The 130,985-nt window shown below is 35.2% G+C and overlaps 1 protein-coding gene across 1 annotated transcript; it reads left to right on the plus strand.

Annotated features, from left to right (window-relative positions):
- The first annotated feature begins 59,102 nt into the window (after positions 1 to 59,102).
- LOC150092540 (putative fatty acyl-CoA reductase CG5065) lies at positions 59,103 to 97,755 on the plus strand. Its single transcript, XM_090414228.1, has 11 exons — positions 59,103 to 59,180; positions 66,944 to 67,060; positions 67,679 to 67,854; positions 68,808 to 68,880; positions 71,631 to 71,737; positions 72,836 to 73,013; positions 83,339 to 83,457; positions 83,892 to 84,131; positions 89,182 to 89,311; positions 90,284 to 90,411; positions 97,599 to 97,755. The coding sequence occupies exons 1-11, from the start codon at positions 59,103 to 59,105 to the stop codon at positions 97,753 to 97,755; spliced, it is 1,503 nt and encodes a 500-aa protein (XP_090270354.1).
- Positions 97,756 to 130,985: the final 33,230 nt, after the last annotated feature.

A 130,985-nucleotide genomic window follows, 5' to 3' on the forward strand; every position in this document is an offset into this window, starting at 1 on the left:
AGAGATAATCGTTTACGAAGTAATAGAAAAAACGAAGCCATAAGGAAGGACATTTATGATGAGATAAAGACATCGACTACAATGAGTGTCCCTGTTAGAACACCAACTCGGAAAATTAACCTTGTATACTACACAGATACGCAAAATATTAAAGCGAATCGCCAAAGAAATTACGAAATCAACTCTCATTGTAAGATGAGGGAGCGAAACATCAAGAAAAATTACGCGTGGACTGCTTATCACCAATATTTTAAACTTTTTATTTAAAAGACAATGATCGAATAATTACAAACCGCAATCATCCACATGTAGTAAAATTTGAAATTTTTCTTGAATGCTTAAATGAATAGAGGTGATGTGCAAAGTGATAACATTTTGAAGAGGTATTTAATTTAAAATTAACTGGCAGTTGAAAAAGTTTTTTTTAAATGTAATCCATGAACTTAAAGTGACGGAGATTTCTAATCCCCGCTCTTTCCCGATTTTAAAACCCACCTCTGGAGCCCCAAACATATTTTTATCAAGCCAATGAAATTCCGATGAAAAGAATTAATCTTCATGTATAACGACGATTACGAACATCCCTGCCCACAGCGGGATTCGAACCTGTGAGCTGTTGGCAGGAGAGCGAGTGCGTTACCCACTAGGTCCATGAGGCTGAGCATGTATTCTCTTTTACTGTTTGAAGCTTGAAATGTTTTTGATCTCTTAAGTCGTGATGGTGACGTCATCTTTTTATGAAACTCTACTCACAAAAGGCTGTAAAGTTATGGTACTTAAAGTTATAGAAAGTCTGTCCAAGAGGATACACGTGCGGTGGTCTCGCGTTTATTGGGAGAATATTCATCTGCCGACTAAACATATTAACAACTGTCACCCCCATCGGGGAATCCGAGCTGATCATCTCTTGGTTGGAGGGCTGGTATGCACTTTGCTAAGAGATACTTTGGCAAAGCTGCAGTCGATAATAGTTGAACAAAATCATTTTCCATCCCAATTGTCGCCAGTCTTTAGACGTATCGAGTCCTCTACTTCGGAGTTTTAGGCAATTTAATCCGTCCCACTTACCACTCCTCTGCTGCATCCCCTCTAAGAGTAAGTATTACACGTCTGTCGATATGCTATCTTCACAGAACCGGTTTGCTTGTTTTGAGTGATGAAAAACTTAACTTTCCATGAGAGAAAACTCTTCAGCTCCGTATGAGTCCGACTTACTCTAGTTTCATTGAAAAGCCCTGGTAAAGATTCCTCGAGTCGTATATACTGGATTAAGATCCAGGTCTTTTCACTCAAAGGGCTGAAACCGACTGAACTAAGGAGGCTCTGAACAAAGTCGTTTCATAATTAGGAGCTGACTGGAGTACGCAGTACGTATGCCAGTCAGATGTGACATTTATGCTGATTAAATGGGCTGAAAGCTGCTAGAACCTATTAAGATAACTTGGGGACAAATCATTTGCATGCTTTTTGAGTGATCTGGAGAAACAGGTGTGGACATTTTTGTAGGCGAAACCATTGCATTAACCGAAATGGACTAATTTAGTATCGTTCATCAGTTGTATGCGTTCATAATTTAATGGTATTTCGGCTTCGCGATGATCTTTCTCATTTCCTGTTCTCAACATACAAGGTCGCACGGCTTGACAAAATATAAGATTCATCCACGTCACCGTCTTATAAAAATATGGTATGTCACTGTGACGTCAATTCTTAAACACTACTTAAGTCGAAGGTCAGCCTTCTCTGAGAATACTTCCATCTCATCTTCCTTTTTTTAATCATCGGACCTCAAACCGTTCACAGGATAAGGTGGTCAGCCCTACTCCCCGGTGTCTCCTATGTCCGTGGTGTTGAGTTCTCTAGCATACTTCCAACAGTTCAAAAAAATCAGAAGTAGATTTTTGCTGGTTCGTTTTACGTTATTGTCAAAGTACACCTTATTAAGTCGTCTGCACTTGAATTGCAAAGGTAAGTCAAACTATTATAACGAAAGCTGTGTTAAGGATCTGCGGAGTTGTTAATTCTACAATACCCTAATATTTTTAAATAACTTCACTACGTTTTGATACGGTGGATGATGTGCACTGCTTAAGAAATGTTAATATCCATAGTGGCATTTGTATGATTTAGTGTAATTCTTAAGTGAAATTCCGACTGTAAAGCAGGACAGAATCTGCTCTTTATCTTTGGACTAAACTAATTGGTTTTAGGAGCATCACCTGTTTTTATTATAAGATTTTTTCTTCATTCAATAAACTTCGGGTGGATTCAGTCACAGACTGAACACACACATACACTTTTGTATATATATTTCTTAAAAACAAACGCTGAAAATACTTAAAATCTATTTTTATAGGTGTCGCTGTTAACGTAAGTTCAAGTGTATTATTGCAGTTCTGTAATTTAAATGTAAACTTAAGCAAGCGCTTTAAGACACTGTTGATTTTATACTTAACCGCAAAAATCATTTTTGCTGTCTTGTTTTGTTATAAGCGTTCTCTTCTTAATCCTTTTGCTTCTGTACACTGCTGGATAAAGGTCTGCTCCATGATTTTCCGGACCACTCGATTTTCTGCCTCTCCATCCATCTCACTCCTGCTACTTGTTCCAATTCACCCATCACCTTCTTCTTGGTCCTCTTTGTCTTGCTCCATCCATTGGTCTCCACTGTTGTTTTTCTAGTCCATCTCCCGTCACTGCATCTGGCAATATGGCCAACCCATCTCCACTTAGCCTATTTAATGTATTTTACAATATCCATCACACCTGTTTGAGATCTTATCCAGATATTTGTCTTCCTATCTCTTAATGTTATTTTTCGCATACTTCTCTCCAGGCGATGTTGTGTTCTCAGTTTTTTGTTTTAGGCTTCTGTTAAAGTCCATGTTTCTCTTCCGTATGTTAGGACAGGAAGTATGCACTGGTTGAAAGATTTCATTTTTTAGACTCATAGGATGTGACTTCTGAATATGTCTCTCATTTTCCCATAAGCCATCCATCCAAGGTGAATTCTTTCTTCAATATCTTTTCTTTGGCAACCCTCAAAGGATAAAAATTTGCCCAAATATAGATATGAAGTAACTTGTTCTATTTCATGGTTTTCAACTTCTCTATGGTTTATGTATTTATTTATAAGCGTTAGCTCACAGTAAAATAAGAGTAAAAACAAATGAGACGTTTGCTAATGATGAAAATGCATATTGCAATATAGTAGAGAGTTGATGTTGTGTTTTCAACCTGTTTACAATTTTTTCCCCTAAAAGTCCAAAATCTTTAAAAGAAACGTAGGTTTCTCCTCCTTATAGCGACTTTCATACAGAAGGTGAAGATTGTGTGTTACGCCTTTCCAAAAAATTACATTTCTATATTTTATAATAAGCAGATTTTTTTTGGCTAAATGCACAAAGTATTGCCCACTCTGAAATCGTAAAATGAACGCAGTCAGGTTATCCTAAAAATATACAACGAAACATTTAATAATAATGAGTAGTCGGCCTAATATATTAAGGAGCTGCACGGCATTTTTTCTGTTTCATAGAAATAGGAATTCTGATCTGTCTTGTGGTACATATCGTGCAATTTCAGAAGCATAAATACCTGACACAGAATTTAATAATAATAAAACGCGTGGGTATTCTCTATATTTATTCAGTGGTAAGCTGAATTTAAGTCTACACACACAAATACATTGTTTGGCCATTCTGCTGCTTGGGGAAGTGTTCCGTGCGTTTCCTGTATCTCCAGCCACTCGCTATATTGGTCGATATTAAAAAATAATCAGCGTTAAATCAACAAAAGTTGGAAAGTTTCCTGCAGAACCTTAAATGCTAAGTCAGGAACACCGATGCTTGCGTACAGGATCATGGCAGCCGATTGGGTTAAACCATTTCATAAGGAATAACACGATAAGTTGAGCGCTGCTTGAACAATTATCTCATCGTTTCAATGTTTTAAGTCGGACCATTTCATTGGGAAAAGGGTTCGCTCTTCCGCTAAATCATTCGCTTAACCACTCTTTCTTTTGGGGCTTCCTATAGCTTGTTCCTGCAGCTTTCGATTCATGTATCAAAAAAGGTCTCAGCAGCTCTTAAAGCTTATTCTTTGTGCCAAGTATTCTCCATTAGTATATGTCATGCGCAATGCTCACAGAATAGCATACTTTCATTCTTCGTATATGGCTAGATTGTCTCAATACACAAATTACATGAATAGTTTGAGGATGTCATTATTCACAATGAGGAAAACGTCCTGCACCACAAGATAATAATAATCTCGTTAAAAATCAATGTAAAACGATGCGCCAAGTACCAAGACATAAGGAAGTTGACTGCGGTTTAGAAGTTAGCTTAGTGACATCATTTGTAATAATAATGGTATGAATGTTTCCTGTGAAATATTTCTATAGCATATGAACCATGATAGGCTAAAAGTTAAATTGTCTGGACATCCAATTCTACTGACTAAATTTGATACTTTTTCAAAGCATTTCAAATGCTTTGAAATCTACTGACTAAATTTGATACTTTTTCAAAGCATTTCAAATGCTTTGAAATCTACTGACTAAATTTGATACTTTTTCAAAGCATTTCAAATGCTTTGAAAAAGTCATGAAGAGAGAGATAAAGAAAATGATGTGCTTTTTGAGATTTTGTAATTTTTTAAAATTCTGTAGTTATTAGTGTAGATTTGTTGCTTCAAATTTGGGAGACCGCATGTCAACACCAGCTAGTGCAGTAATATGAGCACTACTGTTGATTTTCCTGGGTCGGACTGAAAACTGGAGTTTACACTTGAGAAAATCCTACTTGTCTGTGTCAAAAATTAACTAAATTTGGAACTGGCTGATAAAAAGATATAGAAAAAGTTTACCTACTCTAGAATCGAAACCTTATAGTTGCAGTACTTGTTCAGGGCCTAGTACTATGGAAGTGCAATAGTAGACGTTTCCATAAATCTAAACAGACTAGAAGACCTCTTAATAATAAGAATAAATCATATTCGAAGTTTTTTCTACTTGGTTAGACTATAAATTATATATTTAGTTTAATACTTTATCCAAGTGTAAGCAAACCGAGTTTGCGCCTGAAGTATCTTCAGGACTGGGGCAACGCGTAGAAAAGGTGGTCTAAGTTCTCATCACTTTTCTCAGCATCTCATAATGTAAAGCACATTTCCTTGCGGACATGTATAATGCTATGCATTATGGGAAGGGTCACTATCCAGACTGGTTTCGACCTTCATTGAGGTCTCTTCATCGGGATCATAATCAAGTCCTTCCCAGTTCCCCGACCATCTCTTAAGAAGGACTTCAGAAATGCCATCACCATACCTTACATCGGTGGCACATCACAAAAAAATAGCCAGATTGTTAAAAAAAGTACAACCTCCATACAGCTTTTAAGCCCCACCGTAAACTTGCTACCCTTAACCGTTCCACCAAATATCAGCTCCCTCCTCTCTCAGTGCCTGGAGTATATAGAGTACCTTGTTCCTGTAAACTGGCTTACTTCGGACAGACAGGCAGATTAGCAACCATCCGGTTAGAAGAACACAATATGGGATACAACCCACAGGATCTCCTGGGAAAAAACCACCATGCTCCACCATGGTAAATTCAAAAAAGAAAGATTGTTCTTTGAATCTGCATCTGCACTCAGGATTCAACCTACAGGAATTTAAACAAATGCGGTTGCATAAAACTCCCCATAATTTGGAAAACATTAAGTATCAGAGATCCCTCTTTACATCCTTCATAGGCCATCTGCAAACGCCCATAGAGGGCGCACCACCTAGATAGGACTCACTCACTGTTGAATTGTATTTGTGTGCATTGTTACAAAAAGTATTTTTAAACCTGCTTAACCTGCGATTACAACAGATTAACATAGAAGAAAATAAAAGTGTGGAATCTCTTTGGAATAGCTTAAAGAATGCCATCGTAACAACAAGTATTGAAGAAGTAGGTTATGTGAATAATATAAAACAACAGGAATGGATGACAGATGAGATTCTTTCTCTTATTGATACAAGAAGAATGTACAAAAACAAAGACCTTGCCAGGTATACAGAAACACATAACATCATCAAGAAAAAAATAAAAGAAGCCAAGGAAAATTGGATGAAAAATTTATGTACTGAAATTGAACTGCTTCAGAAGAAACATGATAATTTCAATCTGTATAACAAAATCAACGAAATTTCTGGAAAACTGAGGAAAAAGCAAATAGTGTCTCTAAGAGACGAAAATGGAAAAATCGTTCTAGAAGAAGAGAATAAAGCACAGATTTGGATAAAATATGTAACAGAACTTTTCAATGATACTAGACAGAAGCCTATAAATATAAAAGATAACATTCAAGGACCAGCAATCATGAAATGCGAAATAGAGAATGCTATACGAACAAGTAAAACGGGAAAAGCCAGTGGACCAGATGGTGTGCAAACAGAATTTTTAAAATTAATAGAACCAGATAACATCAAACTTCTTGAAAAACTATTTAATAAAATATATGAAAGTGGTGAATTTCCATCAGATTGGCTCAAATCTACATTTATCACTGTCCCAAAGAAACCCAAAGCGAATTCCTGTGGTGACTTCCGACTTATTAGTCTAATGAGCCAAAGATTAAAAATATTTTTGAAAGTAATTCAGAATCGCATTTATAGAAAAAGTGAAGAAACTCTAAGTGAAACACAATTCGGCTTTCGGAATGGTTTTGGTACTAGAGAGGCCCTTTTCTGTACCCAAATATTGATACAAAAATGCATAGAAAAACAGAAATCTGTCTTTATGTGTTTCATAGATTTTGAAGAAGCATTCGGCAAAGTCAGACACACTAACTTAATAGAAGTCCTTCAACAAATAAGGCTAGACGAACAAGACATAAGACTAATAACAAATCTGTATTGGAATCAGTCAGCTACCGTTCAATTAGACAATATTACCACCAGTGATATTAACATCAAAAGAGGAGTGAGACAAGGATGTGTGCTCTCACCACTCCTGTTCAACATATATGCAGAGGTAATCTTTAAAAAAGCATTGGAGGAATGTCCAGAGGGAATCACAATAAATGGAAAGATTGTTAACAACCTACGATATGCAGATGACACCGTGCTAATTGCAGATAACATTATGGATCTCCTAAAACTCGTTGACAGAGTATACATAGAAAGCCAAAGAATGGGAAAAAATATAAACATCAACAAGACAAAATACATGATCATCAGCAAACATCCAGCCTCATCAATGAAACTGACACTCAATGGGAAAAGTATTGATCAAGTGTCAAGATATAAATGTCTTGGTTGCTGGCTTAATGAACGGTGGGATCCAGAAATAGATATAAAGACAAGGATTGAAGTTGCACGGCAGTCCATGAAAATGAGAACACTATTCTGCAATAAAGACCTAAACATGGAAGTCAGATGCCGAATGCTGAAATGCTACGTGTGGTCTATTCTGCTCTATGGAGTTGAAACATAGACATTGAAGGCGACAACCATCAAGAAAATCGAAGGTTTTGAGATGTGGCTATACAGACGCATGCTAAAGATATCATGGACAGAGCTAAACATCTTGTACAAATAATCAAGAAACGAAAAACATCATACCTTGGCCACATCATGAGAAACAGCAAATACCAACTTCTACAAACCATTTTGGTAGGAAGAATTGATGGCAAAGGAACTAGAGGAAGAAAAAGAATATCATGGTTTGACAACATCAAGACGTGGACAGGAAAGAGCAGTGCACAACTGCTCAGATTAGCACAAGAGCGCAGTTTGTTCGCCAAGATGGTCGCTGACCTTCGATAGAAGATAGCACAATAAGAAGAAGAAGAAGGTCTCTGTGACTGAGACGAAATACTGGAAGCATTAAAATTAATTTTAATCCTTTTTCAGTGCTGATAATATTCCATTAAACCTCCGACATGAATTCTTCACACCACTTAAGCCTCAACAGACGGACGCTTAAAGCATAAAAAAGCTAATTTCAGTTGAAGATAAGGAGGGGGAATAGATAGAAAGAAATTAAACTATTGTGCTATTTTGTGACAGCCCGGTTACAATTAATGAATTGAGACTCGATTATTTCAAGCAACATGTTGACAGTGAACTGTTACGTGCTTTGATTACTAAGTAAACATGGGAATCCATACTGTATGACGCATACTTTTATTCTACGCTTGATTTGTAAACTACAGACAAGCATTCTACAATTGAGAAATATATTACACCTACAATTCATCAAAAATAAATAATAAGCACATATTTTGCTTAAGTACTTTTGATTTTCAGTTTTCGAATTTTGCGTGTTGCTTATTTTATCCGTTTTGGTGTCAAGATTAACGGATGCAATCGATTAATGAAATTTGCGATGTCACACGTTTGGTGACAAGGAGATGAAATGTTAGAAGTTCAGATATGGAGATTTTCTCTTCTTTCCTTTAAATAGGTTGACGGGGAAGTGTGCGTCTTTTTCAGGATGAAAAGCGTCAATTTCTAGGAGAAAAATCTTCCAAAATCGGTTCAAGATTGGCTTATCTCAGTGTTGATTGGAGAAAGGCAGAGAAATCTTATCTCTTTCATAGCGGAGACGTTGCATCGGCATCATTGAAATCCAGCAGGCATGCCGCAAACCAGTTACTTTAGGAAGTTGGAAAGGTGATGGAATAGATCAGAACTTCATTATCGATCTCGGATCTGATGAGCTTTGTTTCCTGAAAAAAAGAATAATGAAGAACAATTTTAGACTTCGGTTTATTTTAGATAAACCCTAAAAGCTCAAAGAAGAAAGTTTACGGTATTCTACCATTTGATTTTTTTTAAACTTTCAAACTTATGACTGTATCATATAATTTCATACGAATTTATCGTAATTTGTAAAAATTCTGTTTAAAAATATAATTGGTATTATACATCTTCCTAATTCTATTAATTTTTTAAACTGTTTTGAAATTGTTTGAAACGATATTCAAACACCTTTTCAGTTATTACAAAACTTTAATATTAAAATTAAAACATGAGTATCAGAGATTACAAAATTTCAAGTGCAGTTAAGCTCCACCTACATTTCAATTTGATTCAAGTTTGATATCAAAGAAAAAATATCTTTTAAGTAATTATTTTAGATATTACTTTTTTCACTGTTCTTAGTGCTATTCATTCATTATTAGGTAAGTGGGTTATCGTTCCTAAAAACCTGTGCTTTAATTTGAAGACAGGTCGAGGATTAAAACGAGAATAATGCAGTTATTTTCCGGTATTCATAATTTATCAGGAAAGGGTGATAAAGAAAGAGACATAATAACAAATGCGAATAATTTCTATATTTATAAAAAATTAAATTAAATATGAATTAATTGCAATCTAGAGAACATTGGATAACGCCCATAAAAACCTCGGTCATATATGGAAAAATAATTTTAAAAAATAGTGAAATGAAACTTCAAAAAATAGAAAGGATATAAAAAAATAAACGGAAACAGATAAGCAAACACATGCTAAATTATAAATCCAATGAGGAAATAAACAAGTCGCACATCCCAAAACAATTAATGAAATATAATACAACATATCAAAAAGCCCAAATTCGAAATTCATCTTTTGAAAACACTGATGAAACGCTGGTTGAAATCTTTAGATCTTGACATACCCGAATGTGAGAGAATTAGTTTCATTTTCACTCTGATCAGGGATAAATCTCAAAAGCACTATAAAATGTTGTTATAATTACAGTATTTCGTAAGATGCTAACCACAGATTTGGATGCTGTACTGACGTCTTAAAAATAAACGGAATAAGGTTGACAATTCGGAAATAAAAATTAGGAATTAATAACCTTTAATGTTGATTGAAGAGTTGATTAAAGGATAGATTATGATTTAAGGAGGTTGATTGAAAAATGCGACCTGAAAAATTAAACAAGCGAAATTTATTTTAGATGTTATTCAAAGATTACAAAGATATATATAATTTTTATAATTACCTGCAATTCGTTGGTCCATTATATGAGAGTACACTTCAAGACGAGAAGTAACTGAACTCAGCTTCTTCCTAACTGGTCCGTCTTTAAACAGCGATTGGCTTGAGAACTCCGTTCAAGTGGGTGGGAGAAACAAAAACGTTAATGAGGACATGATAGAGTCAGCAATGTAACACAATAATGATCAGTAGATTTACTTAACCAGTTTCTTGTATTGGACCGAATGGATTCAAGAAAAAAAAAGTTGGTTAAAACAAAAGTTGCGAAGTTCTCATCTGGTTATATTTAAAGATACCAACATACAATTCCCCAATTCATGAAACGTGAATCCAAAAGAAACTCAGAGTTACTGGCTTCCAACAGAAATCTAGAACATCTTCAATTCTTCATGTTGAAGACCAATAGTGCAACACAATTCGAAAAATATGAATAGTTCTCTGGACAAAGCAGGTTTCAGAAAGAATGAAGAATGAATGCAAAGAGAGAAATTGAATGAAAATTCAGGACGTGCATGTATCTGATTACGAAAGAAAAAATACACTACTAGAAATTGAAAAGAAACAAAACAGCTAAGAATAATAATACAGAAAAACAAAATGTAAATTTCTTTAACTTAATATTGAACTATGAAATAATATCCTAAGCTGTATTATTACCTCTTCATAGTAGATCAAAGCAATGTATATATTTAAGAGGGAATTGTACAGAGAATCAACTAATAAGCGGAATTTACTGATAGGAGAAGAGCGAGAAACGAAACCAGTGAAAACACATCAAAGAATTAATAAAAGAATGCATAATCATAAATAAAAATGCTGGTATTTACTTAATTAACACGATGTAAATGGAGATAAATAAGATCATCATATTAAGAACAACAACAACCTGTTCACCAATTACAGATTACATTCTTTTAAAAAATATCAAATCAACCAATAAAAGAAAAGAACACACTAACATAATATCAAAATATTTTCAGAAATGACTTGCTAAATGAACACTTCTCTTATAACAAACGTTTCAGACACCTTATATTAAATAAGTGAGTGTATGTAGGTTACGACCTCTGCATATATACACACTTTAGATAAGAATATCTAAAGATAAAAATATCTACATAAATATACTTGGGCAGCAAGAGGATGGAAATTAATATTAGATTATTTCACGATAAAGAGCCAAGAGGCTATTTTTCCGCCGACATAAATTAAGTTAAGGGGGATAGTAAATCCCCATATTATTTTACAGCCGGGTACGAAACTCGGAGATCAAAATCCATTGAAATCTAAGAGTTTCATGGTGAAGAACTATCGGCGAGTCCAGGCGTTAGATTATTTAATACAAAATGAAAAGACATCAAAATTTTCATTATATGTTAGAGATCACAGAGGATATGAAATAAGCAGTGACCACTTCCTTGTTAAAATAAAATTAAGATTACCACCTAAATGGCTACAAGTAACAAGAACAGAAAGAAAAATTGAAACATTTGTTTATAAAACTGGACTACAAAATGACACAAATGTACAATGGCTATATGAACAAAGAATTAACCAATATCTAGATAAAATAAAACAAAAGGAAGAAATAGAAATAGAATGGCTGAATATAAAAACGAAACTAAATGCAGCAGAAAATGAAGGCTTAGGAAAGACCAAAAAATTCAATGAAAAGAAGAAACTGAAGATTTGGGATGATACAATGAAAGAAATAATCAAAAAGAAAAAAGAAGCCTATCACAAATGGTAAAGCAGTAAAAGATTAGAAGATGAAATAGAATATAAAAGAATAAGAGCCATAGCTAAAAGAGAAGTCTGAAAAAAGACATAGAGAATCATGGAATAAATTTGTTTCTAATTTAGAACATGATTTATATAAAATAAGACTCAATGTATATACGATTTTGAAACACTTCAATGAAGATACCAAAGAAAAAATTAAACACTGAATTCAAATTAGAAGAATTTCTAAATTACTACACAGAATTGTGGACTGATAAATATTTTAAAAAAGACAACTGGCAAACAATTAACGAAAATGAAAAGGAAATAACTAAAGAAGAATTAGAAATCAGCTTGAAAGAAATAAGAAACGGAAAATCATCTGGAGAATATAAGCTAGGTTCAGAACTATATAAATAAGCAGGAACAAGATTCAAAGAAAGACTCTTATTATTTTTAAATAAAATTAATACAATTGGTTCCCTCCCCACCCCAATAGAATGGAAAAAAGCAATTGTGATTCGTATCTTTAAAAAAGGTAAGCGAGATGAATCTAAAAACTATAGAGGTATCAATATAGTAAATTCCTATTACAAAATATATAGAAGAATCTTAAATAGCAGACTAATGAAATATTCCGAAAACTTTATTTTAGAAGTACAGAATGCATTTATAAAAGGACGATCATGTATGGAACTGGCCTTTTGCCTAAAATTAATAATAGAGAAAAGAAGAGAAAAAAATTTAGAAACACATATTGCATTTATTAACTTTGAAAAAGCATTTGACAAAGTTAAAAGAAACATATTATTTAACATATTAAAAGAAAGACAAATACCAAATAATATCCTAAAAGCTATCACAAGTATATATGAAAATAATCAAATACAAATAAGATTAAATCACGAACTATCGTATACGAGAGAGATAAACCAAGGGGTCCGACAGCGATGTCCCCTCTTAGCAACTCTTTTAAATATTTACTTAAATGAAATAATAAAATGGAATGAAAATATATATCAAAGAATTAAACTTTCTCATACAGTGAACTTAAACACCCTCCTTTTTTCCGACGACCAAATAATAATTACAAATTCTGAAGATAACTTAGAGAAATCTATTTTAGATCTAAATGAGATATCCAAAGATTATGGTATGATAATATCAACAGAAAAATTAAAACTATGGACTATAAAGGACAAGATCCAGCAAGAACTAAGAAAGTAATAGATAACAGGATCTTACAACAGGTGAATTCATTTAACTATTAGGATGTATGATCATATATGAAAATAAAAAAGATATAAATGTAAAAATTACAAAATATTTAAAAATAACAGGTGTAATTAACTCTATATTTAAACCAAACCTAGTTCAAAAACAAACCAGGCTAAAAGTATACAATACATTAGCCCTACCGGTCTTAATGTATGGAAGAGAAATCTGGACAATAAAACAAAAAGACGAACAAAGATTAAAAAACAGCAGAAATGAAGTTTATGAGAAAAACTGCAAAGTATACACTATTTGATAAAGAAACCAAAAAATTTATAAAAGAATTAAACCAAGAACCAGTAATAGCAAAATTAAAAAATATAAACAAAATGGATGGAACACGTTAAAGAATGAAAACAGAAAGATTAAGGAAAAAAGCCTTAAAGAACAAGCCAATAGGAAAAAGAAAACCAGGACGTCCTCTTAAACGATTCAACGATGACTTCTAAGGCTGGAACAGGCCATGCTAGGCCTAACACCTTGATAGGCATGATGATGATGAGATAAGAATATCGAAATATTCTTATCTTTTGAGATGTTATAATCATTACATGTACAATGCTATGATACCAAGAAACGTTAGCAAGACACGTTATACTAATTAAGTGAGTGTGGTTAGGTTACGACCTTTGCATGTATATACACACTTTACATAAGTATATCGAAGTATGTTTACCTTTAGAGACGTTATAATCATTACACGTACAATGCTACAATGCCAAGAAACGTTTGCAAGACACCTTATACTAATTAAGTGAGTGTAGTTAGGTTACGACCTCTGCATGTATATACACACCTTAGATAAGAATATCGAAATATCTTTATCTTTTGAGACGTTATAATAATTACATATACAATGCTACGATGCCAAGAAACGTTTGCAAGACATCTTATACTAATTAAGTGAGTGTAGTTAGGTTACGACCTCTGCATGTATATACACACCTTAGATAAGAATATCGAAATATCTTTATATTTTGAGACGTTATAATCATTACATGTTTAATGCTACGATGCCAAGAAACGTTTGCAAGACACCTTATACTAATTAAGTGAGTGTAGTTAGGTTACGACCTCTGCATGTATATACACACCTTAGATAAGAATATCGAAATATCTTTATCTTTTGAGACGTTATAATAATTACATGTACAATGCTACGATGCCAAGAAACGTTTCCAAGACACCTTATACTAATTAAGTGAGTGTAGTTAGGTTACGACCTCTGCATGTATATACACACCTTAGATAAGAATATCGAAATATCTTTATCTTTTGAGACGTTATAATAATTACATGTACAATGCTACGATGCCAAGAAACGTTTCCAAGACACCTTATACTAATTAAGTGAGTGTAGTTAGGTTACGACCTCTGCATGTATATACACACCTTAGATAAGAATATCGAAATATCTTTATCTTTTGAGACGTTATAATAATTACATGTACAATGCTACGATGCCAAGAAACGTTTGCAAGACACCTTATACTAATTAAGTGAGTGTAGTTAGGTTACGACCTCTGCATGTATATACACACCTTAGATAAGAATATCGAAATATCTTTATCTTTTGAGACGTTATAATAATTACATATACAATGCTACGATGCCAAGAAACGTTTCCAAGACACCTTATACTAATTAAGTGAGTGTAGTTAGGTTACGACCTCTGCATGTATATACACACCTTAGATAAGAATATCGAAATATCTTTATCTTTTGAGACGTTATAATAATTACATGTACAATGCTACGATGCCAAGAAACGTTTCCAAGACACCTTATACTAATTAAGTGAGTGTAGTTAGGTTACGACCTCTGCATGTATATACACACCTTAGATAAGAATATCGAAATATCTTTATCTTTTGAGACGTTATAATAATTACATGTACAATGCTACGATGCCAAGAAACGTTTGCAAGACACCTTATACTAATTAAGTGAGTGTAGTTAGGTTACGACCTCTGCATGTATATACACACCTTAGATAAGAATATCGAAATATCTTTATATTTTGAGACGTTATAATAATTACATGTACAATGCTACGATGCCAAGAAACGTTTGCAAGACACCTTATACTAATTAAGTGAGTGTTGTTAGGTTACGACCTCTGCATGTATATACACACCTTAGATAAGAATATCGAAATATCTTTATCTTTTGAGACGTTATAATAATTACATATACAATGCTACGATGCCAAGAAACGTTTCCAAGACACCTTATACTAATTAAGTGAGTGTAGTTAGGTTACGACCTCTGCATGTATATACACACCTTAGATAAGAATATCGAAATATCTTTATCTTTTGAGACGTTATAATAATTACATGTACAATGCTACGATGCCAAGAAACGTTTCCAAGACACCTTATACTAATTAAGTGAGTGTAGTTAGGTTACGACCTCTGCATGTATATACACACCTTAGATAAGAATATCGAAATATCTTTATCTTTTGAGACGTTATAATAATTACATGTACAATGCTACGATGCCAAGAAACGTTTGCAAGACACCTTATACTAATTAAGTGAGTGTAGTTAGGTTACGACCTCTGCATGTATATACACACCTTAGATAAGAATATCGAAATATCTTTATCTTTTGAGACGTTATAATAATTACATGTACAATGCTACGATGCCAAGAAACGTTTCCAAGACACCTTATACTAATTAAGTGAGTGTAGTTAGGTTACGACCTCTGCATGTATATACACACCTTAGATAAGAATATCGAAATATCTTTATCTTTTGAGACGTTATAATAATTACATGTACAATGCTACGATGCCAAGAAACGTTTGCAAGACACCTTATACTAATTAAGTGAGTGTAGTTAGGTTACGACCTCTGCATGTATATACACACCTTAGATAAGAATATCGAAATATCTTTATCTTTTGAGACGTTATAATAATTACATATACAATGCTACGATGCCAAGAAACGTTTCCAAGACACCTTATACTAATTAAGTGAGTGTAGTTAGGTTACGACCTCTGCATGTATATACACACCTTAGATAAGAATATCGAAATATCTTTATCTTTTGAGACGTTATAATAATTACATGTACAATGCTACGATGCCAAGAAACGTTTCCAAGACACCTTATACTAATTAAGTGAGTGTAGTTAGGTTACGACCTCTGCATGTATATACACACCTTAGATAAGAATATCGAAATATCTTTATCTTTTGAGACGTTATAATAATTACATGTACAATGCTACGATGCCAAGAAACGTTTGCAAGACACCTTATACTAATTAAGTGAGTGTAGTTAGGTTACGACCTCTGCATGTATATACACACCTTAGATAAGAATATCGAAATATCTTTATCTTTTGAGACGTTATAATAATTACATGTACAATGCTACGATGCCAAGAAACGTTTGCAAGACACCTTATACTAATTAAGTGAGTGTAGTTAGGTTACGACCTCTGCATGTATATACACACCTTAGATAAGAATATCGAAATATCTTTATATTTTGAGACGTTATAATAATTACATGTACAATGCTACGATGCCAAGAAACGTTTGCAAGACACCTTATACTAATTAAGTGAGTGTAGTTAGGTTACGACCTCTGCATGTATATACACACCTTAGATAAGAATATCGAAATATCTTTATCTTTTGAGACGTTATAATAATTACATATACAATGCTACGATGCCAAGGAACGTTTGCAAGACACCTTATACTAATTAAGTGAGTGTAGTTAGGTTACGACCTCTGCATGTATATACACACTTTAGATAAGAGTATCGATATATCTTTATCTTTAGAGACGTTATAATCATTACATTGACAGTGCTACCATATTCACAATAACTTGCAAGATACCTTACACTAATTAACTGTGGTTTTGTTGTTACGATATCTATGTATATAAACACTTTCGATAATAAAATTCTAATATATTAACACATGAGACGATATAATTATTACATAAGCAATGCTCTGATATCCACCAACGTTTGCAAGACACCTTGTTCTGAGTATTTTCATGTTACCATTACTGTATGTAAATTCACACTTTCGTCGAAAATATTCTGATATCTTAATCTTTTAGACGTGTGGATATCACAGAATTACAAGTGCAATGCTGCGATATCCACATATATTTGGGCGACAACGTGTACTAATATAGTGAGTGCATGCTGGTTACCATCTCGGTATGTATAACACACATTGTTTAACAGTATTCTAATATCTTAGCCTGTGAGATTTTGTTATTCCTTCATATATTCTGTTAAGACGCGAAATGATATTTGCAAGGCACATTATACTAATTGAATTTATTGAACTTATTTCCTTGTGTGTTTATTTCTCTGTACAATTTTTTCTTAGAATATCCAAAATATCTTTATCTTGACACATTTTAAATATTGCATATTCAATGCTTTCTTACCCTGTGTTATTTGTTTCGTAATTTTCTTAAATGCTGTAAAATATCTGGTGACTTTCTTATCTTCCTCTTTTTTGTTTTCCAAGGTAATTTTTAAATTATATTTTTAAATTAGTGATTTTTCAAGTTAGCCCTGTTTCTTTCTATTTTCTTTTTCTTTTTCTGGTTTCTTCGGATTTATTTCAACTTGTCATCTGTAATTCTGTTTTGGGCATAAAATTTGTGCATTTGTGTATTTCGTGTTCATATTTTGTTTTATGTTATGAATTTCAGTATGAACTTTGTTGTTTTGTTTGTGTACTTACCTTTATGATGTATTTAGACGGGCGATTGTTGTTTGTCATATAAAACAGTAATCATTGGATTACAATTTCATATGCCAAATGTTGTTCGCGTTCTTGTTGTTAATGTTGTTTAACTTCCGTAGCATTTCAATCAATGTCTTTATCCTGTTTTGTGTAGTTAGAATTTTCTTTTTTCTCACATTTTCTTAAAAACTGAAAATGTATTGTAGCCTAATACGTTTTCTCTTTGGTTGGCCTTCAGTCCTAATTTCATTAGGTTAGAGTGGGATTCGTATAAACTGAAGGTTGCGTCTTGGCGAAGTTGTCTTTCTCATTTCATTTCCTATGCACAAATGTAATTATTTTGACACCCTCCGTTTATTGTAGGAAAAATTGTGTGTCTCTGCTCTACCTACTACAATATTATGAGAAGCTACACACCTTTATATTAGCCTTCGAAATCTTTATAAACCTGAACCTGCATTGACTTTGATATGTTTAACACTTAAAAACGTATGCGTATCGAATGCAATTCAGGCAGACTGCGCAAGGAACTTTTGTATTCGTAATTTACTCGTGTGGCAATTATTAGTAGAGCAGATTAAGGATCCTTGGTTTTTTTTAATAAATATATTAAAATAATGGAAATATTTAATCTGTTTAGAGCGATGTGCTCTTCATCGGAACAGCATCATTTCCGTGATTGGTTGTGTGAACTGCATTCATTCTACACACAATAAAATGCGTTAATATTTCATTTATTCCTAACGAAAAAGAAACGTTTAATTTAGCATTTCAAATATTTAGGAAGATCTATCTTAATGTACTTACGGCTGATCCTGCTTTTTTTCTTCTTTCTTTCACCAGTAAAAATAAGGATTTTGATTCGGTTGTTGTTTTTTCTTTTCCGTTTCACTTTAGCGAGACCTGAGAAATTTTGTAATGCAACTGGTATTAATTATGAGAGGCTTTGAAATTACTGCAATGAACAAGATTATTGTATGATATTATTTTTTAATTATGTATTTTAATTATTTAAAATTATATATTTTAATTATGTATAATCTGATAGATGAGACTCTTCATCTGCTACACTTTTGAATAAGATTCTCCGCACTTTCTGTTTTATCGTGAACTGCACATCATTCAAACGAGGCTGATTTAAGCAGTTTTTGGCAACGGCATATGGTCGTAATTTTTTTACGTGTTATGTTTATTATATTTTTCATTAGCTTGCCTATATATATATATATATATATATATATATATATATATATATATATATATATATATATATATATATATATATATATATATATATATATATATATATTGTAACTAATGCTATCTATTAAATAAACCTTAATTATTAGCGTGAATATTTCTCAATGATGCATTTTTCAATAGTCAGGTACCTCCGTTAGCCAAAGTTCATTTTTTGTACTTGTTACACCTTTTAGAATTTAAGTAATAAATTATATTAGAAACTTCACTCACCGTTGCCTTATGTAGGTGAAAAGCTCTAAACATCAAAGAATTATCATACAAGTCACGCAATCAGACATTTTCTGTTCTTCTTCTATAAACCACATTACTCACTACAAACATATGCTCGCGTAAATAAACACTGTGCAAAACTTCGATTCGGTATTGTTGTAGTGGGTAACAATCACCAATAAGTGAGTTTCACTTTTGCTTCAGCATTGTTAACGATGTATTGTTGTAAGGTATTTGATTAAAACACAATATCCATATTTTTAATTATTCATGGCGTAAAAAAAAACAAATTAAAATGGAATATTTAAAACAGCGACATGTTACCAATTAATAACTTTTATTATTTTATGTTCATTAATTCATCCGTAATCGTCTTTTAGATCCTATTTTTAATCTTTTTATTAACTTCATTCTTAAGCGTATATTTCTTCCATTATGATTCTAATGTCGCTTTTTTTTAATAGAAATATTGCAATAGTTTCACTAAATTCGATCTTACAGAAATACGGCTAGGAATGTTCAACTTACAGTTCCCTATTTTACTTTTAGATCCGTTTATGGATCGAAATAACAATCGCCCTTCTGAATTCAACGACACTGAAGTCTTCTTTATTAAAATGAACCCATTGATCATCACTTTTCTTTGATATAATCGAATGGGATCTTCCATGTAATATCCCCTCCCAGTCAACGACTTATGTACTTTCCTAGTTGGCAATTTTTTCGAAAGTTCATTCTCAGTTATGAATTACTGATAGAAAATCTAATTGAACCTGAAGAATTACATCTAAGTTTAAAACATGAAAAATTGAATAGTACTAAATTCAAGTAACTTAACTTCCCTATTGAGCAAAAACTCAATAGGGAAGTTAATTTTTTTCAACTTTGTTAAACTTTGTCAACAATCTGCATTTATAATAACTGTCATCGGAGAATAATTCATAAATTATACACTCACGGTCTGTAGAAAAAAGGTTTATACTCGTATTTCTTCGCTAAAGTACCCTCGGTAATCATTCGGGCTCTGCGATGTCCTTCAGTTGAAAAGACCCTGGTTCGAATCCAGTCTACGTCCCAAAGAATCTTTGTTTGGGTTTTCATGTGAAGGTGACGGTCTCATTCATTATCCGGTTGTTTCAACAAGCAAACTGGCCAGAATAACACACGCAGTTCTAATCCTTTAGAGGCATGCCTTCGCTGCTTTAACCGAAATTATAATCCCTCACAATCACGTGGGCAACGTTACTAATTCTTGAGCTAAGGAAGGTGAACAGCACAAATGAGAATTCTGAAACTTAATTTTAAAAGTTTTAGGTTCTCATTTGTTTCTAAGTTTCTGAGGAAACTGAGTTTCGCCTTAAATCAACAGCTTTTAAACTCTGCAAAAGGACCACTGAAAGACTCTCACCATGTGCACGTAAAAAAGTGTCTCAGCAACTCTTGTTGGAAATTATTTCGAGCTTGTTGACACCGATTTGGCACTGTGCTAGAGATTATATAATCGGGACACTAAGAATCCGCTATATGAGACTAAAATACCGTCTGTCAGTGCATAGACCTTTTAAGAAGGGTGCTCACGTTAATTCACCGTCATACCTTACACAATGGGAAAGATATATACGTGTTTTCCAAATACAGAGAACCTGGAGCATAGAACATTTCAAATTGGCCGCCTGGAGCGACAATTTTACCGTTCTCTAATCCAAGGAATGTGTTCGTATGTGGAGGACGACTGGAAAACTTTTTACCTGAGTGTTCTCTCAACGATAGAGTTTAAAGGTGGAAATGTAATGATAATTTCTTTTATCGTGGTGTAGATTAAGCCTGAGCGCTTTCGTAGTTCAATGGGTATAGACGAAACCATTTGGTTGTAAAATTCCAAGTTCGTATTCCGTCTAACAAGCGAAGAATTTTCATTAATACTTGCTAACCGAAGGAAAGTTAGCCGGACTCATATGAATCTTGGTGGCAGGGCTTGTCATCGCGCAAACCGGTCCGTCAATACACATCTACAAATACAAACTATTTGTATTCAGAGGCAACAGAAGAATTGCAGGCCGACTGTATTCATGCAAGCTATAATCATGGGGACCCAACGTGTCTTAAGCCGACGCGGAATTAGTGAGATTGTCTGCTGGTAGTAGATCGCATTATGAGTGTCTTGTTTTGGACAACTCTTTAGCTGACATCGTGGCAATTGTATACTAACCACCACTACCCAGCACGATAACGTTCCTTGCTACAATGCAAAGAGTTAGATTAACTTAAAAAACACGTTGTTTTTTTGTTGGAGGAGGGAGAACCAACATCGGCCCTTGAAATATCCAGCTCATAGTCATTACTTCGAATGAATGAAGTGCACGAGAGTAAGGACATACCTCTTCATACATGGAAGTGCCACATACACAAGACTTTATTAATTTAGAAAATAAATTTAAAGAATATCTTTATGTTAATAAAGATATTCTCTAAATTTATAAAGAATATCTTTATTAACATAAAGATATTCTCTTTTTATATTTGTATCTATCAGATAATACATGTGGCGCCGCCTTCTGTCAGTTGTAAAACGTTTAGGATAATTTATTGTGATAATGACGTCATGCGAAAGCAGGAATATCAAGTCGGCTTTCTTACATCTTTTTTTTGATACTTACATTTTATAGCTTTTTTTTTCCAACGTTCCTGAAGTGTTACCATTTTGAGAATTATGTTGCGATGTAAACACACAACTTACTCAGCATAGGGAATAAAAATAAGACCACAATATTCATTAGAATGAAGTTTGTGTATTAGCTACTGGTTACTGAGAATTATAATTAAATGGAAACTCTGTGGGCTTTTAGACTAGCATCTAAAATCTCTCGGAGATCTTTTGGGTCCATCAAGATGTTTGATTTGTTTTAAACTTGAGAAGTATGAATGTGGCCGAATGCAGATTGTTTCTGTGACTACTCAATCACGTCTTCTACCAAAATCCCCTTTTACGATAAGTGGACTTCTCTGGTCCTACAGGCCAGAATGCGTTACGGGCTGTGCTGCGCCCTTTCTTCTTGAGATTCTGTAAGTGATGGAAAACCCATTTCGTTAGCTTAATTCTTTTACTTTTCTTTTCTATCTGATATTTTTATTATTGATATTGATTATTATAATTATGGCTATTATAGCCTGTTTTTGTTTAGGAGTGACCCTTATTTAACTACAATGGCTATCAATGCTCAAGAGGGATATATATAATTAGGACATTATTGGTCCGGTGTAGATGACGTCACAGTCCTCTTGACAAGGAAATTTGTAGACAACGTTGTGGAGTTCGACTCTACGATTAGGTCCCTATGGACCAGATTACAAGAGCACTTCAGAAATTGCAATATTCCCATTCCGGAATATCTGAACACAAAAAAACATCGCAATATCAAAAAAAAAAAAAAAAAAAAAAAAAAAAAAAAAAAAAAAAAAACAGAATACAGGGAAGACTGAGATTGCAGCTCACGCCCTTGAACTAAAACATATCCCCAAATTGACAAAGCCATAATCATAGACAAACAAGACAACGAAACAATGCTAAGAATATCCGAAACTATTGCCATAAAATGCGATGAAAATTCTATCAACGTCCACCGCCCCCACCTAATTTCCGAATGTTGGACAAGAACCTACAATTTAAACACGCCTCCGGCTATGTAGCGACAACTAATGCCCTTATTTGGCAGTTGCAACTTTGCCCTGACATAGCCCTACACTCATTTCCGAAGATGGTCACACGACCGAAACGGTCCCACACCCCGTTAACCCTGCCCCAGTTGCCACTATAGTTTTACCCTTCCCCCCCACAAAAAATGTGCCCTAATTCAAAATAATATATGTATACATTTATATATATATTATTAATATTAACCCGGGTTATCCAAACTTATTTCCCGCGTCAAAACACCCCCCCCCCCCCACGCTCCCTCCCTCTTCTCCCCCCGTTTGTAGACAACCTTCAGCAAGATCATGGAAGTGGAAGACATCGTAGAATGAAAAAAGGTATGTACCAAATTTTTCCACGTCTTTCATTCTACCTTAATTGCCTTCTATACTCACTAATAATGCCCTAAATATATATACCCCTCTTGAGTATTGATAGCCAATGTATTTAAATAAGGGACACTCCTAAACAAAAACAGGCTATAATAGCCGTAATTATAATAATAGTGTTTAAGAGGAGTAACATGGGATTTTTCCCAGAGACTATACTTAATTGATATTGATATTTTTTCATTCATTTTATCAGCTTTTTGTGCATCTTGTTGGACTGAGTTCTATCACTTCGGTTTCTCTGTGCCGGAAGCTTCGAAGCTTCATCGGTTTGTGGCCAAATGAGAAAATCAGGTTTTTCTCTGTCCTCGGAGCGAACAAGTGGTAATTCTTTAGAGGTTTTTAAAGCGAACAAAATAAAGTCATATTGGAGGAGAATCCTAGCAAATCATTATCCTCGGAAATTTCTTTTTCCCTTACCGAACTTTAAACACAGAAACGAGATTAATGAAGTCGTTGTCGTTACCCCATTTATCCGCAGTATTCTCAAGAAGAAAGCTTTCCGTATGATAGAAGGAAAGAACAATGCATTTGTTCACCACGGCGTAAACTTTAAGTTACAGTTGTTTGGTTGCAGTGATGCAGAGAACTTTGCTACGATAAGTAGACAAGATTGGATCGCTGATATTTTTAAAAGCAGCGATATTCTTAACACGGATAAATGCGATAAACACATTCTGGAATGGAAATAGATTACATTCTGTTCAATGTTCTCTCTCAGTCCTTGATAGTTTCGATACAAATCTATTATGATTGTTGGATAGCACTTTGGAATGAAACAAAAGAATTCGCGTGTGTATCATCGTAATTAATACTTGACCTTCTTAAAGGCGATGTCTGTGTTGCTGAAATATTTTTTTTTTTTACTACATGAGATATTTTTAAAAAATATTGTTAGACAACATCTTTAAAACGGGGAAAATGTTTCTGTCATTGAGTTTTATCCTAAAATTTGTGGATTGTATGAAAAAACATTAACGTGCATTGCCTTAACATAAATTACATTAGCCATTGGAAATATACAAATTACTAATAGGAAAGTTATGAAAATAACTTTTAATTTTTATACCATTTGGCTCTCTGTTCATTCATTTGCATGGTATGAGGGCCCCTGCCAATTATTACTTTAGCATTATAAGTAAACGATGTTTATTTAAGTAAACGATGTTTGTTTAAATGGCTATAAAACTACCACTTCAATGAAAAAATGTCGGACATCAGCCTCAGTTCTATCATTATTCAGTCAGAATGCGCCCTTCAGATCATCATCATCATCATCAACAACCATGGGTCCAGTGCCCGTAGGTGTCTGCTGCCATCTTGATATGATTCTTCCATTGCATTCCATTTTGTGCAAGATGACTCAGTTTGTGTATAGAGTTTCTGCCCCATTTGACGATGTCATCGCCCCATTCTCTGTTTGGTCTTCCTCTTTTGTTCTTTCTTTCAATTATTCCAAACAGCAACATTTTTAATTTTCTCTCATCATTGATTCTACACATTTATGGCCAAATAAACGTAATTTCCTTTTGATTATTTTCTGGATCAGGTTTTCTTTTGGTTATATTCGTCTGTAGATTTCCTCATTGTTCGCTTTCTGTATCCAGCTTATTCTCAAACTCTTTCTATAGGACTTCCTCTCCATTCAGATTCTCTCAGGAGTACCCAGGCCTCACATCCATAGAGCATGCTGCTGAAGAAACAGGATTCTACAATGCACCGTTTAGTTTGCATCTTTATAGCTCGGCTCTTCCATATTTTGTCCATGGTTTCTAAAATAGTTGTTGCTCTGGCTATTCTAATTTTTCTGTCTTTTTTTGGGTCCAAGTCATGCGCATGTGGCATCCAAGATATGTGAAGTGTTCCACATTTTCCAGTTGAAATCTGTCTATTGTAACTCTTTTCAGTAATTCCTGTTGTCCGGATATCATTGTTTTAGTTTTTTCAAACTTGATATTTAGTCCATATCTTTTTTTTCCTTCTGTGTATAGTGTTTGCAATGTCTGTTCCAGCCTTGCTGCGTCTTCTTCAATCTGGACGATGTCATCTGCAAAGCAGAGGTAGTTTATTCTCATGGCATTTATTGAAATGCCTCCACCTTCTTCTTTAATCTTATCTAGTGTTCTTCCCAGATGTGTGATGAAGATGATTGGTGATATTGGGTCCCCTTGTCTTGTGCCTTGACTAGTGGCAAACCAATCTCCAGTCTCACCTGCTATCCTCATTTTTGCTTGTGCTTGGCTGTTTATATCTTTCAGCAGGCGCATCAATTTATTGTCCACACCACAGGATTCCAAGACAGCTCATGTTATATTTTGGTCAATATTATCAAATGCTTTTTGGAGTCCACGAAACAGCAATATATCTTTTTTGTTCTTTCTTCGAGCTTTATCTGATACGTGCATGTTTATTTGGCTTTTTTGCTGTAATTACTTTAAACACAGTTTCGTTTCAAATCCCCGACAGGAACGGAATCAGATCGATAGCAAACGTTCCAAGCGCAACTCCGGATTGTTTTCGTATCCCATAGCAACTGTGGCTGTTAGTAACATCTTAACCTTCAGACTTATTTGTTTCTGTATAAGTACTGATAATTTGTTTAATTTTATGGTAAACCCAAAGGTGAAAGGTTATTGAACCAAAATGATTGTGTTCAGTTCAAAGGATGAATATACAAGGAGAGTTTTTTATTTGATTCGTATGGAGAGTTCCCCCATTCCTCCCTCTTCTCTTAGGACGGTTGAGCCCTCTTAATGAGTGATTACGTATGTATTTTATGACTGTAGATTCGTATGTGTGTTAACGGGCCAAAATAGGCAATTCTGAGAGACGGAAAAATCCAGTTTCCGGAAGAAAAAAAACCATACTCCGTAAAAGAGCGACTGCTCTCCTTTAGTCGAAAGAGATCAGATAAAGGTTCCTCACGTCATAGAACGGAATTGAACCCAGGTCTTTCTGACTGAGCTGCTCAGGCTCACAGGGAGACTATCAGCTATCAGCTAAGCTAACGCCTATGTTGGTCCCGTATAGGGAGTAGGCGGGGCCGTTTACCCTATCTAACTTTTGGAGACTGAGTGGGCAGTTCAATCTCCACTGGTAGCCAATCAGAGAGACGGCTGGCCCAAAGCTATCACCGATTCATCGGTACGCAGTGAAGAAGGCGGCAAGGTAGTGCCACCATCTCGTGGTCTCTAACCCTAACACAATATTTTTAACACGTTCATTGCCAATCACGCGATATCACGCGATGCGAGTTCTCACCAAACGGCCGATCACGCGTTATCGCGTGGACGTCGCTAACTAAATGCAAAAATAAAAAACATTTGGGCACCACACGAAATTCCAATTTTCAGCTTGGCAATGAAAGTGTTAATGTCTGAAAATAGTGTGTGTTCTACGGTCGATTTTCTTGAGTTTACGGGAGGAAAAACCCGAGTTTCCGGGAGGAAAAACCCACTAGCCCGTGCCAGAGATCGACTAACTCGGGAACCGGTCGAAAAAAGGCTTAGAAAAAGTTCCTCTAGTCGGCGACTAGATTTGAACCACCAAATCCTTTCTTCGTGCGGTCAAGCGCTGTAGAGTGCAAACGCCACTTCTACTGAGCTACACAGGCTCTCACAGGGAGACTAATAGGCAAGAAATTAAAAAAAAAAACCTACACATCATATGCCCCATTTGTAACTATCTGAATTAAAGCAAGTGTTCTGGTCAGAATCGCCAGTTGCAAGAACTCATTTGGTATTCAGAAATTTAAAAGGTAGACCCCCGTTTTCTTTCCAGGTGTCATTACACTTTAAAAACAAAAGGGATATAGTTTTTTTGTTTTTTTTTTCATCTCAGCTGCCAAGAAAACTGAAGTCCAGTTACTAAAACCTGGCCTTTGTCATGCTGAAATGTGTACAATAATTATATTTATACAAGAAAAAAAATGTTGGAGAAAGAAAGAGTGTTAGGGAAATTGATATGAGAGAACTTAAAAATAGGAACTGTTTACTCTATGCATAAAGGGATTTTCGTGTTAACAGCATTGATCTCAGACGTCACATGACCTGTGAGAATGATTTGCTCAGAGATATTAAACGGAAGTCTCCATTGTGCATCGGTTGCCCGTGCACTTCGAATTGGGCTGAGTCATATTTGATTTTCCACTCTTCAGCAGTAGACAGACGTATCACAGCGATAATAATAATGGTAGCGTGAGTTTATTCTCAGAATAAAATGCGTGAATTTAACTAATTCTCCCACGTGACTAATAATACATTAAGATTTTCATATAATAGTGGTTAACGTGTTTCAGCGGTTTGAACTAAAATATGAAACCTCTCACACTTCTGAGGATATTTTACTAGTGGTTCAGAGAACTAAAAAATAAGCTAACCTTTGATTCCCTTATAGGGAATAGGTGAGGCCTTTAAACCCGATCTAGCTTTCAGAGACTGAGTGGGCAGTTCGCTCTTTACCGGTAGCCAATCAGAGATAGCTGGCCCATGTCTATCGCTAATCATAGGCGGCCACCGATGAAGAGACCGGCAAACAAGTGCTGCCATCTCTTGGTACCTGACCCTCAGGATATGTTACTGTCTGAAATAATTTCTTGAGATTACGGAATGAAAGCCAAAGTTGCCGGGAGAAAAAATCCGGTTGCACGTGCCAGAGATCGACTAACTCGGGAACCGGTTGAAAAAAGCTTCGAAAAAGTTCCTATATTCATGCGTGGATTGTTCAATAAGTTTCGGTTTTTCAATATCGTTCAGAAATGCATCTGTATTAATTTTATTAATATTATTAAAAAACGCACTTTTATTAATCTTTCATTATTATTCTTAATTTTCACTACTATTATTCACACGGTTTGCTTTAATTTTTTTTCACCTTATTCTAAATTTCGTTCTTTAACACTATTTGCGTATTTGAGATCTGTTGTATTTTATTTATTTTTCTCCTATCTGTTGCCACTCGAGTTTGTCTTATAACAACGTATTTCTTATTCATCTGAAAGGCAGGGCGAGCTGTTTAAATAAACGTGCTAAGTGTTCCATAGCATATGAAACATAGAAACTAATGATGCCGAGTTTAGAAGACGATAGAAGGGTTGAGAATTATGTAACAATCTTAATATACTGTTTTGTAATGGCTAACCGGTTACATTCGATGAAATGAGACTCAATAATTTCACGCAATCTGGAGACAGTGAAATGGCCTACTGAGTAAACAAACGTGGAAATACATACAGAATGATTTTATTCTATGCTCGAGTTACAAATTACAAATAAGCATTCTTCGAATGAGAATTGTGCACCCACAATTCATTAGAAATAAGTAATAAATCAGGTCATATTTTGCTGAAATTTTTTAGCTTTGTTCTTTTTTCTTGAGGATGTTAGCAGGATTTCCGATGGCATAAATTTGGACGAAGTTCCAACTTAAGTATTTCAGGTATGGGATTTTTTGTCTTAGTTTTTTCAACTGTGTTGTCAGAGAAGGAAAAAAACCTCCGGTTTTCGGGAGGAAAAACCGTGCAAAAATGCGTCAGACTGGTGTCCCAATATTGATCGGAGAAAGACATTGATATCTTCTCTCTTTCTTAGCGAAAGCTTTGAATCGGTATCACTGTAATCCACTCGCACGTGCTGTAAACCCGTTACTCCACGAAGGTGGGGTTCCAAACGTGATGTAATAAGAGAGAACTCCATCATCAATATGAGATCCGATGAGGATTGTGTCCTGAAAGAAATAATAATAAAGAAAACTTTAGGGTTGGGTTCATTTCATATAAACCATAAAAGCTTAAGGAAAATGAATATGTGGCTATCATTTCTAATATTTTTTTTTGTAATAAAACTAGTATCTCACAATTTTATAATTTATATTTGGTTTACGATAAAAAATGAAACCAAACTAATTTTCTCTTTGCAACCAGGCCGAAAAAAAAATTAAATACTTAAGTTTCCTCCCAGAAATCATGAAAATTTTACTCGCCAAACTAAGCTACCCCCTTTTATTCCATTATAGGGGGTACGTGAAGCCTTTATTCCAGATCTAGCTTTTGGAGACTGAGTGGGCGGTTCAATCGCCACCCTATCAGAGATAGCTGGCCCATGTCTATTACCATAAAAAATAGTGATATGGAACTGCAGAATACAGAGTATGCTGTACGTCATACCTGGCTAGGAAATTTAGTATTTTATTCAATGCTATAAATAATTAAAAATGAATTTCAGCTTAATATCGAAGGAAACAAAATAAGTCAGTGAAGTAAATTATGTTCATTTTTATGTAAAGGACTTAATGGTTACAGAAAACAACGGTGTGTTTTGAAAGCTTGATGATGAATTAAACGGCACTAAATCTGCTTAATTTCGGGTATTTACAAATTTATCTCTAGAGCGATAAAGAATTCTATTTTTATTTTAAGAAATTAAATGTGAATTAAAAGAAATTTAGACAATATTATATAAATCAAATTCCATAACGGAAATAATCATAAATGCAAACTTTTTTTTAAATAGTGACATAGAAGTTTACAGATCTGCAAAATATGCTGCAGTTAAACATAAAAGATATTTAAAAAAATTAAAAGTAAAATCAGCTAAATGGAATGCGGTAAAATATTTAAATGAAAGATAACTAACAATTTTTAGGTAATGTAAAAAATGTTTTATGTTATTCCCAAAGATTACAAAAAGATATTTAGTACATGTAATTACCTGCAATTCGTTGATAAATTATTTTACAGAAGTGTCTTCTTCTTTAATACGAGAAATAACTGAACTCAGCTTCTTCTGAAGAAATCCATCATGTCCGTCTTCCAATGAAGGCGAGTTCATAGCTCGGTTTACGTTGGCGGGAGAAAAAGAGTTAATCAGTAATGTATTCAATGAGACTGTAATGGATTTAACAGTTAAAATATTGAATAGTAATTTTATCTAACCCTTTCCTATATATTTTGTCTGATTGAATTCAAGGAAAAAAGTTGGTCCATCGAGAAACAAAAACGGGTTATTTAAGACTAACCAGGGAGGGGAATATCGCAGTTAACAGAAGGAATGTTTGTGAAGTGAAACAAATTCCTGGAAAAAATCAAAAACATTAGTTAATTTGCGAAATTATTCAGGAAGGGTGATATGCCATTGCTATGCCAAATTCAGAGATGCAGGTTGCGAAGTGATCAGCCGGTAATTCCTAGTGATGGTGACATCAATTAGTCACGGTGATAATGAGTATCTAGCACACACACTCACATTTAATGGAATTGGAGGCCATAACTGCCACACCAGATAGGAAATCTGAATCGCTGTCGGCCCGTGGCAAGTTTCGGAAAAAAATGAAATTATGCAAAGAGAAAAATCTAAAGGAAAAATCAGGATTTCAATGCGTTAGATAAAGAAAGAATAAGACAGGCTACTAAAAGAAAATTCCGAAATGAACATTTGTAAAATTTAAATCTGAATTGCGAGATGAACTATTATAGCACTGCAGTATTTGCGAATGGGAATAACACGCAACATCACACATCCTCATTGGAATCTTGAGAGCAGAAGGAAAATAGAAGAATGGAAAAAATATTACACGGAATCATAAAAAAACTTCAGCATGTCCAAATTTATTGAGTCGTGTATGTAATTACAAATCTCAAAACGTGCAAACATTAGACGGAAAATCCTCTAAACTTCCAATACAGAATGCTTAATCCAAATCCCGTGAACGGCCCTTTCATTTGAATCTGAGTTGGAACGATATCTCATTACGAGACTACGTCATTTAAAGATAATTCGAAGAATAAATAAATGTCCTAGTGAAATAAGTCGATATTCTTCATAAATGCAATAACATCACATCATAATTTACACACGGAATACTTATTACATTTAACAAAATTTAATGGAAGCAAAAATTCCAATACATGTTAAGCAAGACGAACACCCTACACAGATTCAAGAAAATAAATTTCATATTCATTAACAATATAGTATATTAAGTAAAAGAAATTAGTCATCATATGAATAAATCTCAACTAAAAATATAAGTGGCGATGCAAATCAGAAACACATATAAACCCAACACAATATATATATATATATATACACGCATATACAAAACGTCTCTATATCGACAACTTACATGCATTCTGCTACCATACCAAAAGAAATGCATCACACATTATACTTCATAAATTAGGGTATTCAGGTTACGATAACTGCATGTCTAAAACAAACTTAGATAATATTATTAAATAACTATACCATAGAATACCATAGAGATGTTTATTTCTACCACATAATGCAATGTTGGCATTACCACAATATACCATTTAAGTGAATGTATTTGCATTACGATCTCTGTATGTATAATACATGTACACTTTAGATAAGAATATCAAAATATCTTTACCTATGAGACATAATTATTACTTAAACAATGCTACGATGCCAAGAAACGTTTGCAAGACACCTTATACTAATTAAGTCAGTATAGTTAGGTTACGATCTCTGCATGTATATACACACTTTAGATTAGAAATCGAAATATCTTTATCTTTTGAGACGTTATAATCATTACATATACTATGCTACGATGCCAAGAAACGTTTGCAAGATTCCTTATACTAATTAAGTGAGTGTATTTAGGTTACGACCTCTGTGTGTATATACACACTTTAGATAAGAATATCGAAATATCTTTACCTTTTGAGACGTTATAATAAATACATAGACAATGCTACGATGCCAAGAAACGTTTGCAAGATTCCTTATACTAATTAAGTGAGTGCAGTTAGGTTACGACCTCTGCATGTATATACACACTTTAGATAAGAATATCGAAATATCTTTATCTTTGGAGACGTTATAATAAATACATAGACAATGCTACGATGCCAAGAAACGTTTGCAAGATTCCTTATACTAATTAAGTGAGTGTAATTAGGTTACGACCTCTGCATGTATATACACACTTTAGATAAGAATATCGAAATATCTTTACCTTTTGAGACGTTGTAATCATTACATGTACAATGCTACGATGCGAAGAAACCTTTGCAAGACATCTTATACTAATTAAGTGAGTTTATTTAGGTTACGATCTCTGTGTGAATATACACACCATAGATAAGAATATCGAAATATCTTTATCTTTTGAGACGTTATAATAAATACATAGACAATGCTACGATGCCAAGAAACGTTTGCAAGATTCCTTATACTAATTAAGTGAGTGTAGTTAGGTTACGACCTCTGCATGTATATACACACTTTAGATAAGAATATCCAAATATCTTTATCTTTTGAGACGTTATAATCATTACATATGCAATGCTACGATGCCAAGAAACCTTTGCAAGGCACCTTATACTAATTAAGTGTGGGTATTTTGGATACGATCTCTGCATGTATATACACACTTTAGATAAGAACATCCAAATATCCTTACCATTTGAGACGTTTTACTTCTTACATATAGTATGTTGCGATTCTAACAAACGTTTTCACGTCATCTTATCCTATTTATCTCAGTGTAATCCTAACCTATTAAGATAGTGGAAATATTTTGCCGTGTCGAAGCACTCGACTCTACTTAGAACAAGCACAATATCTATAATTAGTTGTGACTGAACTGCATTCAATATACGTGCAGTAAAATGCAATAATGGTTTATTTATTACTAAATAAAAATAAACGTTTACCTAGCCTTTCAAATATGTTTATGTTCTATCTTAATGCATTCTTTCTTTCACCGGTAAAAATAAGGATTTGCTTTAACTTGTTACTTTTTTTTCCCAGTTCCATTTGGGGAGACCTGAGAAATTTTGTATTTCATTTCTTATTATTATATTTGTCTTCCAGACAATTGCAGCAAACAAGAATATTATTGAGTATTTTATTTATAATCCGAATGTGTAAATATTTTTGTGACTGACTTTCAGTAAACCTTCCGTGCGCTTTTGAATGTCCATTTATCCTCTGGGAATGGTTTCGGGAAAGTACATTGATTTGAATGAAGCTAATTTATCAGACTAAGGCGGTTGGTATTAGATAAGAAAACTATCAGAATATCTAAGAGTATATATGTCCCACCCTAGTCTGTTCGTTTGGTTCCTTTTTTTGTCACCAGTATTTTACATAACATACTGTATATTGTAACCTGTAAAATTTGTTTTGACTATCGATGCGTGTATTCAAAAGCTTCAGTTATTAGCGCGTATGTTTAAATAATGCATGTTATTAGCTATATCAATTAGTCAAAATTTACATTCTTAGTACTGGTTATACTAAAATTTTGAATAAATAAATTACATTGGAAACTATTTACTCACTCTGTTCTTCATTTGTAGCTGGAAAGCTATAAACACAGAAGAATTTCGAAAAAAAATCGCACAATCAGATATCTCTGTTCTTTTCATATAAATGAATTCCCTTAATAGACAGAACAATGGCCGCAAACAAAAGTGCATTATTCTTTCTGGAATTGTTCTTTTGGATAACAATTACTAATTCGTATGTGTCACTTACACTCCGGTATTGTTTATGATGTATTGTTGTATGGCGTGTTTGATTAAAACGTTATTTCTCTCTTTTTTTATCCATGGCGCAGACATCGTATGGAGGAAAATAACCTGGCATCTTATTATTATTATTGTTTTGAAATTTCGTTAATTTTCAGCCATAATCATCTTTCGGTTCCTATTTTTTTACCCTCGTCTAACTATGTTTTCAAACGTACGTTTTTATGGTATCCCTCCCACCTCTGATTGAGCTGTATGCACTTACCTACTTGGCACATTTTCTCCACGTTCAGTTATAACTAAAATTGATTAAAGATCTCTAGTTCAGCAATGTGTGTAATTTGTGTAGAACTAAGTTTAAAACGCAAAGAATGCAACAGCATGGAATTTCCTTTAAAATTAAGCAAACGTTCAAAATTTGCAATCATTAAGGAACGCACACAGTGAAGAATTGGAATAAATATTTTCACCGTCTCCATGACAGTTAAAAAAAACAGAAAAAGAATTAAATCTTAAAGAATCGGAAAAAGGTGTTCTGTTCATTTTTGTTCAGAGCGAATTCTACACCAAGATCTTAACAAGAAATACTTCAAGGATGCGACATGAGAATGTGTCCCGAGAGTTCCGAGAATAAATATGGCAGGAGTCAAATGGAAATGTAATCTTATTAAGCAAGAGACTCGTTAGTAAAACGATTGTGGAAGGAATATCGTGTGCATAAGGATGACGTCCATTAGCAACTTTATAAGCAGCAGGCTACGATAGTCACAACTGTTTACGGAGAGCAAAGTCTAAGTATGAAAATAAACTGGCTCTGCGTGCTAAATACAACCCACAAGAAGTCTATCGATATGCGGCAAGTAAAAGAAAGAATGAACATGAAAGAAGAACTCTTCATAATGCAGAAATGGGAATTCATGAGTGCCCATTTTGTTAATAGCTATCAGCCTGGTGTATTCAACATTGAGCTTACTATTACCTCTTCACTAGATGAAGAAACGCAGGTATATGAGGACGAGGTATAGAGCTGTTGCACAAACTGAATAACAATTCAGCAATAGGGACTGATCGGATATCCAGTTACCATGGAACTAGACAAGTTCAATGGTAACTGGATACACTATGACACTTTTGGATTTTGCTAAGGATTTTGACAGAATACAGCATAGAAGAGTGTTGCTTAAATTGTAGAAAACGGGTTGGAATTATAGAATATTAGAATGCATAAGAGGATGGCTGACTGAAAAATATCAAAAAGTGGTATACTCGGGATGTGAGTCTTCAAGATTTAAGGTAACAGTGGTGTACCACAAGGATCAGTGCTTCATCCAGTGTTATTCATTCTGTACATTAATGATATTGGTAAGGATTTAACAAGCGACATACAGTTATTTGCGGATGATGCAAAGTTAGATAGGGTAATCAGGAGTGCTGCTGATATGCATTCCTTGTAGAATGATTTGAATAGACTGGAATTGTGGGCATGGGAAAATGGATGCTAGTTCAATGTCAGTAAATGTAAAGTCATTCATGTCGGCGTGATTACTTATCCAAAGTAGTTGTGATTTTCGTATTATATTGGGTGGGATTAGGCTAGAAAAACTTGAGGCTAGTGATCTTGGAGTGCTAACAGATAGGAAGTTGAAGTTCAGGGGCCATGTGGCAAAGATTGCAAATATAACTCAAAAGATAATTGCATGCTGAAACGAACGTTCACATGTAAAGATAAGGATGTTATTTTGCCTCCTTACAAGGCCTTGATAAGACCTCGCTTGGACAATTGTGCGCAGGTCTGGTCTCCTGGTTTCTGTTGTGATTCTGATATATTGGATAGAGTACAAAGGAGAGTGTTAAAAATGATATCAGGATTGTGGAATACTGATTATGAAGACAGATTGAGAATTTGTAGACTGCAGACACTAGCAAACAGAAGAAAGAGGGGTGATATGATTGACTTACAAACGTCTGAAAGGAATCATACAAGATTCCAATTGATGGAATTTTTCAATCTATGGAGGGTGGGGAAAGAACGAGAGGGCATCCTTGAAAGCTGAGAATGAAGGCCGACATGAAGGGTATGAGGGCTAAATTTTTCTCTCAGAGGGTGGTGCGTGATTGGAATCTTTGTATGTTGTGAGTGCAAGCAGTGTGGATGAATTTAAGAATAAGTATGGCAGGTGGTGCGTGTAGTGTGTGGCTCCCTCGATGAGTCCCCGACTCGCTGGAGGTCTTTCTTAATAATAATAATCCCTCATACTTCTTGCCTCTGATATTATTTGTTCCACTCAAGACAATCCTTTCCTTCGACGTACCTTTTTTGTATCCAGAAGGCGGGACTAATATCGTGAATTTCTGCACAAGGGAAACACGAATTTGACACACTTTCATTATGTACTTTGCTGACCATTGAGTCTCCGTAAATAATTTTTTCGTTAGCTTGTTTCTTTTTTGTTCACTCTGCCTTTAATACTACTTCGGATTGCCTTCTTTCTCTTCTTGGCCCTGCTGCTTCTACAATTTTTTAACTCGAGCTTTGTACTGTGAAGAATACATTCAATTGCGCTATTTCTTTGTGTCCATTTCATTCTCCTCTATTTTCTTGTCCGCTCGTTCGACATAACATCATTTTCCATCCTAACTTGTCACCTAATAGGCACTCACCATATCATCAAACTTTATTAGAAATCACAATTATTCTTTATGTTAGATAATTGTATAATTCACTTAAATTTTAATAGAAATTTTAATAATTTCAGAATACAAATTCATATTAAAAGCAAATTCAGGAAGATTTAATAACTCAGATAAAAGAACTGAAGAAATCTTTTAGAAGTTAAGAGTTAGTGAAAATGAAAAGAGAAATAAAACATCTGGAAGAGGATATTAAACATCTAAAGAAGAAGAGATTGGCTAATGAGAAAGAAGTTAGTATTACGAAGAAAGAGTCAAAGGATAGTCGTATATCATTGTATAAGGACTAGATCATTAGAGGAGTGATGACTAATAAAGTGCACAAAAGAAGGTGATGGAATGCATAAAGATGAGTATGAGACAGGTAGGAATGGAAATCAGAGTCAGAATCAGGGAAACGGGAATGGCCAGACCGGGGAAAGGAGGAGAAAGAGATGTGGTCTAACAGCTAGAATAGAGAATGTTGGTGTTGGTAGAATGGCCTCAAAGACACATTGAATTTGAATATTCCTTACATTTGTGTACAAATGTAAGGAATATTTAAAACAAGAGAGCTGAGTTTGTTGCATCAATTGCATTGGAGATAGAAAATAGTAGGATTAACGGAATGTAGTCTTGTGTAGTACCAAAATGTAATGCACGTGGTTGAGGTAAAGGATAAAAATAATAAAAATGTTGACAATGGCAGAATTATACAAGACCACCTTTGTGAATCTGAGAAGCGAACTTAACGTATGAAGCCATATAAATAAATTAAAACAAAAACAACTTATCAACAGCTATATAAACTGTTTATTCTACACTGAATTTTAGCTTGTGCTGAGGCCATTTTCTCTGATAGGCTGATAAAATTAATATATTGGAGCAGAATGAATACAAAATGTGTTAGAAATCTATCACTATTTTACAGATAAACAAAAAACATTTACCAGAAAGAGATAGTCTTTAAATATTTAAATAGAAGCCAATGTTTAAATTGGTTTAAGTTGATTTCATGAAGCAGATCAAGTAAAATATATATTATTATTATTAGCATTTGACTTCCATGGAGTGAGACCCATCGTGGGAGGTACACGCTATCACACACAAAGCTCATCCAACTTAAACTGATTTTAGGTGTCTACATTCACAACACAGTCAGGCAATGCTTTCCACTCCCCAACCATACTCTCTCTGTTCACACCTTTCTTATACAGGTTTCTATGGACAGCCACTTGTTCTACCCCTCTTAAATTCTATTCAAAATCCCTTCCATGTCACCTGATAGCAATCCCTGACTAGGTTATATGTCTCAATCATGCACCCCCCCTCTTACTCCTATTCAAGAGGATTTGCAATTTACATTCTTTCAATCTGTGCTCATACTCCAAAGACCACTGTGACCACCTTTGTGAATCTTCTCTAGACCCTTTCTAACATATGGTCATCACCATAAAAACCTAGTGACAAAATCTGTGCAAAATAATCCATATACGGTCTGATCAAGACCTTATACAATAGCATCATAACCTCGTTATTTCTACATGTCAGGTTGCTCTGCATCATTGACATTATCCGATGTGATGTCTTCACAATTATGCAATGTGGTCTTTGAATTTTAGGGTCTTTTTCCACCAGGAAAAAGTTTCTTCACCAGGTGTATGCTTTGCATCCCATCGTTGCTTATCAAATTTCAAAACCTTACACTTTGCAGAACTGAACTGGTAGTTCCACTTACCTGTACATTCATGCAATCTATTCAAGTCCTCTTATAAGGCCATAACATTTGCTTAGCTCCGCATTGCTCTCTCTCCCCAATTTTGCATCATTTGCATATCACTAGTTAAATCCACCCTAATATCATTAATATACAAACTGAACAACAAAGGTCCCAAAAACTGACCCCTGCGGCACACCACTGGTGACCTTTCTCTTTGAGATACTGCACCCCATATACAACTTTCTGATACCTATCTGGCAGCCAGTCACTGATCCAACTCGGAAGTTTGTTATTCAATCCCATCTGTTTCAATTTATTTAAAAGCTTGTGTATCAAATTATCAAAAAGCTTTGGCAAACTCTAAACTCTAAAGTGTACCACTGTATATGCACTCCCTAGTCCAAGGCATTGGTCACCTTGTTATAGCACATAAGTAAGTTATTAAAAAATGATCCCCCTTTAACAAATCCATGCTGAAAACCACACGGAATACTGCTGTTATCAATCTATTCCTGTATCCCACGTCTCACCAATCTCTCTCTATTACCTTCGCTACAACTCCAGATATACAGATTGGACTACAATTTGAAGCCACAGCCGTATCACCACTTTTATATAGTGGAACAATTTTACCCTCTTTTCACTCCCTTAGAACCTGTGCTGTTTTAAGACTCTTATTAAACATGCATGCCAATGCTACTGCAATCCTGATATCAAGGTTACCTCCTGCTCACTCACAATCAAGCCATCCTCTCTCATGTCCTCTACACAAACTCCTCAAGATTCCACCCTGATGAGAATGAAACACACTTATGAATTGATCATTGAATACCTCAACAATCTCTTCTGTAGGAGTTGTCAATCTAATCTTAACATTATCTTACCATAATCATTCTTCCTTCTACTTGCCACATAATTAAACACCTCTATGGTTTTTCTTATCCTGATTTGCCAATTTCTGCTCACACGGCACTTTTTTGTCCTTGCAAACTGAGTCACTCTACTGAATGTTCTTTATACTCTTTATGTAAGTGATTCTTACCATTATTAATCTTGTACTTCCTCCAAAGTGCCTTCTTTTTATCCCTTATTAGGCATTGTGGAATTCGGAATACATTCACTGTTATGAATTTCTATGTCAGTTCCCAAGCAGTATTTATTTCCTTACTGCTTAACTCCTCATTCCATGCTATACCTACAAGCTGTCTTACAAGCTTGTCATAATCACCAGCCTTATAATTCCACATGTATCCCTTCCTCACAAACGCCTGCATATGACTAGCCACAACACAGGTGATTATTTCACGATCACTTTCACCAATTGGAGGAAAGTGCCACTCACAATTACATAATTATGTAATTACACAATTACATAATGATGATATTATCAGATGTAAAACACTTGAACCTCGAGTGCCCTCCTTTACTTGCTGCCTGAGATAATCTCCTAAGAACTCGAAAAATTCATTTTTCTTAATCCGAAATGCTATTTCTTAATTCCAATCTATACCGCAATAATTAAAACAGCCCATAATAATTATTCTTCCTTTGTTCACTAATTCAATTTGTTTATACATTTCTTCATCACCACCCTCACATTCCCTGGTCTATCATCGGTATTGGCTCAACAGTCCTGTGTGTCCCTGGCCTCTCAAGTGTTAAACAATAAGCAAGCTAAGCCATCCCTTTGTCGAACATCATTTTTTATGTTTATTGGATCAGACATGTTCTGAATTTTGATCTGACAACATTGTAGCTTTAACTAAAGCAATATGTTTTCGTGGAATCTGCAGTTCCTCCATTACAATAAATAAGTCTAATCTATCTATGCCATCCGGCTCAAAAATCTATGAAAAGTTGGCGTGTTTCAATTCTAAATTCATTACGTTTTTCAAGTAATTGGCGCGTATTAAAAATCTGATCATTTGTAGATCTTTCCTGACGGAATCCACACTGATAATTGCTAATAACATTGAAAGTTTTTTTACTTTGTTATACTATAAATAAAAGATACCAAGAAATTATATACTTGGTGTAATCCTTTATCCAAGTGCAGCAAATAAAGTTTGTGCCTGAAGTATTTTCAGGACTGGGGCAACTCGTGATAAAGGTGGTATGACTTCACATCACTTGCCTTAGTATCCTATAAATGCAAAAGCACATCTCCTTGCAGACATGTATAATGCTATGTATTATGGGAAGGGATGGATTTAGAAAAGAATGGATTTAGAAAAGGGCGATCACGTATGGCTCTGCCTTTTGCCTAAAATTAAAAATAGAGAAAAGAAGAGAATACAATTTAGAAACACATATTGCATTTATTGACTTTGAAAAAGCATTTGACAAAGTTAAAAGAAACATATTATTTAACATATTAAAAGAAAGACAAATACCAAATAATATCCTAAAAGCTATCAGAACTATATATGAAAATAACCAAATATAAATAAGATTAAATCACAAGCTATCATATACGAGAGAGATAAGCCGAGGGGTACGACAGAAATGCCCCCTCTCAGCAACTCTTTTTAATATCTGCTTAAATGAAATAATAATAAAATGGAATAAAATTTTACATCAAGGAATTAAACTTTCTCCTACAGTAAACTTAAACACTCTCCTTTTTGTCGAAGACCAAATAATAATTACAAATTCTGAAGATAACTTACAGAAAGCTATTTTAGATCTAAATGAGATAGCCAAAGATTATGGTATGATAATATCAAAAGAAAAATCAAAAACTATGGCCTTTAAAGGACAAGGTCCAGCAAGAACTAAAATAGTAATAGATAACAAGATCTTAGAACAGGTGAATTCATTTAACTACCTAGGATGTACGATCACATATGAAAATGAAAAAGATATAAACGTAAAATTGCAAAATATTTAAAAATAACAGGTGTAATTAACTCTATACTTAAACCAAACCTAGTTCAAAAACAAACCAGGCTAAAAGTATACAATACATTAGCCTTACCGGTGTTAATGTATGGAAGCGAAATCTGGACAATAAAACAAAAAGACAAACAAAGATTAACAACAGCAGAAATGAAGTTTATGAGAAAAACTGCAAAGTATACCCTATTTGATCACAAAAGAAACGAAGATATTATGAAAGAATTAAACCAAGAACCAGTAAAATTAAAAAGTATAAACATAGATGGATGGAACACGTTCAAAGAATGAAAACAGAAAGATTACCAAAACAAGCCTTAAAGTACAAGCCATTAGGAAAAAGAAAACCAGGACGTCCTCTTAAACGATTCAACGATGACTTCTAAGGCCTTAACAAGCCATGTTAGGCCTAAATCCTTGATACGCATGATGATGATGATGATGATGATGATGATGGGAAGGGTCACTACCCAGACCGGTTTCGACCTTTATTGAGGTCTCGAGAGTGGGAACCAGACCTAGAAGTGAAACCAAGGTTGAAGAAACGCAGAAGTCATATTTTCACATACGAGTTTCCAAAAGGTGGTATATAATTTCTTGGTAACTTTAATCGCTAATAATATTCTCTGAAATAGAATGTTAGAGAAAATTTTACAAATTGTACATAGTAAATTATTTCCTATATAGTTATAAAATATCATCACGTCACCTTCCTTATGGATGTGGCATATGACGCTCAGATTCCATTCGTCTGAAATTGTTTCACTAATCCAGATTTTGTTGGAAAGTTGACACAGCTGCTTGAAGTATTCTGTACCCACACTTTTAATTCTGCTGGTATCCTGTCCATTCCTGGGGCATTAAGTTTTTTAATAGCTGCCTCCACTTCTGCATCTGTTGGTACTGGCTCAACTGCTTCTAGATCTTAACTCTCTTCCATATCATTAAGTCAAGGGGGATAGTAAATCCCGTATTATTTTACAGCCGGGTACGAAACTCGGAGATCTAAATCTAAGAGTTTTATGCCGAAGAACTATCGGGGAGTCCAAGCGTAAGTCATCACTTGGGTAGTACAGCACTAGGGCAACTCGGAGCAAAGGTGGAGCAAGGTCCGTCACTATCCTTAATATTTTCTCATAATGTAAAACGAGCTCCTAGGAGATGTCTTACTGTTTTACATTATGAGGAGAGGTCACTACCCAGACCGGTTTCCTTAAACTGTAAGTTCGGTTCACTTAAACCTTGATATTCAAGGTCTACCTACTCACTGATGAGACCTCAATAAGGGTCGAAACCGATTTGGGTAGTGACCTTTATCTTTCTTTGTAGCCAAACGATATTCCTCCACACCTTTACGAGTGTGGTTCCTTTGCTGCATTTGTTTATATGCCTCATTTTTCAATGCAATCACACGTTCACATTGTTCATCAAAACATTGGTTATATTTACGTCTACTGATGTTTCTTAATACAATGTCTATTGTTGTCACTATGACATCCCTAAGAACATCCAAAGTCTCATTAACACTCTCGCCAATGGTTAGGCCAGACAGGGTTTCAGTGAGTCTCTCACCATATTTGGCTTTAACTTCTAATTCTTTCAATCTTTCCTTATTAAACTTTCTAACATGGGACCGTATATCTTCATTGCATCAGAGATTCTGCATCTAATCTTTGATATAATCAAATAGTGATCAGAATCAATATTTGCTCCACTGCAGGTTTTAACATCCATCAAATTGGATAAGTATCTTGCATCTATTAAAAGTTGATCAATTTAGTTAAGGGTGTCTCCATCAGGAGCCTTCCAGATCATTTTATGAACATCTTTACGAATAAACATTGTACTACCAATAGCCATATTTGTTGAAGCAAAGGAGATCAATCTTGTCCCATTATCATTAGTCTCATTATGTAAACTATATTTCCAAATGGATGACCAGCGTGTATCCTTTTTGCCTATCTTGGCACTTAAATCACCTATAATAATTTTTACATCCCTCTTTGGACATTTCCCACAGATCTTATCTAATTCATCATAAAAGGACTCTTTCTCAACATCATTCTTTTCAGTTGTGCATGTACATAGATAAAACTGTGGTTAAAAACTCTCCTTTAATTCGAAACCTACAAATTTGAGGTGATTTTGCTTTGAAATCCACGATAAGATACTTTATCCTCTTGTTTACAATGAAACCTGTTCAAAACAGGTGATCCTTCTTTTGACAGCTATAAAAATATGAGTTTTCTTTTCCGTAATCCCCTCTCCTACCCATCTCATTTCTTGTATAGCCCAAACAAGTATCCTGTATTTATCCAATGGCTCCAGCAATATTTTTAAAGCTCCAGATCGGTAAAGAGAAAGCATATTTCATGATCCAATTCTCACATCCTTAAGACATTTGCCATTTTATCTCCATTTAGTCCATCCAGCAGTTATTTCTTTAGATTTCGTGGCAAGTTGTTTTTTCTAGGGTGTGATGGTCAGCTCCCCCGTGCTCAACCCCCAACCTGGAGGACCGTGCCCCTATATTTATGATCCCGGAGACAGGGTGACCCCCAGCTGTATCTCCAGGCACTGGATGCCCATTTTAGTCGCCTCGTACGACATGCATGGGCTACAGTGGGGCTATTCTTATTCCCCAACCACCACAAGGGGAAGATTAAAAAATTACCCTCAGATAATTTCCTTTTACAGATATGAGTTGGAACAAAACTAAGCAGTTATCCAGTTTCTAATCCTGCAATCAGAATTGGGATCTTTTCATTCCTATAAACATTGATTGGCCCACTACAAGAATCCTATATTTCTTCAATATTTCTATGTCATTTTAAAATTAATTTATTAGTGTTTAAATATGTGTGATAGTATTGACAGACATTTGCAGCTCCTTTGCTAACGGAGCAGAAGGCATTTGCCATTTTGGAACAGAAACGCTACCAGCGTTTCTGTTCCAAATTCTCGCATAGCGGTATCATATCAGCAGTTTCACTGGCATGAAAACATACATTCCCCAAACTACTCTAAACTGCAGTCCCCTAACTAAACTCTGGTTCTCCAAAAGATATGCCAAGGCGGTACAAATGAAAATTCAGGCATACCATAACTTGCTCAAATCATGACCCCCATCCTCCTTTAATACCTATCTGAAGCCCGAAACAGATACAAGAAAATTATCAATACTTCTAAAACAGAATTTGAACTGGCAGAAAGCATGAAGCTTGCAGCCTGTCCAAATGGCAGCCATGCTTTTTGGTCTCTTGCCAAGGCAATTAATTGGTCTTAATTTTTGTCCTACACTACTCCCACTTCTATCATACCAAATCATACCAAGATGGATCAATTGCAACATCACCCACAGAAAAAGCTAACCTCCTGGTTTCACACCTTGTCTCCAATGCACACATAAATGACAATTGCAAATGCCCTCCAGTCATTCCAGCTGCCCTACATACAATTCCCCCTGTATCCTTTTGCCAAAAAGATATCACAAACCTGTTGTCTAAATTAGACACAAAAAAGTCTCCTGGCCTTGATGGCATTCCTCCAATTGTCCTGAAAGTCTGCGCAACTGACTCCTATCCTATGTCGTCTGTACACACTCTCTTACTCCACTAGTATATATCCCAGAGCCTGGAAACTGGCCCACATTCAACCCAATCCTAAATAGGGTGACAAATCACTGCCATCTAACTACCGCCCTATCTCACTCACTTCAGTCCTCTCTAAAGCGATGGAGAAAACCATCAACTCTAAACTCTTACTCTACCTTGAAGGTGTCCAACTATTAAGCGACAACCAGTACGAATTCCGTCGAAGCCGATCAACAGGAGGTCAGAATGATATATATCATATATCATTCTGACCTCCATCGCTGGACAAATGCCATAGAGAAATTCGGCGAATTTCAAGTAGTTGTACTTGATATCTCTGAAGTCTTTGGCCGGGTATGGCACAAAGGCTTATTAAGCAAACTCCCATCATTTGGACTGTCTCAGGACTTCTGTAGTTGGATTGCCAGCTTTCTGTCTAGATGCACACTATGTGTGATGGTAGATGGCTCCCTATCCTCTCACCATCCAACTAATGCAGGGGTCCCACATGGTTCAGTTCTCTCACCGACCTGCTTCCTTCTGTATATCAATGACCTACTTCAGTTGACCTTTAACCCAATGCACAGTTTTGGACGACAGCACATTACACTTCTCCCTCTCATTTGACAAACCCTACTCTACACAACCCACTTCAACCCACAGAACATCAACCACCGCTACCCTTAATTCTGACCTCCAAGCCATCCTCCAATGGGGATAAGATAACCTCGTCAACTTCAACGCGAGTAAAACCCAGTTCTGTTTTATTTCCCACAAAAAAAGAACCATTTTCCCCCAGTATTATTTTTGATAACACTCAAATTCCCAGACAAGATGAGATCTCTCTTCTCGGAATTACCCTGACATCAAGCCACTCCTGGCAGAAACAGATCACATCGCATCCTCAGCTTCCAAGAAACTAGGTTTTCTCTTTCGCTCAAGATGTTACTTCACCTCTGAACAGTTGTTAACCTTATACAAATCACAAATCCTCCCAGCTATCGAATACTGCTCTCACATTTAGTGTGGGGATCCTAAAAGTTCTTTCAAAATGCTTGACTTAATATAGAGGAGAGCAATTAGATTGATAAATGACCCATCTCTCACCAACTTACTCCCTTCACTTTCACATACATGTAGATGCTTGGTCTCTGCGATTTGTAAAACAAAAACAAAAACAAAAAAACAGCTAACTCCTTTTATTCCCGTATATAGGGAGTAGGCGAGGCTGTTTTAGCCCTATATTCTATAAATATTTCCATGGAAAATGTTCTTCCGAAAGAGCATCAATAATTCCTCCACTCTGTACTAAGCCCATTGGAACACGTACAGCTGCCGCCCAACATCCTTTTACAGTACACCACGAAACCCACAGAACAAGTTTCTTTTCCTCCTCCTTCATCCCTGCTACTCCGGTACTGTGGAACAGCCTTCCCCTTGATGTATTTCTAGAAATCGGTTATCAGGAGAGGAGTACCCAGGGTTCTTTATTAGAAAGCTGTTTAATATATTCACAAATAACTTTTGGTCGAACACTAAGTGCGAAAATTTTCTCCCTGCTCATAATGTCAATTCTGTAGCATAATTGGCTGTTTGCATCTTTAAGGAATGTTTACAAGCGATGAAGAGCGAAAGGCAAGTGAGGTTTTAATTTATTGTGAACAAATTCAAACACTGCTAAACCAACCAGTGCAGCTCCGTAGATGGTAGTTTAAGTAAATGACCTTTTACGTTGTACGAAAACAGAACTTAGGATAGTATTATATTAGTGTTTGATAAAGCCAATATTAGATTAAGACACAAATTTACTTATCGACACCTTTTGTTCGACTTGAAAGTGTTTATAGAAGTTTTACTAAATACCTGGAGAAATTAGTTCAAGATTAGTACAGGAATCGGATAGTTTGTTGATTTCACTCTAATAGAGGTAGATCAGACACTCAACAAAAGTTTACAAGATAGTTCAGTTCACTCTTGATGTATGATGTATATCAAGTTTACTCTTGATGTCAGATGCTGTGATTCTAGTGTGCTGTGTCAGTTAAGTGGGAAAAGTCTACTGGATGGTTTTTATATTATTCACGGCGATGCTCTTTGCTTGAAAACATCTAGGTTCGAATCCCCTACAGGACACAAAGTATCTTTAAGGCCTTTCATCTGAAGCTGAGTTAGCCGATCGCATACAAAGTAGAAGGGTTTACTGCCCTACACAATAAGCAAACGGGAAGAACACTCAATTTATAGAGGAAATGCGCTTGCTTCACAGCCTGGTTCGGCTATAATTTGAAACAGCCAACCGGCAGAATGAAAATCCCGGATATCTCAGATGAAAGCTACCCCACCCTTCTGTATGGAGAGTGGCCAACTCACATTCAGTTGAAAAACGTGTGAAATTTCTTCTCATCCTGCACGGGATCGAATCCAGACCAAATACGGGGATATCTATAAGAATGTTAGGTCTTTCCAGTCAAAGGTATCATCCTGGATATATATATATATCCAGGATGATATATATGGATGATATATATATATGGATGATATATATGGATGATATATATATATGGATGATATATATGGATGATATATATATATATATATATTTGCATACTTGGGATTAGTAGCTAAAATAACCAAGCATATAAAATTGCTTGGTTATCCTAATATCCTAATATATATATATATATATATATATATATATATATATATATATATATATATATATATATATATATATATATATATATATATATATATATATATATATATATATATGATACACAGGAGGAGAATTTCTTTCATTTAGCTGAAAAAAGCCTCTGTCAATAGCATAGTGAAGAAGACTGAAAAACCTTGTTCGAAGAGTACAAAGTTATTTTTTTTTACTTTAGTGTTAAGCTTATGCGAAATAATCTTCAGCACAGGGTTATAGAGAGATCAGGTTAGGCATTTTAAACTGCAGTCTAATAAATAGTTCATCTGTAATTCTTTTTATTTTCTTCAATCATTGAGTTGGTCAATTTCGAAATGTGTTGGATTGTTTTTCCCCCTCATAAATATAAAACCGGTATGTAAAACATTTAGCACTACATACGCGCACTTTCCAGTTTTAAATATGAATTTGGGCAATTCGCGTGTTTCATATTATCAGATTTAGCTGATTTAATTCTCCTTGAAAAAGGCCAGTAAATTAAAATAAATCCGGTACGCCTTCTGATTTATTCAAAAACTTACTAGAACTTCCTTTTGCGAAGCAGCAGTAGCCTGGTTTATGAGTTTTTATCATCGGAGGATTGGTGGGTCCCTTGCTACATGCATAGACGAAAACAACACAAGAACAGAGGAAACAACAGAGGAAAAGTCATATCCCTAACGTTATTACTGCGGAAATGCCATGGAAGTACTACAGCAGCTTTCCAAGAAGTTTTGAAATCCCCACAAAAATAGAATGATAATAAGGAACTTCAACTGATTAGTTTGCGTACATACCATCCACTGAACAGAAACTTTTGTTTTACGTATAAGCATGCTACTGCCAATAACGACCCTCTTCAATTCCCTGCACATAGTTCTGTGAGCTGTGGGTGGGGAACAGGTGTATCAAATGCTTTGGTCAATTGCTGCACTCAGCACGTTCTGTTTTTCCTGTACAAGCCTTCTTAGACGACGGCGATTTTGTTCCTTACAGACTGTCTAATAAAAATCTGCCACATAAAGATGTGTCAGTGGGATTCGTTCATACATAGAACCCCTTTTTTTGTCTAAAATTAATAAGATTACAATCATAGAAACGCACTGATTTGGGAAAAAAATGGAAAGCTTTGATCATGCGAAAAGATATTCTATTAAAAATATTAAAAGAAAGACAAATAGCATCATTATCAAATAAAAGATAATGCATATATCCTCATATATGCATTATCCTGCATAATATGAGGATAATGAAATATAGGTACGGTTGAAACTCTGAACTATTACGTTGGAGAGAAAAAAATCAGTTATATAGAATGCCTGTTATTTAATATATATTAAAATTAAACGAAATATGAATAGTCATCAAGGTCTTAAATGATCTTCTATTATCGTGGTTTGTCAAGCTCGATATAAAGGTTATAGCACTATCTTTACCAACTCTGCAATATGGCAGTGAAATGTGGACAATAAAACGAAGGTAACAAATATTAATTGCAGCTGAAATGAAATTTATGAGGAAAGTGGTAAAATATACCCGATTTATTCCAAAAAGTAACGAAGAAATAATGAAAAAATTAAACCGAGGACCAGTAATAGAGAAAATAAATATAAATACCATTGGAGGTGGAGCATGTTAAGAGAATGCAAAGAGAAATGATATCTATATCCTTCATTATATGCCTTCACATAAGGTCCTACACAAAAGAGCCTTGCCGATTCTGAGCCCGAAGATCATAATAGACCGAAGTCCTTGAAGTTCGTAAACCATGTGCGTTTAAGGTGTGGTTCTGTTTTGCTTGTTTCAATAAACTGCTTGCCTGTTTTACATTTTCAATTCAAGTACTGGTTTTGGTGTCATTTGTCTGTCTACTGGGATCTGCTTTGCTGTATTAATTTGCTCTGAGCTTTAAGAGGCAAAACTGTTCCTTAGATTGACTCATTCAGCACCAATTAAAAAGATTCAGAAAATATTTCGATTTGTTTTGAGCTATGATTTAATTTGATTGCCTATTACTCTTACAATGAGTTCAAAACCCACCTGGAGCAAGGATACTTGTGAATGTCTTTAGGAGGGAGATGCATTTCATCGCCCACTGTGACATTCACTTCCAATATTGAAAGAATAAACTGGCTTAAAAGAATTAAGTGTTTGGTCTATAAAGAAGATTTTTCGAACTATAATTAATCTTAGTCACCAGAAATATATGAACTTTCGTGGTCCAGCAGGCATAGCCTGTTCCTTTTTGTTGAAAAGATTTAGCGAATCCCAACTAGAACGCCAAGAACCTTTAAGGGGTTTTTGATGTGAAGAATAAACGTGTATCATAAGGAGGAGAAACAAACAGGCAGGAAAATACATTGAACAGATATTCATATACTGGCTTTATAGCCTTAGTTGCTTCGGTCGTAATTCAAAGTAATCACGTGCCCCCCCCCCCCACCACACACAATAATAACGCACTGTAGGCTTGCAAATTCTATTGGATAAAGACTAATAAAATATGATTCTTACATTTAATTTTCAATCAAACGTATATAAAAAATTAATTATTTAAATGCCGAATAGTCCGGAGCATTTGCCCAAGATTGAATAGAGAGAGCATCTTTACCCCATCTCTTTTTTTTGTTTTCATTTCCTGCATTTTTAAGAACTTAGTTGACAGTTTGTAGAAGTTCCCTTTTTAACGATCTGTAATGAAAGGAACTCAGTACAGGAAAATAAGATCATTATGATTACCAAATACATTAACTTGATTACAGGAAATTTGAACTGAGCAGCTGAGTGGGCTATCAAATCATATAGCAGTGTCGTGCTTATTTTAATCTGTCTAGAAGGTCCCTTATTTCCATCCCCCCACTGGGTTGCAAGAAAACTAGTTATGCTGATGAGGATGATCTCAGCTTATTACCTAACAGCTGTGACTCGGTTTCAACTGTGATAAGACTCCGTAAGAAGAATCTTCAGTGTTTTTCAAGAACATTCTAAGAAAAGAGTGTTTTTCCTTCTAGTAAGAAGCAATAAGAAAAACAATTTCGTAAGTAATTCACAATAACTTTTAAGAACGTAATTTTCGCTAATTTAAATGTGGTGTAAAAATTAAGCTTTGTTTCGAGAGAAACGTTTTCGGACAATGAAAAGCAAACTATAAATTTTCCTGAGAGAGAGAAGATTGTAAAAGTGGCGAATTGAATATCGATAAGAAATTGTATATAGTTTAAGAAATGGAAGCGAAGATATGAATACGAATATGACACGTGGATTGAAAAAATCTTCAACTTCCTAGATTGCAGTTTGGGTAGAAAAATTATTTCGTTCAATAAGAATAAACTGAGTTTATTTCAAAAAGCAACAAAAGTGATTTGTAGAAAAATATTTGAAATCTTTTCAGATAAAACAAAATTTCACACAAACTAATAACATGTTGCAATCCCTTGGCGACACTTTCCGTTCTTCTTCGCAACCTCTCCACTAGATTGCGAAAATGAATCAGGCGTTTCCGATCATTGTTTCTTCAAAATGACCAATCGTTTCAGCATGTACACACAGCAAACTTTAATCGGCTCCGCACACGACGTTGCAGTACATCCGAAGGTATTGACCTGAGATACTGTGCAAGCCACTGAGGTAATGAAATCAAATTCCCATCAGAAGAAACTACCTCAGTTCACTTCACCCCTGCTACCTAATTTCACAGTTGGATTGATGGAATCGGTGTCAAATCAGGGATTGCAAAAACCCTACGAATGTGTGATAGTCACGATATTCTTTGCATTTGTAAAGCTTGAAATGGTAATTGTCACTGATTCCCTTATGGGAGCTGCTTTCCCTTTCATTCTTCACAACTGAATGTGAGTTAGTCGCTCTTATATGGAGAGAAAAGATTCCCCCCCAACAATCGTTTTATTTTGCATTCTTTAAAATAAGCAAACAGCCCAATGAACATATGTAATTATCAACCATAACATACTGGCTTAGACCATTAATTGCTTCGCTTTCAATTTCAAACACCCAATCCAACATTACGTTCTTTTATCAATCCAATGACTACCCGAACTCCCATTGGGGTCTTTTTCGTAGTTGGTTTTTTATGTCACATTTCGTTTCACGTTCACATTTCTATAAGCTAATACTATTGCCATTAATTGTTTTCAAATAAGGAATTTTAATCATTGCTCTCACAAATGGGGTACAAAATCTAGTTTTCTTCACATCAATAATGACAAAAATCACTCAGCGAGAATTGATCTATTTACCTTATGTATAGAACAGACCATGTGTTACGAGAGGAATATACATAGAACTAAGTGTCGTCTAAAATGTGTAGATGGTTTCATCAAAAACATGAAAGTAACTCTGCATCTGTGGATGCAATTAGCAGTTATTATTATTATTATTATTATTATTATTATTATTATTATTGTGACACCTCCAAGGAGTACAAAGACTCATCGATGGAGAGTGTGCCAACATCATCGAATGATGCAATATTATTTTTATCTAAACTTTCACGGCTTACACATGTAAAACATGTATTGATTCGATATCATCTTGAGGAATTACAATATTTTCAGGAATATTGAGTAACTCACAACAAGGACTGGTCAACCGCCCTATTTGGATAATAGAATATTGCCTACGTTCGATTCTAGAATCAATTTCAGTGTGGTAAAATAGTTTTCTTTCACGATATAGCAAGATATTAGAGACCAGTAAATTTGGATGGTATCAGAATTTAATCTGTTTTGTTTATGTTTAATTCGATTGGTTCCTCTGTAATCCTATAATAACCTGTAGAAGTGAAACGTCAGTCTATTTCAATGAGAATTTGATCGTGGAAGTTGTTTTTCAGAATTACGTATGAGAACAAGAACATTGCCACTTCGCTGGGGGATGAACCCATAAAGGGAAAACAAAACTGTACAATAATTATTTTTAAGAAGCCTTTTCGATGGTCTTTCCAGATATAACTGTTCTGAGGTGGAACGAATTTGGGATTTTACAGGTGGAAGGTCGTCTCGAACGGAAAAGTACATCTAGATTTACGGACGCTATAGATGGATGTTTTTGCCAGGAAAGGCTGGAAAATCCAAATTCCGTCCCTGAATGCTTTCTACAAAGACAAGTATATTCGAATATGTTATGACTGTAAATCAAATGCAATCGGTGAGCAGTTTTAAATGTTATTGGCAAAGGAACACAGAATGAGAATTTGTAACCTCTCACCATCAGCCAAAAAAAGGCTGTTCTTTCGGATCCGAAAGAACAGCCTCAAAACGTAGAATTCAAATCTCATTTGGTATGCATTCAATCCAGTGAATGAGAAGTCATTCAGGTAATTGAATGCTACATAAGTTGCTATTTTTGGTAAAATCTTCTGGTTAGTAAAATGCCAATTCAGAGGACATAGGCAAACTTCTGAAACCCATGCAGATAATCCGATGATAAACAATTTGCATATTTTGTGTGTTATCGGAAGAATGAACATTTTCGTAGCTGAAAGATCGCAACAACCCAAAGGAGCTGTTTCTTTAGACAAAGTCTAATTGCTCATCATACTTTTGTTTTAATAATTTACGGGTATTTCCATGATGCTTTGCTTGGATCTCTCTGTTTCTTACAGTATTCGGTATACAAGGTCACGCGGATTAAATCAGATCTGATTGCTCCATGTCAACTTATTTCTATGAAAAAGTAAGCTGCTACACACTTAAATAAGTCTGATTTTTGCGCACACTTCCTTCAGTTTGAAAAACCTAGAGTAGCAGTGTTTTGTCAGAGAACTCAGTAAAATATCTGACATCAAAATAAAAAAAGTGGAGTTATTAAAAATATTAGTGACAAGCATTTCATTCTTCAGATGCATCCAAAGGGTAATTTTTTATGCATATTAATGAACTAATGCGTATTGGAAACGCATCATAGAAAACTTAATTGTAGAGCAAGTTAGAATCTGTTTTATAGCTTGGAAAACTTCGCAAGCGATGATTGGAATTTCTGCAATTTTAAATAACAACACCAGTAATGCATAGATAATAATTATTTGGAGTTTCGTGTATTTGCTGCATCGCTGAGGACATTTAAATTTGAAGGCTTCGAAATCTAAGTTGTGTTAAATCAACAGCTGCAGGAAACATATGGACAGAAACTTAAATACTAAACCAGGAACATCGATATTGACAAATCCTGCGTAACAATACTTGATCGCTGCTTAACCACAATGATGATCTTCATGGCATTCGACTGGTTAAGCACCTCGTTTCTAACGACGCCTATTTGCGAAGTGTTGCATGAACAGGCGATTAAAGCGATGTGTCGACAATTGAGTTGTGTGACAATGTACTTACTGGAATTATTAGCAGAGACTGTATTTGCATACTCTTTGTATGTTTCCAACCCTTTCATTTCAGTGCTTTTATTGAACTTTGATATATAGGATTTCGAATAACATTTACGATCGTCTCAACATTTTAATTTTCCAAATAAAATGCTCCATTTTGAATTGGAGTATTTTATTTGGAAAATTAGGCAAACTGCTCGGACCTCCCACTAGATCATTAATGTAAATACGTTTTCGACTTTCACATTTCATCTAGGTAGCTCCCGTAATTTATTCCCTCATCATCAATTCATAGATCAAAGAGGGTCCCAGTAGCTTTTGAAGTGTGTATATAACATCTATTGTTCTCAAGGAAAAGCAGGCTTTGTCTCCATTCAATTCTAACGTGTTTCTAAATGCACAAAAAAGCATAGATTGTTTGATGATAACGCTATTATCCAAGCAAGAAACTTCCTGTGAAAGAAGAAATAAAATCTCTTAACGAAACATTGTGAAGCGTAAGAGGAACTGAAGTCGGATCTTTCTTGATCGTAATAAGACAGGATTGTGTTTCAATTACATTGGAAATCGCTAAGTTGTGTTCTCCACTCTTGAGAATGGTGAAGTGTGAACGAGTGTCTTAAATGAAAATTAAGAATGTGGATGAGAGTATATCCACATATATCCCAATGCTGAGTGCAAGTCTCATCAATGATGAGACTTGCACTCATTATTGATAAAGAAATGAGATGTGAGGAAGCCGTCCACCATGACACGCAATGAGCAAAGGTCAAGCTGGCAGTTCAGACGCAAATGATGTATATTTACGTATTTATATAAATCTTATCCAAGAAAGGTTGTCAACATACACTATAATAGTATATGAGCTAAGGTAAAATAATATTGAAACTGTTCTTTGTAGGGGTTAAAATGCGTTTGCGCCTCTTGAAGATTCCATTTAAGTAGCTTGATCATCTTTCGTGTCGAGCTAGAAAGTATCTATTGAATAAAGGGATTGACAATCATCCCTACCCACTCAGTTGGATTTGAATCCGACAGTCACCTTTTTAAAGGAGAAGTAAGTGACAACAGGAGTTAATAGAAGCGAATTAACCGTCAACTCGTGAATATTTGAGTGATTAAACGTGTTCAGTCAGATGTGTGTGATATTTGATCTTCAATGAATCGCGGAGATTAGAAATATACTTTCTCATTGAAAAGTACATCTTATCACATAATGTGAAGAACTGTAGAATGTTTCGTATTCGTGTTATAGCACAGTGTAAGGAAAACATTCATTAAGAACGGTTCCCAGAGTATGCTTGATAGCATAGGATTACTTACTAATCAGCGATTTGGTTAAGGTGGAAGGGGGATCGATTATATGAACTCTTTACTTTGTAAAAAGCGGCCAAGAGATAAACAGACCAAGACAAATGGTGTTTTTGAGATTTATGGGAATTTTAGCAAATCGTTTAAGAAATTCCCCAAATTCTCCTGATGAACTTCGCGATGTGTGGAAATGGTATTGACAATCGTCTAGCGATGTGAGCAGGTAAATGGTTGACATACCACAGTGAGTACAGTTTGAGAACAGCTTTTTAAGTTACAAGAGTTATCATTAGCATAAATATAGTTTTTTCCCCATTATATTATACATTTAAGTTACAATACTAAGTAAATACATTTTGTGTAAATTTTGTGTGATTCGAAGAATGAGTACGACAATAAAGTGGTAAGAGAACAAATGCAGTTATAAACTATTTCGTGAGAAGATAGTACAGCATTGAATTGTTAAAAGGTGCATTGCCTTTCAAAGAGTTCGTAAATACAAAGATGTGGGTAATCTCAACTGTCGATCGGGTACTTAAGTTCAGGAACCATATTGATAACAGACTAGTAATGCTCATTAATTCGATGTGACTTCTAGTAGGAGAAAGGGAAGTAAATCATGTTACAAAATCCTCTTTTCACGCCAATATAGAATTAAGGTTTATTTTATTCATCATTACTCATTGAAGTTTTTAATGAGTCTCTGATAATAGAATTTATTCCGAGAATATCAAGGGCGCTGAGAGACTATAATTTTAATTAGGAAAATGGATTGGGTAGTTTTTAATTTGAAATCATCTAATAGGACTAAATTCTAAGAGGAGAAAGTGGATATGATTTAATTGGTTACTGTTAAATAGTTCAGGGCATGTAAGTTAACCACTTGGTCAATCAGGCCCAAAGTTGGTTGAGTAGAAAATTATTTTTCCAACCAACAAACATTGGAATGGAATTGTGCAATACACATTTTAAGGAAATTTCGCCTCTCAAATAAAAAGTTCTAAATCTTTATTTTTCTACCTTCACACTAAGATAACTGCTTCATATTATGGTCCCTCTTGTAGGACCAGAAGAAGCGAAAGCCTTCACAATATCCTCTGCTATCCAACGCCAGACCTTTTGGAATAGAGAAGTCACACTTTACTAAGTTGTGTCCACGGCCACAATGCACTTCACATTGCGAGGAAAGTGTCTTAAAATTAATACGAAGGTCCAAAACTTAGTAAGTCCATATAATAAAAGGCTTAACCTTTCTGACGCCACATACCTCTGAAGAATACAGTTCTGGAGGCAATTTGTGGGATTCCACTGCTGTTATCCAACCTTTTGATTTTTAACCTATTCTCCATAATCCTCACGACGAGAGGGTATCGCTGAAAACGTGTGATAAACACTCAGAACAAAAATAATATTAAAGCAAATCTTATGCATCCTAAAAGAAAAGAACAAATTATTACAATTTGATGAAACCTGGGAGTTAAAGGATTTTAAGATGGTTCGTTGTTGTGGATATATCAGTTGCTTTAATATATTGCTTTATGTTCTAGGTGTTTATTAGAACTATTCAGACCCCCTTGTACATGAAGCAATATGCACCATTTTCTATATTCTGACGTGTCATCCATTCTTTATCGAGTTGGACGTGATCAAATTGACAGAGCATTGATTCTTGTCTTGATTAAATCTATTTATTCAAATTCAGACGGGGGACTTCCATCACTGATTGATGTTGAGAGGGTACATGCTTAGATTCTTTTAATGCCGCTTTGCCAACTGAATAGCACATAAAAAGTTCATCTACCAGCTGATGCAGACGTAATCGCTGTCCTTCGGTCCATCATCCAACTAGTGGTATGTCAGTAATTATGCTTCCTACATGAAGTCCTAGAGTAGGAAGACAAAGGTGAGAGAGGGAAAATTCCTTTAGTTTGGATATTTTGCACTAACGATCGCAATTCACAAGACCATCATAGTTTACAGTGGCTTGGAGAAATGGTTGAGGGGAGAAAGTGGTAACCAAAGTGGTGGAGAAAGCACGTAACCAAACAAAAGCAGTCTCTTCGGCTACATCTACAGGATAGATGTAGCCAGAGAGAACGGTTACGTCTATCTAGGACAATAATAAACAGAACCTTTGAAATGTGTGTGAGTTTTACAGATTAAATCTGGTAGAATGTAGGAAAATGCAAATAATTAAGAGAACCGCTTGAAATTGAAGTGGGACTTTACAAAGAGAAAAGATCCTATAGTGAATGGGTAAAGAAGAACAGCCTGTCGGATAGAACAGAACGCCAAAATATCTTCGTTCTTCCAGAACCGAAATAAAAGTTCTGAATTGAAATTCTGAACCTTTCATTTCTTGTCTGTTTGAAACGACAAGAAAACGCGTTGACTTTGTCGCATTGATATTTAGTTTCAGACTCGAAAGAAGTCGACTGCTTGGGTGAGGAATTTCTTCCAGCATTCCCTGATAGTCAACAGTGGACAATGTGACCTGAAAGGGAAAAGAGACCCGAACAGTAAAACACTTGAAGTAAACAGATACAAAACATCTCAGTGTACATTCCTAAGTGCTGAGATGGATGTTGATTTTGAGCCCAAGGGATAAAGGATTTTCGGAGTAAATCTCCGAAACATAGGCCATGAAATATTTTGCACATCTGCAATAGGAAGCGCTCGAAGTATCGCGTAAAGGAAGAAGATACTGTCAAGGATTGCTCGTGGGTTCAGGGATGATATAAATTTAGCGTGTGGATTCAAAGAGAAGAAAGACATTCTCAGCAGAGATATCCAGAGGGATGGCTGCTATCTACTTGCATCTAGCATAATTTTATGTAGACAGCTGCAACTGGAGACTGGATGCATCTTCTTTGGAATGAACGCTGTGTGTGACTGGAAAAGATACAATTTGCTAAGAAAAAGTACATCAGTTGGATCTTGTAGGATACAGAAGGAACAGGTGAAGCTCATCAAGTAAAGCTCCAGATCCGCAGCTAATGAGGCAACTGGAAGTGAAGGATTTATTTCAGTAAAAATATGAACGTAAAAGTTCTAATTCAACGATGGTCTTTGAGATGGAAGAGGCTAAATCAGGTAGTTACAGTTGATGGATTGTAAAAAAAAAACACCCTTACGAAGAGGAGAAACTCCTCTTTCACTTCATTTTGAAAGAGGAGGTACACTATCTAATATCATTCTGGCAACATTTCTGTTCTCCTCATATAACGCCTACATTTGGGCATAAAGATGCTTTCTTTTTCCCTTGTATCGAATAGATGAAGGAAGATATTCTACTAACCGGGAAGGTGGATGTTGCCTGACAAATTCCGTATCCAAGTAATGATTCATTTTAGTTCTAATAGATACTGTACTTTATTGGTAACATTATTTTAACATTCATTAAAATATCTTGAGATCATTGAGTGAGAGGAGTTTGATCCTGAGAATTTTTAACACTTCCTTGAAAGGCTGGAGTTGTATTCGTTCTGTCTCTTTACCTCCTACTCCCTAATAGCCATCGAGCTTGGAGGTAAGAAGTATTACCTGCATTGGCGGGATCTTCTAACACAAATGTCCTCAGGATGGTAATTTACTATGCGATATGATTGCTGCTGCTCTTCGCCTAGTACAAATCTCTGCCGTAACCGATGGGGTTTCACAAAAGTGAAGATGTTGCAGTTTAGATGTTTATCTTACACATTTAAAATCTTAAAAAGAAACACGATGCCAAGATCAAGCCTCTGTCATGAAGACACTTGCCATTCATGAGAAATCGTAATGTCTCTTGTATTAGATTTTCCTCCAATGTAATAGGGGGCAGCAACGCAATTACAGATGTGGGGAATGGCAGTCACCAAGCGTTCTGCACATTTTCTAAAAGTATGAAGAGTATATTTCGAGTTTTTGTCTCCCATTTTCACTTGTGAAAAATGACAGTGTTCCTTGAGAGTAAACGCAGATCCTTACTGAAATTAGTTTTTAATATTTCTTTAGTGGAAAACATTTATCATACGTAATGTTTAATTAATAAAATGAGTGAGTTTTGTTCATTTCTTCAGCTGTTCCTGGTGTTAGTTCATATCACTCAACTGATAAGCAAAGATAATGGAGGAAAGTTCAATTGAAGATTTCTATAGCAACAGGTCCATCCTAATCACAGGAGCCACAGGCTTCGTAGGAAAGGTATGTATTTTCTTCTTGCCAATAGTCATAAGTAAATATTGTTTTACTTATTAATTTTATGTGAGAACGCCGGCCAGCCATAGCATTAGGTCAAACATTAGTCAGTGTGAATTTGAAATAAGGTTATTCTTTAAAACTAGAAACTTTGTACCTGGTATACAAATCTGCATTGAAACTCATTTGAAAGGAATAATATGATTTGTTAATTTAAGCCTACTCTTCCACCCAGTCGAGTAACTTGTGAATAGTACCTCATACTGTAAATGCGCTTATAGGAAAGTGTTTTTAACATTCAGATGTCCTTTCATTCATTCCCGTGATATTCAATCCTAGACCCAGTTTGTTACATTTGTAGGATCTCCACTGTATATTACTACTTCGTGTAAAAGCTCTTTATAATTTTGTCATTTCGTACCAGTTAAGTCTATCAACCTACATTAAATTTAATACTATTGATAACCTGGAAATCTCGATACAGAGAACATGCATAGCCTGTTAAATTATCGATTGTATGATTGCAGTCGCTCTGTCCAAGTTCTTAGCCGATCTAGAGGTATCCTCAGTAAAGTCCATTTTGCAATAAATGATGCCGGAAACCATCCATCTAAACATATACATCGAACCCACAACCAGCAACTTATAGAGTGGGGATTCCATCAACTCCCTAAGAAGAATATTGAAATACATCAAGAATACTTCCTCAATTAGAGTGAACTGTTAAGCGAACTCCAATTATGTCTGTGCTGCAGTTCAATTAAGAGTTCAAATTCGAAACTTCAACTCTTAATTGATCTGCAACGAACAGTTAGCTGGAATAAGCGGCAATCTGGTTTGAATAAAATTAGTTCAATTGACATTGTAATATGGGGTTTATTTCCATTAACCAGTGTTGGTCTGAGATTGGTCTTCAAGATTGACATAAATTGCATGACAAAGTTTCTTCTGAATGGAAAGAAACAACATTGTAATTGAGTTATTTATGACACTTACTGTAGTACAATAATGAAATGTTTTTTTGTTTCTTTTATCCCATCTTCTGAGATGTCAAACTAAACCAGTAGGAGGTCTATTTATGTAAGAAGTTCCCGCTATTTCAGCTCTCGAAAAAGACAGATATTGGTCTTGCATAGGGAATGAAGCTGAGCTGTAGCATCCCATAAAGGCTTCCACAAACACCACTGAAATATCTCGTCTGTTTGCAAAGGGGTATCACTGTTTGTTTTAAAGTAGTCTCCACTTGTTCAGTAAATTAAGGTAGTCACTGGACAAGAGTTCAGCGCACCTCCTTAACCGTGAGATTCAAAGTTGTTAACCTATTGTTCTATTGTCAAATATTTAATTTTGGATATGCAAGTAGCTGAGATAGAAATATTCAAATCTTCTGGTATTCTATTGCCAAATAAGCAGGCTGTTACTGCTTAATCTTCTCATTTTTGACAACAAACTTCGGCTTGAATCCGAACCTTCTCCGAATAGATTGCGATTTATTAGCGCATACGAACAAATCCTACCGAATTTTGGGTGAATTTTGAGACCGACTTACTTCTTAATGGAGATGGGAAGTGGCTTGTTTGCTTTGATCTGCAGACCCAAACATCCCTTGCCTGCTTGGGCTAGAAAACAAGGTTTTTCGGACTACGTAATCCTTAATCCACCCACATCATCAAGTGCATTGTAAATTTATCACATTTCGTGATTAGGACCCGCATTGAAAAATAAGCTGAGTATTTCTTTCCCTCTTCTTCCTTTCACGTGTTAAACTTAATGGCCTCCTCTTATACCGTCTCTTTAAGGGTCTTATTGCTTCTTCATTTCGGTACTATTTCTGTTATACCTTCTCTCTTTTGGTTTGTACTATAGTATTCATTTTCGTAATCTATTTCGAGACATTTACACGTTGAATCCGTTTGTTTATATAATTTTCTGTACTTTGTAAAGATGGCATTGGTGTAGTTGCGGTACGCTGTAGTTGGAGGATTAAGCGGTAGAGATGGAGAATTGTAGGGTAGGCGCCGTCCTTCTAATAAAAAAATATATTATTACGTGACACTGGAGGTGTCACGTAATAATATACTTTTTTTATCTAGCTCCATGTAACCTGCTATTCTGATTTTTTTATTTTCAATGTTTCACTTCCATATAATACAGGGTGTTTTAAAGAAAATTTCCAGATTTTAAAATTGTATACCTCTGCAACCACGAACCACAAATGAATGCGACTTGTACCAAATGAACGGCCTTGGCCCAGAGTTTGATATGACGACCGATAGATGCCACTACTAGCGCCCAGATAGCGGCTCTGCTTAGTTAATGACAAGATGGCGTTTAGTCAACAGAAGGCGTTTTGTGTTTATCGAATTTAGCAAGACTGAGTACGTGATTACGGTGCCACGTGCGTTTAGATGACGTTACGGAATTGATCCACCACTGGACAAAAACATTCGTCGTTGGTATCGACATTTTCAAGAAACGGTGTTTATGTAAGGGAAAGCGTCCTGGACGACTACGCATCTCAGAGGGGAATGTGCAACGAATTCAAAAAGCTTTTCAGCGAAGCCCGCGCAAGTCCACTCGTCGTGCTAGCCGAGAACTTACCATCCCTCATGTAACTGTTTGCAGTGTGTTACGACGTTTACTTATGAAGCCATGCAGATTGCAAGCTCTTCGTGTAGGTGACAAAAAAAAAAAAAACGAACAGATTTTTGTGCTAATCTGTTAGAGGACATGGAGGACGACACCTTCCTACAAAGGTTCATTTTTAGTGATGAAGCAACCTTTCATCTAAGCGGTAAATGTTCGTGCCACAATGTTCGCATATGGGGACTTGAGAATCCACTTGAAATTGTACAACATGAACGTGATTCACCAAAACTTAGTGTTTTTTGCGCGGTTTCTGTTAGAAAGGTTTATGGTCCTTTCTTTTTTGAGGAAAACACTGTTACGGGAAACTCCTATCTTGAAATGCTGCAGGACTGGCTACTTCCACAGCGCTATGAAGAATCTGAAGATTACGTTTTTCAGCACTGTCACATTGGAACCTCCAAGTTTGTCGGTTTCTAAACGAAATATTGCCTCAGCGTTGGATTGGACGCACGGGACCTTACGACTTGACCTACAAGATCTCCAGACATCACAGCTTGTGACTTCTTTTTATGGGGATACGTAAAAGACTGTGTTTACGTTCCTCCATTACCCGCTGACTTGGATGAGCTCAGAACCAGAATCACGGCTGCAGTAAATTCTGTGACAGAAGACACTCTCAGACGCGTTTGGGATGATTTCTGCTATCGGCTTGATGTTGTCCGTGCAGCAGGTGGAGGGCACATTGAGCATTTGTAATTGTGGTGAGTAAAACTTTTGCCCTCTCTTCATACTTGGTAATTTATTTTGTAACTGTAGCATATTTTCATTATTAAATATAATTATTTGAAATCGGGTCATTCGTTTTGAAACACCCTGTGTATCGCTGTTAGCTATAGCACCGGAATATTCTTAATCTTGTATTTTTCTGTGTTACATTTGGTTTTTATATATAATCCTTATTATTATGGGACCTCCAGAGAGCCAGGAACTCATCGAGGTGTTTGGATACAGCATTCGTTACACCACATTTGTGCATCCGGACTACCATATATTCCCTCCATTCGTGTGGAATCTTTCCTGCTCTGAGACTCAAATTATATAGCCTGGTTATTGAATAGCCAGTTCAGCTGAACACTTTTAGCATAGCTGCTGACACCTTATCAATGTCTAATGCGGAATTCGTATTCATTTTGTGCAACAGCTCTAGTACGTCCTCCTCATACACTTGAGTTTCTTCAAGTGCAGCAAAATGGTCATTCATTAGCAGAACAAGCTCTTCTGTATCAGTCCCCGCATTGAGCAGAGCCAGTTCCTCACACTCACGCTCCCCCCCCCTCCACTTACAGCAGAATAACAGAACCGTTTGGATTGTATTTAGCTTGCAGAGTCAGTTTCTTTTCATAATCAGGCCTCTCTACAAAAGTTGACTTCTCTGGCCTGCTTCTTATAATTTTCACAAGTGATGTAATCGCTAAGCACATGGTATTCCCTCTACTGTTTCTTTTCTTACGAATCTCTTACGTAGTTAGATTACACGTCCATTTCATTCCTAGTTTTCCTCTCTGGGGTGAAAGTCTGATATTGAATCACTTAAGTATTTTTAAACACTTCTCATGGGCTCTCAATATTCCCCCCATCCAAGAATATATTTTGGTGCAAGACTCAACATACTCCTTTGGTTGTCACGAATTTTGCTTTGTAGTTCGGCATAGAAGAGATTTGATTGAAATATTAAAAACTACTCATTTTCCAAGTGATTACGTCACTAAAATCCTATCTAAATTAGGATTTTATAGGATTTATTAGGTGCAATAGAGGATTTATCTAAAATCCTCTATTACACTATAATCAGATCCAACACTCTTTGTCCCTAATTCGGTGCGCAAGAGCTCAATTAATTAATCTTAATTTTTCTCATGACATTGGACCTATGCAACAAATTTTCGGACAATCAGTTCCCCATTTTGATTACTATTTTTGCACATATTTTCTTTCTTTAGTGATGCATTTCGTTGTCACTAGCATCCCATCCACTAGGTCTGTAACAACACCCTACCATGTATTTGATCTTGTTGGATTCCACCTTAGCACTGGATAGCTTCAAACCTCCTCTTACATGGCAAACTGTTATTAGTATTGCAGTCACAGGTCTCAACTCTAACAGGATTCAAGTAATCTAATATCATTAACAGTACACCCAACATGCTCATCATATTGGTGAATTTATTTTGTTTTGAATCTTTCTTCAATGTTGCTTATGTTACATCAAAGTTAATTGCATGTTGATAAAAGTATAACAGTTTATTTAGAACTGTTATGCTTCTTATTGGCTCCCATCCTTCATAAACCATGACTTTTGTTTCATCAGAAGATATTCTCGTGTGTCATAATGGATAACAATCTTGTTCAGGTTATATTTAGCTAAATGTAGTTCTTCTCATGTATTAGTAATTAAGAATTTGATCATCGCGCATAATAATCGATTTATGTGGTAATTTCGTTCTAATTGTATATTGTGTTCTTCAGGCACTTCCATTCTTTTAATATCTTATTTACATATAGTACAAATCGAATTAAGAAAAGCTACGTTACTGTTATAATCTATTCTAACACATTATGCTAACGAATTGCAGGTTTTTACCTCCTATAGTTTTATCAACAGCTGTTATTAATTGTGAAGACAATGTTTTTTTTAACTAACATTTCAAAGAGTTTCTTTTTACGATAACAAGGGTGTTCCATAATCTGTGAGTAAGTTATCAAGTAGAATGCATTCTTTTCCAATTACCCCTTTTAAATTGAAGACGGAATTACTAAATGGGCTACTCTTTCTAAAACCCGCTTTGCTTTTCTACTGAATCTTCCATACAGTTGTTTTCTTTTTCAATATTGCTGTAAATATTTTGCATCTAAAATCAGATGGTCTTCTGTAATTTCCGAGAACTTCCTTTTCATTAGAATTTTAGTTAATTTATCTAATGTTATGTCAATTTCAATGTGTTACTTAATGCTAAAAGCGTTACAGTTCTGTATAAGGTTCTAATTATTTCCTTTTTAGCTGTGGCATTCTTCTAATTCTTATAATCATCTTATAATATACTCCATTTACAGCTTGATTAGAATTAAACCATTCTCGATAAGCTTCTTTTCCTTTTATTTTTTTCTATATCTTCACTCCAATTTCTGATACCGCTTCTCCTCTGCCATTTTTTCCTAGGCTGTCATTGGTTGTTTTATTATGTTACATGTGGCAGTTACAAGATTAATATATTAGAAACTAACAATTTTATTTTCAATACAGTTATTGTTTATTTACGTTTTGAATCTTCTGCCATTTTGGCCATATTCATGTTTCCAATAACTGCATATATGATCTGTATATAATATCAACGTCTGTAAACTCTGACATCTGTTATTAAGTTTATTATTATTATTACTATCATTTCATCTAGTACGCAATCATTTTATAGATATAAGGTGTCTCTTGCTTCGCAGATGTATTTTCGTGTATACTTCCTTATGCTATAAATGGAATTTGATATTTTCAAATTACTGAATAGGACATAATGAACCAATTATAATCCATTCCTATTTCGATCTTCTCCAGTATTTCACACAGCGCTTTTTATTGGTTTGTTCCCTATTCTAGCATTTTGATCACCTAATTTAATTAATGCTATCTTTATTTGTGATGTAAATTATTTGTCGAAGTTGTAAAATTCAACCGATTTCGATTATTATCTCCCTTTATATTTTTTAGTTTTTCTACCCTTGTTTCATCCCAGTATTTATAGTTAATTATTTTATTTTCTAATCTCTATATATCCGTCATTACTGTTCCTGCTTCTGTTCCTTCAGATATCTTTACTCCACTGGATTTATTCATTTAAATTATCATTGATTTCTATAATAACTTGTTTACTCGTAAGTTACTTAGGATATTTTGATACACTGCATAAGTATAGTCTCTACTTTCATCTTTGTGTGCAATTTCTTTTATCTTACGTGTTAAAATTATTATGTTTTTGGAAGTATCTTTTTACCGGTTTGTTGGCATCTTTTTTCCCCCTCTAACGCAAACGAATCATCATGTTTCGCTGTGACATTCCACAATTTGTGTTAGGCGCTATAAAGGCATCTGTAACTTTTCTTGTTCTACTTCGAACTGAATAAAACCGAATTTTTATATATTTACTGAAAACTGTGTATAGTGGTTTTCTATTTAAATACAAACTTCATAATTTCTTGAAACGATCATATATTTTGCTGACCACACCATAGTTATTTAAGGGACATCCTGCAGCTATTTCCGAATGTTAAACTAATGCTTCGCGAGATTAATATATATAATTTCATCTCTCATTTGCTCTCTCTGTATATTATACATCGCAATGGATCAAAGTATAGTATTTATCATCATCCCGAACATCGTACATTTTTGTTCGTAGTTCATCTGCATCGAAGACAAACCATTGTACAATTGACTGGAATTCCACGCAAGTAATCAGCTCCCATATTACTTACAAACATCAATTAAAACAATTTGTGCTGTGCTCCTCACCACATATTTTCTAAATGTATGACCCGCATATGTAAAACTAAATTTGAATAATTTTACCTCAGAGTACGCAAATTATTTACATCTTTATCTCAAGTGTCCTGATCTACTCTTCTTGCATAATTATATTCAGATTAAGGTCAGAATATTGAGTTCACTGCGGCAACCTTTTCATTCTTAGGAATAGAAAGTTCTCGACTTTTTCTGGCCATACGTGTTTCACGGGCACTATTTAACCTCCATCCCAGAAACAAGAGAACACACACTCAGTTTACTCACGTAGTAAACTTCGTCTTAATTGACTGGGATTATCTAAAATGACCTGATCCAAACTGAAATGTAGATCCATGAAATTATTCAATCGAACATTGGTATCACGAAATCGTTCTTGATCACATATTCAAATGTCTCGTGACAGAGAATTGATTATCTAAGCAAAAACTGCATTTTGATGTTTTAAAGCTTTGAATTGCACTTTATTTAATATTTGACATGGCTGAGTTCATTTCCAAACCTTTTTTTTTTTTTTTACTTCTCTTTCAAAATTTTAATGAAATCCTATATTGCATCTACGTGATAACATCGTGTACAGCTTCATTTACGGAATTTTGATTCTTACCAGGTTCTTCTTGAGAAATTGTTGAGGTCTTGCACTAAGATAAAATGTGTGTATGTTTTGTTAAGACCATACAGAGGGCAGGATCCTCGTGAACGATTACAGGAACAGCTTAACCAGGTGGTAAGTATATCTTAATGAATGATATAAGTACAGTAATTAATAATAACGATAACTTTCTGAATGCCTGAATACTGTTCTCGCGGAGATTAACTTATCGCGAGGATATGATCCGATGGCAATTCTTTTTCTCACAGAATAGGACAACTGTATCCGCAAAACATTGTTCAGTAGTATTCTCAATAACATTTTGCAGTATGTAATGGCAGGATGAAACACTGGGATTCACAGAGGAAGACATGAAAACGGAGTATGATTTTATAATCATAGTAATTATCTGACATAAAATATGGATAATTATTTTGAATTAAAGTTTAGTACAGAAGGTGGTTTTCTTTATTATAATATCTTTTCTAGTAGTGGTCAGCCACTCTACAACTATAATTAAATTGAATATCGTGCATAATACATTACATCAATTTAAATTTTAAATTAAATTTAAATAAACTTATTGAAATTTTATTTAGAGATAACCACACTTTCGATAGTAATTTCTGCTGTAGACGTGCTGTTATTTGGCACAACTCAAGTAGACACACTAATGCACGCACATGCCGTGTTCTTTCAAATTCTGTTAAGATTATTTTTCTTCGGATTAAAAGTTTCTCCTTCTTTTAATAGTTATATCAAAGGTTAAAAACGGAGCGTCCATTAGCAATGAACAAGGTTATTCCTATACGTGGAGATATAACCCTACAGGGTTTAGGACTCAGTCAGGGAGACCAAGAAATCCTCTCCAGAGAAGTGTCAGTGGTATTCCATGCTGCGGCAACGGTTCGGTTTAATGAACCCATCAAGTAAGTGATTGGGCCATTTGCAGTGTTTCTTTAGTTTGGTTAATAAGCTACATTAAGAATTGTTATTCGATACTTTAACAGTGAGATTCATTTAAACTGTATTATTAAACTTTAAGGCCTATTCTGGTGAAGCGTGAAGAAGACAGATATTCCAAGACTCCAACATGGTTTATAATCTCTACCGAACTCCAGATTTTAAAATGTAATGCTATAATCTTTTAAATAAACCACACTCTGGCGTTCACCAGAATACTCCAAATAATCAAATACTTGTGCTGAAAGCATAGAACCTTCCAGAAATATAATTTTTCGGAATATCTTCAGGCAAGTAAGAATAAACTGAATTCATTTTGTATTGTATTATAATCGAATGCTAACGTCGTATTCCTCAAATTTCATTTTACTTAGAAAGGCTGATCCTTTTAAGTTCAAGCGTTGCCATTTGTCATCGCATTTAGTGCAGAGTAATCATTTTATCGATTTTGATTTTGAAATTCGATTTAATATCTTATTGAGACGGTTAAGCAATTCTGACAGGATGATTTTATATACATAGCCCCCCTATTATCCGCGGAGGATACGTTCCAAGACACTCCGGGGATACCTGAAACCGCAGATAGTATCGTACCATAGATACTATGTTTTTTTTTCCTATACATACATACCTACGATAGTTTAATTTATAAATTAGGCAGAATAAGAGATTATAAACAACTAATAATAATAATAATAAAATAGAACAATTATAACAACCTACTGTAATAAGTTATCTGAATGTTACTGATTAATTTGCGTTTTGATATAATGTAATGTGCACTACTTCAAAAGTATTTTCGCTTGTTTTCTATGATTTTATATTAGCCTAATTTTCCTCTTCGTGCCATAAATACTTTTAAAACAGATTTACTTAATTTTTATGAAGGCACAAATAAATATCAGATTTTTGCTTCCAGAAAAGCTGTCGATATTAACATGTTGGGCACCAGAGCAGTTATTGAACTCTGCAAACGAATGCCTCAGTTAGTGGTAAGTTATCTCAGCACTTTGATATTCTCCGTAGCTATTAATATGCATATGCATTTGAAATCCTTATTTTTAAGCCTTTTTTTTAACCCAAAATATAAGAACATTTAAATCTTTTATGTCATGATGAACACTCTACCGATATGGTAAACGTGGAATGAAACTGATTTTAGAGTTGACAGGTCGCAATGATGAGTACAACTTCGTGAAACAAGTTATATTGAGAGAAACTAGGAGTAAAGTAGTATACTAAAGTATACTACTCCTCTATCATCCAAGCATGATCAACTCTCATTCACGATTAGCGATACTCTCTAGGAAAAATCTTTTCTTAAGAACAGGATTGGGGAGAACGGAATGCAGTAGACAAGTGACATCATTTTGGAGAAAAAATCTGAATTTAGGGGCGTCTGCGTACACAGTAGTAATAGCAAAGACGTCAAACATGCTCCACTGCAGCAATGGAGTGTTGGACGGACTGTGGATTTGAATTCTCACTATACGTATGGCGGTTATTTTTATATTGCAAGGTGGTAATTACATCGTCAAGAGTGAAGTGATCTGCAAAAGTCTCACGTTTGGTGTCTATTGCGAGATTTCTAACATGACATTAATAAAATGTATTATAGATCACAAACTGCAGTGGGTGGAATTCACATTATATATTTCGTAATCGTGTGCAGTTCAGAGTTCCTTCAAATAGTCTGCTGTTTCTTCAGACCGTCATGAGGTGATTATTCTTTCGCTGATCTCGTGCTTGTTTTGAACAACAAGTCATTATCACTGTAATTCGAGTTATTCTGAAGCCATCCCATTCTCGTGTATCGCACTAAATTCTACGCCATAACTTACTTAAACTTTAGACGCCTGATGGGAGATTATTGCTGAACCACTTAGACTATTCGAAACCAAATTACTGAGCTCGAACTAGATCTGCTGAGTGTAGGCTCAGCAGATCTGGTTGGAGCTCAGTAACTAGCAAGTTTTTATATTCTATAAACAGCTTACAGAAAGTTTTATTCACCATGTAGTAATACAGGAAACTCAGGAGTTCACGTTGGTTTGTTTATATATAGTTAGGTAATGTTTATTTTTTGGGGAAAAAATTAACTATATCGAATAAATCATATATTAGATCAATGACGAGAGATATCGAGCATAAAGTTTCGAATGAAGTTATATATCTGCATAAAATTACCTTCTTTGTAGTTCACTTGATTCCTTCCCAACGTAAAGTATTTAAGAAAAGGCTTTAAAATACATTTTATTATATATAATTAAGTACGTATAAGTACAAGGCTGATATTGATTTATTTCTTGTTAAAAAGTACAGTAGAAAACGGTCTTATGTTATTTTTGTTTAAGTTCCTTTCCGAATCTGATTTGTGGTAGCAAAAATACAAGGGTTGTAAATGAAGCAGCAGAAACACTGTTAGGACATGCAGATGATGTAAATGTTGTTCTTGAAAGAAGCGCTAATTGTATATACCGTACATGCGCACAAGGCGACGCAGCCCATTCTAAACAAGTGTGCTCATGTGCAGAAGTAGTTAAAGTCTACGCCTTAGTGTTCAGCGCTCTAAGGTATGGTCACAACATTAGAACAACGTTCAAGGTCCACTTTGCACGTGGTTAAACGTATTGTGGCCTTACAGACTTATGGCAACAGAGTCCTATCCTGCCGAACTATCGTAAGATGGGTCACTGCATTTTGTGCGGGATGAGATCACCCGGTTGAAAGTCGCCGTGCAGATTTTTCAGATGAACATGATGAGCTTGTTCCGAGACTCCTCACCGTTGATTGCCAATAAGCTGCACGCCAGTTGTACCTAAAAATTGGAATAAACTACAAACGTGTTTCGCATAAGCTGAAAGAGGATCGACTTTCTCAATTTCAGCTCGTTGGGTTCCCACATTACTTGACTGTGATGCAGAAATAGAACAGGCATGCGGTGCTGGCCTCCATCTGGAACCATAGAGAAATGGAAAGGATGCATTCCTGAATATTACCGTAGTCACTGATCAATCTTGGGTAAGGATTTATGAGCCGAAGAGAGAATCCAATGAATGGTGCGTTCAGGATCTCTTCTTCCGAAGAAACTTTGCCAGAAACCCAGCAAAGTTAGACACGCTGATAGTGCTTACGACGTTCAAGGTGTCATTCTTCATGCTCTACTCCAAGGGAAAATTGTTAACGCACAGTACTATCGAAGATCCAGTGCTATCCAGCGGCTCGAATAAATGTGGAAACAGGTGAAGAAAATGGCAGGAGTTACATTGAAGGGCTGGAATTGTATAGACTTGAAGAAAAACTATTTCACATTTTGTGCACATGCTGTCACTACGTTATTTACAATCCTCGTATTTGCTCTTTACATTCTTTGGTTATCAGTTATTTAGTGGAGCTGATTGACATTTAGTCATGCCCTGATTTAAATCTTTATTCAGAAACAGAACTAAATTCTAAGATTTTGAAAACATATTCGTTTTGGAAGAGAAGCCAGGACAATAAATCCACAGAAGAAATCTGGTCAAGTATCGATTCCTAAAGTATTTTGAATATACTTTCTTGTCTGATTCAAACGCAACAACTACAATTCAAAATAAACAGGGCAACCTCGAAATTGACTCCTTTGAAGAACTATTTCGTTGCAATCGCGTCTCTAAATTTATTTTCATAGCTAAACAAAATAAGTATATACAGTATAATTGTCAAATTATTCGGCCTAACAAAGCTAATTTTATCCTTGCAGGCTCTAATTCATGTCTCCACAGCTTATTGTAACTGTGATCGTGAACGTATAGAAGAAATGGTGTATTCTCCGCGAATTTCTTACAGTAAAGTAATAAGCATCTTAGAGTAAGTATGGGGAGTTCAGTAATTTAAATTCTTACACTCGGTCTTCTTTTTATAGCTGTTTATATAAGGTAAATGCATTTCTCAGACAACTGACACCATTAAAAATTTAACTGAAAGTAAGCTTTCGAAGATTGTTTTGGAGGTAAAAAGAAACTTATTCTTCCAAATCCTACTTAGTTTACCAAATCCTTCGCGATTTTTTTATTTCTACTTAAAGTAATTGTTAAGCCTTTCATGTAGCATGTACAGTGGTTGAAGATAAAGATTTGTCTATTAAATATGTGAAAGATAGATACAAACTATTTAAATTTAGAAATGTAGAATTTGAAGTTTAACAAATTCTCTGAAGATATTCTTATATTTCGATGAAATTTTTGGGTTCTGTCCTTTTTGAGCGATAAGACCATGGCTTCTATTTTTTTATTAAGCACTAAAGGGAATACTGATCTAACATTTGGAGTTATTTAATGCATGTTGAAGATGTTCAACTTTTATTTTCTTAATGCGTGATTTATATCGAAGAATTTATCATTTGAAGTAGAAAGGTTTACTTCAACTACGGTGTCCTGAGGGACTTCATGTTTTTTAGTATTTTATTCAAACATTTTATTTTCCTGGAAGAGTTCGGGTAAAGTTAGTGGTCATTTTTCCTTTTCGTGGATAACAAATCTGCCATCACTACACGACTGAAGTTCATCTAGTAAAATCTGCATATCATAAAGAGAACAGCAATAAAATTTCGCTGCGAAACTCATAAATGCAATAATCTGAATAAGATACCTTTTTGTCAAATCATACTAACTCTGAGGATATCTTCCAATTTTTCGTTTGCAAGAAAATATGAGAGAAACGTGAAATGTGGTTTAAAATGATTTATCAAATTTCATTTGTCTATAAAAGTGTGTAAATGACTGAGGTTCATAAAGTTGCATATCTGTTGTATTCTCATAATTTGTACCGGAAACACACATGTAGTCCAAAAACTCGTGAGAAATTCGTCGACAGGGTAAATTACTGGTACTAATATAAATATCAATATTGTATAATTCTCGTATGTAAATTACCTTGACTAAATTGTTGATTGTCGTTTCGTTTTAGAGACATGAATGAGGAAGTCAGTGAAATAATCTCTTCCCATTTGTTGGACCGAAAGCCTAACACGTATACGTTTACTAAAGCATTAGCGGAAAATATTGTGGAGGAAGAATGCGAAGGTCTCCCTGTTGCAATAGTGAGGCCATCTATTGTCATGTCGTCCTGGAAGGAACCTTATCCAGTAAATATGCCTTACCTTTAATTCGTCTAATTAACGCTACTTTAAGAATCACGTCTTTATACTGTTTCTCTTAAGGTGTACTGAATAATGAATCTCCTGTTTTTTAATATACGTATTTCTTATGTATTGATTAGTTTTAATGATGTTAAATGAGTTCATTTACAGGCGGACTTTATTAAGTGATTCCAATGCTAAATTTTGTATGAGTAAAAGAGTAGTAAAACTCTAAGAGGGCTTATTCTTTAAAAATGAACTTTATATTCGTAGCTCTTCTTTTAGAATGTACAAAAAGTTTTTGGGAAATGGGCCTGCTAGAAAATGTATTTGGTTGGCTGTACAGCATATGCTGATGTCATCTTCAACTAAGGGATGTTTTAGATACAAATCGGAGCGAATTAGAACAATTAGACAACGATGGTTGCTGAAGCACATTAAAATGATATTTGTGAATTTTTCTGGTAATATCGAAATTACCAGAAGATTGTCAGATTAGAAAGTGGATTGGCCGCAGATAGTCCTGATTCCTATCCTTTTTTTAGGATTCCCACCGACGACAGGTGTAAACGTAGTTTTTGATTTTATATTTTTGTATTTTTATTTATTTTTACCTTAACCGGAAATACCTGCTCTAGAGATCCCACATGGAATGTTTTGAAGACACATCGTCAGCGCCTCTTCTAAGCAGGACGGTGGTCTTACTCGCTGAATAGTGAAATTCCACTACTACTACCTGACGACAGTCGATACGAATACTCACGCGCACAGCAGATTCGAGCCCGCGGGCAGTTTAATTGGAGAGGGGTTATGCAACCTTATTGGTCTCTTTACTTCAGATCGCTCATCAAAAGATTTAGTCATTTCTTGCGTAGTATTTGTTGTGACTCCTCAATTCCGAAGTAACTGTGAACACTTTAGCATCTTCCTGAGAGGGAAGAAGAGGATATTTGCAATGCATCGCAGTGATGATCGCTGGATAGAACTATCCAACCTCTTTCTTTTTTATTTCGTGATTCTGATATTCAAATTTGAACTTCAATGCAACTAATGTAGCAAGACTATAAAGGGATATATCTAGTACACGTTGATTAACATCTTTGAATTTCCAGTGAACTAGAATCGCTGATATAGGCCTCCTGCATTCACCTTTACTAAAAATTAGAGGACATTCCCAAGAACTTTCATAATTACAAGGCTCTATCGTGATCATCGTTTCTTCATTTCTGGAAACATTTCTAACCTTGAAAGTCCGTCACTTGCCTAAAGAACTTAATTGTCGAAATTGCGAAAAAAATAATGAAATGGATTAAAGAAATTATATAATGTATACATTCTGTATATTTCTTCTCACACGTGAATTAATGTAACTGGAATCCTAAATTTCTATTGTAGGGATGGCCTGACACACCCAGAGGAGCAACAGAGGCTCTACTTGCGGTAAGTGGCTTGTAAATGTAAATATAAATTTATTTTTAAGGTCATTACCTAAAACATGAAAACTGTTTTGTTCATTAGTATCCATTTGTTTACGGCTTTATTATTATTATCCATATGTATGCCTTCTTCTTTCCATTTCATTTTCTAACTAATATTCAAGAAACATAAATAGTTGTCATTTACAACTAGTTCTTAAGATATTTCATTTCGCAATCCTGTAATTAATGCAAACGATTTTGTTAATCTAAGTTATAATTTTTATTTTTTTAAATAGCACTGAAAATCACTTCAAGCTTAACTACAATGTTATTTGGTTGATTAATCAATACTTTATTATTATTATTTTTATTATTATGGTCAATTCCAAGCAGTCCTTAGACTCATCGACGGAGGCCCTAAACATCATCTCAAGAACAATTTAGCATTCTCACGGTATCTATCATAATTTGCTTTGAACTCATTCACAGTCATGGCACCCACAACAGACTCTGGCAGCTTATTTCACTCATGCACCACTCTCCAAGTAAGAACCTAGTTCTAGCACCCTTGCTGAGTACATACCTCCTCAGTTTCCATGGATGGCCCCAACGTGTCCCACCACCTCACCTGTTCGGAAAAATTTGCTCTGAATTCGTCTTGTAAAAACCCCCAGTAATTTGAATGTCTCAATCATATCACTCCCTTTTCAATCAGTTTCTGTAACCAACAAATCTTCAACCTGTTCTTGTAAGAATCATTCCATGGACAAGTTACCATCTTGGTCACTCACATCTGGATCCTTTCCACCTTTTCCGCATCGCCAAGAAACTCTGGCTGCCAGATCTGCGCACACTAGTCAAAATGGGGTGTTATCAACACTAACCTGCTTGTCTCTGCTCGTCAAAGTATTCTTCGCTAAACAAGTGATCTGATGAGCTGATTTAGCCACTTTTGAAATATGCCTGTAAACTTCAACTCACTATCTACTAACACTCCCAAGAATCTGGCTTCGTCAATATCCATGGAGTACGGTTCCACCAATGTGGTATACTGCAGATAATCTTTTCACCCCAATATGTATAACCTTACACTTTACATTGTACATTTTCCTTAGTTCAGTCTGCCAATCTATCCAAATCATCCTTCAAGACTTTAATATCATCTGTATCCACTATTGCTCTACCAACTTTACATCATCGGCAAATACCTGAACGGTTTCTCTAATATCCTTTCCTTTATCGTTAATGAACAAATTAAATAGCAGTGGTCCAAGAACAGAACCCTGTGGCACACCACTAGTCACAGGCCTTCGTTTGGACTTTACTCCTGAATAAACTACTTTCTCTCTCTATCAACTAGCCTCCCATCCATCTTACCAACCCTATATCCATCTCCATGTGTTACAGTTTACGGATTAGGATTCCATGTGGAATCCGGTCGAAGGCCTTTGCAAAGTCCAGCAGTATCACTGTGAACCCATTATCCTTATCGAGTTCAGCCGTCACTTGTGTAAAGATTATATATTGGCTGTGCCATTGTAAACATTACAGAGTAACCTCGGTTATTGGACATAACTCGTTCCTAAATGCTGTTGGGAGACCGATTTGTTTGTAAACTGAAAGCAGTTTCCCATAAGAATTAATCAATTTACGAATCTCAGATGATTGCTTATTTAATCCTTCATAACCGTACTTCGTGCATTAAATTGCATATAAAAACAATGAAAATGCTTAAAATCTTTTAGAAAAAGAATAAACGCAATACATATATAAAATATAGACGGAATGTAACTTCACTTTACTTGTACGTAGGAGTGTTGATGGCGTAAGTGGAAGGGGTTGAGGAAGAGCAGTCCCCTTCCATAAAAACACCAGGTAACTGTCCTTCTGGGTGTTTTCTGTTTCTATTTTCAGCCTCTTAGCACCACAAGACTCTGCCTGAGACATACTGAGACATACTAGGCCTCTGTCTGAAGAAAAACCAATACAATAAGATTTGTTTCAGCCTTCGTTTTAAGATGTTTCTGAAATGAGACATGCATTGTCATTGAAAAGGTTTATGACACCCTAGGCTACAGGATGTCAATGTGATATCTCTCCACAAAACTTTGCACTCTCCCATTTCGCACAGATTTCGGTGATAAAAGACCTAGGCACATCCTCCCTTCCGTCTATTGTCTCTGTAGGCATTTCCTCAATCACTGTCTTTTGCTCCTCCTTCTGAAGGTGGTGTAGTTCTTCTATGGTGAATTCATTCCTGTATTCCTCCATTAACTTCTCCACATCAGCATTGTCAACTTCCAAGCCCATGCTTTTTCATAGAGACAAAGATCACTGACAACAGTAACATACCCAGCCTCAAAGCCCTCAAAGCCCAGATTATCTGCTACACAGTCTGGCCATAATTTCGTCCAGGCCGGGTTCATGGTGCTGTAAATCACTTGCACCCAGCCCAGGATACTTAATCAATGGAAAATATTCAAGTGATTTTTCCAGAATTTTCTGAGTGTTAATTCTGCATCAAAGGCCACTTCAATACACCTTAGAAACAGTGCTTTGGTGTGATTTCTTAAAGTTCGAAATGACCTGCTGGTCCATCGGTTGGATTAGAGGGGCGGTGTTAGTGGCAGGAACTTCACTGTAATAAAATGAAACTCCTATACTAACTCGTCCTCCAAGCCTGAAGGGGGAGCAGAAGCTTTTCCCATCACGAGAAGGCATTTCATTGGCAAATTATTTTCTTGAAGGTATTTTCTCACACTTGTGGCAAAGACTTCATGGATCCACTCAATAAAAAATTAACTGCTTACCCAAGCCTTACAGTAATCCTCCACGTAATAGACAAATTACTTTTCATCACACTAATTTTCTTAAACACCCACCCACGGTTTCCCAGAGTAGCACACAAGCTATGGCTTGACACTGAAGTCCCCACCTGTGTTTTCACAAGAGTTAGCTTGTCCTTCATTGGCTTGCAACGAAGGACATTGCATTCTACTGGCAATGCTTTCTCCTCCTGAGTGATGTAGGTCCTCCTTGGACATTTTTTTCCAAAATAGGCTGATTTCATCACAGTTGAACACTTGTTGGGGAAGAAAACCCTTAGCATTTACAAAGTCACTAAATTCTTGCACACATTTCTCAGCAGCTTCCTGGTTCGAACTCGAAGCCTCCCCATGCCTAACCACACTATGTATGCCACTTCTACTAGTTTCGAACTCATCAGTATGAGCACTCTACCAGAGTTTTTCTTTAACAGGTTTTCATGTAATGGGATCGCTTTTTTACAAATTAAAGCCTTAGAAACACTATCATCAGCGAACTGTTTCTCGTTTATCCAAATCAGGAACAATTTTTCCACTTCTTCAACTGAGAGTGATCTTTGTTTATTAAGAACTTTCACTCCTTTTGCAATATCAGCTCCTGATTGCCGCTTTCTTTTTGAGTATTGTACAGTTTGATTTCGCCATACCTAACTGCCTAGCAAGAGCTGAGACACCAAAGCCATTTTCATGTTTGGAAATGATTTATTTTTTCACTTCTATCGTGGTTCTATCCTTCTTCAGCCCCATGGTGACTTATTTTGTAATAATTAAAAAGAAAAAGACAAAGAAAATCAAGAACATTGCAAATTGGAGCAGATTCCTGCAATGAGTGGAGGCTGCAGCATAACTGATGCTCTCCCGCAGTACATCACAGACCGCGTCGCATGTGGTTGTCGGTTTGCCTGTTCGAAAACGAGTGCGTTTTTTGTTCGGAAAATATGCTCGGGAAACGATCTGTTCGAGATCCGAGTCGTTCATTAACCGAGGTTCCACTGTATTATAAATATTTATTGTTATCGTTTATATGTAATTTATTTTTGATTTTGTCTTTGTCGACTGCGCCATAACTTCTATCAACTCTACACATATAAGACATTACCTTGATTACCAGTTAATCCTACCAAGTCTAGTTTCTATCCCCCATGCTGTTAAACAGACCTGAAGATTTCAGCCTATTTAATATATGCAGATCACTAACTCTCTCACAAATCAATCAGAAAAAAAATTATCGACTGCACCATTCTGATTAAATTAATGTAGTTTGAGAGTTCAGTGAGGAAAACAGGATATTGTAACTACACACAATTTTACCTTAACGCAAATCGTGGCTAACAAACATTTAATATGTAAGCAGTTTCCCTAATTGTTTTTTTGAAGATACTAGATTGGCTAGAAAACAGGCAAGGTAGTTACAAAAACAAAAAAATATATATATGCTAAGCAGAAGAAAAAAAGTACAATCATCATCATCGTGCGTATCAAGGATTTAGGCCTAGCATGGTTTGTTCCGGCCTTAGAAGCCATCGTTGAATCTCTCTAGAGGACGTCCTGGTTTTCTCTTTCCTAATGGCTTGTACTTTCAGGCTTGTTTTGGTAATCTTTCTGTTTTCATTCTTTGAACGTGTTCCATCCATCTATGTTTATATTTTTTAATTTTTTCAATTACTGGTTCTTGGTTTAATTCTTTCATAATATCTTCGTTTCTTTTGTGATCAAATAGGGTATACTTTGCAGTTTTTCTCATAAACTTCATTTCTGCTGTTGTTAATCTTTGTTTGTCTTTTTGTTTTATTGTCCAGATTTCGCTTCCATACATTAAGACCGGCAGGGCTAATGTGTTGTATACTTTTAGCCTGGTTTGTTTTTGAACTAGGTTTGGTTTAAATATAGAGTTAATTACACCTGTTATTTTTAAATATTTTGCGATTTTTACGTTTATATCTTTTTCATTTTCATATGTGATCATGCTTCCTAGGTAGTTGAATGAATTCGCCTGTTCTAAGATCTTGTTATCTATTACTATTTTAGTTCTTGCTGGATCTTGTCCTTTAAAGGCCATAGTTTTTGATTTTTCCGTTGATATTATCATGCAATAATCTTTGGATATCTCATTTAGATCTAAAATAGCAGCTTTCTGTAAGTTATCTTCAGAATTTGTAATTATTATTTGATCGTCGGCAAACAGGAGAGTGTTTAAGTTAAGTGTAAGAGAAAGTTTAATTCCTTGGTGTAAATTTTTATTACATTTTATTATTATTTTCATTTCAGTACATATTAAAAAAAGTTGCTGAGAGGGGACATCCCTGTCGAACCCCTTTGTTTATCTCTCTCGTATATGATAGCTCGTGATTTAATCTTATTTGTATTTGAATATTTTCATATATACTTGTGATAGCTTTTAGGATATTATTTGGTATTTGTCTTTCTTTTAATATGTTAAATAATATGTTTATTTTAACTTTGTCAAATGCTTTTTCAAAGTCAATAAATGCAATATGTGTTTATAAATTATATTCTCTTCTTTTCTCTATTATTAATTTTAGGCAAAAGGCCGGGTCTATACATGATCGTCCTTTTCTAAATCCATTCTTTACTTCTAGAATAAAGTTTTTGTAATATTTCATTAGTTTGATATTTAAGATTCTGCTGTATATTTTGTAATAGGAATTTAGTATACTGATACCTCTATAGTTTTTAGGGTCATCTCTATTACCTTTCTTAAAGATAGGAATCACAATTGCTTTTTTCCATTCTATTGGGGGGATACCAGTTGAGTAAATTTTATTTAAAAATAATAAGGGTCTTTCTTTGAATCTTGTTGCTGCGTATTTATATAGTTCTGAACCTAGCTTATCTTCTCCAGGTGATTTTCCGTTTCTTGTTTCTTTCAGGCTGATTTCTAATTCTTCTTCAGTTATTTCCTTTTCATTTTCGTTAATTGTTTACCAGTTGTCTTTTTTAAAATATTTGTCTATCCACAGTTCTGTGTAGTAATTTAGAAATTCTTCTGATTTCAATTCGGTGTTTAATTTTATGTTTTCTTTGGTATCTGTATTTAAGTGTTTCAAAATCTTATATACATTGGGTCTTATTTTATATAAATCATGTTCTAAGTTAGAAACAAATTTATTCCATGATTCTCTGTCTTTTTCTGACTTCTCCTTTAGCTATGGCTCTTATTCTTTTATATTCTATTTCATCTTCTAATCTTTTGCTGCTTAACCATTTGTGATAGGCTTCTTTTTTCTTTTTGATTATTTCTTTGATTGTATCATCCCAGATCTTCAATTTTTTCTTTTATTGAATTTTTTGGTCTTTCTTAAGGTTTCATTTGCTGCTGCATTTAGTATCGTTTTTATATTCAGCCATTTCTATTTCTTCATTTTGTTTTATTTTATCTACATATTGGTTAATTCTTTGTTCATATAGCCATTGTACATTTGTGTCATTCAATGGTCTAGTTTTATAAACAAATGTTTCAATTTTTCTTTCTGTTCTTGTTACTTGTAGCCATTTAGGTGGTAATCTTAATTTTATTTCAACAAGGAAGTGGTCACTGCTTATTTCATATCCTCTGCGAACTCTAACATCTAGTGAAAATTTCGATGTCTTTTCATTTAATATGAAGTAATCTAATATTGATTTCCATCCTCTTGCTGCCCAAGTATATTTATGTATGTCTTTATGTTTATAGAAGGAATTCATTATTTTTAGGTTATTATAAACTACAAAATCAATCAATATTTTACCATTTCTGTTTAGAGTGTGTTCTCCATGTATTCCTATATTATTATTAATTTTAGTGTTTCCAATTCTTGCATTTAAGTCTCCTGCTAAAATTATGTAATCATTTTTATTTATTTTATTATATATGTTATGTAGCTGATTATAAAAATCAATATTATCCTGTTCTCTTCCTTCTTCTGGGGCATATCAACCAATTATTGTTAAATAGCCTCTATCTATTTTTATTCTAGCTTCTATTATTCTTTCATTCCATAATTTATAATGTTTTAACTGTTTTGAAAGGGAGTTATGAATCCAAATCATGATTCCTGCTTGTGCTCTTTGGTCTCTGTCGACTCCAGTGTATATCACATTAAAATTTTCAGTTCTCATAGTTCCTTTTAATTTCTTTTTTGTTTCAGTGATTACTGCTATTTTAAAATTACTTTCATTTAATAAGTGGTCTAATTCTATTTCTTTATATGCTATTCCTCTTACATTCCAATTTGCTATGTGTATTATATTTTGTCGTTTCCATTTTGGTTTTACCTTTTCCATTCCAGGGTCGTTTTCCATAGATTCAATCCAATTATCTTTTTCTGTCAGCTTACAAGTATGGTTATGTTCTCCATGTCAGGGGACTTGCCTGACGATGGAATAGTTCAGTGGTAGGGCTGCTACCTTAAGGCTTCTGAACTAGCGTTCTTCCGAATTTAAACCCATAGGAGGAATAGGGTATATTGAAGGGGAAAGAGTAGATTATAGAAGAATTATAGTAAGGTTTATAGAGAGGGCATAGTTGTAAGGCCAGAAATGAAAAGACTCCATGGCTCTCGAGTACTCTAATAGCATAAGGGTCATAAAATAAGAAGATTTGGCTGATAAGGCCTTATAGGAAAGATTAAAGTAAGTGGATCTTCTCAAAGTAGAAGAAGGAGAGGATAGATCCAGCTAGGGATCCATGGGAGTGCCGCTTCCCTTACAATCAAGATCATTGCCCCCTTATGGCCCTGTTGGTCCACGAGTCCTTCAGTATATTCGGACCACCCCACCATATATATACACACACACACGCACGCAAGCGCATGCGCACACATACATGGTGGGCTCCCCTATCCGCCACCCAAGGGACGCTCTCTCTAGGGATTACAGGGTCCCTCGAGAGAAAAAAGTACAATACGCATACAAATAGGAGAAGTAAGCTCTCTAAGCCGTTTCAATTACTAGGAAGGCAATGTTTACATTCAAGCTCTCAATACACTCATTGCTTAGTTACCTGAATTTACACTACCAACTACTTGAATTAAAGAAATAGTAGTTCCCTATATCACAATTAAGCACATATTCATTTTTTAAACTAACAGGTCGCTGATTTAATTACCACTTAGTTACATACAATTCCCTATAAGCACACATAAAATATCGAATTGTATGCCCTTGACATTAAAATAAAACGGTGCTTGCTTATATAAACCCTTGGATAGACAGTCCATTCAGTTAGCACAACCTTTAGTTGTATCGATTCGATGTTGCGCCCGGTTCGTAGGTGACTGCAGCTGCTTGGATGATCCTGGCGGTCCTAATATAGAAGTTTCTGGGAGGAGCTTTTGTTAGAGTTTCCGTCGAGATCCTGCCGGGGAATTGCCGTAGTCACCACGAAGTCTACGGGTACCTACGCTCTCCTCGGAACCATTGTGTGGAAGTTCGGCCTCTCCTAAGCCCACGTCGGGAGCATGTTCTCGGTACCGGACAGTACTGAGAACCGACTACCTAGAGACGAAAAGGCAAGGTAGAGAAAAAGGCCAAAAGCCCAAAAAGTCACGCCAACCCCCTGGTTTGTCTCAGTCTTCTTTTATTCTATTTTCAGCCCTTTGTTCTTTAAGAAGTAGCTTTGGGGATTAGATGCCAGCGTAATGACATCATTATTGTTCCCTCCGTTGTTGGATGCCTTTTTCTAACATCGCATGACCTTAAGATCTCTCGATGTTGCTTCCTCATCGCGATAATCTAGATTAATCCCTTTTCTATCTTATTACATACAGGTCAATTTACATTGATTTTCTCTTTGCACTTTTACTGCAGAATTATTTACTCGTTTAGTACACTAAAAAGTTTTACAAAAATTAATTATGAGAGAGATTTTACAGCTGTAATATAAAACGTATAAATTAAAAATAAAATATTAAAAAATCCTTAAAAATTGCGTATAATGAACACATCATGGAAACTGCGCATTTATTCTCTACACATCGAAATTGCTCCCGACCATGGATGATTGCACTATACTGTGTGCAAATGAAACACAATTTAAAATAAACTTGTCAAGTAAATGCACTTAACCTATGTTTAGTCTACATTTCAGGTTGGCCAAGGGCTACTCAGAACGGGAATTGCGCATAACGAGAAAACGGCAGACATAATTCCTGTTGACGTGGTTGTTAATCTGATGCTCGCAGCAGCATGGCACACTGCAACTAAAAGGTAAACCTTTCATTTCACTGTATCAGCGAAACATATTTGGTCATTTCTTCCAATTTAATTTATGTAACAGTCATTTCTAAAGTGTTTTTTATTGCATAAGTCGTGTAAATGTGAATACGAAGGGATTTTAATATGAAGTGATTCGAAATCGAACTTAATTTTCTTCGCACTATCGAATGTTAAGTCAGGAGAGAAAAAGGAGGCAAATGTTGTTGTGACAGTTTGAGGTAAACAAAGAAGTACACTTCAATAGTATTGAGTTACTTCAGTATTTATTAGCTTAATTATATTGAGCGAATAGATTATTTAAATGTTCATTCATCAAGCCTGTAAACGAAGAGAAATCTGCATCAGACATTGACTTCATAGTAAATGTTAACATCCCTGCATGCAGTTTAGATATCTCTTAATCCTTGCTTGCTCCCCCTCTCTAGGCCAAACGGAATCACGGTTTACAACTGCACATCCCAAGCTATCAACAAAATAACCTGGAAGGAAGTTATGGTTTACGTAGCGACAATGTCTCAGAGGTATCCCAGTAGGGAGATCTTCCGTCATCCTGTTCTAAATTTTAAAAGGAATAGAATATGGAATGCTGTATGTACAGTGATGGATCATTATATTCCAGCTCTGATAGTTGACTTCGTATCGGTGATCTGTCAGAGGAAACCCAGGTAAGTTATGTACAGTTATTGTTATAAAAGTAATACTTCTAAAATTAAACTAGTCTTGCAATTAGAATTTTATTTTAATTTGTGACACAAGCGTAAGCAAGCAGCATAAACACAACCTACTCAGACCTTCTCATTATATACATAACAATATGCACGTCTGAAAGGAATCGTACTGTTTACTATGGGATATTGAGGCAAATGGTGTGAAGTTCATAGCCTTATAATCGAGAGGATATATCGTGTGAAAGTTTTTTGCATAAGCTTGGGTTAAGTGTAAAATTGGCTCAACTGTGACCAAGAAAAGACTTTCTTCCATACTCTTAATGCACTGTCTAATGTGATGAAATTAGTGAATCCATTCACATTTTGATGCAGTTTAAGTGTTTATATCTATATAACATTTTGCTTTCTTTTACACCTCAATAATTCAGTAAGCATTGAGGAACAAAATGTTTTCTCATGTTTTGATTGAATTTTGGGATATTACTCAATCTTGATCTTAATTTATTAATATTAAGATAATGTTAATATACTTTAATTATACTAAAGTTTCTGATAGAATAAAATCTCGTTTTATGATACCGTGTGTGTGTTAAAGTTGAAAAACAAACACCTACTTTGTTATATGGTAGAGGCAAGAAATATCAATGCAATCGAGGCACATTATGCAACGTCTTAGTAAAATAAATGCGCCCCCCACGCACGCGCGCGCACACACACACACACACACAATTTTAAAAAGGACATTCTACTACTACTGAACAAACTGGATAAGTAACTGCTGATGCTAAATATTTGTATGAGATGTGATATCCACGCACATCCTTTTATTCTTACCGTGACGAATTGTACACTCTTTAGAGGTTCATTCTTATTTTTAGTTAGAGTGGATCTGTTGAAATGTCATCAGTATTTGCCAAAGAATACTTGCTTTTTGGAAATGATGCGCCTTCGGACTCAATGGATATTCCCATGCAATAATAATATTAGTAATAATAAATGAGCTCTTTGGTTGATATCAACATGTGGAATCTCCACAGCAGTTGTAAAGATGCATTTTGAAATTGATCCCTGGCATTTGAACCTAAGAATGGTCTATGAAACGAGAAAAAACTAAGACTGATCAGAAGGTTCGGATGATTGGAGTAGAGCCCAAATATAAAAAGGAAGATCATACAATGTGGGGTTAAAAGAGAAAGATTTCTTCTAAGCATTCCAGATGATATTTATGCAATTATTCTCCAGAAGAAAAATCATAGCAGAACTTGTAGAAGAACAAGCCAGAGTCAGACCAAATAGAAGTTTTTATTATGAGATTCTCTTTAAGATATATAGCTGAGGAATTGTGAAAATATATCCTGTATCTCTAAGTGTCGAAGATCAGGAAAAGAAATACGAAAAGATGCAAAGAGATGAACTGTGTAGTATGTAGCAGTTATACGGGGTAAATGGGACATACTGAAAAACAACATAATCTATATTTAACATGTATGTTGGGATTTGGAATTGAAGTACACGAATATGCTTTGCGGTAAATGCAGGTATGAGATGAAGGTGCACATTACCTGTACTGTTATTGTTGTTCATATTCTATATGGATAGCATTATTATCGATTTTGCTGACTTTGAACGAGTGGCATTAAATTCAGCAATTTGTTTTATATAGATGATGCTGTATTCATAAATAAATCCAGTACAAATCTCCAGAAACTGAATAACATTTATAACTAATTTCGCATGAAAAAGTATAAATAAAAAGAAATCTATGAAAATATCCAGTAACTCTGAAAACTTCAACTGCATTCTTAATGGAATCTTCTAGGACAAGTACATGATTTCAGCTATTTCCGCACAGTTTATAGTGAAGATGAAAAATTAAATATGGAAATAGACAAAAGAATAAGCCACCGTGGTATGTTGGGGAGTGGATTGGATAAATTTATATAGAACGAGCTATTTATGAATGAACTACGGATGAAATAGTTCGTAGCTCGAACTACTCGAGCTACGAATGAACTATTTATTTCAAGCTCACTGAGTTATGGATCTCAGTGAGCTAGAAATAAATAGTTCGAATGATAAATTCACATAAACACAAGAAAGATATTTAAATAACCAAATATTTCGATCTGAAAATAGCAGACCATCTTCAGTGGTATTACAAGAACAGTTTTAAAAAATACAAGCTAGAATACTAACAATAGATCGTTAAAAATAGAACACGCCGCGTGATGTTATATCACTAAGTATTAAGTATAAAACGGAACATTTTGAAGTAGAGACATGATTGGGAAAAAAAATTAAAAAAAAATAATGAGTAATCTTGATTAGACTTTCCCAGATTTTTGATATAGATATACAGTCATTACGATTCAGGTTGGGACGATGGAATAAGACCTCCACGCTTTCCTTGAACAAACGTTCAAACCTATAACGAGATCTATGTAAGAGGCGAGTCCTGGAACAAAAGATGCTGTGGTCAGTTTCAATCCCGTGTTGACCCAATCCGGACTTCTCAGGTTTGTTGTGAAGAATAGAGGATTGATGTTCTTGGATTCTTTTTTCAAGAGAACGTCCAGTCTGTCCAAAATAGGAAAGATCACAGTTGCAAGGAATTTGATAAACTCCAGGAAGAGATGAAGCTGAACGTTTGTCTTTAGGAGAAGGAAAATGAGAAGACAATTTGTTAATGGGTGAATACGTAGTTGTTAAATCATATTTCTTTAAAATTCTTGCGATAGGTTCTGAAATACCGGAGATATAAGGAATAGGCACTCGACATATTGAAACTTTGTTGTTTTGTGGAGGATTATAAGAATTGAGAAGATGTTGAGTACTTTTTTTAGAAAAGTCATTGAGTTTCATGTGTTGTTGGACAGTAGAAAGTTCTTTCTATAGATAATCAAAAGTAGAACAATGAGTTTTGGCTCTTCTGATGAGGCATTTTATAATTCCTGTTTTTTGACAAGGATGATGGGCTGATTCTTTAAGAATATAACGACCTGTGAATGTTGGTTTCCTGTATACTGTAGTTGTAAGACTATTTGAAGGTGACCGGATGAGGAGAATGTCTAAAAAAGATAACTGGTTGTTTTCGTCTATTTTCATAGTAAACTTTATATGATGATGCAAGGAATTAATACTTTAAAAAAGAAGGTAAAGAGTTTTTGCTGTGAGGCCAAATAGTAGAGATGACATCTATATATCTTACCCCAAAGGATGGTTGAGGGAAAATAGATGAGAAGAGAACTTTTTCTAAATGTTTCAAATAATCGTAATGACTGTATATCTTATATCAAAAATCTGGGAAAGTCTAATCAAGATTACTCATTAATTTTTTTTTCCAATCATGTCTCTACTTCAAAATGTTCCGTTTTATACTTAATACTTAGTGATATAACATCACACTTGCGTGTTCTATTTTTAACGATCTATTGTTAGTATTCTAGCTTGTATTTTTTAAAACTGTTCTTGTAATACCACTGAAGATGGTCTGCTTTTTCCAGACCGAAATATTTGGTTAATTAAATATCTTTCTTGTGTTTACGTGCATTTATCATTCAGTCGTATGTCACAAGTATCCTTAAAACAGCAAATAAATAGTTCATTAAAGACCACAGACAGTAGATATGAGTGTTTTGATCAAACTAGAGGAGAAGACGGGTGGCATCAATGGCAGAATCATTAAAATGAATATGTTAGGAACGAAATGAACACTGTTACGTGAGCACAGTTAATAGGTTGCTATGGCCACTTCAACAGAACGGGATTGGAAAGCAGTAGAGATATTTGATAACAAGATAACAGGAAAAACATTCAGAGAAAGTCCAAGATTCATATAGGAAATATCTATATGACAATATTGCAGTCATATATTGAAATCCCTACAAGGGATTATAAAGGAAGAAAAAGTTTTCTAGGCTTTCTTTTTAATCTATGCTGAAGTTGAGTCAACTGGCTGTGTGGAGTTGTTCTGTCAAAAAACAGATAGTTTACGAGTGGGCGAGCGTATATCTCCAGAACCAGAAATGATGACATGTTGTATTAAGGACATCCGGATGGAGTCCAGTAGCTGACAGTCGCAAAGTCTTTTTTTTTTGCAATAGACTGCCTTCTGTGAAATCTTTAACCTCCATAGTTGCATCTACTGTGCTTGAAAGAGGTCCAAATGCATAATGATTGCTGCTTGATAGGTCTCGTGAGTTACCCAAAGTGCATTATTTAGTTTATCACATCAGAGGTTTTTCTAGTACCAGCTGCATTCGAAACGGTGAATCCTGTGTTTGCTAATTCTATCGGATGTTTGTTTTCCTGGGTTTGATCATGGATATAATTTTAGACAGTTTCCATAATAAAGGCAATTGCCCTATTTTTAAACATTTATTTTAAATTGTTATGAATTCGGGTATTCGACAAACCCTCTTAGGAATATATCGCTGGTTATTCTTTCCTCTCCAGGAGTTTTTCTTCGATCCACTGATCTTAATATTGACTCGATTTCATTACCTGTAAACAAATCGTTTTTAGGAGTGTCTTTTTCCATTCTTCGTAAGTTTTGTGGATTTCTTCATCTGCTGTTTTCACCAGGAATTAACTGGCTTATCATAATTGCTTCCGTTTCTGCTAAGAGTTTAGTGTAGGAACCGCCTGTTTTCTTAAGCTGATAATATATATGTTTCCCTATTCTTGCTTGCTGCTAATTTATATAGGCAGTTCTGAGTATGTGTGTAAGGATATAAACTATAATATCATAACCCGTTTACTTGTGCCAACGACAAGGCTCTCGAAATTTCTAGTCTTTACTTGCCACGCTAGTTTTGTACTTACCTTAAAGCTTTGAGGCAATTAAGTCATGATACCCTGAAGTCACTCTGACCATCATAACTTTCCTGAGTGTCAGAATATTACAACAATCGAGCTGAATTAAACTTGGTTTTTGAATCTTACAATGCATAACTTGTAAATAACACTTTTAATTGGAAGCAAATATTTTGTACATATTTTACGAGCTTTCTTTGAAAACGTTTTACATTTAAATGTTATTATTTAGGTTGTTCCAAATGTATCGGAAGCTGCATAATCACGTGAGGCATTTAGAACCTTTCACGATCCAGGAATGGAAATTCTCGTGCGATAACGTTCTCATGTTATCTGAGCAACTGGCCGAAAAAGAAAAGCAAGTAAGTAAATTTGTTTTTAATTACTGTTATATATTCCGATAACCAGTAAGCAAATGTTATTAAGGTTACTAGATGAGAAAAAAAGATCAACCATGTTTATTCAATACTTTGTGTTGTCTAATGGTTTCCAAGAGCTTTTTATAAATTTGTGTATATTATAAAATGTAATTAGGAATGATACATGATAATTAATAAAATCATACACTTCAAAAGTCATGATTTTATTACTGTTTATCATTAAAGCAAGGAAATATTGAAGTCCCTCGAAGAGTAATGAAGAAAGGGAAGTTTTCTAGTTTTTAACCCCACTAACCTGAATAATCCAAATGCGGCAAGTTACGTCCGTCAAAAAACAACTAAGAATGAATACTTGCAACTGACTGATGTGCCAAATATATCACGAAATTATTTCCCTCGTACACATGTGGCCACTTGCGTGAAGCCATCTGTTCGATGAAAACTTAAATTGAGGATATTTACCTGATTTGGAAAGGGAAAAAATATATCTTGTTTTTGAAAACGGTACTTTAATTCCAAGTTTGAGAAATATTTTTTTAGGAATTTGAATATAATTGCCATTTGAATACAGCATTATATCGTTGATGGTTAGGACTTCTTTCTTTCTTCTATTAATAGGTGGCATCTCTGATTAACACAAGGGATCTTCACTTAGAGACATCTCATCTCACAACTTGTACCGTCTGCACCATTTGCCCTACTTAGAAATGCGATGCACAAAAATCATTTAATAAACGTTGCGCAATTTGAGATGATCAGCTTTTGGGTCATTTGAAAACAGTTGTTAACCTGGTTAATTTTGTTAATTCAGCAAAATGAGTCACAAAACTAAAGAGGTTTACAACTGTACACTTCGAACCCTGACTTATCCAATGTTAGTTTTAAGTAATGCATAAATCTAAGTCTCGAGACTTAAACATTCAGTTAAATCAGTTGTAATTAAATATTTTTCAGACTTTTGGTTTTAATATTTCCACTCTGAACTGGCAGAATTATTGGGAAAACCACGTACTTGGCGTAAGAAAATATCTTTTGAAAGAAAGCCATTCGACAATTCTGGAAGCGAGGAGGTCGTTAAAAATGTAAGTAATATTTTTATATTTTGACTACTCTCGGATACTTGTATGCAAATTAATATTCTTTTACTGCTGACTATTTAATTAGTAACAATCCAATTCAATACTCTAGATTGCTTTCATAAACGTATACCCATTTTGTAAGAGACATTCAGAATGCAATTAAAATGCTAACACCGAGCTCCTGTTACACATAATTTAGGGAAATTTGTTACAAACTTCTTACAGAATATCGTACATAACTTATAAAGCAAACAAAAAATACTAAACTACGGATTTCTCTCCAACTCAGAAATGTGATAGTGTGACCCACTTGGGAATGAGACAAATCATGATTTGCCACCGTGAAAAAAGGTTTGATAGAAATAAAAACTAAGTGGTGTCCACTCTTCGCTGTTATTTATCTATGAATATGATGTACAAATCGATTTCTGTCGGGATCAACCGCTTCTCACTGAACGCGCTCTGAATTTTGTCGATTAAACGCATCTGCAGGTCGCGTTGCTTCCTCGATTTGATATCTTCATATTTTTATTAACAGTCCTTAAAAAACGGATTTTTGTCGACTATTTTCTATACCCTGTGAATTAGAAGGTGTTGCTGATCAGACTGTAAACTTTCTGCTAACATAACAACGTTAGTAATCCAAATCTTAATTAGGAAATTTATGGAATGAAGAGAAGAATGTATCCAAGAAAGAATCCTACAGGTAACACAAAGCTAACTATTACAAACATCGTCTCCTCATCACCCAAGAAATTAACGTTGTAACACACAACGTTAAGAGCAATAAAAATCACAAATCCCTTTAATCCCTTAATCGCAGTCATATTTCAACTGATTCTTCTAAGAGTTCGTTAAAAATTCTTGATATACTAGAAAAGGAAGCATTTAGCTTATTAATAACCTACTCTGATCACTTCGCTCTTTCACATACGTCTAGCTGCTGCTGCTTGGATATTTTGCCAACATTTGAATTCATCAGAATTGGCATTAATTCTCATTCTCTCTTCTAAACCTGTTATCACGTGTTACGTGCAGTCAACACACATTCTAAGATCAAATCCAAACTCATCGCTACATTTTTCTACCTTTTCACTAATTCCTTTTGTTGCCGTCTCTTGAAAGCAATTCTTTGCCTCGTTTGTTTCCCAAAGAATAGAATTTGCAGGTCTTTAAATTCAGTTCTGATTAGTTTCTATCTTTCTGTTCATTCGCGCAAGAGATTTTTCAATGTCCACTTGCCACTTGATTGTTCTGCAAACATGAAAGTATAACAACAACAAAACCCAAAATACTCTTTATTGTAGCATCCTTAATGAAAGTGCGAAAACATGGGCTACACCATGAGCCAAACCTATTGGCTTGGGTAATGATAGCTTAATAGCTCTTCACACAAAACCCCATGGATTCGTATTTCTCAGTGGGCATGGATGCTTCCAGTTGTCATTAGGTGTCATGATTTTTTTGTTTGACGTAAGATCAATATCCTGATTATTAGACGCTGAAATATACGTTTTCAAGAGGTTGCTGTATTATGTAAGAAATCAAAAATCCTTAGTCTGTTCAATTTTACGGTTGTGTATTGCACCTATATATATGGAAAACTTATTTTAATATCTTAGATCACTTTCATAGTTTAATATTTCTTGTATTTTTTTTTTCAATTTCAATCGAAATTGGGTCGGGCCAAGGAATTCAAAAAATGCCAATTACCACGCTTCTATTAAGGTCTATCTAGCCAAAGAGATGCGTGCGATTGATCAACGATATAAATACAATAAATGCTTGAATTTCTACAAACGGCTGTAAATAGGGGGACTACGAGTAAATATTTACGAATAATTAATCAGATTTCAATTGAAGCAACTGAAGTCTGACAGAAAACTTCCGTAGACTAGTCAGTATAGACGAAGAGATTGATCGGAAAGACCTGGGTTGAGTCTCGTCTATGATGCAAGGAACCTTTATTAAGGGGGGAACTAACCGAACAGAATGGAAACTGGCGACTCAGTTGCTAAAACTGAAGTACCGACCGTACTCACAATTAACTATTCACAATTATTTAATTTATTATTTCTAAGAACGAGTTTGAAGAAATTAAACTTGAAGAGAAACAAGTGATCAGTCTCCTTTCTCAAATAAGATCCTCGACAGTTTTTGAGAAGTTGTGTCGCTCTTCTTAATAATCAATGTATAATTGAATTAAAAACTGACGGATTTTTTCCTAAGAATATAAATGTCATATTACAAAATAACTTTTATTATTAAGGTTGTTAGTTTTTATTCCTAGAGCACAGATGTCAGCTAACCTTTGTACACAAAAGTTAAACATCTCGTAAGTTGAGACACCTTCGTGGGAATCAGATTGTGTATTTTAACATAAATTATTATTATATTATTTTATATAATTCAGATAATTTCATGTAAATAAGCCATCTAGAATGCTGCTTTTTAAAATATCTGCAACCATAAAAGCCAAACGGCTATTTTTATGGCGAAGTTAATTAAATTAAGGGGATAAAAATCCCTTATTTTAGAGCCAGTATGCGAAACTCTGAGATCGAAAACTACGATCTAAGAGTTTCATGCCGATGAACTATCGGCGAATCCAAGCGTAAGTGAACACCCGGTAGTACAACACCAAGGCAACTCGAAGCAAAGGTGGAGCAAGCTCCCTCACTATCCTTGATATTTTCTCATAATGTAAAACACAGCTCCTAGGAGATGTAATACTGTCATTACATTATGAGGAGAGGTCACTACCCATACCGGTTTCAACCTTTTTTTTTGAGGTCTCATCAGTGAGTAGGTAGACCTGGAAGATATCAAAGCTCAGTGAAAAGAACTTACATACCTTCACTATACAAATGCATAAAAGGTGTATCTATATTTTATAGTTAAGATGAAAAGCCAAAAGGCTATTTTTCTGGCGAAGTTAATTAAATTAAGGGGATTAAGGGGTAAGGCAGTATTACATCTCCTAGGAGCTGTGTTTTACATTATGAGAAAATATCAAGGATAGTGAGGGAGCTTGATCCACCTTTCCTTCGAGTTGCCTTGGTGTTGTACTACCAGGTGTTCACTTACGCTTGGATTCGCCGATAGTTCTTCGGCATGAAACTCTTAGATCGTAGTTTTCGATCTCAGAGTTTCGCATACTGGCTGTAAAATAATAAAGGATTGTTATCCCCCTTAATTTTTATATCCACAACCACTTTTTAATGTAGGAATTCTGAGTACTAATTTGAAGTTTTATCTTTGTAGCAAGTTCATCCTCATCCTATCCCAATTTCTCAATGTGCTGATGCTGTTTGCCGTGTGGAAGTTTTTTGCCTGCAAAATTCCGTTTTCCATGTTAAAACTTGCGATATCATCGGCAGCCATGCAGCTCGAGGATGTTATGGGAGGATATTTTTTTGAGTGATCGTTAATTTTAAGATTGAGATATTTTGTTACATTTTCAGATGCTCGATTACTTTTTACTAATAAAGTTGAAAACAATTCTTAGAATTCTCCACGTGTCTTAGTCCCTATATTTATCAAAGTGAACTCGCTGTTCTCCGAAGTTTAAATAACCCGAATGCATGTGTTAACTGCTCTTGTCACGTTTCTTGTCATTTCGTTGGAATAACCTCAACGAAAATGCCATGAAAGGAGTGCTTGTTTCAAGACTTCCGATATTTGTAACAAACCCATGTTTTCTACATTCTCAGCTTCTTTTTAAAAAAAGAGATAAATATTTGAAATCCTGTACTATAGGGTAAAAAACAAATAAGCGGTAGTTTCAATATCAGAATAGTAAATGCGATTAGTAGACCTGAACTGCTTTCTTTATTCGTCATAAAAATATCACGAAACAAGTATCAACTTTATAAATTTAATAAATTTAAACAAGTATCATAAAACATATAATCTTTAAAAATACAGTATTTAATAAACTCTGACGCTAATTGTGCTCCCAGTGTCTTACTCGAATTGCTAGTGATGACTTTTCTTTGGTAAGATAAACACTTTTCCCTCCTAGTGTGATTTTCTCTCTTGACTTCTTGTATAATAACTATAACACTTTTTTGAATGTTAGTCAAGTGAGTTTTAATTAATCGTCCTACATGCTGCACCGATTTTTGCTATCGGCATCTTTAGGGATACAATTGGTAAGCGATATGAAGGTAACAGACTAGGTTTTAACTGAAGTTCTAATTCATACAGAATTAGTACTGTGCGTGAGACAATACGCGTGTCGCGGGTGCCATGATTTAATTGTTTAGAGACATAATGTAACTGCCGTGAAAGTTCATTTCTTTGGTGTTTAGTGATCTAATTAAAGCTTTCCAAATTTCCGATAGGATTAGACCTTGATTCTTATTTAGGTTTCCTGTTGAACGGGCGACTATAGCAACTTCCTTGAAGGTTCTGGAATGGTAGTTCTCTTATTCCACTCAATAAGATGGTTGGTAGAGGCAAGGTGGGAAGAAAGGCCTGAAATATGTTGTCTGTTGTTTCTAACATAGCCTATGTGCTCCTTCTGTCTCGTTTCGAAGCTTCTAGAGGTCTGACCAACGTAACTAACACCACAGGAGCAAGGTATATTATATACTCCTGAGTACTTGTAGAATGGATGAGGGTCTTTCGGTGATCTTAAAAATTTCCGAGTAGTATTGACCGGCTTAAATGCTACTCTAATATTGTGTGGTTTTAGGAGGATAGCCATTTTTCTGGAAATGCTGCTGACAAATGGAATAATTATAGTACTGATGTATTGGGTGTCATCACGTTGTCTTTGTGGTATATCCGAAAAGAGAATCTTGTTGATGAGTCTTTGGGGATACCCATTTAGGGATAGCTCTCTGAATATTAAAGTTAATTCTTCTTGTAAGTCATCTTGGTCTGTGGTGTACTGTATAGCTCTTTTCTTAAGCATATGGATAACGCTAAGGTTCTCGGATATATGATGTGACGAGTTGAAATGGAGGTAACGTCCAGTATTCGTACGTTTTCTATACACAGACAGGTTGATACTGTTATTGGTTTGTTTCTTTATTAGGATGTCTAGGAATGGAAGTTTTTCATCTTTTTCAATTTCTAATGTGAATTTGATGGTATGGTGGAAACTATTGATTTGGTTGAGATAATCCATTAGTTCTTCTTTCGTATGATTCCAAATGATAAAGATGTCATCTACATATATGTACCAAGTTTTCGGTTTCGGGGTAATTTGAGATAAGATTTTATCCTCTAGGTCTTCCATGAATAAGTCAGCACAAGAAGGAGAGAGTGGGCTACCCATGGCTAATCCGGTAATTTGTTTGTAGACTGTTATTTGTCAAACGAAATAGTTCAAAGTTAAGCAATGATTGAACAAAAGTAGTTTCTTGGGAACAAGTTGTCTAAGATGTTGATGACTTCCACAACTGGAATGTTTATAAACAGAGATGTGACGTCAAGGCTGCTAGTATATTATCTTAAGAGATAGGGATGTTTTTAAATTTTTCAATAAAATGTTGTGAGTTTTTGATATAAGTATTCGAGTTGTGAATGTGTTGTTGTAAAATCTTGGCGAGATATTTAGACAGTTGGTAAGTTGGATAATAGATTCCATCAACTATTGGACGTAATGGTATACCTTCTTTATGTATTTGAGGAACGCCATACAATCTTGGAGTCAACTGGTGCATGGAGTTTAGCTTTCTTATTAAGTCTATAGGCCAGTTAGTCATTCCCCGTAATAGTTCATTGGTGTCGTTATGGTTTTTTTTTGCGTGGGATCTGTACTGAGAACATCATAGACAGACGTGTATGATAATCGATTTTTAATTTTTTCTTCATAATCTTTTGTATTTAAGATAACAGTATTATTGCCTTTGTCAGCTTTGTTCACAGACATCTCTGATAACCTTGACGTAGATACTTGCAACTTTTAGACAATATGATTAGCAACCGTTATGCCAAAACCTTTAGTTACTCAAAAAGACGCAAACTGATAAATTAAACTTGCTGTATGATAATTACATTAACTCTAAACCGTCTCTACCAGATAACCAAGTGATAATAAACTCATCTAAACACATTTTAACAACCTGAGATCTCAATTCTCAAAAAAAGGATTCAATTTTGCTTTAAAACCTACTACTATTCTTAAAATAGAGTTCATCTGCAACTTAGAAAAAGCCATCTCATTGCTACCACACCCACTAGCTAATGACTTAAGATTAAAAAGCAGCATAATCCTTTCCGCTCCGTCAAGATCACCAACTCAAACCAAATGAAAAGAAGAACACTACTCAAATTAAAGAATAATAAAGACATCATCATCATACTTAAAGCTGACAAAGGCAATAATACTGTTATCTTAAATACAAAAGATTATGAACAGAAAATTAAAAATCTATTATCAGACACGTCTGTCTATGACGTTCTTAGTACAGATCCTACGCAAAAAACCCATAACGACACCAATGAACTATTACGTGGAATGACTTCCACAACAGGCTTATAGACTTAAACGATTCAACGATGACTTCTAAAGCTGGAACAGGCTATGCTAGGCCTAAATCCTTGATACGTATGATGATGATGATGACAGCTTATTGTGCTTGACCTTCGCGGCCTCCTTGACCTTTTGACTTTCTTCTCGTTAGCGACTATAGTGCGACTTTTAAAATGGCGACGTCTTTTGTTCTTCGTTGGTTGGTGATTGCAGTTTGCTCTATGACTTTCAACACTTAAAATTTGAATATTACTTATCCGATTTTGGTGATTTAAACGTCCCTGTCTTCAGCGTTAACAGTAGAATTAAATAGCAGCACTTTCAAATTAAAAACATGAGTTAAAAACCACTTTAAACATAAAAAACCGGGAGAAACGGTAACAGCGTACATGCATCCGTCTGCCTACACAGAGCCCTGTGTCTTAATAATAATAATAATAATAATAATAATACAAAACAAGTTCATGTAAACAGTGCCCAGATGTCAGCTTACTTTGTACACAAAAGTTGAACATACTGTTAGTTTGATACACCTTCATGGGCATCAGATCGTGTATTAAAATTTCAATTATTATTATACTATTTTATATACTGCAGACAATTTCATGTAAATAAGCCATCTAGAATGCATCCTTTTAAAATATCTTGAACCACTTTTTAATGTAGGAATTCTGAGTACTAATTTGAAGTTTTTTCTTTGCAGCAAGTTCATCCTGTCCCAATTTCTCAATGTGCTGATACTGTTTGCCGTGTGGAAGTATTTTTCCAGCAAAATTCCGTTTTCCATGTTAAAACTTATATCGTCGACTATATCGTCGGCAGCCATGCAGCTCGAGGATGTTATGGGAGGATATTTTTGAGTGATCGTTCATTTTAAGAATGAGATATTTTGTTACATTTTCAGATGCTCGATTGTATTTTACTAATAAAGTTGAAAATAATTCTTAGAATTCTCCACATGTCTTAGTCCCTACATTTATTAAAGTCAACTCGCTGTTCTCCGAAATTTAATCCAACCCGAATAGATGTGTTACTGGTCTTGTCAGAATGGAATAACTCCAAACGAAAATGTCATGAAAGGATTTCTTAATCCAAGAGTTCCAATATTTGTAACAAACTCATGTTTTCCACATTCTGAGCTTTTTTTTTTTTAAAAAAAGGCAATAAATATTTTAATAATTAATTCTCGTTAAAACCATGTAAGATGGTATAAAAACAATTGAGTATTGCTTCATCTTTGAGAGGAGGTGTAGTATCAGAACAGTATATACGATTAGTAGGCCTGAATTGCTCTCTTCATTCGTTATAAAATTATCACTTAACATTTTTATTATCATCTTTAACAAATGCCGCATTTAATTAACTCTGATTCTACTTCCGGTGTCTTACTCGAATTGCCAGTGATGACTTTCCTTTTGTAGGAGAAATACTTTTCCCTCCTTTCGTCAGTACTGATCTTGAGGTAAAGCTCCCTGAGACCTTGATCTAAGCTCAGTAGATATTGTACTTTAAAACTACATCTAACAACGAGTGGAGGAAAGTAAGTCCGTAAACGAGACACCATTTGTTAAAAAATAATTTTTTTCTATATATATGGAGCACTCATCTTTCATTTTGATAGGTGATGAGAAATTGACCTAAAATAGAAACATACAGCTGGGAAAGTAGAGAATCTCTTTTAGAAGAGGATTTATACTGCCCCGATTTTCCCCCCTGAATTTTGCAAATAAATATAAACGTTTTAATTTTATGAAAGAAAACTGATAATAAATTGTGCCAAATGAATCTTGTGGAACATTGGAATTACGTGTGAAGAAAAGTCAGTTATGGTAAAAGTTATAAACTTCATTTTTTTTTTTTTTTAAAATATCAATTCAAACTTTCTATTAGAAGTTTTCTGCATTCGCGTCAAGTGTTCGTTGACCTATCAGCCATTCTAATTAATTTAATATCTTTCTTATTAATGAAGCGCACTGTAAATCCTGAAGGACTAAATGCAATATTTTCTAAACCATAAAAGGCAATTAAAATACCTCGAGTAATAACTGAATAAAATTATTTGCCTTAAGCTTTGTGATTGAAATTACTGGGAGCAATGAATCGAACAAACTTCCATAATTTCCCCAACCTCTAACATATCTACGTGCAGCTGGCACTGAGTACCCTTTATCGTTCAACTCTTTACTCAGAACGTTTCTCTTCCTCCTCCATCATTCCTGCTACTGCGGTATACTCTGGAGCAGCCCTCCCTCAAGAAATGCAATGTACAGGTCTTGCAGATCTAACGTAAACACGTTCGCCCTTTTCTCAAATCACTTTCCATAGACGGTACTAACGTGCTATAGGTTGTCAACAAGCCTCTCGTGTATGAACTCAAAACAAAATCATTAGCTCCAAAGGATAAAAAAAATACGGACGTCTATTGAAACACAAGATGACTGTGGGGTCTTTCAAGAAATGGGATTAACAATGCCTTCGCTGCTGAAGATGTAGCGTACACTTCTGAAGAAAGAAAAATTTAGAAAATAGCAATAATAGTGATTATGATTTTAGGGGATTCTACTACCAGTAGGATATCGTGCCCCCATCTTTTGTTTTTCTTTTGCTTGTTTGAGAAAATCTTGATGACTATGAATTTCTAAGGTGAGTAAAATACTTTCTTTAATGTAAGTGCATTTTATGGTCGGGAAGGTATTGCATTTAATCCAGTTGATGTTGATTAATCGAATCGAGTTTTGAAAAGAATGTTACAGCTGTAATCCAATGCGTTTTTTTTTTAAAGAAAACAAGTTCTTAGTGACTCACGAACTTCCGACCTGTACTTGTGAAAAGTAGTAGCTGTGTATTCTTGAAGTAATATGAACAAAGGCAGTTTTTAAGTTAAAATTATCTTTCGTATTAATACGTTTTTGCCAATAACAAAATTACATGAAATTGAAAGAGTAATATACATTGTTTAATCTCTTAACTAAAAACGGCTGAGAATCTGGTTCTCTTAGTAACACTGGTGCATTTCTGTTTCATGTACCCAATTTTCTGTCATTGTAATTTTATTTGCACTCCTCCTTGTCTTATTAGCCGTCAAGTGTAATTAGTATTTTTAATTTCTGCCATAAGTGTCAGGTTAAGATTTTCTTAACGTAATTTTCTTAAGATTTTATGCACTTTCTCCAGAAGAATCTCTCATCAAATGTACTGCAAACGCTATTTTCTTAATACTAGCCAGATAATCTTTTTTCACCTTGAATCTTTTAAGAACCTCTTCATTACTTACTTTTTCAGTCCAGCTAGTACGATCCATTTTTCTCAAGAACCACATTTCAAACGCATTCAATCATCGGATTCTTTTAACTTTTTATTCAGGTGTCTGTTTCCTAATATGTGGTATATTTGGAAAAATGCTGCTTCTGCTTTTTTAATTCTAGTTAATTCTTAATTTCATAGTTAGAACTATTGTCATCTGTTATCCAGCTCCCAAGATATTCAAACCTTTTACATTCTCTATTCTTTATCTGTTCAAAGTGATTTCCATCCCATCATTTCCTTTCCTTGAAATCTTCATCACTTTTTGCATTTGAACGTTTATTTTCATTTTATATCTCTCATTTCCAACCCTGTTGAATCTATTCAAAATTCTTTGCAAACCTGCCGCTGTTTCGGTCATGAGTACGATATCTTCTGCATGTCTAATATTATGTATCAGATGTCCATTTATCTTATTTCATCCTTCAGGTCTTCTAACGCAACTCATTCAACATACATTCTCTAGAGACATTAAACTATAGCACTTGTGTTTGGATATGAAATAAATAAATATTGACAATTAAAAAGAAGCGAGGACATCCCACGAGCTTCTCTCACACCCTTCCTTACGGGGAACAATTCAGGATCCTCCTCTTCAAATCTAACCATGGCTAATTGAGTTTTATATATATATATATATTCGGAACAACAGTCTCATAATCTTTCCATCTATTCCCATTTTATGCATAATACGTAGGCTGTTCAATAAGTTATAAGACTATATTTATACAGAAAACAGATTACCTTTAATCGTCATCATTTACATGGTCTTTGTCGAAGTTACTACCGGGAGACGCGATGCAGTTGTCCCAATTGCGTCCACTTCTTAAACACGTGAGGGTCCGTTTTTTGAGAGTTCTTTCAAAACCGCCTCGCAGCTTTTACACTTGCTTTGTTGCTTTCGAAATGGCGGCCTCTTAGTGGTTTCTTGAGCAGAAGAAATTTTGGGGAAAAGAAAATACAAACAACTGGATTGACGGAAGTGCACTTTTATATGTGGCTATTCTCAGTTTAGAGAGAACTCAAGTGTACATCTCGTAAATAATCACGAAGATTCCGTATTAAATATACTTTGAACTATTAACAACAATCCATGGAAATGTTCAATGGTTGAACCTTTTTTTTATTCCTTTTGCTAGTCTTCAGCAAGTTTGTTCTAATTACAACGAACGGCAATTAGTCTAATAACAAATTCATTCACAGTGCATACTGGCATTTTGCACGATATCCCACCCACCACACCCGTGCAATCTGCCAGTATCATGCCCTCGTGTCTTCACCGCATCAAAGGGGTAACCCAAATGTTCACCTGAGTCAGACGAGGCCTCCTCGTTAGCGTCCCATAAGCTACCAATAAGCTCTCAGCTGTGGGAAGCTTCCTCTTCGTCGGAAATTGGGCACTGCAGTGATACGGATGGACACTCACCGAACATTGACACTGTCAGCATGCCCCATCCCTCTATATCCACTTCCGCATGCTACAATAAGGATTAGATTATTTTAATGTAATAAACTCAGTAGGGATCACAACATGATTTCCAATGGAAACCTTACGACTCATGAACACTAGACTCCTTGCTGATGCAGCGATGAATCTGTCGGTTCAAATTATCTTTACTAGATAGGTCATGGGGCATCTTGTATCCGAGATATCCTCCAGATATCAGTCCCAATCACTGTATCTTCTTTTGTGACCCACATCCAATATCGTATGAAGTTTTGATAAAATGCAGTATTTGTATTTATATAATGAACCTGATATCATAACACAGCGATGCACATTGTTGTCAGTTGTGCAGAATAAAACGAGAACATTGTTGCAAAGCTATTGTTTGACTTAGCCTTCAATTTTGCCTACTTAACGTTCCTGGTAATAACGCGATATTATTGTTGAAAATATTGTTACGTACATCCCCAATTAATTCCTCTTTTTCTGTTTGCTCTCTTCAAATTAATTAATAATATTTTAGTCATTAAGGATCATTGAAAAGAAAATCATAGTTTCACGGTTTCACCCTCTGATAGAATTTCGGATTATTAGTAAGATGGCTTAGCACTCATTGAGTATAAATTATTATCAGTATTATCATTATTAATTGCAAATTCATCAGATGTTTTTCGCGTTATCGAGATTATTTCTTTGATTATATTTACACTGGCCAATTAACATGTGTACTTAGTATGTAGTCTTGGGAATAGCAACAACAAATAGATCTTACGAAGTCTTTAGGTATTCTATCTTCCTTCAGACTTCTATTAAAAATGGATAGAAATTTTATTCCTTCTTTTCCTCCACAGCTCTCATTGAATATCATCCACTCCCAGAACTTCCCAAACATTTATTCTTTGGATAACTGTTTCTATTTCTCATTACTTAATTTCTGGCGTATCACCATTTTATGTCTGATCACATTTCAGATTATCTTCATGGCCATAAAGTTCTGTTACATAATTCTTTCACAGTATTATTTTTTCATTTTTTTTTCCAACAAGATCTTTCCTCTTTCATTTTCAAAGTCCGTTTTTTGTATTTCTCCTGTTCCCTGAAATCAAGTTCAAGCCTCCATAAACTTTTCTGATATCCTTTGCTGTATCATTTTTCTCAATTAAATTGCAGATCTAATTGATGCAGTCTTCCTTTGCCTTTTTAGCAAGACCTTTTACTTGTTTATTATCTCTTTATATATGATATGGGCTTCGTCATTGTTCTTATTCTGCCGTTTTCTTCCTTCGTCCATTTTATCTAATCCTGGATCACTGGATTACTTAGGAAGTGCTGGATCACTTCCTAAGTAATCCAGCACTTCCTCTTTCTCCTCCTCCTCTCAGCCTCACCAAAAAAGAACTTTAGTACATTCCTTAATTTTCTCTCTTCAAGCTCAAATTCTGTCCTATCAGTATCAATATTGCTGACATTTTTTTCTTGTATTTTCTTGATTTACTCCTTTTAATCTGATTTTTACTTTGATTGTGAGCAGATTATGCTCACTATTATAGTCTGATCCATGTTACCTTCTTTTTGTTTTTTCTTTTATTTCTATATCTTGAGTTAATTAGTATGTAATCAATCTGATTTCTCCCTTCTTCACCTCTCTGTCCAGGTGCTCTCCAAATATACAGTCTTCTCTTGTGTTGTTGAAACCAAGTGTTAGTCATTACCAATTCGAGTCTTCTACAAAACTCCACCAATCTGTCTGCACATTTCATTTCTTTCTCCCAAGTCCCAAGGGCCAACCAGACCATCCTTTCTTCGATTCCCTATCTCTGCATTCATATTTCACCTTAATATCGGTAAATCTCGGTTATTTTCCAAATTTAAACATTCATCTATTTGTTGGTGGATCTCTTCTATTTCATCTATATGATCTGGTGTAGGCCAGTATATATGAAGTATTAGGATACTTCTAAGTTGGGCTTTTATTTTCAAAGCAATTACTGTTTCAGATCTTTGGCAATGTTCCTTCACCTGTCAGCTATCCTTTTATTCAACATTATTCTAACACGCCTTCGATGTTCTTCTCCTACTGAGTAGGAGAAGAATATCAAAGGCGCGTTATCAAAGAAGAATAAATATAAATCTATTATCTGTTATTATATCTCCTTTCCATTTTCATCTAACCTCTGAGATTCCAAGAATTGTTATCTTCATTCTTTTCATTTCTCTGACTACATTGGTCATCTTCCCTGCTTGACACATTGAGCTAACATTTCAAATGCATTTTCCTTGAGGTTCATTTTCTTATATTATCCTTACATCAGCTCCAGAACCTCCAGGACCATTTCATCCTGTACCATCATTTGAGGTTTGATCCTCCATGGACTCCAACACAGATCTACAAACCCCCTCCCTAGTATCATGTTGCACACGGTCAGACCAATGCGTCTATCTGTTCGTGAGCATAGTTCATTCTTTCGTCTTGACTTGTTCTTCATTACTTGGAGAAAAATAAAAGGTATACATGGAAGTTCTCAGTTACCTTCCTGGTGAGTTGGACATTTCCTTCCAACCAGGTTTAATGGATATACCGCCATGACTCGGTATCATCAGCTAGGGTATCCCAGGGCCTCCAGTTCCCGTGCACATATATGTGTGCCCCTGGAGGTATCAAAACAGAGGCGAACATTTTTATACATTTGTCAAATTTGTTGTAAACGAACACGATTTGTGTCCCTTCACGATGATCAGCGCAGTTTAAATTGGCGCATTGTGGCAAGGAGAGGTTTAGTAATATTGAATCAAGATGTGAGATGTTGTTAAAATAGATTGCCAACGACAGGTCACTATAATAACTTTGCTATGTTTTTTGAATATTACCAACTCAATTACGATGTGTGCTGCTTGGACCATTCATTGGCACGATAAATAGCTTTTAGCTGTACGTTAATCAAAGAATCTTGCACCATTGCGAATTCGCCACAGTGAATATTTGTATTAAGGTTGTTAACGTTACATTTTTAGTACTCATAATTAATCCTTCTGAACGATTACAGTCTCGGCAATCGTAACACTGTGATGGCCGTTTAAGGAGTGGCCACCAATTTCAAACTGTTTTATCCATATTTCATCTTGCTATTTGTATATACTTTTGTGTATATATATTGCTCGATCTCTGCAAATAATAATAAATCAATTATCAAGATATGTGTTAAAAAATTTATACGATACACGTTGACGCGCTTGTGACTGATATATAAACGCTTTTCAAAAAGTGTTTACCGAGTACAGATTGGAGAGCTGTTCGCAGGTGAAACCACTCCGCATCATATTATTTAAGTGACTTGTTACATCCATTCGTGTCCGTTGTTTTACTTAGGTCACAGAATACATAACACTTAGATAACAAAGAATGCAAAGCACTTTGGTTTAATGTAGTATTCGTTCAGGTGTTCTTATCCGTATCACTTTACTGTTATCTTGTTTTCTGAAGAATATCCTCCTGTCTTTTAACCACACATTTAAGTTCCCTACTTGGTCTCGTTTGTTATGTGTGGTAAAGCGAGTGTCTATTAGATTTTGTTAAATGATCATTTATATAGACAGAGGCTGATTTAAATTGTTCATGAGCTGTTTCTCGGAAATATTTGAGTTTCTTTGCCTCCATCCATTCATTTGATTTTGGCATTTTTTGTAGTACTGTTGGGTAATAAACTGTTTAATACCTAACCGAACTGATATTTTTGGTCACGTCAGTTACACTGACGTGACCAAACGTGTATGCAATCAAATGAACATATTGCACACACACTTTACAAAATATTAACTTTTCAGTAGTACTTCTTACTCGGGACTTTGGAATAGACAAGCTCTAAGAGATGTTAATGATAAACTGAGTTGTGTTTTGTGAACTTAACAAAAGCGAGAATATTGTATTAATCTGGTGTGTTCATCCTTAGCAGGAATAATTACACTGAAATAATTACAGCAAAAATTACCTGTTACCTAAATATCAGGACCTAATATGCCCACGCTTTAGAGATCTTCCCTTGGAGACTTGCCAAGAATAGTCGATTCATGCTGGAGCGGAGAAAGAAATGAAGGACGTACGAATTGGTTGCAAACACGCGAAATCACGTGCTTTATAGGTAAAATTTTCCAACTGTTATAGAAGTAACATAGTCATCCACAATGATCATAAAAGAGAAGTTAATTTTCCGACGTGTAATAATAAACAACTCATCCCACAATACGAATTGATTACCCTATTATCGGAATGGATTCTCCTTCTGTTGACATGCGCAGAAGTGCCACAGATTCTATCCTTTGTATCAAAGGGTAGAATCTGTGGGCGTATCTGCCATATATCTGCAACTTTTCACCAAAGTTGGATAAAATTCTGAAAATAAAAGTCATAAAATCCGCACTTTTTTCAATTTTGTAACCAAACTCAGTTCCTTACTTGGTACAGCTAAACCTAAAATGACAGCTTAAAGTATCCTGAAGTTTATCGTCTTCTTTGTAACTGTAATGTGCCCTATTTCGGTCAGACGGAAAAATCAATTTTACTGCTCATAGAAAGGCATGAAAGACATGACTTCACATGTTTGATGCCTCACACATCTGATAGTTCTCATAATCAGGGTACAATCGTTCACCCAGTGATCTGGAAAAAAAAATCATTTTGAATTTTTATTTTCACGTTATGCATCCGATGAAATCTTACAAGAAGATGAAACTAGTCGTTTGTTCAAAAAATAAATAGTGTAATTCCTCTGCTTCTAGTCATTTAAGACTTCTCATCACACACACACACACACACACACACACATCATAATGAAACCAAGGTCATTATAAAGTCCTTGTGAAGTTTCAAATTTTCCTACTTACCGTTCTATAGTAAAATCAATCTCGAAAAAGGTAAGGAAAGAATTATTATAGTTCTGCATACATTTATTCTTAGGATATGCTCAAAATGTCCGCCGTACATATATAAACCAAGATACGATTGTCAAGTTCTAAAGTCAGTGGCGTAACTAGGCAGGTGAAACAGATGCACAGACATAAGGCCCAGGATGAAGGGGCCCCTTTAATTTTGATATCAAGAGATAATCAGTATTATATTTTTATTTTCAAATGTTGCTGCCGTGGGAGCCGATTCCGTAACATTTTTGGTTAAAGTTAAAAATTAACCGACCATAAGAAACAATCATTATATTATAATCAGTATATTAAATGGAAATTGTATAAGTAACGATTTTTTTTAATTGGTGCAGTAAAATTTTAACTTTAATCTTAAACGTTTCAGAATTTCTATTTCTATGGGTTTTTTTTCCAGAAAAAAAAGTGGGGGGGGGGTTGCAAAAATAAAAAACTTGATTAGGCCTCATGAAATGTCGGTTACTCCACTGGTTCTAAGTAGGTTTTGCAGCTGATTATCAGTATTAGTTATCTAGGATAACTAGTTCGCCCATCTAAAGACTAGGTTTTGTTGAATAACGATAGCCTTAATCTTTCCATTCCATAGAAAACATCTAATGGGCTTAGAGATCGATTCGCTTCTTCCGATCCATCTACTAGCTCCCAAGATGCCTGCTTAATTTACTTTTGTAGACATGCAATAAACACACTTTTCTCATTTACACTTGGTCTTTCAGATCCCGGTTCATCATGGATCGAACCTGTTTCTTTAAATTTATACCTCCAGTTATCGAATTCCTGTGTGGTGTATCTTTATTGTAATGAGATCTAAATCTTCTTTATAGTGCGACCACAGACTTTAATTAGGCCAACCACAACACAAAATTTACTTCCGTTGAAGCCATTTGGTCAGTCCTAATTCTGAAAAAAAATTTTTTTTTTTATTATTTTTTTTTTTTTGCGAAACTACAATGAAAAAAATAAATCACATTTAGTGCATACTAAATGCACAAAGCTACATTTATAGTGCTTGTTTTACAAATTTTGTTTATTCTTTATGACTATTCCATACTGCAAAATTTTTAAACCAATAACTGCAGATTAGTATGTGGATAGAAATGTAGAAACGTGCTCTCGTGAGAGTACGTTTTTTGAGAGTTCTTTCAAAACCGCCTCGCAGCTTTTACACATGCTTTGTTGCTTTCGAAATGACGGCCTCTTAGTGGTTTCTTGAGCAGAAGAAATTTTGGGGAAAAGAAAATACAAACAACTGGATTGACGGAAGTGCACTTTTATATGTGGCTATTCTCAGTTTAGAGAGAACTCAAGTGTACATCTCGTAAATAATCACGAAGATTCCGTATTAAATATACTTTGAACTATTAACAACAATCCATGGAAATGTTCAATGGTTGAACCTTTTTTATTCCTTTTGCTAGTCTTCAGCAAGTTTGTTCTAATTACAACGAACGCCAATTAGTCTAATAACAAATTCATTCCACAGTGCATACTGGCATTTTGCACGATATCCCACCCACCACACCCGTGCAATCTGCCAGTATCATGCCCTCGTGTCTTCACCGCATCAAAGGGGTAACCCAAATGTTCACCTGAGTCAGACGAGGCCTCCTCGTTAGCGTCCCATAAGCTACCAGTAAGCTCTCAGCTGTGGGAAGCTTCCTCTTCGTCGGAAATTGGGCACTGCAGTGATACGGATGGACACTCACCGACCATTGTCACTGTCAGCATGCCCCATCCCTCTATATCCACTTCCGCATGCTACAATAAGGATTAGATTATTTTAATGTAATAAACTCAGTAGGGATCACAACATGATTTCCAATGGAAACCTTACGACTCATGAACACTAGACTCCTTGCTGATGCAGCGAGGAATCTGTCGGTTCAAATTATCTTTACTAGATAGGTCATGGGGCATCTTGTATCCGAGATATCCTCCAGATATCAGTCCCAATCACTGTATCTTCTTTTGTGACCCACATCCAATATCGTATGAAGTTTTGATAAAATGCAGTATTTGTATTTATATAATCAACCTGATATCATAATACAGCGATGCACATTGTTGTCAGTTGTGCAGAATAAAACGTGAACATTGTTGCAAAGTTATTGTTCGACTTAGTCTTCAATTTTGCCTACTTAATGTTCCTAGTAATAACGCGATATTATTGTTGAAAATATTGTTACGTACATCCCCAATTAATTCCTCTTTTTCTGTTTGCTCTCTTCAAATTAATTAATAATATTTTAGTCATTAAGGATCACTGAAAAGAAATATATAGTTTCACGGTTTCACCCCCTGTTAGAATTTCAGATTATTTGTAAGATGGCTTAGCACTCATTGAGTATAAATTATTATCAGTATTATCATTATTACTTGCAAATTCGTTAGATGTTTTTAGCGTTATCGAGATTATTTGTTTGATTATATTTACACTGGCCAATTAACATGTGTACTTAGTGTGTAGTCTTGGGAATAGCAACAAAAAATAGATCTTACGAAGTCTTTAGGTATTCTATCTTCCTCCAGACTTTTATTAAAAATGGATAGACATTTTATTCCTTCTTTTCTTTCACAGCTCTCATTGAATATCATCAACTCCCGGAGCTTCCCAATCATTTATTCTTTGGATAACTGTTTCTATTTCTCAATACTTAATTTCTGGTGTATCATCATTTTCTGTCTGATCACATTTCAGATTATCTTCATGGCCATAAAGTTCTGTAACATAATTCTTTCGCAGTATTATTTTTTCATTTTTTTTTCCAACAAGACCTTTCCTCTTTCATTTTCAAAGTTCGCTTTTTGTATTTCTCCTGTTCCCTGAAATCAAGTTCAGGCCTCCATAAACTTTTCTGATATCCTTTGCTGTATCATTTTTCTCAATTAAATTGCAGATCTAATTGATGCAGTCTTCCTTTGCCTTTTTAGCAAGACCTTTTACTTGTTTATTATCTCTTTATATATGATATGGGCTTCGTCATTGTTCTTATTCTGCCGTTTTCTTCTTTCGTCCATTTTATCTATCACTTCCTAAGTAATCCAGCACTTCTTCTTTCTTCTCCTCCTCTCAGCCTCACCGAAAGAGAACTTTAGTACATTCCTTAATTTTCTCTCTTCAAGCTCAAATTCTGTCTTATCAGTATCAATATTGCTGACATTTTTTTCTTGTTGTATTTTCTTGATTTACTCCTTTTAATCTGATTTTTACTTTGATTGTGAGCAGATTATGCTCACTATTATAGTCTGATCCATGATACCTTCTTTTTGTTTTTTCTTTTATTTCTATATCTTGAGTTAATTAGTATGTAATCAATCTGATTTCTCCCTTCTTCACCTCTCTGTCCAGGTGCACTCCAAATATACAGTCTTCTCTTGTGTTGTTGAAACCAAGTGTTAGTCACTACCAATTCGAGTCTTCTACAAAACTCCACCAATCTATCTGCACATTTCATTTCTTTCTCCCAAGTCCCAAGGGTCAACCAGACCATCCTTTCTTCGAATCCCTATCTTTTCATTCATATTTCACATTAATATCGGTAAATCTCGGTTATTTTCCAAATATAAACATTCATCTATTTGTTGGTGGATCTCTTCTATTTCATCTATATGATCTGGTATAGGCCAGTATATATGAAATATTAGGATAGTTCTAAGTTGGGTTTTTATTTTCAAAGCAATTACTGTTTCAGATCTTTGGCAATGTTCCTCCACCTGTCAGCTATCCTTTTATCCAACAATATTCTAACACGCCTTTGATATTCTTCTCCTACTGAGTAGGAGAAGAATATCAAAGGCGCGTTATCAAAGAAGATAAATATAAATCTATTATCTGTTATTATATCTCCTTTCCATTTTCATCTAACCTCTGAGATTCCAAGAATTGTTATATTCATTCTTTTCATTTCTCTGACTATATTGGTCATCTTCCCTGCTTGACACATTGAGTTAACATTTCAAATGCATTTTCCTTGAGGTTCATTTTCTTATATTATCCTTACATCAGCTCCAGAACCTCCAGGACCATTTCATCCTGTACCATCATTTGAGGTTTGATCCTCCAGGGACTCCAACACAGATCTACCAACCCCCTCTCTAGTATCATGTTGCACACGGTCAGACCAATGCGTCTATCTGTTCGTGAGCATAGTTCATTCTTTCGTCTTGACTTGTTCTTCATTACTTGGAGAAAAATAAAAGGTATACATGGAAGTTCTCCGTTACCTTCCTGGTGGGTTGGACATTTCCTTTCAACCAGGTTTAATGGATATACCGCCATGACTCGGTATCATCAGCTAGGGTATCCCAGGGCCTCCAGTTCCCGTGCATATATATGTGTGCCCCTAGAGGTATCAAAACAGAGGCGAACATTTTTATACATTTGTCAAATTTGTTGTAAACGAACACGATTTGTGTCCCTTCACGATGATCAGCGCAGTTTAAATTGGCGCATTGTGGCAAGGAGAGGCTTAGTAATATTGAATCAAGATGTGAGATGTTGTTAAAATAGATTGCCAAGGACAGGTCCATGTATTTCGTACAAATACGTGGTCTATAAAACATACAGATTTATTCACTACCCTCGTATTACTGTCTTGTAATTTGTAATCTTGTAACCCATGAAAATATTTCTGTATTCATTAATAGTATTATCAGGTTTGCATAGATCCAAATTTATGTCTCTCACTAAAATAACTTTGCTATGTTTTTTTAATATTACCAACTCAATTACGATGTGTGCTGCTTGGACCATTATTGGCACGATAAATAGCTTTTAGCTGTACGTTAATCAAAGAATCTTGCACCATTGCGAATTCACCACAGTGAATATTTGTATTAATGTTATATTTACAGTACGCATAATTAATCCTCCTGAACGATTACAGTCTCGGCAATCGTAACACTGTGATGGCCGTTTAAGGAGTAGCCACTAATTTCAAACTGTTTTATCCATATTTCACTTGATACTTATGTATACTGTTGTGTATATATATTGCTCGATCTCTGCAAATAATAATAAAACAATTATGAAAATCTGTCTTACCAGATTTATTCGACACATGTTGATGCTTGTGGGTGATACATAGAAACGCTTTTCAAAAAGTGGTTTACAGAGTTTTGATTGCAGAGCTGTTCGCAGGTGGAAGCACTCCGCATCAGGTTATTTAAGTGACTTGTTACATCCATTCGTGTCCGTTGTTTTACTTAGGTCACAGAATACATAAACTTAGATAACAAAGAATGCAAAGCACGTAGGTTTTTCTGTAGTATTCTTTCAGGTGTTCTTATCCGTATCACTTTATGGGTATCTTGTTTTCTGAAGAATATCCTCCTGTCTTTTAACCACACATTTAAGTTCCCTACTTGGTCTCGTTTGTTATGTGTGGTAAAGCGAGTGTCTATTAGATTTTGTTAAATGATCATTTATATAGACAGGGGCTGATTTAAATTGTTCATGAGCTGTTTCTCTGAAATATTTGAGTTTCTTTGCCTCCATCCATTCATTTGATTTTGGCATTTTTTGTTGTACTATTGGGTAATAAACTGTTTAATACCTGAACCGACCTGATATTTTTGGTCACGTCAGTTAAACGTTAATTAACAGTACAAACACATGCGTTTTGTTCTCCAAATGTGCACGCAATCAAATGAACATATTGCCCACACACTTTACAAAATATTAACTTTTCAGTAGTACTTCTAACTCGGACTTTGTAATAGACAAGCTCTGAGAGATGTTAATGATAAACTGACAGCTGTTTGTTCAGCGAGAATATTGTATTAATCTGGTTAGTTCGTCCTTAGCAGGAATAATTACACTGCAAAAATTACCTATTACCTAAATATCAGGACCTAATATGTCCACGCTTTAGAGATCTTCCCTTGCAGACTTGCCAAGAATAGTCGATTCATGCTGGAGGGGAAAAAGAAATGAAAGACGAACGAATTGGTTTCAAACACGCGAAATCACGTGCTTTATAGATAAAATTTTCCAACTCTTATACAAGCAACATAGTTATCCACAATGATCATAAAAGAGAAGTTAATTTTCCGACGTGTAATAATAAACAACTCATCCCACAATACGAATTGATTAACCTATTATCGGAATGGATTCTCCTTCTGTTCACCTCCGCAGAAGTGTCGAAGGGTCTCGAATCTGTGAGCGTATCTTCTGTATATCTGCTCCTTTTCACCAAAGTTGGGTAAAATTCTGAAAAAAAAAGTTATAAAATCCGCACTTTATTTTCAATCCTATAACCAAACTCTGTTCCTTACTTTGCACAGATTGACCTAAAATGACAGCTTAAAACATGCTGGAGTTTATCGTCTTCTTTGTAACTGTAATGTGCCCTATTTCGGTCAGACGGAAAAATCCATTGAACTGCTCATAGAAAGGCATGTAAGATATGACTTCACATGTCTGATGCATCACACATCTTATAGTTCTCACAATCAGGATATTATAGCTCACCCAGTGATCTGAAAAAAATCAGTTTGTATTTCTATTTTCATGTTATGCATCCGATGATGTCTTACAAGAAGACGACACTAGCTGTGCGTTCCAAAATAGTTTTGTCATTCCTCGGCTTCTAGTCATTTAAATCTTCGCATCACACACACACACACACACACACACACACACACACACACACACACACACACACACACACACACACACACACACACACACACACACACACACACACACACACACACACACACACACGCACGCACGCACGCACACACAGAGAGACTTTATAATGGAACCAAGGTCATTATAAAGTCCTTGTGAAGTTTTAGATTTTCCTACTTACCGTTCTATAGTAAAATCAATCTCGAAAAAGGCAGGGAAAGAATTATTATAGTTCTGCATTCATTTATTCTTAGGATATGCTCAAAATATCCTCCGTACATATATAAACCAAGATACGATTGTCAAGTTCTAAAGTCAGTGCCGTAACTAGGCAGGTGAAACAGATGCACAGACATAAGGCCCAGGATGAAGGGGCCCCTTTAATTTTGATAGCAAGAGATAATCAGTATCATATTTTTATTTTCAAATGTTGCTGCCGTGGGAGCCGATTCCGTAACATTTTTGGTTAAAGTTAAAAATTAACCGACCATAAGAAACAATCATTATATTATAATCAGTATATTAAATGGAAATTGTATAAGTAACGATTTTTTTTATTGGTGCAGTAAAATTTTAACTTTAATCTTAAACGTTACAGAATTTCTATTTCTATGGTATTTTTTTTCCAGAAAAAAAGTGGGGGGGGGGGGGGTTTGCAACAATAAAAACTTGATTAGGCCTCATGAAATGTCAGTTACTCCACTGGTTCTAAGTATGTTTTGCAGCTGATTATCAGTATTAGTTATCTAGGATAACTAGTTAGCCCATCTAAAGACTAGGTTTTGTTGAATAACGATAGCCTTAATGTTTCCATAGAAAACATCCAATGGGCTTAGAGATCGATTCGCTTCTTCCGATCCATCTACTAGCTCCCAAGATGCCTGTTTAATTTACTTTTGTAGACATGCAATAAACACACTTTTCTCATTTACACTTGGTCTTTCAGATCCCGGTTCATCATGGATCGAACCTGTTTCTTTAAATTTATACCTCCAGTTATCGAATTCCTGTGTGGTGTATCTTTATTGTAATGGGGTCTAAATCTTCTTTATAGTGCGACCACAGACTTCAATTAGGCCAACCACAGAACAAAATGTACTTGTATTGAAGCCATTTGGTTCAGTCCTAATTCTGAAAAAAAAAATTTTTTTTTTTGCAAAACTACAATTAGATAAATAAATCACTTTTAGTGCATACTAAATGTCAATAAGCTACATTTATAATGTTTGTTTTCCAAATTTTGTATATGCTTTATGACAATCCCATACACCAAAATTTGTAAACCAATAACTGCAGATTAGTATGTGGATAGAAATGTAGAACGTGCTATCGAGAGACCTCCATTCCCCACTATTCAAGGTGGCAATAATTCTACTCCAAGGATTAAACATCTACTACCTAAGGATGTTTGCAAACCTTCGTGTCAGAGCGATTCGGATACGAACAGCAGCAGGTTTAAAAGTTGAGATGATACATTTCAGTCAACCACAGTCGGATCTATTTGTTTTGTATTGATTTGCCTTTCCAATTTAGAAAGGTGATATTTACTACTCGAATGTTTTCGCTATGGTCGTCGTTTGTCATGGATCAGTTTGGCTATTTAAATAATAATTGGGTGTATTTCGCCTGCTAACTGCACTTCTTCCTGGACCGAATGTTCTACTTTGTGAAAGTAATTTTCGCTCAGTTTTTCGAAACAAAATTCTTCGTTCAGACGTGATTTTCATCCCGAAACACAGGCAAACTGACCATTCTAATATACTCAATTTACAAACATAATACGCTCTCCTCTTCAACTGCTTCGGCTGTAATTCCAAATCAACGAAACAACCTCAGGTGACTTGGCGGTTAAAAGTGAGTTCAAATCACACGTGGGCGTGAAACATCTGGAGGTGGTAGATGAATATCATAGTTCAGTTTTTCATCTGCGTGAGTCACAGAAGTAGCAAGGTGTTTCCTCAAGGAAACTCAATTGCTTTATCTTACAAGACAAATGCAATGAATCGCAAAATACAGTGTAGAGACAATATACTCTCTTTATAGCCCAACTTGTTGGGCTATAATGCAAATCAACAGCAATCCTTTGGTCCCTTGAAACCATCATCATATACAAATTGTCTGGTTGAGCTTGTCATAAAAAGCAACAAACTTAATTGAAAATATGCACAAACAGAAGACACACAAAACTTAAAATAGCAATAAATGTAATAATCGGCATAAAAAGCAATAAATGGGTGGTTTATTAGTAGAATATTAATCAAAACAACTGATGAATTAGTCTAACCTTTCTCTAAGAAAATTGTGAAAACTTCTTACCTATTCCATTTTTACTCCTATATTTGTAAGCACCTCCATAGCTAATAACTTGCCGAAGAGGCCATTTTCGTGACTTGAAATATAAGGAAAGCAGTAATCCACGAAATTAAAAGAAAAGTACGTTGATTGTAGAGTTAATCAATTATTTAAACACAGGGAAATGAAATCACTAAGCAGCTTACTGCTAATTAGTGATTTAATTTTCCTGCATTTAAATAATGCAGGGATTGGTGCCCATGGGTCGCATGTGGCTCAAATTGCATTTTTGGCGGCCCTTAAAAGGTTGACAGTACATACATGGCATATGGCCCATTGTTGAATTATTTAAAGAATACATTTTGTAATATTAATAATAATATTAAAAATAATTTTATACCTATACTTTGTGATATCCCCGTGCAACTTGGTGCGAGTCAACAAAGACGACTTCAACCGAGATTTTGGCGCACTTTTGGAGTCGCGTTCCCTGGTTCGTCTTTTAATATAATTCAATAAACATCAACTATTACTTTCAGAGGATGTATATTTGTTAAAAAAATTTCAAAAATGAGTTCAAGAAAACGTAAAATTGCAGATGAAGGAAGAAGGTTTGATGATGAATGAAACAGCAAGTAATTCTTTATTGAAAATGTGGTAATTGAAAATTAGTTTTTAATTATTTCTAAACACGATCAACTCTAAAAGTTGCCCGAGGTCGGGGTCGATTTGTGTTAAATGCGTTTTCTTTTTCCAGTATATTGCATATAAACATAGAATCTGGTTTGCCATATGCAAAGCAAATGGCAACCGTTGTTATGCACTAAGAAAAAATTAAAATATAAACAGTAATTGACAAATCATGCTGAAGAAATTACATATTAAATCTATATTGATTAGGAATACGAACTGAAGAAATGAACAATATCGGCAAGACACCCACTTGTCAATCCAAGTGTCACAAGTAGGTTTATTTGAAGCAGCTTATAGTTGTGGCTTGAATATTATAATATAAAATTCAAAATATCTTGTATACATAATCAAGCACCACTATTCTGGTAGCTGCTATCTAGTATTTAGTTGTTGCTTTTGGCTTTTAATGATTCGTCGATTAATTTGATAATATCATGTTATGCCTTTCTGAAGACCTTGATTGCCATCGTATAATTTTCCCTGTTAAGAATTTATAGTGTGTAAAGACTCGAAGAAGACACTTATACTTCATTTGTAAAGATTATTTTCATTATTTGTTTCAGTATTCTATTCCTGCGAATTCAGGAACTCCTAATGGTGATAGTTCATAAATCTAGCTTTCAAATAAACAATTTTACATTATTTAAACTGAGCAGTAGGTTAGAAATACTTATGAGTAGCCCATAAACATAATCTTGTTCTTCATCAATGAACTTTAAGATTAAAAGGCATGACGAAGTGTTAAAAGAGCGTTAGTTGGCAACATGAAGAGAAAGCAAATTTATTGGATAGGATTACTTCCAGGACGATGTGACAATCGATGGCCTCACTACTGCTACAAGAATTATTCCGCATTCATCTTCTACGATATTTTCTGCTAATGCTTTGGTGTAGGCATACGTGTTAGGCTTTCGGTCCAACAACTGGGAGCAGATTGTTTCACTGGCTTCCTCATTCATGCATCTATAAATGAAAAAGGCAGTCAAAAAGTTATTCTTTACATTGAAGTATAGCAGTTAAAGTATTTGTATTAATTATGCTCTTTACAAGGCTAATTATAATGTAATTAGTTTTATAAGCAGCAAACAAAAATTCTAATAAAATTATAATAAATTACTTAGACTAGATATTACATAATCTGTACAAAGTTATTTTGTGTGTATGTGGGGGGGGGTTATTAAAGTGTTATCACAGTATAAATCAATATATTATTCTTTATAATCAAATTCTTCCTATGTTCTCTAGAGTTTGTATGATAGTACTATACGAAAATGTTACATCATTACCAAATTCCTATTAGCATTTTTCTTTCAAGTGATCTTTCAAGAAATGTTTCTTTCTTTCTGTTATCTTTGAAGACTCCAGTATTATCAAATCTTATATTTTTGTCTTCGAAGGTACTTCTTATTATGTCAATAGACCACGATCTTGATCTTTCGTTTTTTGCTATCGTCGGAAAACAAAAACTTCCTTTGCTAACATTTCTTCTCATTCGGTTTAACTGACCATACCATTTCAGATTAGCTCTGCTCACATTCCGAACACTAACAAGTCAATTACCACCACATATCCTCGTTCTAATGATTCTCTTTGATACTCCCCACTCCAAATGTTTCTCAGAATCCTGTTACGGTGGTCTTCAGTCTCTAATCAAGTATTTGTTTTCCAATCCAACTCTCAGATCGATAGGTTAAGATTGGTTTGAACATGTTGTGTATTGCTAGTTTAGCGTTTTGATTAATTTCTCTTTATTCTACATAAAGATTTTCAGATGATTCCCGCCCACAGCAGCTTTGCTAATTCTATTGTCTTTTTTCTTTCTTTTCATATTTAGTTTATGATCTTCTCTAAAAAAAATGCTTCTAAATAGCTGAAACGCTTTACTTGTTCTGTAGGTTCTCCATTCAGGATGCAGTTGAAGTTGTCAATCTTCCTGTCTGTTGTTTCATAATAGTTATGGAATCTACCAGTATATATTGGATTTGTTTATGAGTACAACATCTGCAATAAAGTAAAGAACTCAGTTGAATATCTCCAAATTTAATATCAGGCTTAATGCCACTTAACATCGTAAGCACTTCAGCAGCGCCATTGGAAGAACAAGCCCATTGCACCATTCAATTGGACTTGGGTTCTATTCTCATCGTGACGAGAAGAATCTTAAGTGGACTTTTTAACTGAAGATGAGTTAGCTGATTTCATATGGAGATAGTAGGGTTTTGTCATCATTATCATCCCTTCCGTCCCAGTGATATTCCAGTCTCATTTCATCTTTTCCTTGGTCGTCCCTGACTTCTGTAATCTCTAACATGGTATCGGAGTACTTTATACAGTCTTGGACCGTCCATTCTTTCGATCTGTTCAATCCAATAATTTCGGTATTCATATACTTTGTCCAATAGTGAGTATTTCTCTGCTTCTCTTTTGTCACAAAGCGTATAACCTGTTGTCCTTCACAGGAATTTCATTTCTACAGTTTCTATTCTTTTTTCTTGTGCAGTTTTATGGTTCATAATTCTTCTGTACAGTAGAGAAGGTCTTTTACAAAACTTTATAAACTGTTATTCTTGTGCGCTTTAGAATTTGTTTAGATTTGAAAATATTATTAATCATCCTGTTATCTTAAAAGGTTTGAATTTTTAAGATCATTGTCAACTTCTTTTGTATATAATGCAGCACATCCATGGTACTTGAAGCAGTTAATTTGTTCTAATTGTTTATTTCCAATCATGATTTTGCTTCTCACTGGAGATGGTCCCTTGAAAGCAATGTTTTCTGTTTTTCCTGTTGGTATTTGCATTCAAATTTTTTTTTGCACTTATTTTTAAGGCATATGTTGATCTTTGGGGTTTTTCTTTACTGCTTGCTATGATTATCTGCAAACAAAAGGGTAATAGAAGGGTTTTGTCTCATTGAAAATCGGGTTCTTCATTTCCGCATTCAGGCAAATCTGCCATGAAAACACAGAATTTACAGACAAAAAACACAATTGGTGGTTGACGGTTGATGGCAGCAAGTGGCAGATTAAGGGAGACGATGAGATCAGTTGTATGGTGGTGTAGTGCGCCCTCCCAGGATGAGTCCTTGAACTACAGAGTGTCCCAAAATTCACGCAAGATTTAAATTTAGAGCCATTTGTGCGGTAAAGTGTTGCTAACCAGAAAAAAAAAGACAGCGTGACAGCTGACAGTTCAGGGTTATTAAAAATGACCAGTGAAAAGAGTTCATTGAATGAATTATGGAACAACAACAAGTGGATGCCTATTTTTCGAACAAAATCATCTTCAGCGATGAGGCTCATTTTCATCTTGATGGCTTCGTAAATCGACAAAATTGTCGCATTTGGGGTTCAGAAAATCCACGAGTGATTGTTGAGAAACAAATGCATCCACAACGCGTCACTGTTTGGTGAGGATTTTCGGCTGGAGGCATCATCGGTCCATTCTTCTTCGAAAATGCGGCTGGTAAGGCAATAACAGTTAATGGTGCTCGCTATCGCGACATGATAACCCAGTTTTTTGTGCCTAAATTGCAAGATATAGATGTAGACGACATGTGGGTTCAACAAGACGGTGCCACATGCCATACAGCCCAAAAAACAATTCAATTACTGAATGAGTCATTTCCTGGTGGTGTAATTTCCCGTTTTGGTGATCAGAATTGGCCGCCCAGATCATGTGACTTAATGCCGTTGGACTTTTTTCTTTGGAGTTTTTTGAAGTCTAAGGTTTATGCCAACAAGCCCACGACCACCCACGCCTTGAAGGAGGAAATTGAGCGCTGTATCAACGAACTTCAGCCACATTTATGCAAAACGGTCATTGAAAATTTCAACAAAAGAGTGCGTATGTGCCAGTAAAGCCGTGGAGGCCATTCACCCGATATGCTATTCCATGCATAACCCTATACTGTGTACTTTATGAATCAATAAGAAATTACAATTTTTAATTAAAAACCTGTGTTTTCTGTCAAAATTACTTCTTGCGTGAATTTTGGGACACCCTGTACTAGGAGACATTACCTAATAATAATATGATCCATATTGGTGACAAATAATAGTGGTGAATGCGCATCCTTATGTCACACCTGAGTTATCATCACACCATCTTCCTGAACATCCTTCAATTCTCACTGCTGATTTACCACTCAAATAAAGACTAAGTGTATTGATCTATTGTATTGATATTGATATGTTTATCTCGGTAACTTGCCTCACTAAAGTATCCATGGTTGATTTGTAGGCAAATAAATCAGTTAAATTCCAAGATGATTGAGTCACTGAACACTATTCAACACGGAACAAAATTAACATTCCCATTAATTAAAACTCATTAATAGCCAAGCAGATTAAAAAATGAGAACATACCACTAATTGAGGCATCCCTTTGCAGAGTTCAATAACTTCTCTCGTGTCAAGCATATTAATTGACAGCTTTCTTGGAAGTAAAATTTTGCGGTTTAGCTCTACAACATGTAAGAAACATTAAATGTTGTATAGATGGAGACATATAAAGTGGTGCAAATTATTACACAGATGAGAACAAGTTCGTATAAATATCTGGAAATGAATATTATAAATAAATATATGGAAATAAATATCAATGAATGTCTGAATATAAATATTTATATAGTCGTCTAAATAACTGGATTTTTTTTCTTTATGGTGACTTATGTAGCGGGCATTTTTTGGTAGTAGGAGGTGATTTATCTTGGTCGTCAAAACAAGGAGAAAAATTTTGCCTTATCCTTAAGTGAAGATACAATGGTACCATGTGAGAGAAGTATAAGCAAGGAAGGGCAGACATTAATTGATTAATGGTGAGGGAACCAGAAGGCTAAACTGTCAGTAGCACAGGAGGCAAATTATTTTACCTCATTCTTATGAAGTGGAATTGTTGATAACGTTTTTTATCCGTATTTCTGGCTGTATTTAAGCTGAATTAGAAGTTGGGGTTTTCATTTAACTTTTGAATAAATACCGCATTTTTATCACGGACTGCAGAGGCACATTTTGTAAGAGAACCATGGATTGGAGAAGGGTTATGGATTTGCAATGGAGCGAGATTATTTCAGTTTTTAGTTTAGTGCAGGTGTTCGGATGGAGGACGAAAACAGTAATCTCACCATGGGAAAGATACACAAAGTTTAAAATGTCATCGCAATTAACACTTTTGTAGCGCCATACGGAATGAGGCTGAGATTATCTGGGAAGAGATTGATTTTGTAGAAGAGGAGACTGACAAATTTATGCACGGAATTTGATAAGCTGGGCTGTAATCGTGGGGATTGGGAACTGGGGATCTATTCAGAATAGCAAATCGAGTATTGATATCTGTAATTTGTGGCGTATATTAGTGATATTTGTATTAATGCCGTGCGGATGTTGATAAAATGGTGGGAGTCCTTTTTATTGAAAGAATTTGTCCTATATCGAAGTGTTTGATCTATGTTTATCCTTTTATTTATTATTACACGTATATATATTATTTTATCAAATTTTCTGTTGTATTTTCATGTCTTATTTGTTATTTGTATGAAAGATATTTTGCATTTGCTGCATCACTAATAATAATATGACTCATTGATTGCAGGAAAATAAGAGGAAGGACGTGCATCTAAGGTGATGGAGGTGTGTCCATAACTCAGGAAGTGTTCCGGACTCCACTCCAAGTGTGTTCTCAGAGAGAGTGTGTTCCCTGCACGCTGCTTTATTCATGCGTCGTTTTGACATGACCCGGCACAATAAGTAGTAACTGGATTATTCGCAGGAAGCCTTCAACAGACGACCATCTGGTTCGTTTCCGTGTACTGTCTAGCGGCAATCCTGCGGAAAACTGCTTTAATTCTGTACTAACCTAAAACGAAGGAGATTTTGGCTCTACTCCAATAACGTGTTAATGATTCTCAGCAAGGTCATCACCTGCACTGCACTGCACGTGGGGAGAAAAGGATAGGAAGAAACCAGATACCCTAATCCGAAGATTAAACAGGAAAGTACAGATCCTATTATATAAGTGAAACATGGCAGTTAGCCAATTCACACCTCCAGAAAAAAGAAGGGCGGTGGCATTTTACTAGGCGATAAGAGACATTTACGAACTAGGGTTCTAGTTGGCATTTCCTCCAATTAGAAAAGATATGCCGCAACGCCGTTTGTGGAAACGTACTCTACGACTAAATGGAAGGATAAACGTCGTTATGAGAGGATATATATTTTTTTTTCGATTAAAAGCCCATAATGGCCGATGGAATTAATATTAAAAGAGATTACTAGATTATATTCACTATATAATTTATATAGCTAGAGTAAAAAAAAAATATTTCACTGGAATTCATTTAATAACATTCTAACAGTACTCCATAAATATACACTTTGAGAACGAGCTTTATAGCGGCCATGAAAAAGGGGACACTTGTGTACAAGACTATTGCATCAGCTCTTTCTTGATTGGCGTTATTGGCATGTGGGATAACTGTTGTGATTTTCAGTGATGCTTTTATTTATTTTTTAATACCCCTGTAAAGCGTCTTGATGTGTTGAATGCGCAAATTCCTAGGAGATAATTGAACTACACTTTTTTTCTTTAGTGACAAACCAAAAATAGTAAATGTTACACAGGAACACAATTGAATACCGCATACGATAGAAATTCAATAAATATCAAAATAAAGATTTTTATACTTTTAGGGTTTGTTAAAATGTGAAGCAATAAAACCTTTTCGAGTCTATTATAGGAAAAATATTTTATATTGGCAGTATAATTTTCTTTGCTGTTATTTTTACTACTGATATTATTTTCCAACACCGCTTTTAGATTTTAGATCAGAAAAGAAATCCTACATTTGGGCTAGATGTTTCACTTCATTCCCTATTCTGTTATTTATCCCGTCAGATTTCACAGCTTTTGGTTGGAGAAGTGGATACGCTAAGCACTCGACCAACACCAGGCCGGCTATGTAGAGATGGACAGAGAATTGGTGCCGCCTCTGAAATAGCCACTTCACCAAAACGAGGAATTAACATTAAGAATCACAGAATAAGCATAACATTGATCTTTTAAGGTATCGAGTCATTAATTAATTAATGATTCGATTAATTAATCTATCAGCCAAACTGGAGATATGTCAATAACTGAAATTCGAATTACTTGCTTTATGGGTTCGTTAAATCTGACTGTTGCTGTTCAATGGAACACCACCGATACTTCTCTAGTGAGAATGTCTTTGATTTCTTGACTGAGTCCTAAACCTGGTGCGATTATATCTCCACATATTGGAATAACTTTGTTTGTGGGCAATGGTTGCTCCGTTTTTAATCTTTGATACAGCTATTTAAAAGGAGGGAATTTAATCCAAATAACATTTTAACAAAACAAATAATACATTTGTGTGTGTGTTTGTGTGTGTGTGTTAAAGCCAAGTCTAGGAGAGTTGAATATGTATAAATTATACTAAACAGTTTGAATAAAGTTAGAAATTCTTCAAAAAAGTATGAATTTAAATACAATAAATCTGCTAATCCCTATAGGGAGTATGCGACGCTGTTTTAGCACTACCAAACTTCTTGAAGCCTGAATACCTGAATTTCCATCCTAAACAAAGTTAGCAGGTTCAAACTCAATGAATTTGAACAGCATTGGTGAAGAGAGTATGGCAGAATTTCCCGAATCCCACTGTCCCTATTCATAATGAAATGCATTATTTTCTGAAATACTATAGGCTGTTCAGTTTATTCTCTTGAGTTGTGGGATTACAAATATGCGTTTCCAAGAGAAAAAATTTAATTGTCCGTATCAGAGATCAGAACTCGCGAACTGTTAGAAGAAAAGCGCAGGAAAACTTCCTCTAGTTGGCGACAAGAACTTTGAAAGCTCTTTCTTTCGGGTGGACTAGTACAATGGATGCAAACGCCATTTCCACAGGACTACACAGATTTAAGTATAACTTAATGTAGTTTAAAACATAATATTTGGTGCAGTAATAGGTGTAAAATCACATCTCGTAAGAATTATTGAATGAGAGATATAAATGCTGCTATGTTCATGTTAGATATATAATTGTTCTATTACTAAATAACAATCATGCATATAGCAGGATTCTTTACTGGGAACCCTGGAGTTTTACACACACACACACACACACACACACACACACACACACACACACACACACACACACACACACATTTCATTCTGCAAAAACGTTGATTGCTGGTCACCTAATGGGCAAAGCAAAGCTAGAAAACTATGATGAGATCTTCACATAGTCTTATAGAATATTGAGAATATGAATTCTGACCCTAATGGACTAAATTCTCACGTAGACACCCTTAGTAATTATTTACTGGAGAGTCAATTAATCAAAGTCAGTAGGCTGAGAGACAGCCTATCCTGATTCATTGATAGGTTTACAAGTTAACGTACCAAATTGCATTTCTTATTGAATGAAACCAAACGATGATGGCACTTAATGCTGGGGATCGATTTGTTAAAATATACCAACTCTTTTGAGCAGGGTTTAGGGCCAATATGATAGTTGTAATATTGTAAATTTTACATGTGAACCATTGTATCCCTGTTTACTCCTTTAGATGTAAATCAGGAAATTCATGATATTATCACTACATTCCAAGTACTATGTCCTCACTAATGTTATCGTTACAATGTTTACAGCAGTAACATTATTTATAATTAAAACACACGTACCATGTTGCGGAATTGTTCCTCACAATGAGGAACAATTCCACAACATGGTACGTTTTTAATACGAGCGCATCTATACGCTCGTATTAAAAGTAAACACGTTTTTTTACTACAAGATCTGAGTAATTTCTCTAACAGCACCAAGGAAGAATCAAAATTTCCTAACTAAATTTTACATTATGATCATAAATTAGTAAATTAATGTGTTATAATTTGTCACTAAAATTTTGTGATACCAATTGTTTCAAAACGACTCACTGATGTCGAATATTGTGATGAATATAACAGAAAGCTTTAGCATATTATTCGGGTATGTACGCTGCTTGGAAAAAAGTCAACGGACACCATAGTGTTGAGAACAAACAGCTACGGTGCCCAACGTAATAAGATGTAGGACCTTCTTATGTTGAGATAACTGCAGCATCCTACGGGACATACTGTATTTTACACAAGCGTACGGTAGAATCAATTAAAATTTTGAGTCAGTAGCCATGTAATGAAATTGTGCATTGTGCAGAGGACGACCCTCGACCTCATTCGAAGCTCCAGTTCATCCCCATCCCAAAGATGTTCAGTAGGGTTGAGATCAAGGCTGTATAGAGGCAGTCAAGTGTGGTGACGTGGTTACAGCGCAGTAACGTGTCATAAGATACAGCCTTATGACACGTTGCATTGTCTTGCTAAAAGAGCCAATCGTTAGTTCCGTAGAAACGCCACAAAGTGTGAAGCATTGCATTGTCCATAATGTTCAGATACCTCTCAGAGTTCAGTGTACTGCCACCTCCGAATTTCATACTTGGGGTTATACTCTCTCAGGTGTCACTCACCGGGCATCCACCACACTCGTCCATCTGCTCGATAGAGGAAGTATCATGATTCGTCGCTCCGTAGCACAGCTTTCCAAGCTAACAAGTTCAATTCTACACGGTCTTTGAACCATTGAAAACGACGCTGCATGTAGGGTAGGTTTGGGTAATGTTGGGCTTGGATATTGCTGTCCGACCACGGGAACCTGTATTGAGCGTCGGTTCCGAATGTGTATTTTGATGTTTCGGTCGATGCCCTTAACTCCGCATCCAACTTGTCGGCCGATAAATTGGATGACGGCTTTTGCATATTAACCTTATCACATATTATCCTTACATATTCCCCTACGGTCACACTCGGCGATTTGACATCTCATTTTGGTGTCACTGATTGTTGAACTGGGATTGCTCAATTTGGAAACAATTTGCCGAACAGATAAGCCTACAACATGGCCTTTTATCAAAACCCCTCTTTCAAACTACGTCAGTTCTCTTCTCCCCGAAATTTCGCCCAAACTCAGTTGCGCTAACCTGGAAGCATCTGCACCCAAGTTTTCTCAGACTTTATGAAAGTTTGCTCTCATAAATCTTATCCTTATTAAAAGAAGTCATAATTCCTGTATGCCCTTTGTGTGTAATGAGCAATTTCCTCAGTTATAAGTCATTAGCCGCCTACCTTTTCTTGGAAGGAAAGCTAAGTTGCACGACTAAATGTAAAATAGTGATTTTCATTTGTAAGAATCTGTACAGTACAAAATTCTAAGCTTATAAAACAGATTCAAAATAGGTCTTAATTTTTTTTTGACTTAACTTTCTAGTATTTTTAATAATGAAATTTACTTATCAACCTTGAAGTGCATGTAATTTATTATGATTCGAGTCAACTCAGTCTTATAAAAAGGTTGGCATATACAAAACCCAAACTTAAGTGAAAGCCGTTCCTTTGTTTGTTCACTCACCCAACTGGAGCCCTAATAATACCTTTGGTTTTTCTATCGGGTGCGGGTAGGGGGAAGACTTTCCATGGATAAGAATGAGTGAAAGACGAGTGTTTTCTTGTAGGCCTCGATTCAAATCCTTAAACAAGAAAGAAACTTTAAAACAGATCTTCAAAAGAGAACAATCATTCCCATAATAGCTTCAGATTTACAAAATTTCGTTGTGATTTCTTTATGTGCAATATTCAACCCAGTCTAGAATCCCGGGTTGATGTACTCACAATTGGTAATTCAAATTTAATTTACTCGGTATCCATAAAGTAATAAGTAACTTATTTTATTCGGGAATTCCGATTAAATGAATGAAAGTTCGTAATTCTTACCTCAAACAAATAAACTATATGAAGAATATGTGGAAATAAAGTTTGTGTAGAACAAAAAGTATGAACTATCTTATTTAAAATCACTCAAATCAGGTTGATCTTTCAGTCAGCCGTTTTTTTCGCTCTCTCAAATTAATGAAAATACTCCTGTCCAAAAGAAACCTAACTTTTGATAGAAAATAAACCACAGGCCAATTATAATTATTCAGATGATTTCTTTCAATCAGTATACACTCTCTCAGCTTCGATTCAGCGTCTGGCACGGTCAATTAATTCGTTAAATGAATTTTTTTTGTATCGGTTTTTGGGATGCTGTTGAGGGTCGTGGTTACTGCCGCTTGAACGTTTTCAATGGTGTCGCTTTCCTTCATCGACAAATGAAGTCGGGGGAAAAGAAAGAAGTCACAGGGTGCTAACTCAGATAGTTGAATACGGCGAGTGATCCAACACACAAACTTGGTTTTCTCTCAAAAACTGTTCTTCATTGTTCGAACGATGAGATGGTGCATTATCGTGCAAAAGTGACAAGCTGCCTGCATCACGATATTCATGCCGTACACGACGAATTCTCGATATCAATCGCTTCAGAACTTCGAGATAAAACTCACCATTGACCGTTTGGCCAGGAGGAACGAATTGTTTGTGGATAATGCCCTTGGAATCGTAGCAACAAATCAGCATTGTCTTTACTTTTGACTTCTCCAAGCGACTATTTTTCGGATGTCCCTCTTCTGGTGGTCCCCAATCAGCACTCTGGCACTTCATTTCGGGCTCATACTCAAAACACCACGTTTCGTCACCATTAAGGATCATTTCAAGGAAGCGTGAATCCTGACGAGCGATTTTAATGATGTCCTTGCAGTATTCATTTCGGTACATTTTTTGGTCGTCGGTCAACTTGGGGGGAACAAATCGCGAATTCAATTTACGAAGGCCCAAACTCTCGGTCAAAATGTTGTGCACAGTAGATTTTGGAATCCCCAATTAATCTTCAGTGAATATTACGGACGATTTCGGGTTTTCTTTGATGAATTGATGAAATCACGCACTTTTTGGTTGTTAACTTTGCTCAGTCCAGTTTATGGACAGCTCGGATTTTCATCGTCCTCAAGCGTCTCACGTCCACTTTGAAATCGCTTAAACCACTCGTAAACTTGAGTACGGGATAAGCATTCATCCCCGTATTCTTTTTGAAGCATTTGATGCGTTTCGGTAATCCTTTTACCAAGTTTAACACAAAAGTCAATCGCAGCTCTCTGTTTGAAACTCATTTTCCGACCGTTCATCAAAACACAGTCACTCTTGGCACTATAACTCGGCGCTTCTAATGAAACAAATGTCATAAACCGTTGAAACAACACTAATGAAAGGTGCCGCTTTCGACACTAAAAAGATACAACAGGTAGCCCCACTACTTTCTTCTATTTTCGAAAAGTACGGTTTCTTTTTGGACAGAGGGGTGTATTAATACATAACTTTCCGACGAACCCTGTGGCTCCAGTGATAAAGATGCTCCAGTCGCCATAGAAAAACTTCAATGAACTTTTCTCCATGGTCTTTACTTATCGACTGAGTGATAATATCAGGAACAGCTCAGAAAAAATAAACTCGTTTTATTAATTTCATTTTACTATGGATGAAAATTTTCATCGAAGTATCGCCAATATTAAGTACTAGTAAGAAATTATGAAACAATCTAAAATCCCAGTAATGATCTACGTGTAATTGCGATGAAGATTTAGGGGCTGCACTTATTAATAAAGCTAATTAAACATATCACTGCACATTAGCTTAGGAAGGCTACTTAATTTATCCTAAAAATTCAGCAAAAAGGAGAAAGGGTGATAAACAAATGAGTAAAAGAGTAGACAAAAATTTCCACTCTGAATATATTATTTAACCTTAGAGAACAAGAGCTGGCTTGTCATTCTCGCATGCAGATCTGGAGAGTGATGAATAAAAGGAATGTTGTAATAGATTTCACGGTTTTTGTGTTCACTGAGACAGATGTCCACAGTTCTTCCTGTCTGTCCGTAGTAGGCTTGATGGCAAGAACAGGGCACTTCATAGACTCCTGGATGTGATAAAGGAGTGCATTTGTCCTTGGGTGAACGGATGAGTGTTGCTAATTTTACATAAGGTTTAAATACTGTGCGTAGTTGGTGTTTGTTAAGTACCCTAGATATCTTTTCAGATGTGCCTTTAATGTATGGGTTGGTGATAGTTTTGTTGTAGTCTTTTGTGATAAATAGCGGGGATTTCTGGGTAGCATTCAATATGTTATCTATCTTATGGGGATTATAACCATTTGTTAAGAAGGTATGACGTAGGTGAGAAAGTTCAGCAGTGAGAGTAATGTCATTTGAACAAATTGCTCTAGCTCTATGGGTTAGTGTTTTTAAGGTACCATATTGTTGAGAAGGGTGAAAGTGTGATTGTTTGTGTAAATATCTCCCTGTATGTGTGGGTTTTCTATAAACCGAGAATGATAAGGAACCTTCTGGAAGACGGGTGTGTCCAGGAAGGGTAGACAGTCATTGACCTAGTTCCACTGTAAAGTGGATTTTAGGGTACTGGCTACTTAGATGTACTAAAAATGTATTCAATGTGTCTGGGTCATGTGGCCAAATAGCAAACACATCGTCAACATAGCGTAGCCAGAGACTAGGTTTGAGAGTGGATGTATTGTTAGCTAATTTTTCCAGATGTTCTATGTAGAAGTTGGCTAAGGAGGGAGAAAGTGGGAACCCATAGCTGTCGCATCGAATTGTTTGTATATTTTCCCTTTCCATGTAAAATAACCTGCCTGTACTGTGAATTTAAATAGCTAAATATATCTGGGGGAAATTATGAATTTAGTAAGTTAAGTGTTTCATTCAGTGGTACATTAGTGAATAATGAGGTGATATCAAAACGCATAATTAGGTCTGAACTATTTAAGGTGTGGTTTTCTATTGTTTGTGTAAGTGGTTAGTAATTTGGCAAAATGTTTACTATGGACATAAACTGTGGACATCCGCCTCAGTGAACACAAAAAATATATCCGACAGTTTCACTATGGAAAGTCGGGTCTGGCAGACCATGATTTGAATACCCCTGCACACAGGATCAATTGGAAAGAAACAAAAGTAATGCACAGAAGCTTCTACAAGTCAGAGAGGTTGTTCCTGGAAGAAGCCTTAAAGCATACTCCAAACCTTAACAGGTATGGCTGTATAAATCTACCAAAGATTTGGGAGACAGTCATCCTAAGACCAAATTAATATTTATTACTTTTATTTTATTTATTTTTATTTTATTTTTTAAAACTTTCTAAGACTATCATTTGGACTACTATTTCAAAACTTTGAACTTTTTTTCCCTCCTAGATGGCGCCATATTAGGACTTTAGTCTCGTGTTGCACGCTGCAATTACTTATACTAGCCCAGCATCTTCAGAGCACACAACAAACTTTGTGTTGTGTGCTCTGAAGATGCTGGGTATAATACCAGCGAAATATTAGCTTCTAAGTTAATAAATAGTTATTTTCTTATCCATCTGTGTTCATATCATACCGTGAAATCTATTACAACATGTCTGACGAACACATAAGCCTATCCACGTGAATAAAAGGAAGTTCGTCGCTTCGTCTGTTAATGTGATCAAGGAGGGGTATGTTAGTTTGTGTGAATATCTTGGATTTCCTGCAAAGAGTCTGATCCCATGGAGATGCCACTACAATAATAATAATGCACAAGTATATTTTAGATGTATGAGAATTATTGCCATATAATTTTCATATGGCAATAATTTTCATTTCATTATACCCTTCAATCCTTTAAGGCAGATATGTTTACAATCGCGCGTCCTGAAACGAATAAAATTAGTTGGAATGAAAAAAATAAAATTAGTGAATAAGCTTGTTGTTGATCTCCTCCATGACATTTGCAAGTACTGAGGTGAGGGCAATTGGATGATTG

The sequence above is a fragment of the Typopeltis vanoorti genome, chromosome 25, assembly GCF_054136105.1.
Source record: "Typopeltis vanoorti isolate ZY-2024b chromosome 25, IOZ_Tvanoo_1.0, whole genome shotgun sequence".
NCBI lineage: Eukaryota > Metazoa > Arthropoda > Arachnida > Uropygi > Thelyphonidae > Typopeltis > Typopeltis vanoorti.

Bases quoted from the DNA above. Each gene is read 5' to 3' on its own strand.
- LOC150092540 (XM_090414228.1), top strand. From the start codon at position 59,103: ATGGAGGAAAGTTCAATTGAAGATTTCTATAGCAACAGGTCCATCCTA. The intron at 73,014-83,338 runs GTAAATATGCCT...TCTACATTTCAG, and splicing joins CCTGGAAGGAACCTTATCCA to GTTGGCCAAGGGCTACTCAG. The intron at 90,412-97,598 runs GTAAGTAATATT...TTTTCTTTGCAG, and splicing joins GCGAGGAGGTCGTTAAAAAT to CAAGTTCATCCTGTCCCAAT.